Genomic DNA, 144179 nt, shown 5'->3' with positions numbered 1-144179 from the left:
ATGCATTCATTTATTCTAAATAAGCACCTTCCCTGTGATCTTTCTATGTACTTGGGCATTTAGAGACTGGATTCAAGACAGTATGAGGCAGCAAAAAGTTGTCTGGTAAACAGGAAAAAAGTTCTGGACCGTTTCCTTGGTGTCAGGATGCACAGGATGCAGGTGACAGAAGCAGCCAAAGGTGAGAGAGCCGTGGGGAGGGGAAGGATCCCTGGAGCCCTGACAGTCCTTGCCTGCTTTGCTGGCTCCTATGTGAGCCACACTTGCCATCACTGCTTTCTTGGGAAGAGCAGAAAGGTTTCCTTGTGTTGTTAAGTGCCTAAAGGGCCCTTGGCAGAGCTTCTCCAAAGCCCACCTGGGTTGTGGGTGTTTCCCCAGACTGTACCACACTGCTCCAGAAAAAATACCAGCAGCATTGGAGACGTGGGGGCAGACTGAAATCCACTTTATTTGGCTCTTTTTCCTTCCTCCAGAACTGGTGTGTGCAGGACCAGATCCATTCACCTCTGAGCTTTGCTGTGCCCATTTATTGGTGTTCCAGGTGAATTAGGATTTGTGTCTGCTCTTCAGTTTAAAGTGGACACACATTTGTTGGCAGTCATAAGTACATCAGTTATTACTCATTAATTACCCAGCTCTGTTGATGGGATGTTATCTCACAGCCATTAATTATGCTTTTTAAATAATCCTTTGTTAAGATTTAGGATGACAGCTGCTCTTTAGTAGTGGGATATATGGAAAGAAAAGACGTGTGTTTAAATTGCTGTAAGACCCCACATTATTCCATTATGAAAACCAAATACAGTCTACATACTTTGTGTTCTTATGCACTAGGACCCTCTTTTCCCAGTCTACTTTTCATGAGCATGTGAGACAGAATTGCCAGGAGGGTGTAAAATGCAGCTATGGCCCAATAAGCCTCTAATTAATTTTGCTGACAGCTCCCATCCCTGTAATGGATGTGGCCACTTACTGCAGCTGCTGACAGCACCATCACGGGAAGTGTGGAGCCACGAGGCTTCTGTATCTTCTCAAGTCCTAGCAGGTAAGTTCTTCATTCCCCTCTCCCCTCCCTGATGATGCACATGCATCATATTTCCTTGAAATAAGTATTTCCATGAAGGCCGAAGATGTTAATGAATTTCTGGTTAATTACCAGTTATAAGTGAAATGCTAATTTCCTTACAGCAGTACCTCAGTTTCTCTTACCCTGTGCTCCCCTGAGCTCATTTCTGATTTATGCCAGAGGATGTGAAATTCAAACCTCAAATAGAAGAGCATGATGTATTGATTTTGTTGCCTTTATTTCCATGAGCAGAGCTGGAGCCTGGCTCACAGGGGGTTCTGCAGTCAGGGTTCAGACCTGGCATGGTTCTGTTCTGCTCTCTGGCACATCCCAGGTGATGCTCTTGATCCCTGCATTGACACCAGTGACCTCAGAGGAGCTTCACTGCTCATTTTCTGTCCCTCCGCAATTCAGGAGCTGGATTATCCCCAAAGCATCTCAGATGTCCCCACACAGCTCAGCTGGTGTCAGGGTGTTCAGTTCTCACCACACTCAGCTGGGAGCTCTGGGTACCCCACAGCACTGACTCGGGTGCTGCTGGAACTGCAGCACATTCTGCTGCTGGAGACAACACCTCAGACCCTGCCCCGTGCCAGAGAGCAGGGAGGGACTTTGTCCCCTTGGCAGGGCCACCAGAGTCCCCACAGCTGGTTGTTGTCCCCTGGCCAAGCAGCACAGCTCCCACCCTGTCCCTAGAACACCTGCCCACGGAAAATGAAACACTTTATATGAGACTCCCCTATGGGAGAAATAAGACAATAAAATTGATTAAATAACTTGATTAAATGAAAGTTCTGTCACTTCAATGAACACTATATTAAAGACCCTTTAAAATTAAAGGAATTTTATGCTAGAAAGAATATGTATGCAACTGACCCATGGCGTCCTCAAATTTGCCTGATTATTTTGACCAATACTTTGTTTTCTCCTTACATCTCTAGATCTTCTTTAGAGTGACATTTAAATACATCACAGTGATTGAAGACCTACTTCATCACCACATTATCCCTTCCCTTTGACCAGAGCTGGAGCCTTCTCTGCTAATTCATTCGTCTGCTGCAGGAGAGGAAGGGTCCCCTTAAGCTCCCTTATCTTTCCTTTCAAGTTGTGCGGTGACTAACCTGGACTTCCCCAGGGCCCTCTCTGTAAATATGTGATCTATCTGCCTCTGTGACATCCATGCCTTGGCAATTGCTGAGCACTGTGATTAGCAGACTCAATTAACAGTGGCTTGAAGATGTTCAGCATCCCTGCAGGATTGATCACCGGGACTGGGAACAGAAAGGTGGCTTGTCCTCAGACACCAGCTGCCTGTTTCCTTTGAGTGAAGATAAATCCAGGCATTTTCGGCTGTGTTTTAATCAGCAAGTGCTTCAGTCTTTGAGAGGTTGATAGTTAAGACATGAGGTATGTCCATGATCTAAGCTAGATTGATCTGCTTCCCCACTCCTTTTCATGCCTTTCTGTGTCAAGATTAGAAGACACTGATTTCTCTATCAAATTATATTTTGCTATCTTATATTATATATAGTATATATATATTTTGCTATATATATATTATATTTTGCTGGCTGGCAAGAAAATCAGTATGATATGGTCACTGCTGCTTACCCTGGAAGCTGAACCAAAATGTTCAGCACAGGAACCAGAGTGTTTTCTAAACCCAGGTCTGTGCCCCCGACTCTCAGGAACTACTAAGGAGCAAGGACTGGTCCATTTGGAGCAGGGGAACACACCACAGGCATTTGCCAGACCTCATCAGTAAGCAGAGAAAACAAAATAAAGGGTAATAGAATTATATTTAGTACCCCCCTGAGCAGTGACTTGCTTTTCAGGCAGTCTGGTAAAACTGATGATGCTGCTGCCCTTTCAAAGCACTTGGACACCCTGGGCCAAATTTGCACTTTAGTTTTGCTTTGTGGAGGAGCTCCAAGGGCCAGTGGTAATGAGAGGAGAAGCAGCAGTTCAGGAGCTTGGGTTAGTGCTTGTGAACCTTTCTGTGGTGGATTTATGTGAAAGAAAGGCTGAGGAACCTGCAGAATGGTGACTCAGGGTACAGAATCAGGGTTTAGGGCCATTCACTCTTGCTGGGTCTCCAGATGCTGTCCCAGGAGGACACAGGGCTCCCAGTCTGGGTGTCCCTGTGCCAGCTCTGTGGCTCTATCAGGGCTCCACTGGGCCAGAGGAAATTGAGGGTGTGGGTGACTGATGTGTGTCCTGAGGTCCAGCCATCTGCCACTGACTGTTTTTCTCTTGTTTCTGATAAAAAGAAGACTTGGAAATGTTATTTAAAGGACTGGCTCTGAACTAAGGTGCTACAGACAAACCTTGCTTGCTCCAGGGGCAGTCGGTTTCACTGGAACTTGATTTGCATCCTGCTTCTGTGGACTACGTAAAATGCACTTTAGAGAAGGAGGGAGAGGCTTTTTATTTTCATTGCCTAGTTCCAGCCTCTCTCCAGCCCAAGAATGTCCTTTTAAATCTGTACCCCATGGAAAAAGTGGAGGAGACAACAGAATTTCCCTCTGCCCCACTCCAAAACCAGCAAACCTTCCATGTGAAGGTCCCCAGTGCCACCCAAGGCATCTGTCAAGCTCTTCTGCCTCTCAGCCACCATGACAACAGTGAGCCTGGGGCTCTGCTGCACAGCTCCAAATTGGAGCAAGGACATCGTGTCTGCATATGTGAAGTGTATTTGAAACTATTGTTAGTAGGATCAGACTAGCCATAATTTAATTTTAATGGGGATATTTATGCAGAAACATCTACAAGTACAAAGAGACACAAATCATATCTGCCTTGTATTAATTCTGTTGATAAATCAGTTTCTCAAACTGCACCAAATTACCTTGATGAGAAAAAATCCTTGTTTATATCAACAACATTCTAACCAAATGTAGAATGTTTATAGCAATAATTCAGCAATGTCCTTCAAGGTGCACAAACAGCAATGATGAATGTTCAGGTTGTGCTGCTCTTTCTGTTCTCTTCCCTCCCATCAAGTAAATAATGTGTTTGGTTTGAAACTAAATGGAGATATTTTGGGTAAGCAGTAGTACTGCTGACAGGGAAATGGGGTAATTATAGCACACTAAATTATTTGCTTAGGAGGTGAAGGTCCCACCTAGCTTGAGGCAGTCTGCACAGACCCTTTTAAAACCATCCAACCCCAGGTTTGGCTTTATTTTAGGGATGATTTGGTTAATTTGTTACTTTAAAAACAAACTTTAGGTAAAGCTTGATGGGTCTGAGAACTGCTCCTTCTCTGTTCCAGCAGATTTAGGTGACCTGTTCCCCCTGGAAACACCTGCTGGCACCACGCAGGTTTGTGACACTGGGGTCCCATGACCTGCCACGGGGCCCTGCAGGGCTTCAGAAAGGTCTGGAAGGTTCCACTTGAGTTTCACTGTGTGCAGGTGCCTCTGCCTCCATGTGCCTTTCCTGGCCAGGTGTCCAGGTGTGGGCATCCCACAACAGCAGCACCTGGGTGGGCATCGCTGCCAGGAGAAATCCTGGAACCATCATGGAATTGTTATGGGTGGAAAGGACTTCTAAGGTGTCCAAATCCAACAATTAACTTAGCCCTGGCAAGTTCACCACTGAACTGTGTTCCCAAAAGACACATCCTGAAGCCTTCTGGACACTTCCAGGGACGGTGACTGCACCCCTGTCCTGGAGACTCTGTTTCAATGCCTGACCACCCTTTCAGTGAAGATTTTTTTCCTTAATATCCAACCTGAACATCCCCTGGTACAACCTGAGGCCATTTTCTCTTTTCAGTTTGTTACCTGGGCGAAGAGAGCACAGCCCTGGTCACCCACTCCTCTCAGGTGGTCGTGGAGGGCACTGGGGGTCTCCAGATGGGCTCGTGAAGGTGGCCAACAAGTGACAAACATGATATCCTTGTGCCATCCTGTGACAAACATGACATCCTTGGTGCCACCCTGCTGCTGGGGGTGCTGGTTTTCCTGGCCTGCCCAGTGCTCTGCAGGTTCTCAGGGTTGCACACCACGGCCCTGGTGCTGAGCACAGGATTTCACCCATCCAGGGGCACATCCAGTGACAATGAGGGTCAGGAACAGAGGAGGAGCAGCAGCAGGAGGATGGTTATAAAGAAGATGTGGAAAAAAACCAGTGTGGCAAAGAGACTTGTCCAGGTTCTTTTTTTCCTGCAGGGAGAGCCCAGTCCCTCCTGGCTGTGCAGGGCTGGGGCCACAGGGTCAGCCCTGATGGAGATCTTGCTGCTTCGCTTCATCTCTCATTCCTTGGTTTTAATTAGAGCAAGGGAGCTGCCCACAGGTCTGTTTGTCATTAGGGTAAAGCAAGATGTTCTCAGGGAACATTTTTTTCTAATGAATTTTTTGGTCCTCGCTGAACATTTTAAACTGCTCTCTGCAACACAATTATTGAGAATTTAATTTCTTAATATATTAGTAAATTTCTAAAGAGTTCATAGCATTTTTCTTTAATTGGAAATCTGACATTTGGTGTTTATACATGTTATATGGGCTTTTGGGGGGATTACTTGTTTGAGCTAGCATCCTTCTGAGAAGTCTTTATAAATATTTGACTGCATTTATGAATCAATATTTTCTTTCTGCACATCTTCTCCCAAAATTCACTTTTGGGAAAATTCTTGCCCATCATGGGGTTTACCCCAATAGTTTCTGGAGAAGGCAAATATAAAAAGGGTGCAAATATGCATTAGATGAATTGGTTTTCAAAACCTGAATGCATGCACCAAACAAATATCTTTATTTCAGCCTTGTTTGTTGAACAATGCTGGTTATTGTACTCAGATTGTAAATGGGACTCCTTGAGGTCTCTTTCTGCTCTTGCAGTTGTACAGCACAGTTCATTTGCCTTAGTTTTGCACACATTTCTGCACAGATGTGAAAATTATATTAATCCTAGTGAGCCATAGATATTTCACAGCAAAAAGCCCAGGCTTGAAGTAAACATAAGAACCTTTTATGCTCTTGCTGCAAAACTATATGTTGTAGGAGAAAAAAAATCCCATTTTAAGAGCAATATTCACCACCAACAAGACGTCTTTCTCCTTTCATTTCTATTTTCTATCCCTTTCACTTTCCAAAGCAACTCAAACCATTCCTGAGTAAAAAAAATAAAAAAGAAGAAGAAGTGAGGGGACTTTTTTCTTTAATAAATCAAAATTGAATCTAAATAACACTTTGCAATTATGAGTGTTTAAATTCCAAATTTTTTAGGCTAATCACTTTCAGAAACAAACAAGAGATTGAATTTATATCGCCTGCAGTTGTTATTGGAAAGGTATGCCCAGAGATTGCTAAATGAAGTCAGTCCCAGTGCAATTATGATCACTCAAGCATGCTTTCAACGTATCGTGCCAAATTAGGTAGATTTGAGCAATTTGACTTCCTGTCCCAAATCTCGAGGGCACTTTTGAGAAAGCACAGACTGTTTACAAACACTCTCAGGTTTCCCGAGGTTGGAGGCAGCGGCAGCGCCCGAGCACACACCTGTCAAACCCTGACAGCCACATGTGCTGCAGAGAGACCCCACTCTCCCCACCTTGGTACCCTTTATTTGCAATTTAAAAACTGAAAGGCCACTGAAGTTTTAATTGCCTTGGACTCAGTCTTTTGAAAACCAAAATGCTACAATCTGTTCAATGTAAATATTGTCGGCTTTCTGTATTCAATTTCTTTTTTTTTCTTTTTTTCAGGACCTGAACTCCCTCTAGCATAAAAAAGTGGGCTTGTGTGTCTGGACTATATACCATTGATGTAATAGTTTAGTTAATGCTGTTGCCCTGTTATTGATCCAACAGAGATGGGCTGCACTTCTGAAAACACAAGTTTCAGCAGATCCTTAGCTGACAGCAGTTGCAAAACCAGAGCAGCCCTTTTAAGCCACACATTTCCTACTGAAAACAGGTAAAATTTCCCAGAAAGATAAAAGTTACTCTTGCAGAATCACTAAAACCACTCTAATTTCACAATTAACAGCTTTGTAGAGTTCTGGGCTTCTAGAAGTTGCTGTAATGCAGTTAGTGCACAGCCCATTTTTGTCCTGTTCAACGACAATAACTGGAATTAATTAACAATAATGACAATTTGATGCTGTTTCAGGGCCTTGGGCTCAATTCTGTACCTGTGCCCACCTAATGATTATTTTAGTGCTTTCTTAGGTTGTGGCCAGTATGCCCAGCACCTTGCAGGATGGAGATGGGGAGAGGTGTTTTCTTGTGTCATCATTTTTTTCCTTTCTTTTTAAATATCTGAGGTTTTTATAAGAGCCACCACTTGGAGAGCAGCCTGACTGTCCTTAATAATGATCACAGCATCCCTGTGATGTTAACTCCTAAGAGGAATTTTCCCTTTTATCTTGTATCTCTCTGGGGCTCTTAAACTCCAGCTTGAGTTCACTGTGCATGGTAAATAAGTACTAACAGATAACATCTAGAGTTATTTCCAACTTTGAACATTTTTCCAAGAAATACAAAGGTCAAGTGCAGTGAAATTGTTTTTAAAAACAAATGGGCCAGCAAAGAAAAGAATTAATTGCAGGTTTGAATTAACATGAGGATGTCAGAAAATAGCAAAAGGGATTTGTAGCTTGAAATCTTATTCAAATGATTTATGTTGCTCATATTTCTGCTTGTAAACAGAGATTAGAGAATAAACTCAATAAATCTCCCACTAAGGCGCAGAAAAGCACATGTGCATTGCTAATGTTTTAAAGATTCCAGTTAAAGCTCTAGGTTTCACTAACAAGCAGACACATTTTTTGCAATGAAAGACAAGTAGAAAATACTTTCCTGTGAATTAATGAGCTAATTTTTGGATTACACTCACAGCTGTTACTACATGGGCTGGCTTTGGTCATTCTAATACGTTCTGATAGTCCCCCTAGTACCAAGGAAAGTGGTCTCACAGGCTAGGAACAGTTCAAAGCCTTTGATTACACACGGTCCTTGAAGCTCCCAGCCAGCCTCTCCCCACGCTCTCCATCTGCCAGAGCATCCACATGGCAGAGGCTCAGAGGGGCTGCCCCAGCAATGTGTTCAAGATGTCAGGAATCAGCAGACATCAGGAACCAGCCACTCCTGCAGCCCTGCCAGCCAGCCTGGGGGGCTCCTGCCTTCCTTCAGCAAGGATCACACTTCATCTCAGTAAGGTAGAGCACGGCCTCTCCCAAAGAGATCCAGCCTTGTCATGTGTCACACTGTTTTCTCAAGCCAAAAATAAATATATTTCCTCCTTTTCCTTCCACTTCTACATTTTGCTTGCTGATGTATTTGAAGTGTAACCCACGGGCTGTGCCAGGGAACGAGGCCTCACTGCCTCCCCTCCAGCGAGGCTTTAATTGGGAATCACCTCTGAGAAAGGCCTGGAACACTGACCTGCCTTTACATTAACTTTGGGAATAGCAGAATTTGTTTTTCTGTTCCAAACTTTGCTTCTCGGAGCCCTCAGGTCCCCTCACGCCTTGTGCATTATACACTTTCCATTAACAGATGCCACATGTTAACAGCTCTAATAGAACTTATTAGGTTTAATGGGAGGGTGGTGGGGAAGTAGCTGCAGGATGATGGATAGCTGCAATTCATCCATTAGGAAAGCTTACTTTTAACGTCTTTGTCGGTGTTTTACCTGTGTTTAAAGCATCTCTAAAGTGATCAATTAGCCAAGAGCTTTTAAACAAAATTTAAAACTCAGAGCTGACTCGCAGCCTAACAGAAAGCAGGAAAGATAAATGGGGTTTGTAACACCCTAGCATTTAAACTAATGTATGTGGGGAGGGTAATTGCATCAGTTTATAGGCTTTCATTTATATAAAAAGGAAATCAGTGCTTGGCATGTAACAAAGTTATGTGAGAAGTAACCACAATTTGCTGTATTGCACACTCCTAAACTAAACCCCTGTTTGTTTAAAACGGTTTGTTCATCAGATCCTTGTTTTTACAATCTGATAATATAAGCAAAGGAAAATACTTTCTGATTTGGGATTTTTTAACTTGCTCACTCCAAAGGCTACAGTGCATTTTAGAGTAGAATACTCTGGGCTTATACATATCACAACAAAAGAAATCAAGTGGCTAATTAATCTAACTTGTGACTTTCTGTGCTGTGGTATTAAAGGAAAAAGGATTTTGTTACTGGATTTGAATGTATAGCAGCCTACATTATTTGGAACCATACAACAATTATTAAATAGAAATCTTTGTGTTTCAGAATTTTAAAATTATGTTTTTAAGGCATTTACCTCAGCTCTTTCTGGTGTTATTTGGAGATGTGTAAATGTGCAATAATTCAACTGCCTCTTGTCCAGTGAACTCAAATATCTGTGGGTAGCTCCCACTACTGGGAGCTGGGACTTTGGATGCAAAGCAACACCTTCTCACTAGTGCCAGAACACAGACCCAAGGATCCCTGATCCACCTTCTTGTTTTTTTGGTTTTTTTAGCCTTGGTTGTTGTTTGGGCAAATATTTGTGTCCATGTTTCCATCCACTGCATGCTCCTTGCATTCTGCAAGAGGAAAACTTAGAAAGAAACAATGCTGGCACAAATTTAGGCAACACATGATTTGGCCATGGCACCTTCAGATAGAGCATCAAAAGTAGAAATGGCCTTAGCTTGAATTCCACTCACGCAGTTCAGTCCTTTCCTAATGCTGGTTTTGGCTGGGTAGAGTTGATTGGCAGTTTTGGGGCTGTTTTGGGTTTGTGCTGAACACGGGTTTGATAACACAGAGATGTTTTTGCTGTGGCTGGGCAGGGCCAAAGCTTTTCTTGCTTTTGGTCACACTGGGCAGGGAGCTGGGAGGAGGCACAGCCAGGACAGGGGACCCAAAGTGACCAAAGGCATATTCCACCCCAAGTGACATCGTGCTCAGGGAATAAAGCTGGGGCGAGAAGAAGGGAGGGAGGGACGTTTTTGTCATTTTGACATTGACATTTGACATTTTGGTGGCATTTCCAAGTCACCATTGCACAGGATGGAGCCCTGCTCTCCTGGAGGTGCTGAACACCTGCCCAGCCATGGGAAGCAGTGAATTAATACTTTGCTTTGCGCTGTTTGTGTGCACAGCTTTGACTTGCACTGTTAAAACATCTTTATCTAAACCCACACGTTTTCTAGCCTTTACCTTTCCAATTCTCTCCCTGACCCCACTGGTGGGGGAGTGAGAGAGGGGCTGAGAGGAACTGGTGGCTAGCTGGGGTTAAAAAATGACATTCTGGGGACATTAGCAGATATTTTTGAACCAAGCCACATTCAATACACTGGCAGCAAGAGCATAAAAGTTTAAGACTCATTCCTCATTGAGATTTCTTCTCAAAACTAATTTTTACCTCTTATTTTTGTGAAAGGTACAAGTGTTACTCATGGTAAGAATGATTCTATTCTTTAAATCATAGAATATGAGTAAGGATTTATTTATATCCAGGGAGTTCCTTAAATGGGAAACAATGCACTGGTGCTCATTCTAATGCATTATTAATTTCAGCCTGCTGGATTTCTGTTCTTCTAGATCATGAATCTGTTGTTGAGAAACAGCAGAATTTTGTATACATTTAAATATATACAGATTCCCAAAGTTTGAAGTGGGATGATTTGTGCTCTTTGCAATGTATTTACCCAGAAAGGTTTGGCTCAGCTGGAGCATCTGGTTCTCAGTGTGTTCATAGATTTAAACTCAATTTTGATTTTGACATGAAAGCCCAAATGTCAGAAGGTCACATGTTGAGCCTCTGACTCAGCTGGAATGGAGAATCGAGATCTTTCTGGCTGTGTTGATCAATGTCCTGCAGGGAGAAAATGCTTGTGCAGTCACCCCATGAAGATCAGCACAGGATGATGTGCTGATCAAGAGAGGATGGAGACATGGTGGCATTTGTGACCTTCCCACAGAGGAAAGGCCATGCAATAATGATGCCTTAAGTTTAAGCTTTCACATTTTTCATGTTCTGGGCTGTCTAGGTGTGTAGTTTTGATCTTCATATTAAGTCTTAGTGAGCTCTCTTCACAGAGTAGGTAGACAAAACAATTCCTTTTCTACCTTGATACCAAGGACATTTGTTGCAAGTTCCATGCCCAAAAGCATAAACAAGGGTGGACTGAAGAGAGAAAACAAGAAGGATGGGACTTCATCATCTGAAGCTGTAACTGGACAATGAAACCCAAATATGCAGATGGACCTAAACTTCTAAAAATGTCAGACCTCATGACCAGTGGTCCATTTTTGTGACCATTTTTGGTCCATCTTGGGTGTAGCCCTGGCCAGGCTCTTGCACTGCCCAAGGTGTGTCCTTTAAGGCCTTTCAATAAATACCTACTTTATTCTTAACTCTGCCCAGCCTCTGTTCTAGGTCAGCCCTTTCCAGGCATCAGTAATGGTTAGAAAAAGAAGTGGGAGCCTCTGTGAGTTCTGTAGAGTGAATTTCTATTTCTGTGTGTGTCTTCATGGGTACAGAGAGGGAAGACTTCACAGGTCAAGTCTGGTCTGTAGTCTTATTCCAGTTTTAAAGGGGAGCCCAGCATGTTGGGACACTCTCCAGCACTCTAAATGCAGCTTCCCTTCAGGTGACTGCAAATGTACAGATTTAAGCAAGTTTTGGCTTTAAGCACTTAGTTTTCAACTAGGATCTTGTAAAGCAAAATCACATTACTTTCCCAAAAGAAGCCATCTTGCTTCTATGCCATATCTGCAAACAATTAGTCAGAAATGGTACTTATTTGAAGTTCAATCATCTTAATCTTCCTACACTGGAAAATTCTCAAACCTCGAGCCAATATTGTGACAGATAGTTTGTTATTTGATAACACACGCACTCTGTACAACACTGCTCTGGATGTGGAGTGTTTAATCAAACAAAGGGCTGGCAATAGAAACAGTGGATCCATCAGACTCAGGAGTGAGGGGAAGTCATCAACACTGCTGTGCTCTGCTGAGAGCACTTAGTCCATGTAAAATGTCTCTTTTGTTCCTCCAGGAACCACCTCGAGTGCCCAGCCAGTGCTCCAGGACCTTGCCCTTGCACTTCTGCTTCCTTTCTCCCCTTCTTTCCCTGAGTGGGAGCAGATTTCCATCATGCCTGATTAAGGTAAGGTTTGCAATTGCATCTGGAATCACTAGAAACAGAGATGGTCCTTCAGGAAATCCACATGTGGACAGCTGTGTGTTCCATGTGACAGCTGGATGTTCATTTTTTGGTGCAGACCATGAAGGAAGTTTGGCATGACTCTAAAATGAAACATCATCATTAGGTCAATTAGCTTCTCCACTATCCTGTCTTTCCTCATATGTGCCCTGACCTCCTGGCCACTGCAGAGTTTGAAGTAGATTCTGTTCCCTAACTATGATACAGATGAGGTTAATTTCTCAGCTAACAGCCTTGTTCTGCCCAAAGCTGTTAAATCTTGCAGTTCTCCTGCAGAAAATGGGATCTTCTTGTACCTCAGAGTGACCAAAAGGCTGCAATGTGCAGGAACTTCAGGTTTTGCAGGTTTGTAAGCTGGTTGAAATTGTTACAGGTTTGCTTTTCTCCTTTAAAAAATCATTTCAAATTAATTCAGTATTGTTGATGTAAATTCAACCAAGGACATGTCAACACATACAGCACTCTCCTCTGATACCATGTGGTGAGTGAGGGACTTGAGATTTGTTGGGATTGGCTTCCCTGAGTTTATCAACAACACATTTCCAGGCTTTGCAGTAAGGGCTCTCTGGTGATCATTCCTGGGGAAGAAGAGGAATGTACAAGCACCTGCAGCCCAAACAAGCCTCAGGACTTTGGGATGTGAATCACATTCCCTGGAAGTTCCCAAGGCCAGGTTGGACAGGGCTTGGAGCACCCTGGGATAGTGGAAGGTGTCCCTGCCATGGCAGGAGGTGGGATGAGATGATCTTTAAGGTTCCTTCCAAGCCAAGTCATCCTGGGGCTCTGTGATTTCTGCACATCCTGAGCTTGGTAGGCCTGGAGAAATTGGGACCCACACACAGCAATTCCAGGTGGAGCAGTAATGTGCTGACATGAAAATAGTTCATTTGTTTTTTACAGACCTGGAAATTCCTGCCAATTAATTAAGTTTTGGACTGCTTGGGGGTTTAGGACATACCTCCACAGACACAGTCTCCAATAATGGACAAGTAACACACAGTATTTTATACAAATTCAGAAACTGATATTGTGTAGCTTTCACAGCAACGTCTAAAAAATTATTCACTGCTAAGATCCCTCATAAATTTCTATAGCACATTTATGTTTCAAATCTGCATTTAATTTAGGTTCAATAACACATTTATAGTCCAGCGTATTCACTAAATACTAAATGATTATTAAAACCTGTGGAGGATTAACAGCTCCATAGCTTATACTGGAGATACCTACATCAGCTCTGAGCTTGCTTGCAGATAAACCACCAGTGCTGAGACCCCAGAGCCAACACCTTCCCTTCCAGGAGAGGGGCCCCAGGCTGGGGCTGATATTTCCCCTTGTGCCCCAGCCCCACGGAGCCAGTGTGATGGCCAAGCTCTGCTGGAGCAATCTGAGATTTCCCACTCCCCTACAGAGCGCCAAGCTCTCATCCCCTGTGAGATGTTCTCATTTCTGAAGGCACGGTTGGGTTTTAGTTCTGAAGGAGACAGCCCCAGCTACTGCTCTTACACTGGTGTGAGTGAGATTTGAGAACAAGAAAGGTGTTGTGTGTTTTGTACCCTTGTAAGGAGTGGAGGACGGGCAGGGTGGGGCAGAAATAGCAGGGATGGTGTGCACTGCAGAATGGTCTCTGCAGCAGGAATTTCAGCCACCCCTCCCGAGGTCACAGGTGAGATAATGTATATTTCTATGTGACAGTAATACTGAAAATCTGCACGTGAGGTAGGACACAACTGTAGATGTTCCCAATTAATGACAGTTCTGCTCTTTGTTTCTCCCTATGCTTGGTAAGCAACTGATGAACTTCTGCTGAAGGCTGCCCAAGGGTCTGGAATGGCCCTTGGTGAAGCAGGACAACCAAAATTATTACACATAAATTATATGAGGGACATGGATACAGGGTCTTGTGTCCTTGGGACAGCCTTGAGGCCTGTGGAAAGAGATGCCTTGGGTACCCTGCTCTGGTGGGAGGTGCTGGGGCTGGGACTAGGTGATCTTTACCCCTTAACTTTCTGTGATTTTGTGAAACCTTTATGACACAACCAGGCTGAGCTGGGTCAGCATCAGGGGTGTGGCTGGCATATAAACTTCCAGTGTTAATTTTTAAGGGTTTGCATTGAAACAGGAGAATATTTGCATTGAAATGTGCAAATATTTTCCTAACTTTCAACTTTTAAGCCCATAAGCATTGCCTGATAGGAAAATGGAGTGGACACTACCTTTGCATTCTATGCACTTGCTCTCGCCTGCACTCCTGTTTTAACCAATCTGCAATACAACAGACAAAACATGAGAAGTATTAGACAAAATAACAGAGGGAAAACCTAAATTTCCTTGTCAAAATATCTGTTTTTGTAAGCCTGACAATGTTTCCTGGCTTGTGCCATGAGGAATGGGGATTTCTGTGGGAGCTGAAGAGGGGACACAGACGGGACACAGCGATCTCTGCCCAGCAGCTCCATAACATCAAGTCATTTAATCCTGAGGAATGCCTGCCAACGAGGCAGCCCCAGGAAGCTGCTGGAGTGTGGAAGAAAGAGATAGCATCATCTCACTCCACTCATAAAATAAGAGTGTTTTTTTCCTTAGGTGACCAAGGCACCAAGCAGCATTTCTCTGGCCAAGCTGGAAAAGGAGACACTGGGAAAAAGTGCTTAAATCCCTCACAAAATATTATCCTACTTTAAGGTATTACCCAGTTTTGACAGGTTCATCTAGCAATACCACTGATATCCTCAGCAGTGGTGTTCCTGCAGTGAAAACAGAGCATTTTCTCTGAGGGTGGATATTTGATTTTTCAAGGCACTAACAGCAGTTCCATGTGATCCTCTCACGCTGCCTGCCCTGAACTCTTGCCCACATCTGTGCATCTGCTGAGTTACTGAGTCTGCCTTGCTGGGGGGCTCAGGTCGTGCCATGAGCTTAGCTGGGCACTCCCTGTTCTGTCCTTTACTGACACACCCATTAAACACTTCATTTTTATGGTTTGTGAAGATATTGTGGTGTGAAGGATCATGTTTGAAGCTAAAAATAACCAGTAGTCAAAAGCCAGGCAGTACCATATGGGGACAGCACATCTGTGTGCAGGAATCCTGTGGTGTTTGGTCCTTCTGTGACTGAATGCTTAATTAAACACTAAATTGATAATTAAAATAGCAGATATGCAACTACTAGTAACAAGTGAGTACTGGAGAACAGAACTAGGATGTGATGAGCCAGGGCTGCTGCTGACAGGCTGAAACTCAGCAGGCAGCAAGTTTATGGTCCCTCTGCCTGCTACCTGGGTTGACATCCAAAACACAGAATTTTGTTTGCTGTGAATTATGGTTCAAAGCTGTGCCCACAAAGCCACTGCAGAAGTGCTTCCATTTTAATCCATCAGAAACACCCTGGTCAGCCACAACCAAAGATTTAAGTCCCCTCCCAGGACAGCAAATGTGAGTAACTCAATAGATTCATCCCCATGAGCTTAGGTGGACTAATATTAAAGAAACACTTTTTGTTATCAAAACTTTCTAGTCCATTAGGATTTATTCAGGCATTCCACTTTTGTTACAGTCCATGTTTTCTGAAATTTTGTCCTTGGATTTTCTGTCAGTTCATTTTGAAGCACTGGACTGGGGAAGGAAGGCTGTGAGGAGGCATCTTTTAGCCTGTTGAGGGGTTTTTTTCTTCCTTTAAAGAGAAAATTCCCATTGTGTAATCCGCCTGAACGAGGAAGTCTGGGGTCTCTGGACAAGCCTGTTCAGCCAGTTAACAACAGATTGCTTTCATTGCTTGTGCATGTCAGTGATTACTCTGCTGCTGAGCTCTGGAGGAGCTGGAGGAGGCTGGGAACCAGCCCCAATTCATTATTTTGGGCAAGCACAGGGGTCAAGCACCCGTGGCCCCCTGATTGGGCACCTTGCGCACTGTGCACGTCCTGGGAGCAGCTCTGACAGCTCTGATTTTTCCCACACACAAACTGTTGGTGCAAGATGCAATCTGGGAATGAAAGGGATGTGGACAGGATGATTGGGGACAGCTGCTCCCCAGAGGGCTCCCCACTAAATACCCTGTGCTTTCATGGCCTCGGGACAGGAGAGGTGTCAGGCTACAGAGAGGCACAGATGGAAGTGAGCAGGAGTAAGCAGAGCTGATTAACTATAAGTATTTTTTCAGTAGTGTAATGGCACTTAAGCAGCAAGGGGAGGTGGGGATAAAGAAGGGAGGATGTGTCCTCATCAGCTTCCATCCTTGCTGAGGATGAGCCAGCTGTGACTCAGCGGGGTCCCCTGTGTCCGTGGGCTCGTCCCTGGTGACACCATTTGACTTCAAACAGAGTGAGTGCCCGTCCCTGCTCTGCCTCTGCTGATTCAATGATTAAGAGAAGAAGACTTGTCCTGCTGTACTCACAGACCTCAAGCCCTCTTTAGTGAGCAGCAATGGTTCTGGTAGGTTTTGGCTCAAGTTTATGCAGTGCAAGAGATTTCCATCTTTTAACTAGAGTGCAGCAGCATTTTTTCATTTCTTCTGCAGGCACAGGTGATTCCAGCAGCTGTTCATTTATTCCCTGCTGGCTCTCCTCTTCTGGTAAAGGACATGGGTGGGGAAATTCTGCTGAACTCTGAGTGGAAAAACTTTTTGCTCTCCGCAGAGTTCTCACTTTTTTTAAAATCAAATCTGAGATACAGTAAAGATGGATGAAGTGGAAACACAACTTAGCTGTGATTTTCTTCTGATATAAGTGGATGACAATTTTTTAACAATTGGTTACTTTGACACAATAACAAGAGCTCTTAGGAGGTGTAAAGGTACATTGGAAAGGATGAGTTGAAGAACCCATAATGGTGTGATCAGAGATCCATGGAAGAACCTGATGTGCAGGATAACTGAGCTGGTTTCTGATGTTTTGATTAATTTGTGTCACCTAATTGGTTTTGGCTCAAACCAGCAGTTGGTTTTATTTAATCTAGGATGCATGTTTTCTGCTGCCTGTTGTTTGTCTGTCCTCTCAAGTGCTTTCTCCATGTCCTTGAGGTTCTGCAGCGCTCTGACTGTCAGCAGAACCTGATATCAAAGTGACAATGCTATATCTTGTATCTGTAAGCTGTATCTGCTTATTCCAATTCCCCTCACCTCCTTAAATAACCAATTACAGCAGAATCAGCTGACAAGTGCTTTAATTTTCCAAAGGCACCAGCACAGGGAGGTCCTGAACTTTCCCACCTGGAGTAACGGGAACAGTGAAGAGATCCAGGAATCCTGGATCTCCATCATCCCCCTCTCCATGGATTTTATGCCCTCAGTTGCTTCTGCTACTACCAAACCTTTGTTGCACTTCACATGTACTTAAGAGCTGCACAAAGAAGTCTGAGCTAATCCAAAAGAGAAGGAATTTCCAACTCCATTAACTTTTACTGTAATCTGAGAAAACCCTTTCCAGATTGTTTGTGGGCAAATTGCTCTTGTTAATGGCCAGAGTGGAGCTGGATATTATTGCCTTTCCTGCTGCCGCCAGCCCCCTGCCTGCTCACAGCCAGCCCTTCCCCTGCAGCCCAGATTCCCAGCACATGGAAAAGGGGAGCCAGTGTTCCAAGTGAGATATTTAAACTTCTGCAAGAAATGGGTTGGCTTTAACCAGGGTTTTCTGCTTTATTTCTCCTGTGAAAGCAGTGGTTCTGTGCCTGGAACAGGAGAGATATACTCAGCAATACGAAATTCCAGTTTGATAAACTGTAATTTAGTTAAAAAAGCAATGCAAAGCCACTATAATGGATGCCAGCACTGCCCCTGGGAGCTGCAGCCTGGCCATTTTTCCAGCACTCCCAGCTTGTGTGGGTGATTTTGGGGCTGACATATGCAGTTGAAAGGAATCAGACTGGCAATACACTTAGCCTGCCTTCACCAGCAGATAAACACCAGCCAGTAACAAAAGTCCATCTCCTCTCCTCTGTGCAGGAACACGGGACCCAGAGCAGCTGTGGCTGCCCCTGGATCCCTGGAAGTGCCCAAGGCCAGGATGGACACTTGGAGCACCTTGGGACAGTGGAAGGTGTCCCTGGCCATGGCAGGGGTGGCACTGGATGGGCTTTAAGGTCCCTCCAACCCAAATCATTCTGTGATTTTACACCTTTTAAAAGAGGCATCTTTCTCAGTCTCACTGTCAGGGTACAGGCTCCTTCTGCAGCTCCTTTCTGATAATGGCTTCATTTTACTATCTTATGGACAGAGCAGGTGGTACTCATTTCCAATTTTTTTTTATTATCTAATTTTCAATTGACATGGAAAGTACAATTTTGTGGTCAGTTAATTAACCTCTTCTTTTGCCACCATGGATGTTGCAGCAGCCCTCTCGTTAGAGGGTAGAAATGAGCAGACACAGACTTCTTATTTATCACAGTATGGAAAGGGTCCTGGTTTATTCCTCTTTGCAATTCAGTTATCCTGACCCCAGGTACTCACTGACTCTGGCTTATTTCCTGTGACTGCATGTGTTGGTTTGCAGGCTCTGAATGCAGGTTTCAGCTAGCCAGGCTCTGAATGCAGGTTCCAACCAGGGGCTCTGGCTGCAGAGCCAGACTGACCCCACAGCACCATTCATTCTCCTGTTGGGCCAATCCTCCAGGATCGGCCCTTCCTTATCACCTGTCTCAGGATCCTTCCTCCTCCTCCAGGTCCTTCCCTGAGCAGCCAGCCCAGCCCTTCCATCACACTTATCTTGATGGGATATAGCTGGGACTCATCAGGGGTGAGGCTGTTTTGGGTAATTAAAGCAGCTGTAACTCATTAGGGTCAAGGTCACCTGGAATCTCTTCTCCTACACATGGAAACAGCTAATCAAGTCAAACTACAGTATTTGAACTGAGCAGATACAATTTCATTCATATCCTGCTGCCTCTGCTGGCTGGCTGTGAAGGATGGCAATGGTGTGGATCTCTGGCCCTCATTTCCCAATGTGATATCCCAGCGTGGTGTCTCGTTAGGGACTTTTGGATTGGGTTCTTTCTCCCTTGAATTGAAGACTGACAAGAGGGAGGCAGTTTTCTCTTGTTTGGTCTCAGTTGTTTATTTTTTCCTTATCAGCATTACAAGGTACAAGGAGTTATGTGCACTATGATAGAAAAGAGGTAAAATGGCTAACAAAGATCCTCTTCAAGGTCTTTTATATGTCCATTTACCCAATTAACAGATGCCAACTAAATTATTTTTCTTAGTGACCCAATGACCCAACACCTGTGTGCTGCACTGCGGCATTTTCTACCCAATCACCTACTACTACCCAAAAACCCCTTGGAGAAGAACATGAAGAAGAAAGAAGAAGGACAAGAGACAACACCCTAAATCCTCCATCTTGTCTTCTGCTCTCTAAACTACCTTAAACTCTAAACTTCAACCCATTCACCCAGTGACTCAAGAAACTTTCTAATTCACACACATTTTCAATCTTTTCTACTTAACTCTAACCATTGTCTCCATGGTGCTATGTGAAACTCAGTGCTTTTTTGGGTGTCAGAGTTAGGCATTACAGATAAAGGTATATATCTTGTATCTCTGTCCCCAACAGCGTGGATGGCATTTCCTTACACTCATTGCACAGGAACATCATGGTTCTCAAATAAAATGTTAACACAGGGAACAAGTTGCTCCCTCGGGGATGGGAATGCACCATGAGAGAAACTTCCAAGAGGAGAAGAGTGCTGTTTTCATGAACTCAAGTGCTGCACTTGGAAATGGGTAATAATGGCTGGTTTGATTCTGTGTTCGTACGTGAAGCCAAAACTTCACCCTGAAGCTCTTCAGCCACCACAGGAAATCGGTTTCTTACAACAACTTAATTCAGCTGAATGCTTACTTTGGATGAAAATTTCAGATAAAGCTGATCTAAAATAGTCTTCATCATATTATTTTATAATTACACCTGCAAAAAAATGTCTGCATCCTTAAATCCACCATGGTTGTGAATATTTCCTAATTCTTTATACTTTTATAGGCTAAAGTGGGAAAATGTTGCCCTCACAACATTAAGTCCCTGACTTTATTCAGGGATTTTAAAGTCCTGCTTCTTCATGCTGTGTACAAGATGAGTGAAAGAATTCAGAAATGGTACAACACGGAGTATTTCTGTGTCGTGTCCTCTTGGGTTAAATCAGCGGGGAACAAGGAGGTTTGATTTAGTTCCCTCAGTATCTTTAACTTTTAACTGCAAATGGAGAGAATGACTTGTTTGGAAACCATTTGCACATTGTGGCAAAGTCTCCTAAAGGTGAAGGTGCACACATCAGCCATCAGGAATCTGGCATTATGCCACAAAAAATGCTTTTACTTTGCAGGTGGGTCCTGCCCATTTCTCGGTAGGTCATGGTGGAGGTTATGTTTTAGGTCAGCAGCCTGATGAGGAGTGGCTCTGCCAGGTGAAGGAATGCCAGATGGCTTTTTTCCCCTCCTTAGCACATTATGAAAGCTGAAAGAAAAGCATTTGGAGCTGTCTTGGATTGCTGAGAGCTCGTGGGGTAAACAGGACTAAACGTGCCATGCAGTCTGTGAACAAACCCCAGCAAAATTCATTCTGTAACAAGCAATACCAACTTTCCAGCTTCTAACAGATTCTGACAGTTATTGTTAACATGGCTTGGCAGGGCATGAAAAGCTCTGTTCTCTAAACAAGACCCCACCTAATTGTTTACCAGCATCTCCTTTTCTGGTTCCTGTAAGTAGAGGCAGCTTCCCCATTGTTTAAGCCAAACGAAGAAGGCATTGAAATAACTCCTATGGATAGATTGGCCTCCCAGAGATTTCCAGGGAAATCCTGGACAGTCCTTGCCCTGGGCATTTTTTGTAATCAAAGGACTCCAAATGTGGCGTGCAGGTGGTGGGCACTGCCATTGGAAGAGCTACTGAAAGTTGGAAAGTGAGAAGAAACCGCTCTGGTGAGAATGGGATTTTTCAACTGAACTCAAGTTCATCTGATGGTACTTGGAAGAAATATTAATGGCCAAAAGACTTCAAAATTTAAACATTTTTCTTCTTCTTTTTCCTCTTCTTCTCACAAAGTTTTTGTCAAATTTTTGGTACTTATTCTATGTGTTTGTGAGCCTGTCCATCTGTTTCCCTCACTTTCTCTTTCTGAGTGGAGGGCTGAGAGCCTGGCAAAGAGATAGACTCCAGATGTCAAGGAAAAAAAAAAAAAAGACAGGAAAAAAAATTCCAAGAGCTGATCCCACCAGTGAATGTTCTGAATCAATGGACTCCATAGTCTAAGAGCCAGCAGAGCCCTGCTCTGTCTAACAAAGGCATTATCTGTGCCAGGAGCAATCCTGCCCCACTGTATTTGTACTCCAAGCTTATTCATATTCAGAGGAAGTGCCCTGGGTCGGTGAGTGCTCAGCTCTGTAACCCCAAGGTCAGGTTTAATTGCTCTAAAAGGTGGCACATGGCAATGAATGAGCTCTAATGATTTAGATAGTATCTATTTCACATCAAGAAGTTTCCACTCTGAGCAGACCCTAATCGAAAGTAATCTGAAAATTAGGGAAAATAAAAACCATGCCCACAATGACCTAAATACCTATTTCCTTGAATTTTATGCCCTGAATAACCTCATTCCTGGGAAGTTTAATTTTTCCCTTCTGCTAAATATACAATTGCCTGGGAGAAATGATTGATCATAATCAAGGTTTTTAAAGCTGCAACTGTTAAAATATTATCATTCTACTAAGAATTTTGGAGGGGAAAGCAGCCAGTGTAGAGGGAGGGAGTGAATATCCCCAGGCTGTCAGACTGAATGTTGATGGGAAGTCTGCTCATGCAGTACCACTTCCACTTTTTTATATATCTGCAAGTTTAGGTTCTATGTACGATTTTCCTATTTATATATTTAAGTAGTTACTTACATGCACTAATAAGATTCCCAGTGGGGATATTGATACATTATTTATGATTCCCTGATATGGGAAATGTCTGCTGAGAAGATGCTGAAGACTTCCCAGATGTGTCCAGGTAACTGTGGCACATGGAGCACCTCCCATCCATCTGCTGCCAGCGGGATCAGAACAGCCACATGTTCTTCCCAGAACATATCAGACACGTATTTGTCACATATCAGACACAAGCCCAGCCTGGCCAGACCCTTCTGTGTTGGAGCCTGGGATACAGAGTGTGTGCCCTTATTTCTGATCTTAGTTATAAGATCCAGAAAAACACTGAATTTCATATAACAAGGAATTCATGAGCATGTTTTCATGGTGATATGTGAGAACAAATGTTAAAGGTAGACAGAAAAAGCTGAAAGTGTAATTGTGTAGATTAGAAAGTTTTTTTAAATCACTGGGTGAAAAAGTTAGTTTAGAGAACAGGAGACAAGATGGAGGATTTAGGGTGTTGTCCCTTGTCCTTTCTTCTTTCTTCTTCATGTTCTTCTCCTAGAGGTTTTTGGGTAATAGTAAGTGATTGGACAGAAAATGCCACGGTGCTGCACACAGGTGATGGGTCTTTGGGTCATTAAGAAAAATAATATACGTGTCTATTGTTAATTGGGTAAAAATAGGTATAAAGATAAAAGAACTGCGTAGTTCGGGGCCATTTTGTGCATCAGACACAAAGTGTGCCACAAGGCCTTGTTTGTACCATCAGAAGAAAGAAATGCACCAGATTGCAAAGATTAACCTTGTGTAGCCAGCCTGGAGAGACCTGTTAAGTTTTGTGATCACCTGTTAATAAACACGAGAAACAAGATTCTAACGAGCTCGGGAGTTTTCTTCAAATCAGAAGAACTGGGATAAGCAGGGCTCCCCATGAGGGAGGATCCAAAAAGAATTCAGTCCAAAAGAGGCTGAGAAATCCAAGAAGAAAAAGAAAAATACAGAAGAAATGCAGCAGAATCAGAGAAAAAGAAAAATGATTTTTTAGAGAAAAGTTACATTCTGGACATGCTGTGCCCTCAGTAACTGGGTGCAGTGCCCGAATTTGGCTGGGGAAATCCCAGGCAGTTCACCCTCTAGTCAGACACACAGTCCTACACTCATCTCTCCAGGGGCTGTGGGATGTGGTTTGCAAGCAATTAACATATTGAAGTATTTGTTTGGAAAAGCGAGTGATTTCTTTATGACCTTGAGCCATCAAAGACTAAGTATGCAATTAGTTTTAGCTGCAGTGAGGTATTTAAATTCAAGCATGTGTTTTAGGGCTTTGATAAATCAGGGCATAGCAGAAACAAATTTGAAAATAAAAAATATACAGAGAGTGAAGGGGAGAGTCATTTCAGACTGCAGCCCTGCCATTTCTGCAGGTTACTCACGTTGCACAAATCTTTTGCCTAACAGCACTGTGCTGTGATTGCCTGGGCAAAGCTGCTCCTGCTGTGCCCTGGGGCAAGGCTGGAGAGCCCAGAGCCCTGCTCTGCTCACCCAGATGAACTTTGGGGTGGGGGAAGCTGCAGAAGCAGAAACCCAGTTTGTGTTGCCTTCAGGTACAGGTGGAAAAATGTCTGGTTTAAATTTGAGTATCAGTTATGATAAAAATGATAACCATGTGATCATGATGGAACCGGCACAGGGTGCCCAGAGCAGCTGTGGCTGCCCCGCTCCTGGAAGTGTCCAAGGCCAGGCTGGACAGGGCTGGGAGCAGCCTGGGACAGTGGGAGGTGGCCCTGCCCATGGTGGGAGTGAGATGATCTTTAAGGTCCTTCCAACCCAAACCAATCCATGATGATTCTAAAATCATAACCATAACCAGCCTTAGGGGTAGAAATAGTGATTTAGAACTTACCAAAGAGAAATTCATATTTATTCATTTACAGATTTGTAGGATTTAATCTTTGAACAATTTTTCTGGAAGGCTCAGCTGTGGGGAGGAAGGTGGCAGTGGTTTATTTGCTACACCAAAAAGGCCTTGCAAGTCTCCACGGGGACACTGAAGATTGAGAACTGGGAGAGGTGTGCACATCCTGGCTGGCTTCTGGGGGAAGATAAAGGGACCCCAGTCCTGCAGTGATCACCTTTATGCCCAGCAGTGTGCTATGTGCACAATGGGAAACAAGAAAATCCACTTATTTCAGTGGGATTTAATAACTTTCTTGCAGTCTTTTGTCATGTTGGATCTTACACTTGTTGCTATTTCTTCTCACCTGTGTAACATCTTGGTATTGTTGCTTATTTCTTTATGGCTTTTCTAATAAAAGCCTTAAGGAAACATAAATTCAAGAAAAAGGAACACGAGCCCTGTGCATGAAAGGCTTTTATTCACAAAAAATCTAGAAACACAGTGGACAATTAAGGGCCTGGAGAGGACCATGGCTTTCCCTGAGTGACAATCCTGGGTCTGGGTGTCTTTCCTACAGACCATGAACCAACAGTCCCTGGGTGGGGACGATGCTGCTGGTGTGTGCAGGGTGAGTCTGTGACTCCAACGAGTATCCAACCACCCTGCTGTGTTAAAATCTGCCTCTCTTCCTTCCTCTGCTACTGTCCAGGCATCTTGTTGCAAAATGTGGACATTTTAAACTATAACTTGCCTTAGCTGAGATATTGATCCTGATTGTGTCTGAGGTTTTGGAGTTTCCCAAATACAATAAGTGTTTACATGCAGTAGTCAGAGAGGAAATTACATGTGAAAGCACTCAATAAGGAGATGGTATTTTGTTGCAATGCTCCATAAACCTTGTGTTTACATGAGGTTTTTAAGGAGAATTCAAAGCATATCTCCTTTTTGTGATGGATCAACAAGCATATCAAATGATTGTTCAAAAAGCTTGTGCTTTGTGCAGAAATAGAAACCAAATGGCTGAGCAATTTCCAAGAGGAAAAAACCCAACCTGCTACAGCAATTCCATGGTTTGTTTAAAATTTCTTTATAAAACCTTTTAGATAATAAAACTCTACACTCCCAATTAAAAAAACCTACTGGCTTTTTTGGGTTCATGTTTCTAAATATTCGACATCATAGGGCCATTACAGGGACAGCATTTTTCCCCACTACAAAGGTTGTTCCTGTCTCTTCTGCAGCTGCTCCTCAGCCCTTCCTTTGATGTGTTTATGGTGCCATGGGAGATGACATCCCATGTCCCATGTCCTTGGCACAGCTTGGAAAAGACAGGAGAGGGGACAGAATTCAGTGTAGGGGAAACTGAAGAAGGAAAAACACAATTTATGTTGTCTTCAGGTACAGGTGGAGCAATCACTTCATGTAATCAGTTTATATCTTCAGCATGAAGACCTAAATCAGTTTATATCTTCACCAGACCTTGCCCTGGCCTCTGCTGCAGGCAGATGAGGTCTCACTCTCACAGGTGTCATGTGCCACTTGAACCTCCACAATTCTTAGCTGTCAGTCCCCAGATTTCCAGCCACCACTCATTTTTGACTTCTCCCCTTTGCTGGGACATTCCAGGGCTGCCCACCACCAAGCCAAGCTGGGTACCACTCCACAGGCCCAGTGCTGGCTGGAGTAATCAGAGGAAACTTCAGTGATTTCAATCTGGCATATGGTTCTGTGTTTAATGCTGTTTAGTGAAAGCTGCTTTACTCATGTGCATGTGTACACACACCATTTATGCCATATTTTTCCAATTACTTCCCTACAGCTGATCACTCTCAAATGGAGCTCTGAGGCTGGATGATGGCAGCTCAAGGCACAGAGGCTCCGTGCACGCACTTGTGATATGCTAAAATCTGTTATTGACAGAGCTGCCTTGCTGATAATTTTCTTTTGCAAGAGGCTGGCTGTTTAGACAAAGAGGGGGTGCCATGCAGTCCCAGAGTCAAACCTCAGATATTTCCCTCTGTGGTTGCCCCTGCACGTGCAGGGATCTGCCCCAGGCTTCATGGGCACTCCCCAGGCACAGCTGGCAGTGCAAGCCAAGCCCCAGATGCACCTTCCAAAGTCATCTTTGCCAAGCTCCATCCCCACAAAAAGCAGGGACATCACATGTTCCAACCTTTCACACCCCCCAGTTCCCCAAAACAGTGCCACGTGCCAGGCTCAGGTTAGGTTAACACCCTCATTTTCCACTCTGCTGCAGCTCCAGGAACATCATTCTGATGGTGAAAGCAAGCTGCTCAGCCCATGCCATGTTTGTCTGCAAGGAAATGGGATGTTTATGTTTATCCCAACTGATGGTGATGGATGACACTTTTGTTCCATTTAGCAGCTGCTTGGCCCATTTAATACCACAAAAGGAGATTAAGATCCAAAGTATGTACGGCTGTGTTATGAGTAACAGCCGCTTAACAGCAACAACACTGAATAACAATTGCAAGTTTGGCTTTTAGCTATTATTATTGTCTAAGGTTGGTTTGTTGTTCATATAAATAAATACATATCTATACATTAAATGAATACACCTAAGGGCAAAGTGATGTATTTCCAGATAAACCCTTCAACTGTTCTAGATTTCTCAACCAAGTCGTTCTGGAAAATAATGTCTAGAAAGAAGTATAATATGTCTTGTGAATCCATAGGTTCAGCCAAACTTCTAGAATTCCCCCATGGAGGCGTGCAGAAGGGCTGCAGCCAAATTGACCACCCAAGGATCCATCAGTCACAAACTGGCTCACAGGAAAGCTAAGCACACTTTGCCAGAAGGAATGCCACTCTGTCCTGCCAGCCTGCCTTGGGCACATGGAATTAGCTCATGGGATACTGGCAAAAGCAATTCTCCAAGGAAGAGCAAATCCTTCACCAGCAGCAGCAGCAGCAGCAGCAGCAGCAGCAGCAGCAGCAGCAGCAGCAATGATCCTTCTCCCTGGTGGAATTGCTGTATGGACAACACATAACTACTGCCCCTGCTCACCTGCAGTGCCTGAGCCATGGTCTGCCTTAGGAAAGGGACCTGGGCCAAAGTTTATCTCATCCTGCATGATGTGGCTGGGTTGGAGACCTGCAGTCTGTTTATTTATGCCAGTGCAAATCCATTCAGTGCAAGGGATTCCTGTCACTTCCCAGGACAGGCGTGTGCATGGGAAACGCCTCATCCAGCCAGGCCTGACCATTTGGGGCCAGAGGGAAGACAGTTTTCAGACAGAAATCTCCTTGATTTCTGCATAAAAATAAATTACTGCTGACAAGACACCTAAAATAGTCAGGGCCCTTTCATTACTGACTACACAATGAAAAAGTCCAGCCTGGTCTTGGACACTTCCAGGGATGGGGCAGCCGCAGCTTCTGTGAGCAACCTGTGCCTCACCACCCTCACAGGGAGACAATAAAAACTTTTCCATTGCAAGGATGCCTCAGGTCAGAGTGAGGTCTGTAGGAATCCAGGGGGTCCTGCCTGGAAGACAGCCAGCAGGGCTCTGAAAGGACTGAGAGTGCAAAGCACTGGTGAGCATCAGGAGCTCAGTGGAAACAGGACTGCAAGAAGGGCAGTGAGACATGGTGCTCAGAGAAGCATCAGGCACGAAGATTGAGTCACTGCCTGACATAAACATCCCCATCTGATGTTGTTTCCTCCTCATATGCTACTGCAGCCAGCAAAAATGTACTGAAAACAAACAGCAGTTTCTACTGCCGTTAATTGCTTTGCTTGGGTCTATTTAATTCCCTGTTCAGTTTTAAGCATTGGACAAACAAACTCAAGACTTAATATTCTCCTTGTTTTAAACAGCAAATCTTATTTATGAAGTGTCTGTACAATGCTCTTAGGCACGGGGTGGGATTGTTGGGGTGTTTGGGGTGTCCTGTGCAGGGCCAGGAGTTGGACTCAATCATCCTTGTGAGTCCTTCCAGCTCAGGATATTCTGTGATTCCATGGTTCTTGTGGTACTCAAATCACATCTGTGTCATTGCTCAGAAGATGGAGAACCACACCACTCTTGGTGATTTAGTTCTCCCTCTCTGCTCATAGCTCAGATGGAAAGCCATGACTTTCTCTTTCGACCTTTGTGGCTGCTGCTGGAAGTTGGTGGCCTTAAGAGCCATCAGCAACTTCCTGAAGCAGTCCTGGACCAGGGTGGGTTGTTGCTGCAGATTTAGAGGAGCATTAGAGAGTATCGTGGATTAAATGTGCAAACAGTCAGTTTAAGGTGGTGTTCAAACATCTCCATGATAGACAAGCTGCAATTGAAGCATCTGGCAGGGAAACAGCCTCTTGGAGAAACTAAGGTGTGTGACTGCGGAAAAAGAAAGGTTCCTTTTGTCTCAAGAGCAGAAAAGTCACTGAATGTGATGAAGGCTTAATCCCTGCAGATGGTCTTTAGCCACAGCATCTTTATTCACTCCTCACCAGCATCTGTCGAAGAGTTGTCATCACCACTGATGCCAAAAGCCAGGCAGGGAGCGATTTGTGCAAACCCCGCTCAAGATAACAAGCTGGTTAATGGTGATCTCCCTGTCAGCAGCCAGCTATGCTCAGCCTGACAGCTCCCTTTCAGGCCTGGGGAGCTCTTATCCACTGTGACAGGGCCCCACGGGTGGAATGTGGGGAACAAAAGCCTCACACAAAGGGAGCACTTTGGGGCTGGAGCGTGTCTGGCTTCCCCAGGCTTCTGAGAGGCCACACAGTGACGGCAGATGACGAGGCTCTAATTAATATTTCATTCTCAGAGTGAGTTATCCCTTGGGGGAAGTTAAAGGTTTGCACATTCTGAGGCACAGTACTGAGGCTGGTGATCTCAAATTAAGAAAGTGTGTTGAAAGGAGCTGCTGCAGTCTTTAACCCTGGCCAAGGGACCATACAGCATTAGTGCACAGTACAATTGTATAATTGCATAACTTGTTCTAGATCCTATTTTAAGGTCTGCTCCAATAAATTCATACATAAATACTTCTAGATAATTTTTGCCCCTTCTTCCCTTTTTCTGGACTCAGGTATCTGATATTCCACATTGTGTGGAAGGTTTGTTCTCCAAACCATCCCACTAAATATGTTTTATGGCAACAATCGAATGAAGTGGCTGTGGGCTGGAACAGCTGATTTCAGCAAAAAAAAAAGGAAAAGAACGACCAGGGGAGGAGAGTTTCTGCTGCACAGCCACCTGTTCCCCACAGCCAGCAGGAGGGCAGGGTCCCTGTGAAGGGACAGTGGGTTTGGAGGGACCATGAAGCAAAAGCCCTGTCACCCATTGCCCAGCCAGCGGTGAGAAATGGATGTGAACTCACCTGCAGTCTTGTCACAAGAGCAAAGATGAACCCAGGGTGCCCTGGTGACCTCAGGAAGAAAAGTTTCCCTTGGGCTTCTAACAGAGCTCATAAATGAAGGAGCAGGGTAAACACAAAGACTTTCAAGATGTGTTACTTCATTGACTCTTAAGTGACTGCTAATTATTTGATTGAGTTGAAGGTGAGAGGAAGACACCTGGTCACACACTGTCTGCAAACACCTGCAGTGTGTGAGGAGGAGTGAGCCAGGGAGGTCGTTGTTAAAAGTGTTTCAAATGAGCTATTTTATATAGTGTTAAACTAGGGTTTGAATGATTGTAATTGTTGGTTTTGTTGGTATGTTCTTGTTCCCCCCCATTAACTGTGCTGGTTTTGGCCCCAGTTGTCTGTTTTGTAGACCCCTCCTAGTTTTCCTGAACATTCCTTATCAATCACCTTAACCCTGCCCCTGCCCCCTATCCATCATTGTAAACCCCACCTCTTCTTCCAGACCCTTCCATGTCCACCATCCCTGCTTTGATATTTTACTGGAAGTTATGTTCCATTCCCTCCTCCACTGTATCCCCATTGGTCCCTGAGAGTGAACCCGCCTCCCCTCACTGCTCCTCCCTTGGACCTCCATTGGACCCTGGTTGTGCCCTCCCCTGGGGCTCGAGCCCTATTTAACCTCGTGCACCGCTCTGTTTGGGGCTCTCCTCTTCGGGTTATCGTTGAGGGAGTTTAGGATAACCTGGCTTCCAATTCCTGCTGGTTCTTTCATTGAGTTACCAAATAAAGGGTTTGGCTGCTTGCCTTTTTGACATCTAGCAAGAGTCCAGGCCTTGTTTTTGACAGTGGACAGTCCCAGGCTGGTCTGTGCCTCTCCCTGAGTAGGACTGCACTGTGGAGCTCAGCATTTTGCAAATACAGTGAGATGGGGCACAGACGGAGGTGAAGGTTGGCAGAAGAATTATGTGAAAACGAGTCTCAAAGTGCATCTTCCCATCAGGCTGAAAGCGGAAAAAAATCTGATTTGTTATAATTATTACACTCTGAAGAGAAGAGGGGAAGCAGGCTTCTTCTTGCAATACTCAGAGAAAAACTTCCAAAGAGTTTACACAAACGCTGTGAGTCCTGTGGGGTGGGCACTGAGCTCTATACATCAGAGATCCTGAGATCTGAGCTAGAGATACACTGAGATCTGTGGCAGATGGAATGGAAAGAAAGGTGCCTGCAGTGCTGGATGGCACCAGGCCACTGCTGGGAGCTCCCCACAGCCCGGGCAGAGCCTGCCCAGCCAGGGGGAAAGATGAACGTGAGGTGTGTGAGATGAGGGTGCTTGTGCCAAATGTTTGTATTGGAGAGATTGCTGTCAGTATGAAGGCAGAAACAGCAGAAACACAAATGTGGTGGGCAGTTGTTACCAGGAGCAGCCTGGTCTCTGTGCACGTGTGTGAGCAGAGAACACCGATGGTACATGGGGAGAGCGCGTTTGGGAATGCCCAGGTGCCAGTCGCTCTAAAGGGAAACCTCAGGGGAGCCGCCTGTCCCACACCGGCACTCAGGGCCTTGTGCCAGCCCCGGGCTCCTGCACAGGGAGGCTGGCACAGAGACTGGCAGCCCTGGTCCCTGGATGGCAGCGGCTGGATGCACATTGATTCCAGCACACGGTTCCTCCCGGCTGTGGCATCCGGGGTCTGCGGGGCTGGGCCAGAGCCGGAGGTGGGCGCTGGGTGGGTGCCCTGGATGGGCCCTGGGTGGGTGCTCTGGGTGGGTGCCCTGGGTGGGCCCTGGGTGGGTGCTCTGGGTGGGTGCTCTATGGGGGCCCTGTGTGGGTTCTCTGGGTGGATGCCCTGGGTAGGTGCTCTGGATGGGGGCCCTGTGTGGGTGCCCTGGGTGTGTGCTCTGGATGTGCCTTATGAGTGCCCTGGGTGGGTGCTCTGGGTGGGTGCTCTGGATGGGGCCCTGTGTGGGTGCCCTGTGTGTGTGCTCTGGATGTGCCCTATGAGTGCCCTGGGTGGGCGCTCGCTCTCACCCGTCACAGCCCATGCTCAGCGGGATCCCTGCGGGTCCCTTCCAGCTCGGATGTTTTATGCCGAGCGGCGGGAGGAGCTCGGGAGGCTCCGTGCCGGCGGTGCCGCTCTCCCGGCAGTTTCTGAACTGTGAACTCCCCCAGCTGGCGAGCGCTCGATATCGCCACACGCCGCCCCACATGGCCCCGCAGGACTCCAGGATCCCCCACAGCCGCGGAGCCGGCGATGAGCGCTCGGTCCGGAGCAGGAGCTGAGCTGCACCTCGGGGCTGCCGGGGCCATCAGAGGGGAACAGGTCACTGTCAGGCTGAGGGTGGCTCGGCAAGGACAGGGAGTGTGCGAACGGCCTTGCATCAGCAAAGAGAAAAACGCAGGTTGCACATGTCCCCAGGGGCCAGGAATAAATGGTGAGATGCTGCACGTTTTGGTGAGCACGGAGAAGGGGAAAGGCTGGAGCACCCGCTGACCCCCAGGAGGGAGGAAGCGGAGGGGAACAGGCGGGGATGTTTGTCCATGGGAGGTGAATGATGCGCTGGGTGGGCACCTTTGGGTGGACTGTGAGGGACACTCAAGACTGTGCCCAATTGACCAGGGCTTCTCGTGGTGCTGTAGCAAGCAGAGGTGTGTAAGCAGAGGTGACAGATGGGGCAGTGGCAGCAGAGCCACTGTCTGTGCCAGCTGTGGTCCTCTGCTCGCTCCTTCACCCACCCTCAGGGACCCCCGGCTGCTTCCCCACCCCTCCTTCACCGTCCCCACAAAAAGGCCAGGCCCAGGCAATTGTGTACAAAACCTGAAATAGTTTTACTTTGCTTTCTTTTTTTTTTTCTTTTTTTTCTTCTTTTTTTAAACTTTGCTCTAGGTTTACTTAAGATTTTGTGAAGTCGATACAAGAGCATTTGATATGAATCGGTAAATAAAACACCGTCATAGATAGATAGCCACGATAAACTTTGTTAGAAATGTACATGTCGCGAAAAAATAATAATACTAATAATAATAATCATAATAAAAAAAGCCGGCGCGACGCCCGGGCCGGCATGGCCCTGGTGGCCCTGGTGGTGGCCCCGGTGGCCCTGGCACACGGCGGCAGGTGGCTCTGGTTCCCCACAGGCGCCGCGCCCCGGTAATGTGTGTATATAAACAAAGCCCATAAGAAATGTACAAATATAAAAAGCTACAAACATTAATAAATTACATCATCACAAAACACGGAAACACTCCACAAGGTGCTAGTAAAATAACTGTCTCCCTCCTCGTACAAGAAGTTACGCAAAGAGCTGGTACCGGCGGGCAGCGCCCGGAGAGACCCTCCCCGTATAAAAACCCGGCGGTGGTTATTCCAAAAGCTATGTACAAGCTACATTCTAGGAAAAGGGGCCCGGGCTGTGGCTGCGCGGGGCGGCGGCGGCGCCTGAGGAATGCCCCGCTGACTCCCCGCCCGACGCCTCGAGTGCTGCGGTCCCCTCCCGCCACGTGGCCTCGTGGCCCTTCCTGCTCCTGGCCACGCCGGCTGCGGCCACCCTGCCCTGCCCGCTCGCCGGGCGGGAAGAGGGGCCCGAGGCCGGAGCCGGGGCCCGACGCGCTCCTCGGTGGCCGAGATTAGTATTAACTTTTTGCGGCTAGTCGCTCTCAGCACTCTGAGAAAGGACATCTATATTAAAAAATATTTATAGCAGGATTCTGTACAGTCCGACCGCTGAAAGTTAAAGGGATTATTGTGGTGGTGGCCCAGAGCTGGGTGGCAGTGTCCCCCGGGGCCACTAGAGCAGCAGCTTCCCGTTCCGGTGGATCTTCAGGATCTTGCCGAGCCGCTGCTTGGCCGTGGCCATCCCCTTCTTCGTACGCTTCCCTGGAAGGAGAGCAGGGTTGGGGTGAGGACCCAGGCCCACAGCACCCCACAGGCACAGACCCTCCAGCTGCCCCCACGGCCCTGCCGCCAGCCCTGCCCAGCTCTTTGAGGGACACCCACCAGCACCCCTCAGGAGTGGCTGCTGGCCATAGGACAGGGCTGGGCAGGGAGCACAGCCCCTGGAGAGCCAGCCCTGCTGAGCCAGGGGCACAGTGCACACCCACCCCCACGGACACATCCACACCTGCCCCGGGGAGACAATGCTCTGCTGGGCACCCTCCTGCCTCCCCAGCTCTGCTGGGCACCCTCTCACCCCTGCAGTGCCAGCCCTGATGCCCTGTGCCCTCTCCTGCCCTGCTCACTGCTTGTTTGCCCACAGGGAGTCAATCAAACCCAGCCCCACCAGTGCTACCCTGCTCCTCAGGGAGAGGCTGCACAGACACACAGACACACGGACACACGGACACAGGCACACACAGCTCCACAGCTCTTCGCAATTCCAAGCTCCTGGGTACCTCTCTGCCTTGGACCTGTTTCCCACTATTTCACCACAAAAGCACAATTCCAGGCAAATACATTCTTTCCACTCCAGCTGTGCAGAGATCCACAGGTACCACCAGCCCCTACCACAGGCTACACACATCCTGCCCTACAGCCATCCAAGCTGCCAGGGCTGTGCACTACCTCTGATCTGCTCCACTTGAATACACAGAATTCGGGAAACATCAGCCACATTGCCTCACTCATCACCTGGGGCCTTTCCCAGTGGTATCACATACACAGTTTTCATGCTACACAGTGCCTGTCCCACACACCTGCCTCAGTTACACTTCCTGAGCCAAGTTCAAGTGGAGAGCCTGAGGTCCCAGCCCAGGCTCTGGGACAGCCTCAGTTTTTTCACGCTTTCTGTACAGCAGATAGTGAGCAACCTCTTCCTCTCTCCTGCCTTTGGTCGTAGCTGTGTCACTCCCAAGCTTTGATACTCTGCTCCCCTGCGGCAACTCTTCAGAGAGATCTGCAGTGTGCCCTGCTCTACGTGTCCTGGGAGGACTGTCCTCAGCTACAGTCAGCACAGAGCTGGTGTACAGCCACCAGAACCAACCTGGGCAGAACAGCTTTCATGGATGCATCCTCCCCTGGCCAAGGCTCCACCAGACAGGCTGTCTGGGATGTGACCCTGCAGGTGCTCCTCCTGAGCTGGGGCCGTGCTGGGCAGTGCTCCTGCCATGGGAGCCCTCACACCCTGCAACCAACAGCCCAAAACACCGATTTGGCCCCCCAGTGCCAGGACAGTCGAGGCCACGGGCTCTATCCCTGACCAGATCTGACTTGCATCCACACACCTGCACCTGCGCCTGCCCACAGCACTCACGGCAGCGGGGGCCCTGCGGAAGCCTCGGGTTCCGCGGCCCTTCACCCTTCCCCACTCCTGCACCACAACCCAGGCGTTTCCTGGTACCTTTGGCGGAGGCATTGTTCTGCGAGGATGATGAGGGTCTCCTCTGTGTGAGGAAAACACCGGGTGCCATCGGCTGCGATCCCCTGTTAGGCTGGGCGACCCCAAAGGTGCTGGCCCCTGCGGTGTACTCGTGATCTGTGAGGCTGCTGGCCTGTGACTCCAGCTTCGGCTCGGGGGAGCCGCCTTCCTGAGCCGCTTTGCTTGCGTTGGGGGCTGACAGCTTCTTTTTGGTATTTTTTTTCTTCTTGCCTTTTTGTTCCTCCTTTAAAATGACAAAGATGAAGCTCAGATTAATCCGCAGAAGACCTTTAGCTAGGACAAGGGCCAGCGGCGTTGCTCAGGGTCCTGATACAACGACACCCCAGGAGTTGGCCATGGACAAGCGCTCGGGGGCGGCTCCGACACGTCTGGCTCACAGCTGCACACACACGTCTGCCTCTCGTGCCTCTACATCCTCGCTCTGTGCGGGGCCTCCTCGTTCCTTACCACTGCGGCGAGCGGGAGCCAGCCGGGGCCGCACCGACATTGCCCTGGAGCTGCAGCATGGTCAGCATGGGCAAATCTTTCCATCTTCCACAAAAACTGGCACCTCCTATCTTCAGGGATCTTCACACCCTTGCACAACAGCACGAAGGATATTAAACATCCCACTGATTCAGCCTTGCTTCCTGCTAGGTCACACACATCATCTCCTGACCTGTAACTGCACCTGGACATGCACACTGGGATGGCAGAGGTCTGCTACTGTCCTGTGTCTCTTGCCTACTACTTTCAGTTCCTTCTTCTTGAAACCCTGCCACCATCCTTAAAGCTCTTCTACTCAACAGTCCACATCACAGAAGCCCAAGGCTACCACAATCTGTGTCTCCACCAGCTTGCTGAGGTGCCTCACCCAGCTCGCTCCAGCAGACCTTGTCACCTCAGCATCTCACCATGTCATGGGGCTTCTCTGACCCCTTCAGAGACCAGACACTTACCAAACATCCAACCTGCCCCAGTTCCTTTCCTAAACTGACCCTTTGCTCATGGTTCACCAAACCTTTGGAAGCAAACCCTGGCACTTCCCAGCAGCCAATCTGCACAGACAGGCAATCACACTAGTCAGGCTCTCAAGTACACATCAAATACACTCCTTTGGGGCAGCCCTCTCCTGTTCTACCCCAGTAGCCACTCTCACTCCCTCATCCTTCCCTGTATGTTTCTCTGTCGCTTGCTGCCTTGTGATGTGGTCAGGCGTGCTGTGACACCGCTGGACTTGGATCCCATTTATTTCCCTGAGACGGCAGAGCCCCGTGTCACTGGCAGGACCAAACACTACACAGGGCTGACACAGCACTAGGGCACAGCTCTGCTGCTGGGGACAGGGCTCTCCTTTCCTGACAGCTCCTACTCCCCAGGCAGCCTCTCACCTGCTGTGACAGCTTGGCGGCGGCAGCGGCGAGTCCGGTTTCGATGGAGGCGACTCTCGTGCCTTCTCGCACAGGTCGGTCCTGCCGGGGCACCGAGGGGCCAACTCGTGCTGCAAGGAGAGCAGAGGCAGGTGAGGGGCAGGAATGTGCCCGTGGGAGCAGCACAGCCACCACAGGGCAGCGGGCTCTGCCCTGCTCAGCCAGGAGAGATGGGAGCAGCCTCTGCCCTCCCCTTCCCCAGGCACAAGCGAAGGCACAAGAGTCAGCAGCCTGCAGGCACGGTGGCACGGGCAGGAGCTGATAGGATGTCACACAGCTGAGCAGCTCCACAGCCACCTGAAGCCAAAGCCACGAGGGTTTGTGCCACATCCTGGATTATGAGTGTCATTTCCAAAGTGACAATGCTCACCTGCAGCCAGGGTAGGACATGCAGGGCCAAAAGCTGATGAGACCAAGTGTGGGCTGCTTGTCACACACAGCACAGCACAGAGGGTGCCCTGCTCATGGGCCACAGGGGTCACAGCAGTCCAGGGGCCCTCTTGCCTGTCACTACCCCTGGTGAGCTCCAACAAACCCAGGACAGACCAACCCCTTCCAGATCATGAGCTTTGGCTGAACCTGGAGGAGACTATTCCTGCTTTCTCTCACTATTCCCACAGTCAACACCTGAAATCCACAGCACTTCAGCTGTCCAGGGACTGATTCACTGTTACACCACTGCTAAGAGGGCAACCAAAGATCTATCACTAAGAGTGTGAGGAAAAATCAACTAAGGAGTTACTTTCTCTTGCCAGCTGATTGCAGAAGGAAGGCTAAAACTGCTTGGCAGGAATCCCAGTACCTGGATCACCTCCCACTGCCCTGGAAAGGGTTAATCCTTCATATGATAAATCACTAATTGTGTGTTACAGTTTCCACACTTGAAAAATGCCTGGGTTTTAGACATTTGCATGACTTAGCCTGAGTCTGGGCAGCACAGAGCACATCAACTTACCTGTTGGACTGTAAGGGGCATCATCTGAACTTTTCCTTTTCTTTGATCGGGATTTGAACACTGGATTATCTTCATCTGATTCAAGAGAAGGGTAAACTACAGTAGAAAACAAAGGCAAGAGTTTGAGTTTAGGAAGCTGCTCTACCCTGAACAGAGGCCCCTTGCTCTGTCCAGGTGCAGTGACCACAGGCACCACAGCTGGATGGTCCCCAGAAGTGCCAGTGAGCACTTTTGTCACAGCTGTGACTTCCCTCTGCTCTCATTACTCTTGGGAGCTGCTGCCATTAAACTGTGACTGGCTCTCTATATTCCTCTATAATCACAGAATATCCTGGCAAGGGAGCCACAAGAATCATTGAGTCCAACTCGGTTGCCCAGAAAAGCTGTGATCGCTCCATCTCTGCAAGTGTCCAAGGCCAGACTGGACAGGGCTTGGAGCAACCTGGTGTAGTGGAAAGTGTCCCTGCTCACAGCACAGGATGAAACTGGATGGCCCTTGAAGGTCCCTTCCAACCTAAACCACTCTATGATTCCATTATAATTGTGTCAGAACTGATGCAACTGGTGCAAACTGGCTTTGTGCCCATTTCTGCTGCAGACACTTGCCTTCTCTGCCAAAACTCAAAATAGCATTGGATCCCTTTTCCATGTACAAGTTCAACTTCTCACTCCTCTCAGCTGGAGGTTTAATTGCTACTATGCAGACAAGGATATTTCTGTCACAAGTAGCAGTACCTGACCCACATTTCTGGGACTGTTCCCCGTTTCTGGGTTGACTGCTGCAGCTTTGGGGGCTCTCCATGTTTCTTGAGAGTTTTTTATTTTGCCACACCTCAGATGCAGCCTGCCTGGATGGCTGTGTGACCCTGGGCTCTGCAGCCAGCCTGCTGTCCCATGTATTTGCTCCCTTTGGTGTGCAGATCCCCGTTCCGTGCGCTGCTCCTGCACACGGCTGGCTGATCCCAGGGCGGCACAGCAGGAGGAAGCACCACGAGCAAAGGGACATTTGCCAATAGGACACATGTGTCCATGCAGCCCCAGCACATCCTCACTCTGCTCCCCTCCTACTCACCATAATCTGAGTCCTTGAAACAGGCATCCAAGTGGTCCTGGTCCTCGTCATAATCCTCAATGTCGATGCTGTTCTTTGTGCTTTTCTTCAGCAGCCGCTTCCCAGCGTTCTTGTTACCACCACCACCAGTTTTTTTCGAGTTTTGTGTGGAGAAGGAGTTGTTCTTCGCCTGATTGGTGCCCCACGATGTCTGCAGGCAGGACTCTGAGGCCTGGAGGTTTGCCATGGAGAGCATGCCCTGGATGGCTTCCTGTGTGCTGGGGGAAGCAGGTGGCTGGCTGTGGGACACAGGGAGAGATGCTGGAGCACTCAGTGATTCCAGAAACACCAACCCCTCGCAGGCAGCTCGCTCCTGCCATGGCAGTTGTGCTGGGAGAGACCCCCTGATTCCTCTGAGTAGCTGCACATACCACCAGGGCCAGCAGAATGTTATGGGACAGGAGTAGCACAGAGAGCACCCCAGACGTGGGGGTGATGGCCCAGGAGCCAGGGAGAGGTGGGCAGGTCCCTGGGGCTGTCAGCACTCTGGGCAGAGCTCAGGGAACTTCCCAAAGCCAACAGCAGAATTCCTGACAGAGCAGTGTCTCTACAGCAACTATCATCATCATCATCCTCCTCTCCTCCTCATCATCATGTTCATAATATCTATCTATCTATCTATCTATCTATCTATCTATCTATCTATCTATCTATCTATCTATCTATCTATCTTTAATAATGTTATTTTTCATCCTCCTCCTCATAATCATATTTTAGTAGTATTATTTATAATCTATACTACCAGCTCCTGTAAAAGGAGAGCTTATGCATCACCACTTGTGGGGGATGTTGTGGGGGGCTCTGCTCAAAACTGTCTGGAAGTTTTTGGTCCCAGTTCACACCATGGGCTGTCACCACTCCAGGAGCTGCTGGAAATGAATTCTGAGACTGGCAGAACACATCATCCAGTAATTCCAGAAGTCTTGAGTTTGGGCAAGCAGTGAAATGCAAAAAACCCTTGTTGTGGCAATAATATTTGTTACACTTGTTATACATTTGTTGTGCAATAGAAGCCACAAACATACAAGAGAATTAACAGCACCCTTTCAGTTTCTCCTACTTGAGCCTAATCTGGGCTCTGAATAGAACAATGTACAAGGGCATAAAGAAAGTTTCTGGGCACTAATGGCATTTAGACATAATCCTGAAAATTACTTAAGACTGGTTCACAACTCAACAAACAGAAGAACATAAAAAACTTATTTAGGAAAGAGCCATTGAAATCCCTCCAATATCATGCCTTCTCCTCTGCCTTGTCCCTGGCAAAAAAATATTTTGCATCATCTACAAGGAATTATCATATTTTCTTCCAGCCTTTTTCCCTGAACTCCTTTTCCAAACACTGAACTCTCAAAACACTGCAAACAGACCATCAAATACTGACCACTAAATGGGCAAATCAGAGAGGAACTGCCTTAAGCAACACAAACTTCAACAAATAAATGGTGGGATATGATCAAAAACAGTGGTTTTGAGAGTTAAACACCAACCTGAAAAGGGAAAAATGTCTCAGAGCTGCACATGGGGCAGAGTGTTTCTCATTAGGGCATGTGCCTGGTGTGCTTCCATCAGGAGTATTTCAGCTTTCTAAGCCAAAAAAAATTCAAGAAGACTCAGGAAGCAATTTTGAAGCTCTGGAAGAGCCATATCCCCTTTCTGTAGCTTCAGCAATGATTTTTAAAAAAACACATTTATGAAAGTAAACTATCAGTGAGTTACAATTATGGCTTAAAAAAACATTTTAAAAGAGCATTGGAGCAGGAACAAAGCAGCCAAAGTGCTTCTGCCCCTGCTCTATCCCCACAGCCACCTCCAAACAGGAGGTGGCACTGAGGGATAGCCCAGACCTGCCTCCAGCCCAGCAGCCTTGCCCTGTCCTCGGGCTGGCAGCTGCTTTTGTGGGTGCTCTTCACCAGCAGCTCTGCCACTGCCACCTCTCTCCAAGGGGTCACCCCCTCTAGGCACATCATCTCCTTCTTCCCATCAGCAACTACTGAGTCTCCTACCTTGTATCCTCATATTTAGAAACTGCATTTATAATATCTCAGCAAAGTATTGCTGACTGAGCAGTGGCTCTGAAGAAGTAACAATTGTGTAGAACTAAAGAACTCCAACAATTTCAAGTACAAACCCAGTGTTTCCTTCCGTTTTTGAGTCAGACCTGGACACAAATAATTTTGCTCCTTTCTAGATCAGGTGATGAGCAGCCCTCTAAGCTTTTTCCATATTCCATATTAGCTCTTTCAGCCTGTTCCCACACTCACAGCAGCCCTTCTGCAGGAGCTTTGTCCTTCCCTCTCCCTGTCTTGCGGGCACACACAGCTGAGCTGCAGTTCTCTGGAGCACTCTAGGTAATGCCATCAGGGCTTCTGGGGTGGCCAGCTGCTGGTGGCAGCCCAGGATTTTACAGAATAAGGTTTCCCATGATTCAGATAAGGCCACTATCACAAAAAGCCCTGACCTGCTTCCCAGTGACTGGTGGGATCCAGCACTGGTCTGACAGGGATTCAGGCACTGGCTGATGGTGTGGGAGGAGATCCCACAGTGACACAGGACTGCTCCACAGCATCCACAATGTGCACATACAGATCTATAAATACAAACATTCCCCAGCCTTCATCTGCCCTGCAAGCAGAGAAAGATGGGAATTGTTCTTGAGAGTCAGACATGAGCACAGTGGCCTCATGCTGGGACACGGTGTGTTTGCATTTTGTGTTTCTTCCGCTTTATTTTCAAAGAGCACGTCACGGCCATTTGAAAAGCCGAGCGTAATTATGAAACACAGAAATTACATTTACCAGGGGCTTTTTCCAATCAAGATGCAGCACACACTGCCAAACCCAGTGTTTATCCCAGAGCCAGCACTGATAGGACACATTCCCACTGTAACTCAGCCGAGCCTGGTGACGGGACAGTGTGTGGGACTTTGATTTCAGAAACCACAGAGCCTTCAAACACCCTGGCTACAGCAACCAGGCTGAGGGGGGAAAGCAAAGGCCTGAGGCTTGCTCTGTTCTGGTTTAACCCCTTGCAGACAGCAAAACACAACCCAAGCAAGGCAAACTATTGTCAAGGACCATTTCAAAGCATGCAGTGAGCTGTGTTATCCATAGAATAGTCTGCTGTGTACACAGGGCCAAGGAAGATTTCTTTACGTTCTTATAATAGTTGATAAATTTTCTTTTTTTGTACCAAACTTCCAGCATGGGAGTTTTATTAACCTGGCAACTTTATTACAGTGTCAGACACACCTAACTATTTTATGATGTGTCTAATCACCTGCCAAAATGTAACTGTAAAATCAGTATAAACACTCATCCCATTATGGACCACAGTGCAGAATGGAAAAGAAATTCACAGGGACGGTCAAGCAGACAAGTGTTCATGTGATTATTTCTTTCCACCACTCACTGTTTGGACCACTGAAGGATGTGGTGCTGTACCTTATTGGCCATAGCCCAAAACATCCAGGGTCAGTTCCCACATTCCCCATAAGACACCACTAAGCCCAGGCAGATATTTCCATTTCAGGTACAGAAGTACCCACCAAAGAGTTTGCTTTTTTCCCCAAGCCTTAATTTTCTGGTGGGAAGAAGAATGATAACCAGAGATGGGAGGGAGGGCAGACAGTTTCCTATATCCTTCTTCCAAACACCTGGCATTTGTGGCACCTTATGGAGGTACATGCATTATAAAGCACCTCTCGCCTTATGGGAGAAATGCTGGCCATTTAGATTCCTTAATTACAACCTCCCTACATTAAAAACCGTAATTCCCACCCTCAAGCTGCAGTCACTGAACTTTCTCCTTCTTTTGAATTATTCATCTATTACAGCATTATTGCTAAAACTGATCTTCAGCATCTACAGATATGAAATTCTCTATTTGTTCAATTTATACCACCAAAATATTTCCTCCCTCTCCCTCCAGATCACAGGATAAAGGAAGAGCTTGCTTTCTGGAGAATAAGCAGTTACCAAGCTGCAAAATTCATTCTCACTCACACACAACCACAAGAGAGCAATTTTGTTCACAGGTAAGAGGGAGAAGCATCCCCTGGTGCGTACCTGTTGGTGTTATACTCTAAACCCCCAACTTCCTTGCTTGCCTGCAAAAGATCAAGAATTCCTGCTGAACTTCCACTCTCTTTCTTTACTTTGGAATTGCGTCCTGGCTTTGCCTCTGTGTCAATGTGAAGCAAATCTTCATCTGATGAGTCCTCACTCTGCAAAAACAAGGAAAGGGCTAAAAAAGGTGGAAACTCAGTGAGCTGGTCCCCAAGTGATTTCTGCAGCCTGTTGCTCCTCCAAAAACACAGGCCTAGCCCTTGGAATTTGCTTTCTTTAAACAAAACACAAAACAAAACAAAACAAAAACAAACAAAGAACAAAACCAAGTACATGGTAAAAATTCATTTCCTTGCAGCCTGTAGGCATGGTAGGTTTTTCTTTCCCCTTCCAAAGCTTTGAGATCTGATCCTGTTCATGGGATCAATTCCCTTTAACAGTGGTGTTTCCATCCCCACAGCAACAGACTGGGAAGATCAGGCAGAGGAATGGGACAGATATGTAGGGAGAGTGTCCTGTGAGGTTCTGGAAGGGAGCTGCCTGCATCTGGCCATCTCTGTGGGGCTGAGATTTCTATGCAGTCTAGCCTGGTGCCTAAGAAAACAAGTTTTTCCCCCTTCCTGTCCTGCTTTCAGGCTGCTACAGCAGCACCCTGATTGTTTGGGGTGTCAGTCTGTTTCTCCAGGGACTCCCTCCTTAGGCTCCTGCACAGGGAGACACCCCCGGCCCCAGACCTCAGCTACTGACTCAGACAGAGGTCTGCACTTCCTCCTGAATGTCCCACACACACACCAGGGTGAAAAGAACTCCCTGGTACTGGAGACCAAACGTTTTGGTCATCTTTGCTTCTGTCTTAACAAACTATTTTGCTTTTTCTGACTTATTCCAGTATTATAATATGAATTTGTATTAACCACAGCTGGGAAAAACATTTAATTTTAATGTCATTTGATTTCCAGCACTGAGCTTCTGACACAGAGCCAGCTCACAGCTGGGCTGTTCCATCCTGCAGGTGAGCTCCAGCCAGGCTCACTGACCCTGCAGGGGCTCACCTGGCTCAGGAGTGTTCTAGACCTCAGCCCAGCACGGGCAGAGAGACTCTGTCAATGCACAAAACAAACACTTGAGTTGCTACATCACAGGAAGAGAATCACAGAATGATTTGGGTTGGAAAGGACATTAAAGAGACTCATGTTCTAGGAGTGCCTCCTTGTGAAGGCACAATAACCTCATACCTTGTATGGTACCGACTCCACCTTTGGCTTCTTAACAGGAGTGTGCTGCAGGGCTTCCTTTTTATCTGATAAAACTGAATAAATAAAAAGAAACAAAAAGTCATGGTTTTTTCCCTTCAAAAACCAGCCCTCCTATTCCACTCACATTTGACTGACAGGTAAGACATGGCTTTCTTTATTATAAATTGCATAGATGTTAAAGATTATATAGATTGTCCTGGACAATCACCACCTAAGACTTTGTAGAGCAGATAAAGACAAACCAGGAAATATCCTTACAGGGCAGTTCTCTTTTTGCAGTGTTTTTCTTTCTTCTGATTGGAAACTCATCAATTTTTAGTTCACCATCATCTGACACATATTCATATTCATCCCGTACAGGTTTGGCTTTGTCCTCTTTAAAATTCTGCAGTGACCCAAACACGCTGGTATTCAGATGAGTTTTGACTCCCTTTGAACTAAAAAAAAAATGTTTACAAATCAGTAACAACACCCTGAGTAGAAAACAGCTTGTGACTTGACAGACAATGAGTATCTCTATGCAGAAATGTCAGTCAAATTGAATTCTTTCTGGGGTGCCAAAGCAACTAGAGTAATTTTACAAACACATTTCTGAACCTGTGATTTATATCTCAAAATAGAGATATAGAGTGCTCTGACTAGAGCACTAGAAGAAGTTTTAATGATAAGGTATTTTCTACATTGATCAGAAAGGCAGATTTTCATTGTCTTGTATAAAAGTATAAATAGCGACTTTTTAATTTCCTTTCTTAGTTGTCATACTTTTACTTACCCAAGCAACTTCTTATTAGAGAAAGAGAATGTGAATTTGTTGTCTTTATTTCCTGGTAAAGGAGTCTTTTCTGATTTGTGTTCCTCTTCCATTTTTAGAAGTGAATCAGGTTTACTGTTCTGAAAGGCAAAAGACCAAAACAAAAGAAATAAGTCAGTTAAATGAGTCATTTATGTTTCAGTTTCCCAGGTGCCCTCAGAATCTAAGCCTGTTCAATTTTCCCTTATTAAAAACCTTATTTTCTCTGCAGGCAAAATGTTCTATTCTACGAGTGAATTTCACTCTCACCCTGCATTAGCCCTCAAGAAAGGCAAGCTTTTCATCCATAGGGCATAATTCAGATTTCATTAACTCTAATTTTATGCCTTTAAAATTAGTTACTAATTATTAGCTATTAGTTATTGATTAGTCATTGATTTCTCATTAGTTATTAATTTCAGATTTAAACTAGTGGGACTGTGTCAGAGCAAGGATCACAAAAGGGATCTCACTGTTAACAGTCTGGTGTCACTACAGACAAATGGACAATTAAGCATATGGTTTTGAAGAACCCATCTACCCCCTCTTCCTTTATCAGGGATTAATTTATTGTTTCCTGCTTAATTTTCTTTTGGGGGCTGAAAATTGGTGTTTTGCTTGGGCAGAGCCACAAACAACTCCCTACCTTTGGCTTATCATAATGTGGCAGGATTTAACAGGAGACATTACCTTGTATTTCCATTTGGCTTCTGTTTTGCTCTTATTTTGCTCTCGAACTTCAAATTTCTCCACTTCATTCTGCTTGCTCACAGATTCCTTATTGGGAACACTTAAAACATTCTTTGCAGCCTGGGAAAAAGTCAGAAAAAAGTCCTCTGAATGAGGATGGAGTGTTGGCATGTCAGAAACACAGACTTTATCTGGTAAATAACATGATATATTTTTGAAAACCCCTGTTTATTCTTTCTGAACCCCAAAGTGAAGTTCAAACAATTACTGCTCCTTCAGAGTGTGCAGAACAGCAGCTGCACTTCTCCTTGGTACACCAATACTCTCCTCTCCCTGTCTGTCACCCCATGACAGGCTTCACAAATTGCACACAAACTGTTAGAACTTCAGAAATATTTTAGGAAAGATTTATGGATGTTTCTTCACAAACCATTCCTCTGTCAGTGCCTTGATGGATCCTGGCCCCCACCGAAATCAGAAGCAAAACTCATGCTGAATTAAAGGGCATCAGAATTAAAGGATGTCAAAAAGAAACTTGTCCTATGTGGGCAAAAACGGAAGAAAACTACTGTTCTGTTTTCAGAACTCATTCTAGAGTAACATCTCAAGCAAATGAGACAAGTTCATTCATCATTGACACCTTTTGAGATCTGTGTTTTCTGGGAGGCTCCACACCCACAAACATACCAACATATATACAAAATAACCAACAAACAAACCAAATCCAACAGCTGGGTAAGAGAACAGAGATGAGTTACAAACCTTTCTTTTGCTTCTGCAGAGCCAGGGTTTCACAATGTGCTGCACATACTACTTTTGGCATGAGACTTAGGGAGTGATTTTATCTCTGAGGGTGGGAGAAGAGGGAGAGGTTAAAACACAACCCACCTTGCCCTTCTTTGGCGTCTCAATCTTGGTCAGAGCCTCCTTGGTGTGTGCCTCCAGCAGGTCGAGGTTGGGGATGGCCGGTGGTGGGCTCTCCTTCACCTTCTTTCCTTTCTTTTTGCCTTCTCCCTTCACTTTCGGGGTTTTGGGAGGTTTGGGGGGCTTGGGAGGCTTTGGGGGTTTGGATGGCTTGAGTTGTTTGGGAGTTTTCACAGTTTTGGGAGTCTTTTTTTTAGGGAGCTTTTCTACAGGTGGGGGTGGAGGGGTGACCTGGACGGGCGATGGAGCCTCCTCCTTCTCCACAGGACAGATCTCCTCGGCCGTGGGGTTGGCACTGGTGTCTGCTTTGCTGGCTTTTGAAGCATTCTGTGGTTTGGCACAAAGCACAGGCAGTTCAGACACAGCTGTCTCCTTTCTGAAACTCACCTGCACCCTCCATTAGGTGGGGAAATAAACCCCAAAGATGCCCAGAGATGTGATGGAGGGGAATCAGTCTGACCGAAGAATGAAGATCCCATCAAGGCCACCCCCAGCTTCCACCCCCACATTCCTCAAGCCTGGCCTGCAGTAACTCCAGAGGCTTGGTAGGGAATGTGACCCTCACTGGGCTGTCCCATCACGTGGCACTGTTAAATGGCCTGTCCAGGATGCACAAAATGAACAGCCTTCTGCTTAAAATGCTGATCAGCTCGAGCAAAAACCCTTTCATTCTGATGTGATAAATATAGCAGAGTCACATTTTATGCCCTCGAGAAAAATTAGCAGTAAAATAGCTGCCCAATTAAAATTAACACTGACTAATTAAAAAGAAATTATTTTCTGCTTAACTTGCCGTTCTGACAATCAGAAAACTTAAGTACTGCATCAAAGAGGATCAAAGGACCAGATAGGTTTCAGTTTTGATGTCTCTGGATGTGGTTAGGAACGGGGTGGATTGCAGTACAACATCTTCCTGAAGGAGCTGAGCCAGCTGTGGTCACCTTTTGCTGTCACACATCTCCACCCAGCAGGATTTGGGACCACACTCAATGGATGATACCTTCATGCATTTTATAGCCTGGACCCCCAACACAGTAAATATTATAAAAACAGCACAAACCTCACTTAATCTTATTTCTTTGGCAAGGTCCTTGATAAGTTGTGCTGGTTTGAAGTTTTCTGGTAGTTCATCTTCATGCTCTGCTAATGCCTAAAACAAAACAAAGCCAAATTGTTGCTTCTGTGCATGTTTTCTTCAGAAAAAATAATAAAAACTCTTGAAATGAGTTGTCCATGTATTTTCCTATGTATTTAAATCAATCTTGACTGCATTAGATATTCAAATAAGAAATTTTTTTTTTCCTTGTTCTGGATGTTATAGTAACAAGTTGTCCTGAGAGAACAACAAAGTCAATCATCTTTTTTCAGATTTTATTTCATTTTCACAACTGCAACATCACTTTGCTCACCCCTAGTTCTCCCAATTCCTTCTCTTTGGCAAGTTAGAATTGGATGTTTTGCAATGGAGATGTTATTTGTTCCAGAATTTCCTCTCTGCTCCAACAACTGACAAATCCAGAATATTAATCCAGCCTGCTTCTCCTACCTGTTTTTTAGTCCACGACCTGAAAGCACCATTGAGAATCTTTGCTCCTTGAAGCAGATGAGCAGGAGGTTGTTGTCCAGCTTTATGCAAACCTGAGAAAAAAATCATTGTCATTTAACCACTGACAGCTACAGTTGTTTACAGAAACCATTTAATTTGAAAATTGTAACTGGGAAAGCTGAAGTTAACTTTTTCAGAGTTGGTCCCCACAAATGAATTCCTACTACAACCTGATGGTAATAAGCAGTGTTGTTATTGTGTCCCAAATCCAGCTGAGCCTTCCCACCCTGTGCTCCTGTCAGTTCTGGCTACCTCAGGTGTCAAAGCTGAGCCATCAGGGCAGGCAAGGAAAAGCAGTTTTACCTTTGAATTTCTCTAGTAGATGCTTCCCCATATACCAACACGCCGTTTCAAAGTTGGGAAACTGGGTCAGACTGACGATTTTCAATCGCCTTTCTACTTCATATGCCCTGCAAGACAAAGCCACACAACCTGAGCATGGCAGAGCACAAGAGTGTCACACAAGTGCCAGGGTCACTTTGCAGTGGGTCCCCTCTTTGTCCTGCTACCACACAGGCTGGTCTGGGGCCAGAAGCGCAATGTGACAGCACCAGTGAAGTACTGAGGTACAGATGTAGGATGGTTTTATGGCATTATTTGCCCAGAATCGGTAAAGAACTGCTCGTATGGTCTTACACCAGGCACAGAGCCCAGCTGAGCGGGTGGGGGCTGATCCAGCAGGGAGTGGCAGGTGCCAGGGTAAAACTCCAGGCAGTGAGTAACAGTTCTGCCTTCAGGATGTGGCCACATCAGCCCAGGCACCTCAGGCATCCCCCCGTGCATTGCCAACAGACCTGAGGACAGATCAGGATAACTCAGCACGAGGGAACACGGACACAGGGGACAAAGGTGGGGCTGCACCAGCCAAAACTGCCCAAGAGCTACACCAGCATTACTGTCAGTGATTCATTATCATTGATTTATTAAAAAAATGAGCCTCTACATAACTTTAGATTTTAAAGACAGATTACCTCATCTGCATTTCCACACTTAGACTGTGTAGAAAATGTCCTGCAAAAGCCAGGCAATCTACTGGAGTGAGAGTTGCATAAATCCAACCTAAAAGAGAGAGAAGAGTCCTCAAGACAAGAACTTGAAAGCCATTAGCACAGACTTCAATCCCAAATGATGGCTACACTTCACTGAGCACCTTTCTCCACAGGTACCCACACAGCCCAACAGCCCAGCCCCAGAACCACACACACTTTGAACAAAGCTGCCTCTGGTCCCTTCTTTGTTTTGCTACATAATGGCAGCTGCTTTCCTGTCTCCACAAAGACCTGAAAGAGCCCAACATGTGCTTTATCCAGTGTCAGAATCAGGTGTTTTCCAAACATGTATTTTCATACAAAAATCTACTCAAGCTAGCGAATCTCTATAAATTGCTCTGTGTTTGTTCCACCATCTGCTCCACAGATGGTCGTAAGAGAAACACCTACTTTCCACTTTTTACACCCAAGGTAAAATTCAAGTGTGTAAACATTTGCTGCAAGAATCTGCTCACAAACAGTGATCTGTAGTTCCTGACTGTCACAGGGGACTAATGTCTGTGGCAAGGATTTGGGGGTGTCATGGTCAGAATGCAAATTCATTCAATGGAAATTGTGTGTTAGGTGTCAGAAAGCAGAAATTACATGGTGGATACAAAAAGAAAACTCATGAGTTACTACAACCCAGCTAGACCATGAGTGCAACATTCTCCCTACTAGTTTAACTTTTAAAAGGCTGCTAAAATATTAATAGAAAGCAGTAAAAGTTCAGATTTGGTTTGTTTTTTGGGTTTTTTTTGGTAAACACATGAAATAAAACCTCAACTGAGAATTAGACTCCATACTTTGTCAGAGAAAGTTGACAAATCCCACCCCTCTGGCATTTTGGATGATATTTTGGATGGTTTTTGGATACTCTTGGTATCTCCCTCCTCTCCCACCTGCTCACCTGATGGGATGAAGAGTGTCTGGCCTTGTTTAACGGTGCATTTGTAACATTTATCTACTTGGTCTGCAAAAAACATCTCACTGTGATTTGCTGCTGACTGCCAGCGTTCATACAGAGAAATATTTGCAGAGGCTGGTTTGATGAGATAAAAGATCTTTTCTCCCTGAATTAGAAATATAAAATTAGCAATGAGCAGCCAAATCAAACAACTTTGCACTGGCGTGCACACACACAGACACACAAACACACACACACAAATATTTATCTAAATATACATTAACATTGTGTATTTTGGCAGTATTTGAATAAAATTAGTCAGCTATGTTGAGAAGGGGCTGAAATAATTAAATCACAGCTGACCACATCTGCTCAGAATTAATTGTGGGAGTGATGGTAAGAAAGGTTTACAGTGCCAGGTTCCATCACTCTGCAAAAATAGGATGTGGTGTCTTTAAGGCCTAGAGTGATGTATGTGCAGAAGGCACTAAACAAATATTAAAATCCTAATGGAGAGAAAATACACAGAGGACTTCCATGCTCCAAGTGCTTCCTCACTCAGGAGACCCTGGCACCTCTGGGAGTGCACTCACTCAGAGCAGTTAAGGCTCGGATGCAACAGGACAATGACAAAAAAACCTGAGAGCTGAATTTTGGAGAGAATTCTATGATGGCCTTTGTGGATAAAATTGAGTTTGTTACCAGCTGCCCTGGAAAGCCAGTGTCCCTCACCTTCAGCACGTGGTACCAGGCAGAAGCCCCCCCAGAGTCTATGTGGAAGTCAGTGTAGCTGTCCTTCACGCAGATCAGACAGTACTTGGTCACTTTGGGTTTAGCCAGCAGAGCATCGTCAGGCCAGTAATTCTCCACCCAGGACAGCTTCTTCACGATGTCAGGAGGCTCCACAAAGCTGGACATCCTTACAGAGAGAGTGGAGAACAGACAGGCAGCTTTTAAAACAGAGCACCAGCACCCTGCTACAGCAGGAAGCAAGTGTGACAAATACTTGCATGGCAAACTGGAGCAGCTCCTCTCGTGGCAGTGGAACTGCTCTTCATTCAGAAAATTAGGGAAAACTGTTTACAGACAGAGATTTAAGGGTTTTTAAGTGTGATGACTGAAAAACCATCCTTTGTCTTCTTTCAGGAGTATCATCTACGATCAAATATGTGCTGGCTGAAGTTTTCCAGCCCCTGCTATGCAGGCTCAGGTGCCAACGCTGCTGTAATCACCTTCCCGGCCCTCTCCAGAACAGAAAGTGAAATGTGTGCACTTGGACAGAAATCCCCTGGCAAACTGTCAAAATTAGCTTAATATTGAGAATCCAGATAACAATAACATTAATGCTTAAGGATAAATAACTCTTGATCTGATGCTGAAAATCAGCAATCTTATTGAGATGGACTGTTAAAAAGCTCAGATGGATATTAAAAGCTCAGAAGAAGGAAAAGGTCTAATTTGGGTTGATAATGTTAATATATTTGAGACAGTATATATATATATATATATAATATATATATATTTATGTATTTTATATATAAATTTTATATATATGTATATAAAAGATATATAGTTCTGTAATTTATATGAATGAATCTATGTACTTAAGAACATACTGGATATGTATCTAAATTTATACAAATAATCTTCATTCTCATTGAACATGTATTCCTACTTATTTATTTATATCATTCATATATTATGTTTTAGTCAAATACATAACATGTACTATAATTACAGCTAAGACAATGCAGTGGCATGACAAACAGATATTGTTTCATCTTAGAATGTGCTAAATTTTAGATTCAAATAGTCCAAAATTTGGGCTGATAGTGCAGGAGGTGAAGATTCACTGCTAGACACTCTAAAATACCACATCAGTGAGAGTATCTACACTTCAAACCAGTATTAAATGCTCCTGCATGTCATTTGTGCTCAGTGTCAAGCCCCGATGACAATAACTCCATTTCCATGGCAGGGAGGATGGAGCTGTGCATTCAATTAAACTGTCACTGTCTATGCTAAGAAATAAAATATTTGCTATTAATGTCTCGATTAGCAGAGTATGAACGACAGCTCCAGCAGTCCTTCAGGAAAAAAGACATCCCATTATTTGGGGATAATGGCAGAAAGCTGAAAGAAATCTCTGCTGAGGATCCCGGTGGTCTCAAGCCTGCAGTGAGCAGAGCTGCTCTCTGCAGCAATGGGGATGAGCCAGTAAATCCCAGCTACAGGGATCAGGGGAATGCCTGGGAAAAATGAGCTTGTCATTATCCACCAGCCTCCTCTTTTCAGCCTTCAAGCTGAAGCAGAATGCTCCCCAAAACAACCATTCTTTGTTTCTCGGCTGACATTCATTATCGTCTGTGTAGTGTGTTTGTGTGTAAAAGGATCCTTTCCCTTTCCTGGTGCTTCCCTTCTGGAAGCATCAGCTCCTCCAAAGGATCCAGGGCCTGTGAAAATATCCTGCACAGCCTTTGCTGTTGGGTACCTCAGAGCTGCCCTTGCCCATGCTGGAAGGAAATCACTGCTCAGTTATGGCAGCAGAGCCACAGAGAGCACCAGGCAGTGCCCTCAGCACTGGCATCAGCTAATCATGGAATCACAGGGTGCTTTGGGCTGAAAGGGACCTTAAAGATCATCTCATTCCCATCTAGTCCTGGCCAGGGACACCTCCCACTGTCCCAGGCTGCTCCCAGCCCTGTCCAGCCTGGCCTTGGGCACTGCCAGGGATCCAGGGGCACCCACAGCTGCTCTGGGCACCCTGTGCCAGGGCCTGCCGACCTTGCCATCCAGGAATTCCTTCCCAATATCTGATCCCTCTGACCTGCACCATCACCCCCAGCCTGCCACTGGGAAGTCAGCATCACCCTGAGCCTGAGCTGCAGTCACACAGATCACAGGGCAAAAGCTCTGAAACCAGAACGAGAACATGTGCTGTAGGATTACAGAATTATAACAAAATTCCAAAGTTATTTTCTTCAAAGGACACCCAGTGACATGTTACCCTACACCTAAAGTCAGAGCAACCAGAAGCTACTAAACACCTTTCCCGAAGGAGAAAAAGCACTTGGGAAGGCAGAGGCTGAACCCAGCCATGTATCCCAGATACAATGTGGGATTCAGTAATTTAAAATTATAATCTATATATAATTCTATGTAAGTAATATTAATATAATTTTAAAATAAACGCATATGGTAGTATAGTTTACAGCTATGTTATTATATAGAAATATGTTATATACAAAATAATAAATTAAATACAAATTAAAATCAAGATAAATCTGCAGTAATTACTATGCAGCAGGCTGGACACTTACCTGGTGTCAGAGAACTCCAGGTTTGTGACATTTAAGACCCTTTTCCTGTTTGTGCTATAGTAGTAATCCACAAATTCCTTGAGCTTCATCTTGCAATCTTTCTGCTTGGTGACATCAGTGACATCAACACTCCGCTCTGGCCCTGCACATGAATCCAGTGGAGAGGAAGGGTTGATGGACAGCCTGCCTTGCCCCCTTTTCCATGCTTGGGGGTGAGTTAACCTGCCCAGAATCATCTCAGTCTTCTAATTTTCTGACCTTTTCAGCCCTTGGGTCTTCCCTGTTGCTTATGCATGTACCCACACAGACACCCAGGCATGGAAGAGCTGCATATACATAAATACCCATCAAATGGTGCTTTTGTAGCCATGTCCCTGGGAAAAGCATCCCTTGATCCTACTCTGGCTGCTTGTGCAGAGCTGTGGAGAGCAGTGCAGGCTGGCTTAGCCTCACTGCCAAGCTGACACAGAAAACAAGAGCGACTTAATTGCTAGCTACAAGCTCCCACTACACAACAAACACCGAGACATGGCACAGACAGTATTTTACAACACATTTTACAGTTTTCCATATGACCAGTTATGTCTGTAAAGCAGCTGAGCTCCAAGCAGGTACCCACCGACGTAGTTCTCGACGTCACTGACATAGAAGGTGGGTGCAGGCACTGCCAGGCCCAGCCCATCCTTCTTGGGGACCAGGATGGGCTCTGCAAAGCCCTTCTCTTCCAAATACTCCACTGTCAGCTGGCTGCCTGGCACCTTCAGCACTATGTCTTCAGCACTGCAAAAGCAAACACAGATTCAGTGGTGAGGGGCTCCACGATGAGTTTGGAATGTTTGCTGCTGAAAGGGAGACACTGTGAAAAAGGAATTACAGGCAAATTAGGTACATAAGCCAAAATCCCATTTACTGCAAGGCATGAAGGGCACAATAAAATCATGCAACATCAATAGCTCAAGCCTCCTGCTCCAACTACTGGGAAGTCCTAAAATAACAGCTTATAGCAAAAGACCATTTTGCTCAGCTGTAGGATCAGTCAAGCTACAAGTGATCAATGTTAAAGGAATTAATGTTAAATGCTTCACTCTCAAGAAGGTGAGATTTAAAATGTTACCCAATCTCAAATAAATGGCCCTAGAAATGCTTTGCAAATCATTTTAAAGCAGTCAAATTATGTGCTCAGGGAATATTCTGCAGATCATTTTGAAGTGGCAGGGACACCTTCCACTGTCCCAGGCTGCTCCAAGCCCCAGTGTCCATCCTTGAACACTTCCAGGGATCCAGGGGAAGCCACAGCTGCTCTAGCACCCTGTTCCAGGGCATCCCCATTCTCCCAGGGAAGAACCAATGTAATTGTTAGCACTGCTACTCCTGCTACTCCAGTGCTATTTTTGTATTCAACATTTTAGAACAGAATTATATGAATTGTATTTTTTGCCTTTTTGCTCTCTTCAGAGTTCCTTTTGACCTGAGACCCTCCCCAGCACTCACTGGGGATTGTCATTCCCTGCCTTGTGCTGGGAGTCACCAGGGATGCTCCTGGTCTGAGCCCCCTGTCCCCTCCAGCACCCTCTTGGTGCTTGGTCTGTCCCTTCTGCACATCCCATTCATTTTCTTTGAAGAAGAAAATTCTTCCACAAGACTTTGTGTCTGAGCCCCAGATCTTGCAGGCATTTCTTTGTGCTACAGACCCTCCTGTCTCAGGAGATTTCATTTGGCAGCAGGATTTTCTTATGCACACATTAATGAGTAACAAAGAGAAAAAATGGGGGGCTGTATTATTTATAATCATTTTGGAGTGACTCAGAGATACTGTATGTGTGAATGCAGTCTCAGAGGCCACCTGAGGTTACTGAAATCAGTCTGCCTGGGCCATAAATATTTTTTAAAATGAGTTGTGCAACCTATCAAATTACAAAAAAAAAAAAAAACCAACCAAAGAGCAAAGATAGAAAAACCTTGCCGGCCCCAATGGAAATAGCCAGGCAAGTAAAAATACTGGATCCTGAGCTCAGCAAAACACACCTGTAAAAGCCACAGAACACTTTCCAGAATTATTTTCATTTTTTTTTCTTTAAGCAGCCTAAGACTAGTATCTTAAATTAAATGTGAAATTAAACTCTCCATAAAAAGGAAGAAGTTCTGTGTTTACTTTGCCAGTCTCCAAGGATTATTCTAAAATAATTAGTTATTAATAATTAAGGATTTATTTGGCTACAGCCTACATTAAAGAGCCAAAAGAAAATGATCACTCTCGCAAATGGCTGTGGAGCAGCCTAATAACATGTGGGACATGTCACCTAACAATTAGCACCATTCACCACCCCAGTGAGAGAGCCTTTGTCACCAGCCACTGAGCACGTCATTGTTCTGGCCAAGATGGGGACACACTCCAGCAAAGCCATTAGAATTTTGAGAACTGGAGAATTCTGACCAAGAAGTGGGTTAGTTTCTTATGCAAGGGGATGTTCTAGGGGCCAAAACCACTCTGGCTCAGCCTGGAGAAGGCTCTGGGGAGCTCTTACTGCCACTTTCAGTGCCTAAAGGGGGCTTAGAGAGTTTCTCCAGAGGCAGAGAATGATAGGACAAGGAAGAAGAGTTTTAAACTAGGAGAGATTTAGACTGGATGTTTGGAAGGAATTGTTCCCTGGCAGCCCCTGGCACAGGGTGCCCAGAGCAGCTGGGGCTGCCCCTGGATCCCTGGCAGTGCCCAAGGCCAAGCTGGACAGGGCTGGGAGCAGCCTGGGACTGTGGAAGGTGTTGAATGGGCTTTGAGATCCTTTCCAACTCAAACCATTCTCTGATTCCATGATCCTTGCCTTCCCAGATTCCAGAACCTATAGAAATCCACAGGCTCTGTGCTCAGCTGAGAGATCTGAATGCAGCTGCACCAATGCAAAAAAGGGAAGAGCCTGGGACATCTGCAGTCAAACAGCACTGATTTCATCACCAATATTCTGCAATGCTTCCAGCACAGACAATCCCCAGCCTCACAGGACCCAGCACTGCCCCTGCACCCTGCCCACACCAAAACCCACCTGGGAAACGTCCGACTTCGAAGCTCTTTTATAAACACTTGGCTCCCATTCTGTACAGGCTTGACGTCCGTTGTCTGGCCAGTGTCATGCTTATGCCAATTTCTTTTCTTTTTCACTGAAAAAGAATGAATTGGACAGCTATGTTAAGTTGAAGATAATTATTAAGACATTGGCAGGAAGGACGAATCTTCATTTAATTTCTCACACAAATAGGGTGGAGAGAACCCCCTCCATGCTGCCGTGCAGATTTTAATATTGCTCTCAGTGCCCCATTAGACAATTGTGGTGCAGCTGAAGATCCATTACAGAGCAAGCAGAGAGCATTTGGGACCAGAGGGCAGCAGTTGGGTAATTGCAGCCTCACACAAACACCAGCTCTGGACACCCTGGGCTCTCACTTCTCCTCATCCTCACCAGGAAACTCACAGAAACTCCTTGGGCAGCTTGCAGGACAGGTCTGTGGGAGTGCATTTGTCAGGAATTACCTCAGAATAAAGCTCTGTCCAGATTTGACACCAAGTTTGATGGGATTTTAGTGTGCCCTACACACAGCATGGACAGGGAAGAGGAGGGGAGGGAAGGAGAGGGAGGAGGGGAGGGAAGGAGAGGCAAGAGAGAAAGAAAAAAAGGGAAAAGGAAAAGGAAAAGGAAAAGGAAAAGGAAAAGGAAAAGGAAAAGTTAGTTGCTAAAAGTGCAGGGAAGGGAATTTATTCTGGCTCAGACCTGCAGCTGATGACAGATTGAGGCCCCTTGACTGTGTTCCCAGTGAGGGATGGACACACAGGATAGTCCAGCAGGGATAAAGGGCCAGCAGGGATGAGCACACGTGAGCCAGTCAGGTTTCAGTGTGGTTTTGCCCTGCCTCTGACAGCTGGATAACACAAAGCAAGAAAAACTGGTCCTGCTTTTTCCCTGAGTCAGCACTATCTCCCTCAGCTGTTCCTGCTTCCACAGTGTCCAAAGAAACTCCCTTTGGTAGGAAACTGCCTTTTTCCACATTTGTATCATTTAAACCCTCTGTAAATAGAATTTTCATATGTCACATACTTTCATTTTCCACCCTCGTTTTCCATTGTGAAACTCAGTATTTCAGCCCAAGTCCAGACCTCTTATCAAAACAGTGAGGGAAGGCAGCAGTCTCCTCACGGACGGCACACACTCCTCACTCTTTACACACACAGATCCACACACTTTTCCATTCTGAAAGGAATCTGGAGGCTAGACATATGATACATGAGATTTGGAAAGAGAGAATTTTGCTTTCCCAACCACAGCCCTGGAATAACTCAAGGAAAGACATCTCCCAGTGAGTCCATCCCAGGTTTTGCACAAAGCATGTTGGGTTTATTAGTTCCATGCAGGCTCCAGCCTAGCTGGAGATATTCATTAAAGCTGCTAGTTCTTTATCTTAATGACTCTCAGGCTTAGTGTATTAATTCAATGCTCCTGGTAACAAAGGAAACAAGCCTGGCTTGAATGCCAAACCTTCCTCCTCTCCCTCCCTTCGCAACCTCCACCTCCTCCCCCTCTCAGCACATCCGAATCCACACCATGAGTGTGCTGATTGCACTTGCACTCTGAGTGCAAGTCCCAGGGAAAGAGGTGTCACTTGCCACAGGAAAATTAAACAGCTTATCCTCTAAGCACGTTCCTTTATTACACCCCAGACAGTGCAGAGCGTGGGGACATGGAAGCAGCAGAGCAGCGCTGAATGAACAAATCCACTGCAGCTCTCCCAAAACCTCCGTGGAGCTCTTGGCCTTGGCACCGAGAGCTGGCAGGGGTCCAGCTCTGCCATGAGCCTCCCAATCCAGCTCTGCCATGAACCTCCCCATCCAGCTCTGCCATGAGCCTCCCAATCCAGCTCTGCCATGAGCCTCCCAATCCAGCTCTGCCATGAGCCTCCCAATCCAGCTCTGCCATGAGCCTCCCAATCCAGCTCTGCCATGAGCCTCCCAATCCAGCTCTGCCATGAGCCTCCCAATCCACCTCTGCCATGAACCTCCCCATCCACCTCTCCCCATCCAGCTCTGACATGAACCTCCCAATCCAGCTCTGACATGAACCTCCCAATCCAGCTCTGCCATCCAGCTCTGCCATGAGCCTCCCAATCCAGCTCTGCCATGAGCCTCCCAATCCAGCTCTGCCATGAGCCTCCCAATCCAGCTCTGCCATGAACCTCCCCATCCACCTCTCCCCATCCAGCTCTGCCATGAACCTCCCAATCCAGCTCTGACATGAACCTCCCCATCCAGCTCTGACATGAACCTCCCCATCCACCTCTCCCATCCAGCTCTGCCTGAGCCTCCCAATCCACCTCTCCCAATCCAGCTCTGACATGAACCTCCCCATCCAGCTCTCCCCATCCACCTCTCCCCTCCACCTCTCCCATCCACCTCTCCCATCCAGCTCTCCCCATCCAGCTCTCCCATCCAGCTCTCCCATCCAGCTCTCCCCATCCAGCTCTCCCCATCCACCTCTCCCATCCAGCTCTCCCCATCCAGCTCTCCCCATCCACCTCTCCCATCCAGCTCTCCCCATCCAGCTCTCCCATCCAGCTCTCCTGCAGAGGCAGCCCAGATTCCTCACCCTAGAGGAGGGGCTGTCTCCTGGATGGCAGCTGGAGTCCATTACACTGCATCAAACACTCGACCCTTGGCCATTTCCAGCCACGCTTTCTGTATTTTATCTTTGCCATGAACACCACAGCAAGGACTAAAGGCTCATTCCCATGTGCAACAGATCCCAGCTTTGGCCAGAAAAGGTACTTTTTTGTAATTTATGACAGATTTCTTTTTCTGCAGATCTTTCTGATCTAAATTTAACTTTTGGGAAGCCCAACATCGGAAAAAGGGAATAAACTTTTATGAAGTCTATATCTGAAAATGAGAATTCATGGGTATTATTTAGTAATATATTGTAGTAATAGTATAGTAATTAATGTATATTAATGTAATAGTAATTAATGTATATTATTTCAACCCTATTTGTGTAGAAAGGATCATCAGCTTGAACTCTCAGGAAGAATGAAAGGGGCTCAAGCATGGGATGGGGCTGCCAGGGAGGGGCTGGAGTGCCCATCCCTGGAAGTGTCCATGGAACAACTGGACATGGCACTGAGTGCTGGTGATCAGTCCCAGGCTGGACTCAGTGATCCTGGTGGTTTTTCCCAGCCTAAATGACTGAGTTGGAAGGGACTTTAAAGCCCCTCTTACTCCAAGCATGACCAGGGTGCCTCCCTAGAGCAGGGACACCCAGGAGCATCTTGTGAGCTCTCTGCTGACCAACACCATGGGCTGTAACTACTTAAAGCCAGCTCACTTTGGCTCACTTGCAGCTCTGTAACTCCACTGATTCCAAAGGATTTCTCCTGATTTTCACTGCTGCAAATGAGCCAGCAATCAAACCCAGCATTTCAGACTGTCTTATGAAAATGAGCCAAGCCTGCCCAAATGAAGCCCTTACATTTTATTGAAATGATGTCAGAAAATGTTGGATGAATATGGATGATTTTTCCCAAAGAGAAGTCCCTACACATTTCATTAAACAGGAATGGCTTAAAATGCCATGTGACAGGAAGCAATCTTCTGAGAGCAGCCACTCACCACAGTGGTAATGTGGAAAAATGTAAGGAGAGGAAAATGATTTTTAAATTTGACATCTGGAAAACATATCTGGTAGAAGGCAAGCTCCAGAAACACACGTATATTTTTAAATCCAGACAAGTTGCATAACAGACAATTGGTGTCTGTGTTTCCCTTTGTTAATCTCACAATAATTAAATCCTACCAGTGAACTACTGGCGCTGGAACAATTCCTACCCCTTTATTACAGAGCTGATAGTGCTGGATAACGGGTCTGAACAGATTCTGGAGCAGCCAGAGCAAGCAGAGGAAGCCCAAGCCCTGCAGCAGGACATCCTCCATGCAAATTCCAGCAGATGGAATTCACCAGCCAAGCCTCTCCCTCCTCCACTTTATTCAGCTTTTAACTCCCCTGGCCTGGTGTACCCTGCAAGGACAGGCTACAGCAGAACAGCCTCCTTTTTTCCACGGGATTCATGATTCTACACATTAGTAGGGAAAATTACTGTGCAGCTTGTGACCTTGTCACCAAAACTCAAGGTAAGGATAGCAATCATTTATGTTTAAATAAAATTTTTGCACTTCATTTCTTTGATGATTGGTGTTGAATGTCATTAAAGTGCCTGTGCTGTATTCAAAGGGAGAAAAGGAAGTGTCTTGCTGTCCTACAGAATGGATGTTGCTCTGTATTCCCACCACGCTGCATCCTCAGAGAGAAGAGGGTCAAGGGACACCTTCTGAGACCCCACCTGCAGAGCTGCCCCAGATTTGTGGGCCACATCAGAAGGACATGGAGCTGCTGGAGTGATCCAGAGGAGGCCCTGGAGCCAGGCTGGGAGAGCTGGGGGTGCTCACCTGAGAGAAAAAGGCTCCAGGGAGAGTTCAGAGCCCCTCCCAGGGCCTGAAGGGGCTCCAGGAGAGCTGGAGAGGGACTGGGGACAAGGGATGGAGAGACAGGACACAGGGAATGGTTTCCACTGCCAGAGGGCAGAGATGGATGGGATACTGGGCAGGAATTGTTCCCTGGGAGGGAGGGCAGGCCCTGGCACAGGTGCCCAGAGCAGCTGTGGGTGCCCCTGGATCCCTGGCAGTGCCCAAGGCCAGGATGGACAGGGCTTGGAGCAGCCTGGGACAGTGGGAGGTGTCCCTGCCATGGCAGGGGTGGAACTGTGCTCTAGCAGCACTTTCTGCTGGGCTGCATTCTCTGGGACACATCAGTGGATTCTTATTTGGATAAAAAAAACTGGAGAGACAGAAGCCTTTTTAAAAACATCAGAATGTTGTTGTCAATTCAACTCTCCTCATCATAACTGATATATTAAACTTGCAATCTTTTTATCAAAACTGCCATGTCTTAAATTCTAGGATGACACACTCCAGTTTTTATAGAATTGATATTCAATTCCTGATTATAGGCTTTTGCTGCTTCTGACTGGGTTTTTCTCCTTGCACTGAAAAGTAGATGCCTTTCATCATTTATAATTAAAAAAAAAGTGAAATAAAGTATCAGACCCATCTCAATGTTATGCACTGACACTCTCAGAGGATGGAGATCCTGTGCTGCTGCCTCCCTCCTGGCTTAGGAACAGTCTGGGAGTGTCTGCAGTCACCCACTTCCAATCCCAAATCATTCACTTCAAAATGATTTGTGGTTTTTTGTGTAACCAGGAAAACAAAACACTAGGAAGGCTGAGCCTTCCAAACCAGGACATTTTGTAGGGACATACTGATTTTGTTAAGTCTTTCAGAACAGCCCCCCAGCAGGGATTTTGCCAGCTTCTCAGCTGGACCCTCTGGGAGACAGGAACAGCTGCCAGCTCATTCAGGTTTCCAGTTCACATTTGATTTTTTAAAAAAATCACAGTGGAAATACAATTCTATTTTTTGCCCACAAAACAAACCCTTCAGACTCTACTCCATTCCCACTAGAAATTTTTTTAAACTTCTACAAGTAAGGCAATACAGGAATAGTTGCTTGGGTTAAAAAATCTGAATTTTAACCCAACAGGAGTCACTTCCCAGTTGTCTCTTATTTGACACTAAATAAAAGATCATCAGGATTCCCTCAGCTCCAGCAGATGAGCATGGTGCTCTTCCTCTGCAGGATGCCCTGAGGTTGCAGAGCAGCAGAATCCTCCCTAGCAATGTTGCTTATTTATAATAACTGGTTTTCAAGCAAAGCATTTCATCTTTCACAGGGATTGGTTTCTTTTCTTTCTTTTTCTCCATTGTATAATAGAAAGAATTTGTGAATTAATCTGACCAAAGCAAACACATCCTACAGTTCCTTCCCAGACAAAACTCCCACTGAGATCAACTGTCACTTTTGCTCAGGGGAAACTTTTCCTGTGAAAGAACTGCAAGAATTGGCACCCTCAATGAATCCTACAATTTTGACTGACACTGAAATCGCTGCAATTCTATATCCAGGCCAAGCACAACAAACTGCTTCTTACTTTTCTCATCTGCAGACAGAAAACACCATGTAGGTTCCAAAACTCCCTCCATTAGCACTCAGCTGCCTCCACAGGGATTTTCTAGCCCACATCACTGAGTGTGGGCACAATTCATGCAAGGAAGGACACCCAGTTTTTCCTGGGGCTGGGGAGTGCAGTTTTCCAGGTGAGTGCTGGCCTGAGCTCACACACGTGCCCAAGGCTGCAGCCACAGCTCCGTGATCCAACCCACAGCATCCTCCCACTGACACCTTTCCTCACCTTCTGGTTTGAATTCCAGTATTTATGGCACATGATACTGAGGTGTGCCTTTTGTAATGGCTGAAATCAAAAGCTCCTGTTCACACATCCCCACCCTGCTGGGTGTCAGGGTACTTACAGGTTGACTTCCCGTGGGTTTTCTCACAATTTGGACAATGATAGATGTCAATATCTGGTGCCTCTTCCTCTTCCACACCAACACAGCTGTAACACAAGAAGGTGAATCTGGCATTAGTCCATGTCCAAGCACACCATTAATGACGTTAATGACTGTCTTGATTGGACACTCCTGGTTAGGTTCTTTCTTCCCTTGGACTGACATTGATGAGAGGCAGTTTTCTCTCTTGTTTGGATTTGGTGGTTTATTCTTTTCTTATCAGCATTACATGTATACAAGGTACAAGGATCTACGTGCACTAAGATAGAAAGGCACAAAATGGCTAACAAAGATCTTCTTCAAGGTCTTTTATATGTCCATTTACCCAATTAACAAATGCCAAGTAAATTATTTTTCTTAGTAATCCAGTGACCCAACACACCTGTGTGCTGCACTGCAGCATCTTCTATCCAATCACCCACTGCTACCCAAAAACCTCTAGAAGAAGATGAAGAAGAAAGAAGGACAAGAGAATACACCCTAAATCCTCCATTGTGTCTTCTGTTCTTTAAACTAGTTTAAACTCCACACTTTAACTTTTTCACCTAGTGACTTAAGAAAACTATCTAATCTACACATTTACACCCTTAGTTTTTTTTATTTAACCTTAACAGTTGTTTTCAGGATGTTACATGAAATTCAGTGCTTTCTTGGATGTCAGAGCCAGGTACCAGAGATAAGGGCACATTCTCTGTGCCTCTGACTCCAACAAATGATGTGTTTGCTGTCTGCCCAGCAGAGCCCTGCCCAAACCAGCTTTGGGCCCATGTGCCACTGCTACAGACAGAGGGGTTCCTCCAAAAGCTGCCAGCCAGAAGCCCACCCAGTAGCCCACTGAGGAACTCCATGAAAATGTGGCAGAGTCCCACAGAATGGTTTTTTTCCAAGGAGACTATTTTGCACCTACACAGAGCTCTCCCAGCACCATCCCACGTAAACCTGATTAACAAAACACATCTTCACAAAATATGTGTGGGCAGCTGCGAAATACCAGAGGGATCTTGGCAAGGGAAACCACGTGCACAACCTCCATAGGTCCCACCTCTGCTGCAGTGTAGGAAGGTGAGGTGAAGCAGATGCCCAGCTCAGCACTCCTGGCTGTGCCAGGATGTCACCAAGGTGGGTTTTGGATGGGACACAGCACCCTGGGCACAGCCATGGACAATTCCCCAAGAGCACAGTGCTGGGGAGGAGCCAAACACACAGCAAAGCACTAAACACCCGAGACAAGAAGCTGCTGCACAGTGTAAGCAGCCAGCCAGAGAACCCAGGTCCAGCAGGGCACTGTCCTGCCCAGGGAGGAAGGGCAAAGGGGACCCTGCTCCTGCTGCCTGTGGCAGGAACAGCCCAGGCTGCAAGGCAGCACACAGAGAAAGGGCTCCAGTGGGATGCTCTGGAATCCAGCCCTGCTGCCTTGGCTCTGTGAGACCTCAGCTAGGCAAGATCACCCCTGAGAGGCATCAGAGGCACCTTAAGCTCCAGAACAAGCAAGGCTGGATCACACCATGCCAAGAGCTCTCCTGGGCTTTCTCTGCTTCATTGCCTGCAATGCCAGTGCTCTGCAGGGAGCAGGGAACAGCTGCCAGTGCTCTGAGTGAGCAGAGAGCATCCCTCGGTGCTCTGAGTGAGCAGAGAGCATCCCTCGGTGCTCTGAGTGAACAGAGAGCATCCCTCAGTGCTCTGAGTGAGCAGAGAACACCTCCCGGTGCTCTGAGTGAGCAGAGAACACCTCCCGGTGCTCTGAGTGAGAAGAGAGCATCCCTCAGTGCTCTGAGTGAGCAGAGAGCATCCCTCGGTGCTCTGAGTGAGCAGAGAGCATCCCTCGGTGCTCTGAGTGAGCAGAGAGCATCCCTCAGTGCTCTGAGTGAGCAGAGAGCATCCCTCAATGCTCTGAGTGAGCAGAGAGCATCCCTCAGTGCTCTGAGTGAGCAGAGAGCATCCCTCAGTGCTCTGAGTGAGCAGAGAACACCTCCCGGTGCTCTGAGTGAGCAGAGAGCATCCCTCGGTGCTCTGAGTGAGCAGAGAGCATCCCTCAGTGCTCTGAGTGAGCAGAGAACACCTCCCGGTGCTCTGAGTGAGCAGAGAACACCAACACTGCTTTTTTTGCCAGGGAAAAGGTATGGGCAGTGCTTATGCAGTGCCACCTCCATGCACAAGGCCACATTCTGCCTCCTGGCATTCCCCAGCAGCGCTGAACACTGATGAATCCTCAGTTTATTGCTCCTGTTTCTCCCTGGAGGAAGCAGGGCAGAGGATGGCTGCTCCATCCCGAAGGCCAGGCAGCAGTGTGAGTTCTACCAAGCGCTTCACAGAACTTCTCAGATCATTCTCACTCCAGTCAAGCTCTGCAGGACACCAGCGTGTCCAAAAACTGGTTCAGCAATGAAGAAATTCATTGGCAGAATACAGGCTGGACACACCAGCAGCACCTGGTGCTGGCCCAGAAGCAGGAAGGCCATGGCCTGGGTGCTGATAAAGGAGGTATCACACATAATCCTGTGCCCACCTCTCCCACCAGAGTCCCTGGAGCTGCTCCTGAGGAGCTCGGGGTGCCCTTGGGGTGTGCAGGTGTCCAAGAACCAGCAGAGGCACACCTGGGGCAGGGAGCAGCTGTTAAATGTCCTGTGAGCCCTCGTTGGCAGAGGTGGCTTTGAAGCCCCTGCTGACCCCAAGGCACACACGGTGGTGCACGTCACCATCACAAACCACAGACACACCTGCTGCTGCACAACGGCAGCAACAAAACCACGGCTGCAACCACGCTGGGAAAGGCCAGACTAGCTGAGATACAGAAACACATCCTTTTTATTACCATTGCAAATGTTGTGTCAAAATAAGATCCTGCCAGAAACCTTGGTGGGTATGGTGCCCCTGTTGCAGCTGTCAGTGTGGGAGCCAGCTCCCTTCAAAACAAAGAGCCCAGGGTGAGAGAAGCCCTGCAACCAAAGCTGGAGACAGTCTCATCTCTGTAAACCCAGACTGGGAACAGAAATCATTATTCTGGAATTGTGTCAAAGCAACTGCAGATTTGGCTGATTTTTTTCATTAAACCATTATTTAAAGAAATAAAATAAAATTATTGTGTGTCACTGGGAAGCCAGCACAGAAAACAGAAGTTTGCCGACAGGAAAAATCACCATCACAATCCAGTCCTCAGAATGCTGTGCATAGATAGAGAAAAATATGGGTAGAATGGTAAATGGGTAGAAAACACCAGAAAAATTAGTAGAAAAATACCATATTAATCAGCAAAAAATTTAAACAAACCCTGGTAGATTAGAGCCAGTGTAAGAGAACCTAGAGGATTCCTCTACCCACAAAGCTGTGTCAGCTGCTTATGCCAGTGGATTCAGCTGGCTAAGCTCAGTAAAGGTATGGATTAGGCTCTCTACAAGAGCTTGGAAAGTCTATATTTAGCTAAAGTAAGGAGATGAGACCCTTGGCACGGGATAGGAGGAGGTTTGAGCAGCTGTGGCACAGAGCGATTGTTCTGAGAGAGTCAAACTTCTGAGAGAACAACGCAGAGAAGTAAAAATAACTGACCTCAAACTCCAGCGGGCCCCTACAAAACACAGTCAACTTTTCCAGCTCCAGCACAGCTTTGGAATAAGGTTTGGCCGCTTACAGCTGCTCACAGGGAGCTGCTGCCGTCTCTGTGTGGGAAACCAGGAGTGTGAAGTGTCCAAGGAATCCCCCAGCTGAACTGCCCCAGGAGATCAGGAACCAAAATATCCACCCAAATTCCACCAAATATCCACCCATTCCAGGCTGGGCTGCTCCTCCCACCCAGCAGAGCCGGGCTCTCCAGGCACTGCCACAGTGTGGCTTCCACATGGATATAGGCACAGGAAACCAAATTCCCAGCAAAAGTTAAAGCCAGACTGGCAGACAGCCCCAAGCCATTCATGCCAGCAGAGGAACAAGGTTTTCTTTCCTGCTGCCTGTGTTGGGCTTACAAAGCAAGATTTGGGTAGCAGAGGGCCATGACTGACCCTTGGGTTGGTCTGAGCATTTCCACATGGGAATAAAAAGCAGAAGGGGACTGCCAGCTGTGGTAGAAGCCAGGGCTCAGCTCTGCAATGTCTCCTACCCAATTTACCAATGTGTTTTTTCTCAGGGTGGTTAATTACCAGTAATATAGAATCAAAGCATTTCTCCAGCTGACTTGAAAACCAAGTCATCCTCAGCCACTGAACAGTGGTGTTCTCCCCCTCAGCCCCTGAACTGCAGCACAAATGGCACTCTGTGGTTTCTATCTATTGGTTTTTCCCATGAGAACACTCTGCTTTGGCCCCTCCAGATTTTTTTCTCAGCCCCATTTGCCCAAGAGAAACAAACATCAAAAAGACTCAAACCAAGCATTTGAAAATGATCAGAAGGGTCCAAAGGAAACTGGCATGGGATCACAGCCAGTGCTTGATCAAGGATGATGTGCTTGGGATCCAGGCAGTGAACTCAGGATCCAGGCAGTGTGTTCAGGATCCAGCTGCTGTGCTCAGGATCCAGGTGCTGTGTTCAGGATCCAGGTGCTGTGTTCAGGATCCAGGCAGTGTGCTCAGGATCCAGGTGCTGTGTTCAGGATCCAGGCAGTGTGTTCAGGATCCAGGCAGTGTGCTCAGGACCCAGGCAGTGTGTTCAGGATCCAGGTGCTGTGTTCAGGATCCAGGTGCTGTGTTCAGGATCCAGGTGCTGTGCTCAGGATCCAGGCAGTGTGTTCAGGATCCAGGCAGTGTGCTCAGGATCCAGGTGCTGTGTTCAGGATCCAGGTGCTGTGTTCAGGATCCAGGCAGTGTGTTCAGGATCCAGGTGCTGTGTTCAGGATCCAGGCAGTGTGCTCAGGATCCAGGTGCTGTGTTCAGGATCCAGGCAGTGTGCTCAGGATCCAGGCAGTGTGTTCAGGATCCAGGCAGTGTGTTCAGGATCCAGGCAGTGTGTTCAGGATCCAGGTGCTGTGTTCAGGATCCAGGCAGTGTGCTCAGGATCCAGGTGCTGTGCTCAGGATCCAGGTGCTGTGTTCAGGATCCAGGTGCTGTGTTCAGGATCCAGGCAGTGTGTTCAGGATCCAGGCAGTGTGTTCAGGATCCAGGCAGTGTGTTCAGGATCCAGGTGCTGTGTTCAGGATCCAGGCAGTGTGTTCAGGATCCAGGCAATGTGCTCAGGATCCAGGCAGTGTGCTCAGGAGCAGGGTCCCACAGTGGTCCCACAGCAGTGTCCGTGTGGGATCTGGGTGCGTTGCCATCACCAGGGAAGAACTGGGAAAAGCTCTCAGTAACACTGCTGGGTTAGAAAGAGAAAGTTTTTGCTTGAATCACAGAGCCACGGAATTGCTTAGGTTGGAAAAGCCCTCAAAGACCATCAAGTCCAGGCACTCCCCAGCGCTGTCCAGGCCACCACCAACCCACGTCCCCAAGTGCCACATCCACAGGGCTGTCAAATCCCTCCAGGGATGGGGACTCCACCTGCCTGGACAGCTGTGCCACAGCTGGACAATTCTTTTATGAGAGAAAACCCTTCCCAGACAGCCCACAAAGCCCCTCACTTGCTGTGCCATGGCTGTCAATGCCCAAGGGGCTGCAGCCGTGCCAGCAGGGTCTGTTGTTGAGGGAAGGGATGTGGGATGCTGGAGCAGCATCCACCACCACCTCTCACAGCTCAAAAGACCTTCCTGCCCAAACACAGCAAAGATGGCCTAAGAGATTAATTATCCTGCATCCAGGAATCTTGTTGGAACAATTTGAACCAATCTAATGGTTGATTTTTAAATGGTTGTTAAGTGATTTAACTCATTCTGAGGCAGTGTAAAACTAATTTGATAATGAGATAAAAGGGAAATATTAAAATGTATTTGAATTTTACCAAAACTGTCATAGGGAAAAAAATAATAATGACAAGTGAAGGCTTTGATATTGCAGCTGTTTAAGCTGATATCTCACCCACGTTACATGGACTTAAAGTTGAATTAGCACATTAGAAGCTTTTGCAGTCAGAGGCTACAAATTACATTTTTATTAGAAACTCTGCCCTTTGCCAGTTTAAAATGAAATTGTTTCTGTGTTTGCAGTGAAGAGATGTTCAAGTTTCAATATTCTGATAAAGTTAACAATGATTTTTTGTTATGCGGGCAACACTAATAAAAGGTGAGTAACTTAAACTGGTTTTATAGCATGAATGTTTCTGGCAGCCTTGGGTTGTCATCTGCAGAGAGATGACATTTTACGTAGCTTCAGGAGAAAAATTAACCCACATAATATCTGTTCTATCAAAACCACGTCACCTCCATTATCAAACAGAAGACAATATAGAAAAATATGAAAAAATAAAATAAGGAAAAAGACTCTTAGATGGGGAAGAAAATCAAATCTAGGAAAACAGAAATAGAGCCAAAGAAAAAATAGGCTAACTTCCCTTCCCTTCCCCACCCCAGCTCATGAGCACAAACCATCAAAGCTCCATGAAACACAGAAGAAGAATTCACAGCACTTTTAAAGGTCACAATTAGTGATTACCCCAAGCTCATCCCTATCCCTTAACAACTGGTGCTCCTCGGGGTGTCACAACAATGCTCTTCCTTTAACAACAAGGTGTCATTTGTAGAGAAGGCACCTGTGCAGCTCCAGGAGCCTCCTGAACAAAGCCAAGGGTGCTGCAGAAAAACAGGACTCCGGCAGCAGAGAGGTTCGTGCTTCGTGTTTGGATGCCAGGCCAATGTGAAGTGTCCATGCCAGCACCCAGAAATGCAACAGCCAGCACTGTGAGCACAAAAGGAGTTAATAAAAGACAGAAAAGGGGGAAAAGGGGGGCAGTTTGGAGAGCAAGGAAACAAACTGTTCCATGGGTTCATGTCTCCTGGGCTGTTTTACTGGTGGCTTTACAGGGTGAGCTCTGACCAGAGCTATCCCCTGTGTGCTCTCCAGTGTCTCCAGAACAAACAGACAAGCCTTTTCCTAAGCAGAAGAATTTGTCTCATCTAATCAGCCACGTTTTCACAAAACAGAGATTTTGGAGAGCTGAAGCCTGCTGTCAGCTAGGGTTAAAGCAAAGCAGTGAGCTCAGGAGTCACTCAGGAGAACAGGGACACACACTGGTGTCACTTCAGCAGGAGAGCCAAGACCAAGGACAGCAGAAGGAACCCATGTGCTGGTGTGGGCACAGGGATGAGGTTCCCCTGCATGGACATCTTTAATTAAGGTCTAAATGAGAGAGAACTCAAGCTGCACTGGACAGCCAGGACTTCACATCACCTCCCATTCATTCACAGAAACACAAATGTGGAGGGAAAGGGAAAGGGAAAGGGAAAGGGAAAGGGAAAGGGAAAGGGAAAGGGAAAGGGAAAGGGAAAGGGAAAGGGAAAGGGAAAGGGAAAGGGAAAGGGAAAGGGAAAGGGAAAGGGAAAGGGAAAGGGAAAGGGAAAGGGAAAGGGAAAGGGCTCCTCTTGCAAACTGAACTGCATCTGCACAGTCCCTGCAAGGAGCGCAGCAGCTTCAGCAACACCTGAATGCAGGGACAGGAATCCTCACTGCTCATCAGAGTGCTTGGACTGCTCTTCATCCCAGGAAATGAGCTCAGCTTTTTGACTCAGTTTCTCCCCTGCAGGCAGCACCACCAACACCTGCCCCACGGCCCTGAAGCTGCTGCTGTAAAACTCTCACTCAGGGCTTTGAAAATGCCCAGCTCTGTGCAAGAGCTGTGCTGCCCACACAGAGAGCTTTCAGAGGCTTTATAAAATCATGGAATATCCTCAGTTCAAAGCACTCACAAGGATCACCCAGTCCAGCCTCTGGCCCTGTACAGACCCCCCCAACATCCCACCCTGGGCATCCCTGGCAGTGCTGTCTAAGCTTTCCTGGGGCTCAGGCTGTGCCCATTCCCTGGGGAGCCTGGGCAGTGCCAGCACCCTCCCTGGGATCCACCCAACCCTCCCTGACACAGCTCCAGCCATTCTCTCGAGTCACCAGAGACTTGGAGCCTCCAAGTAAGTCAGGAGACATTTGTGAAGGTTGCAGGGTCCTGTCTGCACTGCCCTAAGGGCTCCTAGGCTGGTACATAACCCTCACTGCCATCACTTGGATTCCACCAGTGAACCAGTGTTCAGGATGACCAAGGTTTTTAAGAAGCCATCAAAAATCAACAAAAACAACAACAACAATAAATCAACAACCATGAAAGACAATCTGGCAGTGCTCCTTCAAACCAACCAGTTCTGACATCAGCACGAGATGAAATGACAGCAGCAAAGATGTGCATCCACCACAACATTCCAGATCCACTGAGACAACTGTGATGCCTTCCTTCCATCCTTATTTTTGAGCCTTGCTGAACCACTGTGGTTATCTCTGGGGCTGATGAGAAGATGTCTGATCTTTAATCAGAAACTGAAACCAAAACAAAACCAAGGTCCACTTGCAAGACAGGAGCCTTGGACTGGGGGCTCCTCAAGGGAAGCTGTGCCCCAGCTGGAGCCATGCCCAGGGCAGCAGGGCACTCTCCTTTCCAAACCACGTCTGCTGCAGACCCCTAGGCCAGATGCACAAAGGTATGGCTGGTGACTCTGCTTTGCCTTGCTATAAATAATAAGGTTTAATTTCCTTCACAGAGCTTTTGATTTGTTTCCTTTGGGAGACTCATGGGTTATAATGGCATTCATTCCTATTTGCCAACCTTGTCCTTATAAATGAGGATCTTCATTAAATGAATGTTAAGAGATGAGCGCTATAATTAGGACAGATTTAAAATGCAGTGTGCCTAAATCAGAGACTGCCCAAGATGTTCTCCTTTTTTATTAAGATATAATTTGAAGGAGAATTACTGCTTAGTTTAGAATGAATTATATTTTACAACAACCTCTTCTCACTGAGGGAATACACAGAGCAAGGAAATATACCCTGCCTCAGAAGTGAAGCCCAGCTCTCCTGATCCCTACTGCTGGCAGATGACTCTCTCATGAAACACGGGTGGCTGAAAAGTGCTAGATAAGGCTCTTTTTCCCCTAATTATTTTATGTCACTTCAAAACCCTATTCAATCTTGCTGTCATATAATTTAAAATAATTAAAGACTCGGAGACTGACCCCAACAATCAATCACACAATTCCAGCTGACTGCAATTCCTGTCATCTCGATGACCTCAGAGGCAACACCTTGAAGAGGTGAACACCTTCACCACTGACTGGGGAGAAGATCTCATGCCATTTTCTGCACAGCAACATATCTCTTGTCCCATCCTCTGGAAGTGCCAGCCCCATCCTCTGCCATGTGAAGGACCTGAGCTGGGCACAGGACATCTGTGGACCCACTACTGTGCCAAGGCACTGCTGCTGCTGAAAACTGGGCTCAGCCTGTTCAGCAGAGAAGCTGCTCAGCCCTGTGTGATTACAACTGCCCTGATGTTTGCTCTCCTCCTTCTCATCACTGGGTTTCCCAAAAGCAGATGGGAAATAAGCCAAGAGGGAAGGAACCACAGAAAGAGAGTAGTAAAAAGCAGGAATAAAACTGAAGGAAAAGATTGCCAAGCCCAAATTAAACCCAAAAGGTCAAGAAGTCCATTAAACAAACAGAACAAAAAAAACCCTCCTCTCAAAATCATTCTCTTAGGTTTCGTTTATTCCTTGTGTAACTCCACTGAGAGAAGTGGCACGGCTCCACAAAGGAACCTGGCCACACATAAAACCTTTTCCAGGGTGGGTGGCCATACTGCAGCTGCAGGGAGCAAGAAGGGCTCATCCCAACCTGGGAGCAGGGGAAGGGGACAAAGCAGACACCACCCCTGTGCACAGCAGCCCAGCACATCCCAGCCCTGCCCCAAAGAGGGCTGCCAGGGCAGCCCAAGGGCTGAGCCAACAGCTGCAGGTGTGAAAAGCCAACTGGTCGGTACATGTCTTGTCTCTGCTGCTTTCTTCCCCTCTCCCACTCCTTTCAGCAGTCACCTTCTGTTCTCTGTGGATGGTTTCTATTTCATCTTCAACTGATGTGCAGGTGTCAGCCACGAAGCGCGGTGCCGTGACACCCGTCCCACTCGGCGTGGCACCATCCACACAGCTCCGCTCTGCTGCCACAGGACTGCAGACAGACACACCTCAGCAGACACACTGCACTCCACAGAGCTCAGAAACCAAACCAGAGAGCAGGCAGCACACATTCCAGCTCCCCCTGCCATGGCCAGGTGCAGTGCAGGGACCCTTCCCCACAGCTCCCCTCCCCAGCCCGGCACTCAGCCCTGTGAGCAACACAGCAGCCCCTCCACCCACTGACCCACACAGGGCTTTTGGCCCAGCAGAACGACAGAATCACAGAATCATTTACATTGGAAAAGAATCTGAAGGACATGGAATCCAACCATCCCTCAGCACTGCCAATGCCACCACTAATTCACGTCCCCAAGTGCCCCAAACCCTTTCTGCCCTCTCCTGAGGAAAGCAGCACTCCATGCCTTGAGGAGCTCCGTAGCTCTGGGGGTTACTACCAGTTTGTTCCATGGACACTCACAGGCTCTATGTCCTCAGACCTGTCATCCTCACAGGACACTCCTAACCAGAGCCCCTGTCAGCACAACAACCTCTCATAATGCCCCGTTTAGCATCTCAGATCGAGCTTCCCCACAGCTGAGAGCTAAACACAAGTGGGGTGGACACAGAGGTTTTTCTGCTGAGGTCACTGAGAGCTTTTTACAGAGTAAAGAGCACTTGCAAGAGGAGTCCTGCCCTGGAGTTCTGCCCGAGTGAAAACGCTGTGTCACGTTAGTGGCCATACACCAGAAAGTGGATTCAGGCATAAAATTGCCCTTTACTTTTCCTCCCTCCAGCTCCCAGATCATCCCAGTCTGCATAGGCAACACTCCAGATCCTTAAAAACTTCCTCCTCTATCTCCAAACGTACTGCAAAACTTCTCCATGGAATTAGTGCTGGGTTGATCAGATAATGAAGTGATGGAGTGCATTCTCTCACGTGCACTGAGGCAAGCACAACAGTAAACAAAAGATCCCAGGAATGGACTGATTTTCATGAGCATTTTAGAAACCACAGGCTGTATTCTGCCCAGTGCAGAAGGGAGTAGGAAGGAGAATTATCTCAGGGAAAATAATCCTTGAATTATTGTATGATCACCAAAATTCTGTGATATCAGTGTCTCAGCACTTCTTCCTCATGCAACACGTCACCTCAGCTTGACCACTGCTCCATGAAGAGCTCCAGGAGGCAGCTCCTGGGAACAGCCCACAAAAAACAAACCCAGCACAAATCATCCTCCAGAGAGAGCTGCTGCAATCCAGCCTTCGTGTGTTTTCACTCACAGGCCACCTTCTGCCCAAGCACAGCTCAAAATACTTTACAGAAATCTCTATTACCACGTGCCTTTTGTTCCTCAGCAAAAACCAACCGGTGACATTGTATAAAAGAAATATCACCTACCTTGGAAAAAATAAATCAGCCAAACAGAAATAAATGAAGTTTCTTGATCTCAGCAACCTGCAGCTACTGCACAGCTTAAGTCTTTGCCAGCATCACACTGTTATGTGTAACTAGAACCTGTGCATGCCAGTGATAAATCTGTTACTCAAAGCTGCAAGTCAGAGCCCACAGAATCAGCCAGGGCTCACTGCTCAGTTCCTGGAGACCCTGCGGAACGCGGTCTCTGTTTCAAGGCTCGATATAACACATGGTGCACCCGTGAGGGATGAGGAGGGCAGGCAGTGCCAGCTCTCCAACCGGGATGGATCCACACCCTCCAGACCAACAGAGGCAGCTCCCACGGCAGACGGGTCCGAGTGAGCCCTCAGCCACCAGCCCAGCATGGCAGCAAGCAGCACTGAAATGAGACTGGACTGAACCTCAGCCTTTCTTTGCTGGCCCAAGGATTTGAAGATTAAAAGCATCTCTATGGGGAATGGCACCCCACAAGTGGCCAGGTAGGTAAGCTACCTTCCCAGGAGAGCCCCACAGCAGAAGAAGCCCCAAAAGTTGGGCTAAACCCAAGCCCTGAGGAGCAGGAGCCAGGATCAGGTGTGCTGTAATACAAACATATGTTTACCAAGCACTGCTTGGTAAAACATATCCCTTATGTCTTGCTCTCTGCAATCCTAGGAATTACCTTTTAAAATGAGCACAAACACACCAGGAAATCAGCCATTCTGTAAAACCCTTACAAACTGACCACAGCCTTGCCACGACCCTGTCATTCCATTTCTCCCTCCAACAGGAACACTACTGCAAATAGTAGTAATATCAGCTATATATAATAAAGATAACAATATATATAATTAATATAATAACCAATAACTGTAATATCAGCTGCGCAGGACCCACAACTCACCAAAGTCCTGTGACACTGGCCTGTTACAAACCCACACTGCAACCAATGGATCCCTCTGGAATTTTTGTGGAGCAACACCACTCCTCTGCATTTCATCCTCCTTCTCACCCCTCCCGACCACGTTGAGGATCTGCTCATCCTGCGTGTTACATCCACAACCACACAAAGGGCAGGAGCAGGCTGGAGCTGGGCAGAGTGTGTGTATCACTAAATGACACATAAATGCACATAAACTAAACAGCAGCAAAGCCCCAGACATCATTAACTTTGTACAGCAACTGCTGCTTGTACCTGTGCATTTATACATCCATGTATGTACTTATACACATCAATACAAATCTGACTACTGTGTGTGTTTGATTTGCTTTCATTGTGACACCCATTTATATAACCATTTATATAACTTACTTTTAAATCTGAGGTAACTTATCAGTGTAATTTGCATAAGCATGCTCAGATCTTGCTAAAAATACTGATCAATGGTTGGTTGTCCTATTCAGTCACAGGAGCATTTTCATGTATTCTTTATAGATATTTATAAATATATAAACACATGGCAATCCCGACGTTACCTTTTCATGCTCTGTTTTGCATGGAAGCCCTTTGAACCAACTGCAACGCTCACAGGGGGAGCTCCAAAATGAGCCGACAGTACAGCAAGGAGGGAGAAGGAACAGGAATGATTTTCACTGTCATATTTACAAAGAACTTACTATATTAAATCCAACAACCACACAATTAAAGAATGATAAATTATTAACAGAACCTCCAAACCATTCTTGACAGTTCCTGTTGTTGAGATGCATAGCCTGCTCTTGTATCTTTATTTCATTTCAGCACTTCAAATACATTTTCAAAAGATTAACATCAAATTTCAAATGACCTAATTACAGCTTTATCGCATTTTACTCCTATTTCAAGATGCAGACTGGCTTTATATGTCCCCATGTCCATCCATGCCGAGCTGGGTGTGCTCTCTCGTGCCGTTCTCCAGCTGGCTCACCTCCACCCTCGCTAATCCAGGGCACAGCACAGGCTCCCCTGCCCACGGAGTGCTCAGCACTGCCCCACTGCTGAAGACAGACAGGTGGAGATGGTCCATCCTGGGCTTTGAGACAGCACATGTGTGTGGGGGAAGGATGGATGACATCCTTGACAGAGGGAAACAAAGAGAACCTGTGTGTTTAGAAAGAAAACCATGACAGCAACAGCCGTAAACCACAAGTGCCTCAGATCAGGCATTCAGACTGGGCACTGAGCTGGTACGAGATTAAGTGGTGTCCTCTGTGTCCATGGACTCGTGAGGATTTGCTCCACCTGGTAGCTGACAGGGAAACCCCAATAATATTTCTTAATCCCCCATGATTTTGAGCTGTGGAGGAGCAGTAAGAGCTCAGATAAAATCCCCAGTGACACCAGCAGTGAGTTAGCAGTGGGGATTCACGTTGCTGCGTGTGGTGTTGTGCTGACATGAAGTGCTCTTCTCTTCAGCCGATTCAGACAAGTGCACATCCACACACTCTGGCAGGAGGCTGGAACAAGGTGAGGTTTAATGTCCCTCCCAACCCAAATGATTCTGGGATTCTATGAGAAGTCATAAATTTCCTCTTTTTCTCCATATACTTTTCTTGCCTTTTTAGAAACATGGCACGGAGTGTTAATATTGTTTCACTGCTTTTGACTTATCAACACAAAATCAGAGCTCAGCCCTGCTCTTCTCAAAGGGAAAACCTTCCCTGACTGAACCCCTCCAGCCCATGCAGGATGTGCTCTACAAGACACTCCTTAAAAGTGTTCCACAAGACGTCCTTCCTCAAAAAATGATTGTGACATTTTCTGTGGCATTTCTGTCCCCCTGAAGCCCTGTGGCATGAGCAGGGCCTGGAACTCCAGCAGCCAGTGCCACTGAGCCTCCCCATCAGCCTGGTTTGCAGTTAAAGCAATCAGTTCTGCTCTGAGAGGGATTTCAGAGCTCCAAGAATGCAAGGAAACACAAAATTGAGAAAGAACAATGAAAAGGCAGCAGCAGCAGTGGGTTCAGGCTGTGACTGCAGGCAGCCAGACGGGCTCTGCTCCCACTCACTGCAAGACTCCAGGTAAGTGCTCTTCAGAAACACCTCCCTGACACACGTTTCCCTTCCTCAAACCATTTGCCAACTCTCACACCACAAAAAAGCAGAAACAATTATTCTGAAGAACATTTGTGTGCTTTGTATCTGAAAAACTTCCTTGCACCAAAGCACAAAACAACAGTTCTGTTTGTTCCAAATAAAAAGTTCCAAGCAACCAAAAAAACCCCAACTAAACAACAAAACCTGCCCACCCTCCAGCAGTTTTGATTGTGAGTGACATGTTGAATAGATCATTTCCTACAGCCCCTTGCTTTGGAAGCATCAGGGAACAACCCCAGCTCATTCCAGCCCTTTGGGTATTTTCCAAATAGGATTGTAATTGAACTCCAGCAACTACTTCAGCATTTTTTAAATGGAAAAATTAAGCAGTATGGTAAAAAGGGACATAAATTGTATATGGGACTTTGGTAGAAGCCAACAGCAGTCCAGGGCAGCTCTGGATGGTAACTGGGAGCAGAACACTGCCCAGTAGCACCCTCAGTGCAGGGTTGCTCCTCACACCATCTCCTCCCCACCATTGCCACTGACAGCACCGTTCCCTCTCCTGCTCCCCTCCCTGTGCACTCTGCAAATGCCACAAGTGAATCTGAAACGTGAACTCCCAACTTCCAGTGGCACCCCCAGCATCCCACTGGACACAGGGCTGTGTCCAGCCTGCAAACCAAAGGGATTTCACCACATTCCCTGGGAGCTGCTCCCGGGGAGCAGTGAAGGTGCAGGATGAGCACCCAAACCTTGGAGGTACCTGAAGCTGCTTTCTGTGGGGCTGAGCAGGAATCACCACTGCACAGCCAACCTCAGCACTCTGCCTTGTACAGAAGGTGTTTGGGCAAAATTGTCGTGTTCTCTGGTCAGTCTGGTGTGATGTCAAAAAGAGGGTAAAACTTGATGAAAGCGGGAAATGCCGGGCACTGACAGCGCTGCAAACCGGGCCCAGGAGAGTGGCTGGGATGTCCCTGAAGCATTTACTCCGTTTGTAACACTCCTGTGCAACTCTGTGTCCAGAGAATGAAGGAAAATAATGTATCCAAGTGCTTGAGAGCCCTCTCCATCCATTCCTGGCAGGCGTCCTCACACACCGCGCCTGGCAGTGTCTCCTCCAGTCTGTGACTTACAAGCAGAATCAGGAATAGTAACACTTCTTCACCCACAGCTGCCTTTCACCCCCTGGTATTGCTCATAGTCCCCTGCAGTTTTACTCCCACACCTTCCAGCAATCCCTGATTTCTAAGGGCTTTGCTGCATCCATGGGCACACGCCCATTCCTTGCGCAGCAGCTGGAGCTGGATGCACAGGGCTGCAGCGGTGCTGGTGGGCAGAGGCTGTGCTGGAGATGTTCAGGGTGTTCAGATGCTGCTGCCCTGGGCTCAGTGTGGAGCTGCTGAAGGACAGTGCTGTGAGCAGCTCCCTGTGAGCAGCTGTGCTGCCACCGCAGCTCCACCGAGCCGAACCTTCTCAGGGTCCCATGCAATGGTCTAAAAAACTCTTCTGAGGGACTGCCACGTGTTTCTTTCTGCTTTCCTCAAGTCCTTCAGCATTTTGACTTTTCTGTGCTAGTTCAGCAGGCTGGAGAGGTTTTTTTCTTGCTCCAACTCAGAAAAAGGCTGAGGCCTTCTGCTGTTATTCATGAGCCAATTCCAAAGGCAGAAACCCAATTTCAAAACCAGGCTGCTTAAAAAGTAACTAGTACAGACATATCAGTCTCCTTTACAAGTTTAACACAGATAACCAAGATTTGTCTAATAATTTACTGCAAATATAAACAAAGAAAATGGGAAACTTGAATGTGGAATGGAAGATATGGGAAAAATATTCACTGAAACATGGTCAAAAGTTAAGGCCCCTGTATAGAACTAGGAAATGAAGAGTATTTCTTGGACTGTAGAAGAAATATTCTACTACTTCAGCCAAACCCAGATGAACAATTTTATCATCCCACAATTAAAGAAGATGACTTGAGCAGAAGCACATCAAAACATTGATAGAAACACCTCAGTGAGAAAGAGGCTCTTCACTAATGCAATAATACAGCACTTGGAAACTGAAAATAAGCAAACTTGGATTGGAAATACACATGATTTTTTCCAATAATGAACTAATAAACCATTGGGACAACTCATTAGTGGATTTGTTGACTTTTCCTCAAGAACAGCTGTGCTTTCATTTGGCCAGTGTGTTTGTCCTGATGCAAAAGAGTTGGTGGATAAGAGATTCGAATACTGCCAAGAACCACTTTGGCAGTAAAAGCAGTGAATTAATAGGATCTTCTCAGAACACATCTGAGTGTTTTAAGACCTCCTCAGCCATCTCAACAAGAGCAAATCCCTTTTAGGACAAGCTCCATGTTTGCCTGTAAGAAAACGGCATCCTCACCTTTCCCAACTCTCTTCATGCTCTGCCCACCTTTACACCTCTCAGCAGCAAAGTTTCATTGAGAGACAAAACCAGAGCAGGAATTAGTCAAGGCTCTGGAATGATGAATCCCTTATCAGCAAGCAGCTGCAGAGTAGCACTGTCAGTGCTACACACAGGAGCAGGGATGAGGAGCAGAGGCTGGTAAGAGGCAGCCCCTGGGCTCTCCGGGGGTCTCGTGGCACCTCTGGGACTCGGATTGCTGAAGACTTGGAACAAAAGACTTAGCAGCCCCACATGTTTACCATCCTTTGCTCAATGACTCTTCATTCAGGTATCCAGGAGGACTCCTGGTGACAGCGTTCTTTAACTCCCTGGGAAACGCTTCTGGGATGTGAAGGAGCTTGTGTGCAGTTCATACGCTGTCCCCATGGCCTGAAAGGAGAGAGGGGTTCCAGCGGTCCTGCTCCTTTTGGCTACGTAAATTAAGAGTACACTGGATACCCTCCAGCTTCCTTAGTAACTGCTGCAATTGTATTTCAGGGTATTTAGTGATCACAAATGGAGAGGAAATCCCAAGTGGGTATATGGTGACCCAGGAGACACTGCCTGTTCTCACACAAGCCCAGCAGCAACAGCACTGCAAGCCCTTTTGCTTCCCCCACCCGCCCCGAGCCAGAGTCTTTGCTGAAACGCTCAATAAAGGTATTAAATCCCACTCACAACCTGGCTGCTCCTGCACAATGATCCTTGGCTGCTCCATGTGCTGCTGACACAAGGGACATGGCACATATGGCACAGGAACAGCATTCCAGCCAATACTCTCATTTCCATTCCCTTCCATTGAGATGTTAACAGCAAAAATGGAGGTTTAACAAAAAACCACAGCTACTGATATCTAGCAGAAATATTTCACTTTTTTTTTACTTGTTACATCCTTCTAGTCTGCCAGATGAGGCAAAATGCTGTTTCTGAGAGTAAATGTGCCATGTATTTTGCTAAAAGAGGAAAACACAATGAAATCCATGAGCAATTCCATAAAAACAATAAGGCAGCTCTCACATAGTTCCAGATTACTGGGTTGACAATTGCAAACAGGAAATTTAAAAATATCTTTCTTTCTGCAATTCTGGTTTATTTTTTCCTGTCAAAATACACTACTGCTTAACTTTCTGCTTGTCTCAACTAATGGATGAAGCCCTAAAAATTGCTGAATATCCCAGCAGAAGCCTATCCTGGTTAGCTGGGAAGCTAAGCACAGTTACACCCAGGGAAACTCAGTGTCCTCACTCCTGCTCTGCCTGTAAGCACAGAACTAAGCCCTGGCCTCACCTGGAGAAGCAGCACCTGCCATTTTTTGGGGATGTGCCTGAGAGGAAAAGAAGAAGGAGCTCCTCCATGGGCTGCTGGCTGGGAGCCCTGCCTGTGTTTGTCAGCCTCTTCCAACAGCTCTTCCAAAGGCCCAGGAGAGTACAACAAGGAGAGATCTGCACTCTCCAAGACCAGGAGAGAATATTCATCCCTGGGTGCCCCAGGCTGTGGTCCCAGGGCTGGAGAGCACCAAGCACCAGAAGGAAGCAGGAGATCATGGAATCATTGAACAGTTTGGGTTGGAAAAGACCTTAAAATCATCAGCCATCCCCCCAGCACTGCCAAGTGCAGCACTAACCCACGTCCCCAACCTACACCTCTCTTAAATCCATCCAGGGATGGTGACTCCACCACTGCCCTGGACAGTCTGTGCCTGGGATGACAACCCTTTTGATGAAGAAATCTTCCCCAATATCCAATCTAAACTGCCCTGGCACAGCTTGAAGCCATTTGCCTCAAGAGGCTGCAGCCTGATCACACCACACTACTGGAGACCACGGCCCCCAGGACACCCCTGGCCCTTCTGAGGAGGGGGGGAGATGCTCAGCCATCACAGGGGGTGGGGAATCAACATCCCAGGAAAAATCTATGTGAGAGACCTGGTGAGACTGGCCAAACACATTGCTCTTGCCATCATATTGTATACCAGAGGTATTTGGATGCAATAGCCAGGAAACATCCCAAAACAGCCATGCATAAAGTCATGAAATGGGCTGGGAACAGGCTCTTTTTTTTTTCAGATAAAATTCTGGAAAGGAATTACTATTGGTATCAGCCAGCCAGTGTAAGATTTGCTAATGTACACCCACATTACAATGTTATCAGTGACTGATAAGATGCAGGACGTGGTCACTATGAAAACCCCACGTGATTCTAAAACACCAGCTCATCTGTAGCACAAAAAAAACTCCAGCACTGTTAAAGAGCACCTTTATAAGACACTTCTAAGGCCACAAACTGTGTTTTAATAAAATATTTTGGGAACTGTAGACCTATAGGCTGCCACACAAGAGAAGGCTGGCCCCATACAGGAGAGGGCTATCTGGGCAAGGAGAACACACTTTTTGGTGTAGATAGACCACAGTGCTGCTACAAAATTTATATTGGTAAGGAAGAAGAAAATATGTTAAGGTAATAATAAAGATGGTGGCCTCTGACTTTTGGAAAGACTTATAGTGATTGTATAACACTTTTTCTCTTCAAGAGTATCTCCCCCAGACGTGGTTACACTACTTTGATAATTTTTGTCAAGACACCTTTACCCATCTCCTTTATTATGGAGCTCTTCAGCACTAAGGAAAAGGCTCCCCTTTGCTTGCAGAACTCATTTCTTTGTTGTGCCATGGTTGGTAAGGCTGCCATGCCTCTAGTGCTGAACTCAACAGGTACCCAGGTGCCCACGAGGCTACTCATAAAACAGTGCAAATAAAGGCTTGGTACTCATTAAACTGCAGTATTTTTCTCTTTTTTTAATTAAACATTAATTGTATTTAATGTTTCTAACATTTTATCCTTTCAGAGGTAAAATCTGGGTAACACCTTCCAGAATTAGAAGAATCTTTTTATACAAAAATCTTCTGTGATCTATACTGGCTCTCAGGTACCAGCAGGCCTGACAATGTTCATGTTGGCCTTTCCACCCTACTCTTGGTATTTCCACACAATACACAATACTCTTGGTATTACTTAGACTTGGATTTCCTAAAGCATTCTAGTATAGGCATTAGCATGGCTCATTCATGATACCTTTTGTGGGCAGGCTCCCAGAAAAACTGAGCCTATCATGCCAACTAACTCTTCAGGAAAATTTGAAATAACCTGAGATTTTTAGTTATTTATTTTTAGTTATTAAAACTTAACACCTTGGTCCTATCTGGACTCAGCATATAAAAGGAAATCATTCTGGGCACAGCACAATTAACCTCAGGGATTCCCTCTGCTGTGATAAAACCAAAGCAAATAGCACTCTAGTTTTAGGGTTATCCTCATCTTCAAATTTTACCCAAATTTCCAAATTTGCCCATAGCCAGTGATAAGTTTGGGTAAAAGAGTGGAACTAGATGTTGCCGTGTAAAACCAGACCTGTTTTTGAAAAAGAAAATGCTGAATGTTCCATTATGAGCATAAAATCTTCCCACACACAGGGTTTAGCTTTGCAGTGACAGAGAAGTGCTTTTCTTAACCCAGCTGTGTTCTCTCTGTGTGCCAGGGCATCCTGAGTAACCCCCACCATCACTTTAGGCTGTTCTGATAACTGCACCAGCTGCTTTTAGGTAACTAAACCTTTTACTAAGTTATTGACCACTGCTAGGCCTGGAGCAAGAAGGTTGGAAGTTAAAATATACACAAGGTAATAAAATCAATACTTGTTATTTCATTTAGCAAGCATGATCCCACCCTACAGCACCAGCTGCAGGTTATAAGAACAGGTAACAAAATACTGCAGAGAAAATGAATAATTTACCTCCCCTCACCTACAGATGTAACAAGTAACCCCGTACAGATTTCTAGTTGAACAAACTCGTACAAAAAGGCTTCTCCTGGATATGAGGTTCTGTAGTGTTTCCATTGCAGATGAGACACATGGAGAGCTGCCATCGTGTACAACCTTTTCCAGCCCCCAGCAACTTGCCAGCAAGCCCATCCCTGCTCCCAGGAAGGGGGAATGGAGGGTGTCCCCGAGGGGCAGCACAGTGTCACCGGCCAGCAGCATCACCTGCAAGCTGAGGAGAAGGCAGAGCTCCTCACAGCACACAGCTGAACCCCCTTGTCCCACATCCCTGTGCCCGAGCAGCACCTGGCTGGGCAGGGACCCTGGCCCATGGCCTGTGGCACAGCTGGCACCAATCCTTCTCTCCAGCCAGACCTGCTCTTGAGGCAGCAGAGTGACTTGTGGCACCTGCTGAGGCTCAGCTTCTTCACACATCAAGACCACTCCCTCTTCCTCCTCCTTTCCTGGTCTTCTTCCAAGAGCCCCCTCCCCTGGCAACGGTGCCCGCTGTCCCTGCAGACCTGGCAGCAGCCACAACCACACCAGGGCTCCTCCTTGGGATGGGACCCGAGGGGAGAGGAGCCAGCACAGGCAATGGAGGGGCCAGGAAACCACGAACAGCAGCGTGGCTGCTCAGGGCAGGGTACCGAGGTGTGTGGGACTGCAGCAGCCCAAAGAACGCACGGCCCGCGCATAAAGAGGAGTCAAACAGCCCCGTGCCCACTCTGGCATTATTGTCCTTTCCTCTGCAATCATCTCCATCCTTCCCAGACTGCTGGAAGCTGCTTGTCTGGAGCAGCTCAGGCAAAGGGAGAGAACAGGAGTGATCACACCTCAGTCTCACAAGGAGTCACAGGGCTCTGAACACACCACAGCTCCATGGCTCAGCACACTTCAGCAGCGTCCCAGTGCACTTGTCCCACGAAGGGAGAGGGGTCCATTACCCTGTGTCCAACTTCTAAACTACATTACATAAGTTTAACACATTCAGACACTTTGAAAATATCAATTTTCTGTCAGAACTGCTGAAGTTGCCACAGAGATGCTGCCCAGCCTTAGGTGAAAGGGAGACCGTGACTGCTGCAGGGATAAACCCATGAAAAATATTTCTTTTAAATATTTGGGAACCCCTGTCAGAAGGGAAACATGAAACCACCCGATCTGCTTCTACAAAACCAAACCAGAAATTACTTTTTTTTCCTGAATTGCACACTGTACATCATGTTAAAAAGAAGCAGAAGTACGATTAAAGCTCTGGGTAAGCCTCCTCAGCACGGCGCAGCTTGTCACACAGGCTCATGTTCGGTTGCTGCACCTATGTAACATTGTAATTTTGGTTGCAGTACTAAATAACATTGAATATTTTTGTTGCAGTTCCGTATAAACATTAACATCAGTGCTTTGAGTGCCCAGGACAGACACGACTTCATACACTTAAATCCTGATTTATTTTTTTTTTTTATTTTTTGCTATTTATTTGCTCGTATATTACCAAGAAATGCAAACAGTGCCATAGGAGCTGTTTGCTCCTAATACTCCATGAACTTCTCTGATAAAATTAGTTCAGGTTTTGACACTGTGAGAAGTGAACTCCTCAGTTTTCTTTCTCTAAAATCGACCTCTGGACACTACCATAAGCTAAGGAAAAAGGGTACAAACGCCCCACCCCCAGCAGCACTACAAATCAATTCTGCCCCTTATGCCACAAAATCAAACACCTTTCCTCGTGCTGTTGACCTTGAGCTGCCAACAACACGATCATCTGCTCCATCAGCCACAAGCAACCTCTCTTCGTCAGCTGCCAGGGACATTCTCCATCCTTTTGCTGTTTGCTCTTCAGGAATCCACTCCGTCATTACTTTGCCTGAAAATCTTCATTTTTTCATGCCGCTAAACTTTCTAAGTTTCAAGTACACATGCTCGAGACTTATCTCCAGCCTCACCTCACCATCTGTGCCCGAGTGCCCACTGGCAGGGGCCAGCGCGAGTCCTGCGAGCCTCCCGTCCCGGACCCCTTCTGCCAGCGCTGGCACTAGGGCTGCCTCTTTCTGCATTTCCCCTCCTGCTTCTGCACAGCTTCTAAAATAAACGGCAGGACATCATTTCTAATGCCACGGCAAAGCGTCTTGAACAGTTTATTCCGCGCACGGAAGATCCGCGGATGCTCCAGGGCCCGCTCGGGCATCCGTGAGCCGCACCAGGCAGAGCCTCTCGCCTGCCCCGCCAGCTCTTTGGAGACGCTGCTGGTTCCGACCAAAGAGCGACAGCCTAACCTGACCGGACCCCTGTCGTAAAAAGCGCTCATCCAGGTGATTTACTTGATTTTAATTGCACTTTTCACACTTCAGTCCTGGGGAATTGCTGCGATGCCGCTGACACTCCATCCTCCTCCTCCTCCGTCACATCCGAAGGGAGCGAGGGGTCCTGTCGGGGGCTGTCCCCGCGGGTTTCCCCCTTCGCACGGTGTCCCCCTTCCCCGGCGCGGCCGCCCGGCCGTGGGGCGGCTGCTGAGGCTCTCCGTCCCCAGTCACCGCCCTGGCCCCCATCACACCAGGCGCCACCGAAGTTCTACCGCCCGCCCCAACTCCGCCGCGGCCGCCCATTGTCTGCGCGCCGGGAGGCGCTTTGGGGAGAAACGAGCCGAAAAGCCGAGTCCTCCGCCCCGCCCGGCCTCCCCCGCCGCTCCCCTGCCCGCGGCCCCGCCAGGCAGGCCCCGGCTTGGGGCAGGGCCGGAGGTGCGCAGGGGTCCCCAGGGGCGGGGGCCCGGCGGGGCGGGCGCTGCGCCAGCGAGGGCTCCCCCGCCCGCTCCCCCCGCCCCGCCCGGCGCCCAGGGGGCTGCCCGGCCGGGCGCTCCCCGCAGCCCCCGGCCCTCCCCGGCCACGGCCGCCCTGTCACCGGGGGAACACCCCGCGGCCAAGGTGCCCGAGCCCTGCCCGGGCGGGAGGCCGAGGCTCGGGGCCGAGCCCGCTGACAGCGCGGCCGAGCCCCGCCGCGGCCCCGCGCTCCCCGCCCCGGGCCCGGCTCCGGGAGGGACGCGGCGCGAAGCCGCGGGCGGACGGCCCCGTCCCCTCCCCGGGCGCGCACAATGGCCCCCGCCAGCCGGGGCTCCGGTGTCACCGCGGGGGACCAGCTTTGTGTCGGGAATCCGGCCCCAGAGACACAAAACGCACAAAACCAGCGCGCGGGGAGCGCGGGAGCGGCGCCGGGAAGCGCGGCTCCTCCTTCCCCGCTCCGGGAAGGCCTGCGGGAGGGAGCGCGGCGGCGGGAACACCGGGGGCGGCGGGGCCGGGGCCGGGGTGCCGGGCGCGGTGCGTTACCTGCCGTGGAACCAGTCCTTGCAGGCGTCGCACTCGATCATGAAGCGGGTCACGTCGTAGGGCAGCCGGCAGATGCAATAGACGGGCACCGTCGCCATGTTCGCGCCGACCGCGCCGATCCGCTCCCCTCACGGCCGCCCGCTCGCCCGGCCGAGCCGAGCGGAGCGCGGCGGGGCCGAGGCGCCGAGGGGGGAGACACGGGGGACGAAGGGGAGAGCGGAAAACCAGAAATAATACAAAATAATAAAAAACGCTACAAAACCGCGGCGGCGGATTTAGGGCTCCAGAGGGGCGGGCGAGCGGTGCCTGAGGACAGGGAAGCGCTTCCCGGAGCCGGGGGCCATGGCCGGGTCCCGCCGCCCGCCGGCGCCGCGGGCCGGGGCTCTCTGTTGTTGTTGTTGTTGTTGTCCCTCCAGGATGGTGATTCCCGGTGCTCGGCGATCGCGGCGGTGCCCCCTGGTGACAGCCCGGCGCGGCCTCCCCGGCGGGCCCGGCCTTGCGTCAGCCCGGAGGGAGCGGGGCCGGGCGGAGCGGAGCGCGGCGGAGCGGAGCTCCCCGGTCGGGGCCGGGGCGCGGCGGGGGCTCGGCGGAAAACGCGTGTTTTTGTTAACCCCCGCCTGCCGGGAGGGAGCTGCCCAGCCCGAGCGCCCCCGCCCGCCCCGCCGGGGGAGCCTGGGGGGCGGTGCAGGGGGACCGGGAGCGGGGAGCACCGGGGGGGCTGCGGGAACGGGGGAACCCCGCTCGGGGGTGCCGGCAGCGGGCAGAGCCCGCGGGGGAGCGGGAGAGCCGCACCCGCAGGAGCCGGGGGGCTCCGGGCCGCCCCAAGGCCGAGGGAGCCCGGAGAAGTGGCCACAAATGCGGGGCCACCGCGGGAACAACGCCCGCCTGGGTGTGCGGGTGGGGGCAACACCGCGGCCGGTTCACAGCTAAAGAACCCAAAAGAACGAGCTTCTTTTTTATTCAGTAACATGATCTTAGCGGGGGTTTAACCACCTGAGGGGTTTACTGGGGGTTGGAACTGGATGGTCTTTAAGGTCACCTCCATCTCAAAGCACCCTGTGGTTCTCTGTTTGTATGATCTCTGCTTTTAAAGTCACCACCTCTGCTCACAGCAGCCCCTTTCCCTGCTGTGACACCAAGGGGATGGTAATAAATACCATGTGCCCACCAAGAACCGGATCACAGCAGCATATGGGGTGTGGGGGGACACTGAGGCACTGACTGACCGTGTACCCCAACACTGCACAGCCCCAGCGACCTCCTCCCACACAGAGGCCAAAGAGGAGCTGTGGAGTGCGAGCTGGGGCTGAGGAGGCAGAACCTTGCTTCCCTGCCACACCAAGACTCTGACAGGGGTTAAACAAACAGGCTGGGGGCTTTTGGAATGACCTCTATGCCCACAGTGTTCAAAGGCCAGTGGCACCTTTCCCTGAGGAACTAGAGCTTCCTACAAAGGGCCTCCCAACTAAGGTGGGATTTTAATTCTCTTACGATAGATTCAGGATTTTGAATTCATTACATTTGGTGGTGTGGCAGGGAATTTGAGCTAAAATCTAAAACTGACATTTCTCAGATTTTTTTCACCAGTCTGCAAAAGTCCTCAGAATCTCCTGTGGAAGACAAGGGTAATTTATGAAGCCAAAAAACTTAAGTTTCAAGTTCTTCTACATAGAGGCAGCTGTGGCTGAAGAGGGGCTGTCAGGATCATCCCTCTTGCCTACTGCAGGTATATGCCACAGGCAGGACTGTCAGCACAGGGCTGTGAGTGACACACTCAGCCCTGCCACAGGTGGCCTCTGACACAGCTGGAAAGCGCAGGGACACAGTGGGAGGCCCCAGGCCTGCATCCTAAACTGTCACTTGGTGCTTCTGAGTGTCTCAAAGTGTACCAAGGGACCTGTTTCCTTCATCACAATGCACCGTGTAAGAACCTGCCCCCTAAAACCAGCCCTCTTTAAGTTTAAATCTATGGGTCATAGCTTCAGTGGTTCAGAATTTCAGCCAGAAAGTAGAAGAGCAAGTCCTGGGAGTAAGGCAGGATGGGGCAGAACGGCTTGGGAGCCATCACAGAGCTGCACGAGCTGTCTGGATGCTAAGGACATCTCCCAGCACCACTCAGCTCAGGGTTTAAATGAGCCCCTGGAGACTGGGACATCCTTTGGTACGGGATAGTCACAAGGACACAGGGCTTTGTGTCTCTGCCCACCCCACACACCTGCAGCTGCGTCCCTCCCTTCCTGAAACCCATCTTGTCATGTTATGGAGCATGGAAGCAGCAGGTGGATCTTGGAGGCCTCTTCCAAACAAAATGATTATTCCCTGAAGCAGCTCCTCCACACCACTTTCTGTGCCCAGGTTCCCTCTCCCAGTTGTTTATGGGCTTTGCCCACCCAGCCCTTATCAGCTGTGAAGAATTTTTCTCATCCTCTTTCCTCAGTCCCATGAGCATCTCCATGCAAACAGATTTATTTCCAAGGCACCACCTGAATTCCAGTGTTCTCATATCCCAGCTGCTGGGTGAGCCAACCCTCTGAATGCCCTGGGGGTTTGTGCTCACTACAAAGGCCAGCAGGGCCATGCCTGAGTGCAGCCAGGTGCTCCTAAGGGCTGGAATCATGTCCAGCTCTCCCCGTCCATCGCTGGCCCTCAGGTGATGCCATAGCAAGCAGCAGAGTGGTGAGTCTGTGGTTTTACTGCTGTTTTTACAGTGTCCATGTTTTTATGGATACTGCCAAGTGCCATAGTCAGCTGGGCCATTTGTAGTTGTGCTGGAGGATGCTGTAGCTGACACTGCATGGAAATGTAGAGGCTCTGTTCTGGCAGCTCAGACATCTCACTTATCGTTTCAACAGGGATTAGTGGATGAAGAAATGAATGGATGAGGTTGTCCCACTGTCCTGAGCTCTCCATGAGCATTTCAATCCAGAAGGTACCTGCTTGCCCTTGGGAAGGGAAGGTGAGCAGTGGATCTGTGCCCAGGTACCTCAGCAAAACATCATTTGATCACAGAGTTCATTGTCTGAGACCTTGAAGTGAGTTTTAATATGTATTTTCAAACTGATTGGAACAAAGCAGCTCAGGCCCAGAGGCCAGAGCCCCTCACGGTGTTGCTGTGCAGGGCCACGAGTGTTCTCGAGCCCAAAATGCCACAGAAGAGGGAGACACACAAGCCCATTGCTGCCTCCAGCTGATCCCCACTTACTTCATCTCTCACTAGAGATCAGGACACTTCCTGAGGCACCAGAATGTTAATTTTTCCCAAATTCAAAGCATCCAGGAATTTCCCAGGTAAAAGGGATTTTCCAAGTGTTTAGAACTTTTTCTATTTGCTGAGAGGTGTTAAGAATCAGAAACTGGAGTAAGATAACAGAGGAATCAGTGTTAGATGAGCCCTCTTATCCCATCCCATCCCATCCCATCCCATCCCATCCCATCCCATCCCATCCCATCCCATCCCATCCCATCCCATCCCATCCCATCCCATCCCATCCCATCCCATCCCATCCCATGGATCCCATCCCATCCCATCCCATGGATCCCATCCCATCCCATCCCATCCCATCCCATGGATCCCATCCCATGGATCCCATCCCATCCCATCCCATGGATCCCATCCCATGGATCCCATCCCATGGATCCCATCCCATCCCATCCCATCCCATCCCATCCCATCCCATCCCATCCCATCCCATCCCATCCCATCCCATCCCATCCCATCCCATCCCATCCCATGCAGTCCATTCTTTCAGATCTTTCTGGAAATGGGTCAGAGGGCTTTGAGGGACATGGGTGTTTTTGATCACCTCCTACAGCCCATGTTCACTCCTCAGCCTCACTCCTGTGCTTGCACTGTGTTGTGTTTATCTCCAGAGCCTGGAGCAAGGATGTTTGTCCCAGAAAACTGCTTCCCTCCCTCTACATGACCCGTTCTCCATCCACATCTTGTTCTTTTCCAGTGGGGTGTTATGACCAGCAATCCTCGGCTGGCTCCACAGCTATCCAGCTATCAGTGTTTGACACACACATTATTAACCCTTTATCTGCCGGGGTCCTGCACTGTCCCGCTCATCCCATTTCTGTGCTGGGACCTGCCTGTACTCGGCGGCTCAGCGCGACCGGACTGCATTCACTTTCCGGGCTCTGGGCGCGATCCAGAGGATCCCCCAGGCTCCCGGCAGCACCGGGACCATGGGCTGGATAACTGCGGGGCTGCCTCGGTGCTCCCGGGCCTCACTCCGCTCCCAGCAGCACGGGCACCATGGGCTGGATAACTGCGGGGCTGCCTCTCGGTGCTCCCGGGCCTCACTCCTCTCCCGGCCCAGCGCAGGAGCCACGTCCGCACTCCCCGTTCGCTCCCTATGGCCCTTGTGGCTGCACCAGCGCTGGTCACCGAGACACAGCGGCCTCAGCCTCGGGCAGGGCTTCTCACAACCCGCTGAAACCCTCCGGGAGCTCCGGGAGCTGCGGCTCGAACCGGGAACACCGAGCGGCAGCGGCGCTCCCCGGCCCCGCCTCCCCGGCCAGGCCCGGCAGGAAGGGGCGGAGCGGGGACGGTGATGCCGACGGTGATGGCGACGGTGATGGCGACAGCGACGGTGATGCCGATGGTGATGACGGTGACGAGGCTTTTCTGGCCCGGGGCCGCCCCGCTGCCCGGACACCGCCTCGCAGGCGGCAGCCGAGAACAAAACCGCGCCGGGACTCCTGCACTGGGCTTCTCCCCAGGAGAAACCTTCCCCGCGGGGAGCCGAGCCCTGCCCCGGCGGGGAGCCGAGCATCGCCGCTCCTAACACAGACAATCAGCGGGGGAGGAGCCCCGCTGCTGTCGCTGATGGCACAGAACGGGCAGCGGCCCCACGTCCCGCCCAAAGAGAGGATTCTCCCGGTTTAACTCTTGTCTCGGAGCTGGTAGTGAGGTGTTGGGCACACCAGGGCTGTCCTTACCGAGAGGGTGGTCAGACCCTGGATCAGGGTCCTGGAGAGTGAGTCGGTGCCCCAAACTGTTAGCGTTCAAGGGGCATTTGAATAATGTCCTTAATAATGAGCTTCAATTTTTGGTCAGCCTCGAAGACATCAGGCAGTTCGACTTGTGGGTCACTTTCGACTGAAACATCCTATCCTATCCTATCCTATCCTATCCTATCCTATCCTATCCTATCCTATCCTATCCTATCCTATCCTATCCTATCCTATCCTATCCTATCCTATCCTATCCTATCCTATCCTAATCCTATCCTAGTATTCTATTCCTATTCCTATTCCTATTCTATTCATAAATTCAGGTGTCAAAGATGTTCTTCAGGAGCAAGCGCAGTCATTCCATAGGATCACGGATCCCGGAGTCAGTTTAGCTCTGTAGGAGGATTGTGGCAGTGCAGGAAGCCTCTGGCAGCCCAGCCCCAGCGGGGACTGGCCCTGCCACACGGGACCGCTCCCGATGCTCTCTGCCTTTGCTTCGGCTGCTTGTTCCGTGCCAGCTCCCCGGCTGGGCTCGAAAAGGAGAACTGCTGAGCGATGGGACAAGGGGTGCCCTGCAGCTGCATGAGAAGCAGGAACAGGAGCGCTGTCAGAGCAGCCAAGTGCTGGCATGGGGAGCCACAGTGTACGGAGCAGGGAGGGCAGGGACGGAGAGCAGTGATCGCTGTTCAAAACAGCCGGGTTGTGGGGGATCTCACCTGGGACAGGGAGCAGTGATCGCTGTCCCGGGCTGTGCAGAGCAGTGATCGCTGTCCCGGGCTGTGCAGGGAGCAGTGATCGCTGTCCCGGGCTGTGCGGGCAGAGCAGTGATCGCTGTCCCGGGCTGTGCAGGGATCTCACCCAGGACAGGGAGCAGTGATCGCTGTCCCGGGCTGTGCGGGGATCTCACCCGGGACAGGGAGCAGTGATCGCTGTCCCGGGCTCCGGGCAGGGCAGAGGAGCCCTGCTCACCGCTCACAGCTACCGAGGCTGCGGGCAGCGAGCGGACAGGCACGGCAGGGGAGAAAGCTCCCCATTTCACACCAAGGTGTAAATCTGCAGCCCCTCGTGTTCTGTCAGCTGGATCTTGTGTAACACCCATTGGTTCCCGGCTCGGTAGAGGCACTGCCCTCCCCCATCAATCTCTGTGAGCACACGCAGTTGTCTTTTTCCTTAAACAACTGCCCCCCTTATTTCTGCCTTACTTGCATCTCTTTAGCCATCTGACATTCAAAGGTGACATCTAAAGGAGCTACACGCAAAAAAGCAAGGACATGGCTCCAACCAGGTGTGGTGTCCTCCAGCAGTGAGTGAATCCCAGAATCCCAGAATGGTTTGGGTTGGAAGAGATCTGAGAGCTGTCACCCCCTGCCATGGCAGGGACACCTTCCACTGTCCCAGGGTGCTCCAAGCCCTGCTCAGCCTGGCCCGGGACACTTCCAGGGACCCAGGGACAGCCACAACCAAAGGCTCTGCTTCCCTCCTCTGCCTTTCAGGAGGACACTGCAGATCCTGGCAACTCAACCAACTTGACTTGAGCATAGGAAAAACTTTTATTTACATGTAAATTAAAAAAATACTTGACAAAAAAGGCATACAGTATTTTATACTAAAAGAATAAAGATTTTTATTAAGCACTGTAAGTTGCATTCAATAGCCTTCAAAGACACCACACCACAATCCATCTACAACCAGCCAAACCCAACAGTAGTTCATTCTTGCACAATCCATGAGTTGGGGCAGAACTCCCTTCAACTTACATTAAGATACCTACTTAGCTCTGGCGGGCAGGGAATGGGGAATTACACCTCATTTCTGATCACTAATGTGTGATGAAGAGCATCAGGAGAATTATATGAAAACGAATATAAAGAAATGATTCTGATTTTGAAGTACATTAAGTTTGGAAACACTAACAAAAACATCAAAATGATACAGGTATATTTGCTTATACTAAATTCTTGATGGGAAAGTTCTCAAGAACAAGCCATTTGTTTCCTGCTACAGAAGGGGGGTACTTTTTTTTTTTTTGAAGATCAAAGCATTTTTTTTTTTGTTTTTCACAGAATTTCATATTTGCTAATATGAAGGCATAAAACAGCAACAGAGAACAATAATGCATACAGCAATGAGTACACCAGGGTAACGTTGATATTCAAAACGGCTAGATAATTTTTTTTTTTTAAAGTTTTAGAATAAATGCAACAGAGGTCAATAATCACAAAATTTTAAGGTTAGAGCAAGATCAGTCAATGACTAAACATAGTTAACATCTTTTATAGGACTATTACTGATTATTAGCTTTTTTTGTTTTGCAAATGGGCACAGTACTTGTAAGAATGGAAGAAAGAGGACAATAACATGCATAATATTAACTACACACTTTAAAAATCATGAACCATGCAGAAGTTTAGCTCAAATAGTAGTACTAATGGTCTACGTCTGATTCAAAACCACATAGTTCATTGATCACGGATGCATGGTATTAGTCACAAAAAGTTTCCCAACACATTGTGTTTGTTTTAAAAGGTCGTTTGCATCTTCTATGATTTCAAGTTTATCTCCGTTTAACTCGCTCGTAACATATGTATGATGTCTATTGAACTCAGCAGAACTGCAGTGTTACTGAGAATTGGTAGTTTCGAGAGTTTGCACATTTTTAACACAAAAGAACCACGGCAACGGTGATGAGATTTCAGAAAGAAAAAACTGTGGTTGTGCCTTTTTCCCCCCATAATCATGAAATCAAAGCCTTAAAGAAAGCTTTATTGTGACACAGTAATGCAAAATCAAATATAATGGCATACATATGGTGCCAAGTACTAAAAATTATAGTTTTAAGCTATATATACTTAAAGACTGCCAAAATTTGTTTTCTTTATATTTCAAAAAACAAAACTACAAGCTTTTGTCATAACCAGTTTAAACTTTATGTATACTTCATTTTAAGTGCGGGAGTCAAATGCTCTTCATTCTCTTTTTTTTTTTGTTTTTTTTTGTTTTATTGTAGCATTTTGACTACAACTGGTTAAAACTAAAAAAATGTGTTGTTTAAATCTCTGACATCAAAGAGGGATCCGAATTTCCAAAGTCCTCATTTTTCTCTTACGGAAAGGAAAAAATGTACATAACTGTAGGCTCTCTTTCTTTCCAGATATTCCTAATCCTGACCCTTCCCAACATCCTTCACCCTCTATAAAAAATAAGTTTACTCTTCTTTTTTTAAGACAGTGGCCTCAAGAGCATCATCTTTATGGCAAACACTGTCTGCATTTAGTGCATTTAAGTGAGGATTCGTATTGCACATTTTAGAGTCATTACTCAAGGCACTTTCAGACTGATTGGAAGCCCTGATGTCTCCTGTATTCCCATTCATCTGGGAAGCTGGTTTTTCCTCAGTCACAACTCCATTTTCAGCCAGGGATCCATCTGAAGACACAAGTGAGGATTTAGATTCCTCGGATTTTGACTTAAGTTCTTTGGCTACTTCTTCTGCTGAAGCAGCATAAGGAGGTTTGCCCTAGTTGTTAAAAAAAGAAGAGAATTACTGAAGAACCAGTGCTAAAAATGTATATAAATGTACAGTCTGATATAAGGACACTACAACAGGCAGCATGCAGGGCACAGGGTCGTGAGTGAACACCAAATATTAGGCATTGCTGAAAGAAGTGGCCCACAAGATACACAGAGAGGATTTTCGGTGTTCCCCAGAGCCTTCTGATGCCCCCAGGGCAAATGCTTTAGTTTTAACTTGGATGTTGCCCTCCTTTCACAACATCAGAGCTACATAAATGTCTGAAACACCAAAAGGGAGAACCAATGTACAGCTGCACTTTGCTCCTTGGTTTGTGTGTGCTGGGATTCAGCGCCAGGATTCCACGTTACTCAAATACAAACCCGACTGTTTCCAGCCAGGCTTTGGAGCAGTGCAGAGGCACCATGCACTGTTCCCTGCACCAAGCTATATGCTTCCAAGATTAGGAAAGGCTTGCATAAAAAAGCATATAGTAAAATCTTACAAGACTGAGTATAGCCATAAAAACCAGACTGATGCAGCATACAATTAGTTTTTAAGTATTTATAATTAATCTTAGCCTTCCAGAAACACAGTAGGCTTTAATCAAACCAAAATAAGCAGATTAGGCTGCTAAGCAGCACACTGGTCTGTCACACTGTTCACAAAGTCAAGTGCTAAGAAATGGCTTAAGACAGGGACACCTCAGCAGCAAACAGCTCTGCAGTATAAAAACCTCCATTGTTACCTACTAGAACACCTGCAGTAGGATTTTGCTGAAGGGTTTTACAGAAGGACTTTGCAGGTGAGTCAGAACTGCTGTTCTCCAGCGTTCTCATTATCCAGATAATCACAATTCTCAGTCCCATTGCACAGGTATGGGACTGCACATGAGGACAAGGGACACTGATCATTGTCCTCGTGCCTCTTTACCGACATCCTTATGTTCAGCTTTCAAGACAAGCTTTAGTTTTGTTCCAGAACAAGAGTGAAAGGTCTCATCTTGGAACAAAACAGACCAATCTGGTGTGTTGGATAAATCCAAAGAGCTCGTTTTGGTCAGATTCCCAAGCTGAGGGGAGGAAGTGCCTCAGGCTGAGCCTGGCCCCACACAGAGGCAGAGGGGCCACTGGCACCTCCCAGCCTCACCTGGCCCTCACAATCCACTCACTGCGTGGGAACTTTCCCAAGTTCTCCCTCCCATGTGCATTCTAAATCACCTTCTTTCTCTTCCTGTACAAGGAACATCCTATATGGCCTTGATGACCACAAAATGCAATGAGCTCAGGTCCATAGAAAATGCCATTTATCGTTCTTCTCCAGGCACAATTTTACACACAGGACCTTGTGATCACAAGTATTTACCATGTAAATTACATATCATTAATAAAAATGCAAATACCCAACCTGGATGGCACTTGTCAAGACACCTGCAGCTACCACCTGAACTATACTCCCATATGTACACCTGTAGTAAGCCTGGAGTATTTGGGAGCTCGTTTTCAGGATTTCCTTTATTTCAAAGCTTAAGGTACTCAAAAATTAGATGCTCTATTATTAATTCAGTGGTTTATCTTCTATTTAAAGACAAAGTTTCAGATCCACAGGTACATTTGTAGACATATAGTCTGTGTACACAGCAATTTATAAAGAGAAGTATTTGAATTTTTACACCTGTAAAACATTAAGTTTTACTGGAAGTTAAACTTAATTTACTGGAAGTTAAATGAAGTTGCTTCATTATCTACTGGAGAATATGCTCTCTTTTACTCTCTGACACCTGAAAACACACCCCTACTCTCAGGTCTCCCTGACAATTGGCATGTCCATATGACATATTTATTGTGGAAGTTTTTCCAACTATTTACTACTCATTCATCCAAACTGCATAGCAGCCAGAACCATGGAAAAGGGAGGAAAACAGAACTCTGAAAGCAAGTGGCATCTCATACAGATCAGCAGTCTGCCTTAGTTAGATTTGAAGGCTCCATGGAACAGACAGAAGTCATGATCCATGGACGCTTTGCAGAGTGTCACCAGAAAGGAACCTGCATGCTCGGGGGAAAGGCTGCTCTGCTATTCCCAAGAAGTTTAGAGGGACCTCTTGGATCTGGAGCATGGCAGCAGCAAAGATCCTTCACTGCTACAAACTTTCCTTCACGAGGTTGGACCATGGTCCCAGAAAAGAAATTGGGGAAGAGTGGGGGCAGGAAGAGAACTGCTAATTTGTTTCAGCTTTGTATTTCTCCCATTTTCTAAATTTTCTTCTACTCCCATGGCTGGTTAGAGCTGTGTAGGCACAAGATTCATGTCAAAATACATTCTTCCACGTCTGTCTTTAGAAGCAAAGTTTGCTTTAAGTGAGCTGTGGCACCAGCATTTCCTGTCACGGCTGTGCAGCTCACAGCTTCCACGGGTCGCCAGAAACACTTGTAGCTGTTAAAGTGGTGCTGGTCTGGAGTCCAGCCCAGCCCAGCCCATCACAGAGCGTGCTGCAGTCAGGCACATGGCTTCATTACCTGAATTGCTCCCTGGCTTTTATAACCTCGCCCATAGTACCTTCCACCTCTTCCAAAAGTTCTTATCACCGGAGTGGAGATAACTCCTCTAGGACGCCTGCAGGGGTGGGGCAAGGGGAGAAAATAAAACACATATCAGTTTTGTTTATAACTGCTTTACACTTAGTTTTGCTGGAGTATTATTTCCCTAGCTTTACTGTCCAGTGCCTATTATCAACACATCCTTAGAGAGGCATGGTGCCTAATTCTGAATTGCAGGGTTCTACTGCTTGCAGTTGTATCAAACCCAGCAAACCTTTTGGGTCTGGAGCAATAAAACATCTTTTTCTAGATTTCCCTTCTAAAGAAACAATAAATTATACTTTCAAGCTTTGAAGAAACATTTTCCAAGTGTCAAATTATCCTCACGCCACTTAAAAACCAGAGCTCAAAATACTTTCACCTTACAAAAATATCAATTTGAACTACACAGGAAGCCATTTTCCCTATTAAGTAACAGTTCCCAATGTAAACACATGAGACAGGCTCTGATAAAAGAAAACGAGGCAGAAATTAAAAATTGTGCAGGTACAAAATTATCTAAGAAACTGAGGGAATAAAGGAGTTTCACCTGAATCTGGCATGTGACAATAAGTTGGGATGCCTTCCAATGGAGATTCCCAACTTAGACACATCAGGGGCTGTTTTTTGGTGTGATTCAGTACAGAGTACATCAGATGAAACCAAACTTTCTCACCTTGGTCTCAAGTTGTGCCTGGGGAGGTGGTTTAGATTAGATGCATTTGGAAAAAAAGTTGTTCATAGAAAGGGTTGTCAAGCCCTGGCACAGGCAGCTCAGGGCAGTGCTGGAGTCACCATTCTGGAACTGTTCATAAAACACTTGGATGTGGCACTTGGGGATGAGGTTTAGGGGTGAGCATAGTGGTGGGTACTGGGCTGACAGCTGGACTTGATGATCTTAGAGGTCTTTTACGACCTCAGCAATTTCAGGATTCAGCTACAACTGCTTTAATTCCATCAGCTCCAGAGAATGAACTTCCCAGTAATTATGTCAAGAACACCGTTCTCCTAGAAATTCCTTGTTTTCTCTACCAGGAATACTGGATTGCTCTAGAAGCCTGGGAGTGCCCTATGTTTGCTCTGGATGTGCTGGTGTGACACCTGATCCCACTGGGGCTGGCTAGAGCAGCCAGGTGCTGCTCAGGAACAGCACTGTGCCCCCAGTCTCCTCTCACACGCTGTGAATTCCCACACTGGGCAGTAAGAAATCAATTTCTGGGGTTCAGAAGCAGCAGCAGAGAATGAAGAGAGGAGCTGTGGTTTGCATGGGAGTCCCTCTCACTGCATTCCCTCCCTGCCAACCCCACTGGCTCTCCTTTTACAAGGTCAAAGCGTGTCCTTCAAGGAGCTGAGAAAAACTTTTCCCCCTCAGAAAATCACACTAAATACACTGATGGATCCAGGCCAATACAAAGCAGATGGTGGAATTTTACACAGTAAGAACAACATCTGAGCTCAGTGTTGCAGAGACATGAGGCAATGGGGTGAACAAGCCTGATTCAATCCCCTCTGCTGAAAGAGACAAAAATGGAATACAAGTGTGCAAAACTGGGCCATGAACTGAGGCAACCTGCTGTGCTGTTTCCTAGTTGTGACCTTTGGTAGGAAATAACCTCTGCCAACATGAACTTGTTGTTAAAGCACTGGAGATCAGGGAAAGGCTCTAACCCCAGAGGGTGCTGGCACTGCCCAGGCTCCCCAGGGAATGGTGACATTCCCGAGGCTGCCAGAGCTCCAGGAGCGTTTGGACAGCGCTGCCAGGGATGCCCAGGCTGGGATTGCTGGGGTGTCTGGGCAGGGCCAGGGGTTGGATTCCATGATCCCTGTGGCTCCTTTCCAATTCAAAATATATTCTTACAGTTCTGTGACTCTGTCTTTAGGCAGAACCCTTAACATCAGCGTGTTTTCCTATTGGTTCTACTTTAGTATCAACCGACCCAACAAACAGGTTAAGCTGCCTGCAGTCATTTTCCCTCTGGCCTATTCTAGTAACATTTCATGTGACTAATGCCCTCTCAGTGCTGAGCTGATGGAAGATCTGGCATTGACAGTTTTCCTGTGTCTTTGGGGTGACAATCTGTACCCAAACATTACTGCCTTAAGACAGCATCCCAACTCCAAAAAGAAGCTTCAGGCATTTTATCTCAAATCTAAATCTACTACTAAAGAATCATATTTCCCTGTCATAAAGGTACTGGCAGGAGCAGCAACACCCTTTCAGTGATCTGTTCGCTTCCCAGATAAGGAGGGTTCTCAGTTCCCAGCTACTGATGTTGTGTGTGAATTCAGGTATTTTCCACTTCAGGAGATGGAGGAACTGCTGTCCTGTGTGGATGTAACCCAGCTCTGAGCCCCAGGGTGCCCACAGACCTTGCTCAGGGTGCTTTGGCAGGACACCAGCCAGCACCAGCAGCACCTCCCCACACAGAGTGCAGGTGACTGGGAGAAGCAACCTGTTTCTGTTCATGTATCCTCATGAAATACAGAACTGATGATCATCCAGGAACCTCATTTCAATGGTTAAAAGGGTTATTTTGTCCCCTGGTACCCAAGCAAACCTCATACCTCCCCCCCACCTTTGTTCACTCCCACTGTCTCCAGGTGCTGCTCTGGAAAGCACAGGGCTCCCAAGCCTCCCCCCACCATGCCTGCACAGGTGTCTGAAACACCTAAAACAACACTCAGTGCTTCTGTTTTGGCAGCTGGATCTCATTCTAGAGATCTGGGCAGTCCTAGCTAAATGGGGTCTTCTCAAAGGGTCAGCTCTGCTGCCACTCAACCTGTTCACATTTGTTCCCACTGCTCCTGCCTCTCCCTGGCCCCACAGCAGCTCCCATTCTCCCAGGGTTTCAGATTAACCCAGCTCCTCGCTCAGCCCAACATGACAGGCATTCCAACAGCCCTGGCTGACTCCAGCATGAAGCTTCATAGTGCACATTGGAGTAAATTAACAGATAGATGAAATTCATGCAGTGCAGTCTTTCACACTGCTGCTCCCTAGCTCAAGGTGGTAATAAATCCATCAGCTTTATTCCACTCCTAATACAGACACAATACATAAATCATGTTACTTTAGGATCTCCTGTAATAGAAACAATCTTAATGAAAGATAAAGAGAGCTCTTTCTGTAAGGCAAAGAACCAGCAAGCCTATGGAAAAAATATAATCTTAAAAGTGAAAAACTAGGTATTTTTGTAGCAAAGTACTTGGTTTTCAGACATGTTGTGCACCTGTAACTTCAGCTGTAGTTAAATGAAGTGGAAGAGCTGAAGAAATTAATATTCTTTTAAGCACACTTCCATCATGACTTTAACAGAGAACTATTAAACCCAGAAATGTCCTTCAGGTGTTTTCTGCTTCACAGGATTACATACTGTAGTTATTAAAACTGTTACTATGCTTCTTAATAAATGTCCTTCCACAAAAAAGAAAGGAATTGAATTTAATGTATCTATTGGTTTCATGGAAAAGTCCTGAAGTCACCTCCTCATGCAAAACCAACCTCTGTGTGTGTATATATACCCATATATATCTATATACATACCAGATTGAGTATATACTTTATTTGCATATAAAAATGCTTATACCTATACAAATAACTGGTGAAAAGCATATTAAAAGGAATGCCAACGTTTTTCTTGAATATTCAGTGGGCATAACTGACCCTATGGGTCCTAAAGTGTGTATCTATATGCAGTATCTATTGTCTCCAACTTTTCCCTGGTTTCCTCAATCATTAAATCCCACATTCCCAGGCTGGCACTTACCCTCTGGCTGGTCCTCCCACGGACACCACCTGCAGAGGAAATGGCCCTCTCCCCCCTCGTCCACGTCTGCTTCCAGCCCAATGGCCGACTACAGTGCCGGCAATTTCAAGTTTCCCTCCCTGAGAAGGAATAGGTTGGACTCCTGCACATAAAAGCAAAACCAAACTTTGATCTTCACAATCATCACAGTAAAGTTCCAAATGATTGGAAAGCTGATTTGCCCAGATTTCACCACACAACCCATTTACTCTACAGATATTGTGAAATTATTGCTCATTTTGCAGTATTCCAGAAGTGCTAGAACTCCAAGAGCCTTCTTCCCCCCACCCCTTTTTAAAAATAGATACGAATGATGAAAAGAAAAATGATCTGACATGAGTGCTTCAGTTTCAGTAATTAAAAATATACTTGAGATAAGCCTCAAGAAATCAGGGGATTTTACAAGCTGGCTGAAGATTGTTTTTTTCCTGCATTCCTAAAGAAGAAGGAATTCTTGCAGGTTCAAGGCACTTTTTAGCCAACAGCAAGTATCAGCATAGACCATACAAATCATATTGGCAATAAAGAACTTACTAGGCTGGATAAACTGTACTAACACCAAGTGGCTATAAAAATGTAGCATTCCAACAGATCTGGTTTAAAAGGTGGATTTATCAGCCCCACTCAAAGAAATTACAGTTTCTAAGATGCAGAATAGCTTCTGTTCAAGTTGCTCATGTCTTTATTTATACTAAACTAGCTCTGGCGCACAACATGTATTTCAAGAAATCCAGGTATGTGAACTGAGCAAGATGTTACTGGTAAGACCATCAGCACCAAAAGGGTTACAAACCACAGCGTTTACGCAGCCATAATTAGTCTCCAAATGTTAACAGGCTGGGAACTACACTACTGATTACATCCAGAAGGTTCCTACTTCCCTCTGCAAGTCCTTCAGCTCCAAATGCAGATGGTTTGAAGGGCCAGAGTTATTCACACATGAAGCATTAGAAGTATGCTTGCTCTTAGGATAAAAGCTCGGAGGCCAGAAGGAACAGCTAAATATATGGGAAAAAATTATCCTGAACAAGTTTCCATCATCCCACATCATACAGGAAGTGAGCGATGGGCACACAGGTAGGGAAGTAAATCCCACTCCTGGTTCCACAGCAGCACTGATGCCAGCAAAGGGCTCAGCAGTAAAACTAAAGTCAGTCGTTTCTACGCTGGGTCTTTGCAAAAAGCTCAGCTGTCCCCAGAGTTTGGAAAATCCCTGTTAATACAGAGGCAGAGGCCAGTGGGTTACAGATGCCTCTTTGCCTGTGGGACAGAGGAGACAGCCTGCCCCGCTGGATTTGGGGCTCTCCCGTGTTTGGAGGAGGTTTCTGGCGCTGGGGGCTTGCGGCAGGGACGGGAGCAGAGCAGACAGCAGCCGGGCAGGCTCTAGAGAGGGAAACTGAGACAGTTAGGGAGACAGGGAGTCAGTAGGAAAGCCTCAGACCAACCCGTACAGTGGAGGAAGCTGTTGCCAGAAGCTCTAAGAAAAGGGGTTTGGGTATAATTACCGCCCTGAAACTTGCTAGTCCTGTTGCTGTCATTGCCAGAGAAGGCTCCGGAGTGTCCTGCCGCTGCCGCCACCCGGAAGGCCCGGTAAGCGCCTGTGGCTACTGTTTCCCCATAAGGGCCTCCGAAGCCATAGACTCCTGTTAGACCCAGGGTAAAGAGAGACAGGGGAAAAGCTGTGAGGGGGCCAGGCAACCAGGAAGGCCCCAGCAGAGAGGCTGCTGGCTCCTTCCACCCTTGCAGAGCCAGGCGGGAGGGCTGCGCTCCCACGGGCCGGGCTCCTGTGGGCGATGCTGCAGCACCGCCGACGGAGCCCTGGCCAAAGGTGTCCTGCTGCCTCAACCAGCAGGGAGCCCCTGATCCAAAGGGCAGGCCTTGGGGCTTGGAATGGGATCCCAGCTTCTGGGGCATTGCAAAGGCTTGTGACAATTTTCTGGCAGTGAACTCTGGTGGCTACAGTCACGGCACCCCTGGAATGCCTGTGTCCGGCATCCATACACCTATGGGCCTTGGTACAGAGAGGTTTTGAGGAAGGGAGCAATTCTAGGAACAGCCTGGAATGGTTATGTCAGTATTTACACTCGAGGGTGCCAATGGTTATATGACTGTAGCAAAACACAGAGGAGTGGGGAGGGGGAAAGGTTGTCTTCAGCCCTGACAGTTAAACCGTGTCTGTTGATTTATAAATGTTTTGAACCAATCTACAATGCAAATCAGTAATTCATACCACCCAGTGGCAATCCATTCCTCTTTTTTCTAATTCTACAATAACAGTAAAAATATTTTCATCTGGCACAATTACTAAAATCCTGATGAAAATACACAGCAATACAGCACATTCTGTATCACTGGGCTGATAAAAGCAACCCCAAAATAGAGTGATTGGCACATGCCAACACAAGCTGACCACTTGCTTTTCCTGTATTTTCCCTATGAAGTTGACCAGGGTTGGTAGTTTTGGGGATGTGCAAGGTAAGGGAATGTGTGGCACCGCTGTCCCATCACTTACCAGCAAAGCCTCTCCCCCTGCCCTGAGGTGGTGGGACTGGCCCAAAGTGTCGAGGATACATAGAAGCTGGATAGAAAGGCATGGCAGGTGGAGGTGGGAAAGGGAGAGGATGGTTCTGCCTGGAGAAATTTAATCCTTCTAGGATGCTCTGACGCATCTTTTCAACCTTGGCTGCCTGCTCAGCCTAGGAATAAAGAGAAGGTCACAGTGGGACATTAAAATTCTCATTTCAATTGTATAAAGCTACATTTACACAACCAATTCAAAGGAAAATGCAAAATAATAGAGGAGTAGAGACAGAATCATCATCCTAAACCTGGACTGCAAACCAGAGTCTGTGCCTATAGGCTGAAACATGCCTGGAGGGTTACAGCCCTGAGAGGGACCACAGCCCCATCAGTAGCAAAGCTAGGATCAGCTTCCCTCAAGTCACAAAAATGAAGGGATACAATTTCATACCTTTCAAAAAGTTAAAAACAAAAAAGTTTGGGTTATTCAGTAAACTCTTTTATCGGTTTCCTGGTTTTACAGGTAGATAGTAACTTTGCAGGATTTGGATAACACAAAAAGCTCCTTCATTCATATTTTAAGATGGTTGTAAGAAATGTGAAAAGATTTTGAGCTGAGGACCCCAAGAATGACTTCACAGTCTGTGAAGTCTAACTGTATAATTAGTTAGAAATCACCAATTTCTTTCACTACAAACCCAGTGCAACTTAGTCCTTTGGACAGTCTGACCCAAAAAGGTGGGACTTGAACAAATGAGCAGTTTCCAAATTGGCTATTCATCATATCAGTGTTTCCACTTCCAGAGAGAAAAAAAAAATATCAAATTCAAGTTGATGCCTCTTCTTTCAAATCTACCCAAATGCCATCCTACTCATCAAGAAATAAGGAACTAAACAGCAAAACCCACCCATTAGTCATTCCCCTCACATTTGCCTTCAAAAGCAGAGGTGCCACATGAGGTGAATGATGACAACCCACGCCATGGAACCCTTGTGGGCACACAGCACTCTCCATCACCCTGCACAGCTACACACCTGACCATCACAGAGGTCAATGAGCGGAACTTTCTCCCGGCTTGCTTTGATGAGCTTGGTCTGGAATAATTTCCCATCAAAATACATCCAGGGACAGCAGTGCTCCCATGGAATCGGCTGTCCGCAGGCGTCGTTGGCAAAAAGAGCCATGTCCACACCACTCATAAAGAGAGCAGACAGCTGGATTCCGCGGGGATCCAGATTCTCAATCTGTTCAAAAATGGAGGAAATACAGTGAGATTGCAATGACATGTAATTCAAAGTTATTCCAATAGTTACATTCTTTTCAAAACTCCTGCAAACAGAGGGATTTTAAAAGGTCATCCAGACTTCCAGAGGTCTGAGCAGAGGAATGCACCAGAACCTCTCACTTGTGCATGCAGAGCTGCCATTTTCAGAAAAGCTGTGGTCCCATCCACCTGCTCTGGAGACCAGAGATAAACATAAACCCCTACTTTCTCAACATAAAGCACAACATAAACTATTTCTTAAGGCATTTACAGGAAATTAGCAGCAGAAAACTTCATTACAAATTTTATTCCAAATAATTATGTGCTTCTGAGATATGTGGTAGAACATCTCAGGAACGAGCTCATTTTTCTTTCCATGTAACACATTTTCTTCTGAACTCCTTTATAATGGATTTTCTATTAGTTTGACTCCAGATTTTGCTTTAAGAACACATCTCTTAGTAACAAAGTAGTGTGGATGCATACAACAGCTTTATTTAGGAGGCAGGATAGGGATACTAAGGTAGAATTAAACAGTGTATAATTGCTAGTGGTCAAAGCAAAAAGGATTTGCTTGCAGCAAGTGTATTTTTAGCTCTGGCATAAGAAAGTATCACTACTGGTATTCTCTGAAATACTTCTCAAAATATCAGCCTTTGCTTGGGAAGATTTTCAAGACCTGGGTATTAAATTTTAACATTAAACTGCATTATCACCTCCCTTACACATAAGCAACCTTTAAGAGCCCAAAGACTCCTGCTCGTTTTGGAGATACATGGCTGGGTTCAAATTCACCTGCTCTTTCTGTCTGACTTCACAAGCTGCTTCCTGTGAAGACAGTAACAACCCTGAGGGAATTACTGCATCTTCCAGCTAACCAACATATCTTATGGAAGTAATCTGCATTACTTTGTGTATGACTGAAAAATAAAACAATTACTATTAAACCAAAATATTATCTGCTATTAGTAGCCTTTTATTTTGTGTTGGAATGGAAAGAATGTTTTCTCTGGGAATTCCTTTCTTAGGTCTCTAAGAACAGTGATTTTCACAGTGGAATTTCTTCCTCTTTGCATCAGATCTTGAGAAGCAAGACTTTGATGACTCTATAACAGATAACTTTGCCAAAATCTCTACTCCTAGATGTCATTTAATCTGTGGGCTCACCATCTCTGGAAGTCTTCCAGACCAGGTTGGACAGGGCTTGGAGCAACTTGGGATAGCAGAAGATATCCCTGCCCATGGCAGGGAGTGGAATGAGATGGACTTTCAGGTCCCTCCCCACCCAACCCAGTGTGTGATTTTGATTTATTGTGTTGAGTTTAGAAAATGGACATTGTAGACCATTGCAGCCATCTCTGCAACACTTTAAGCCACTAAGAATAATATTTTGGAAAGTACAGGTGATTGTGCAAGGCTTTTAGTGAGACAGATCAGCCACGACAGTTAATTCCCAGATGAGCTGGAAACAAATCTCTTGAATTACATAAGTTCTAGTGAAGAATTACCTTGAGTTCCTGAAGCTGGTCAGGTTCATAGAGCTTTGGAGACAATGCTTGGGCAAGGAAAGCATCGAGTTCCTGGCGCCGCAGTATGCGCACCCCCGGCCACTGTACCATATACCTGCCAGGGAAGCACAGCCTCGGTCAGGGCTTTTATGGCTAAGTCAGAAATCACCAACACAGATACAGGACATGTGACAGGAGAGAAACATGCTGTGCCAGTGAAAAGAGGAGCTTTAAGATACCACTTTTTTGCATATTAACTAGCCTATAAGGAGAAACAGTGTTTTAGTGCTCAAAAGGCAAGAAAAAGTTCAGTGAAACCAAAGACAAATTTACATTTATCATTCTCAAAAATGGCTTAAATGTATAAGATGTTAACCTTGGCTTCTGAAAGAATTACAAGCTAGTTGTCTTAAATAATTACCCCAAATGTAAGCATCTCTCAATTCCTCTGTCAATTTTCAATCTGAAAATTAAACAGTTCAGGATTTTGACCTTTGTGACTTTTGCCTTGGAAAGCTGAAAACTTTTGCTGTGTAACTTTACCCACAGAAGCCTCTGAGGCCCCAAAAGCTGTTTTTTTACTGAGCTGAAGCCTTGAGTACACTAAGGGAAAACTAATTTAAATCATACAACCTCTTTGCAATATAAGATTTTTTTATCTTCCCATCAACCCTTTAGAGACTGAAAAGAACTACACACACGCTTTTCTACAACCAAACCAAACCCCCTCTCCCAGTGAGGCTGCAAACACAAATTAACACTTTCTAGAGATCCCAGAGTAAATTTTTTCCTCAGTTCTGATGTCCCTGGATGTGGTACTAACCTCAGCACACAGCAGAGCACCATAAGATGAGTGGGCACATTAGTTGGGTTGAGCATTGCTGGTGTGTCTGATCGCATACAGGCCAGGAACGCCCTCATCCGTCGGTTCTTGTCTTCCACGGCTTTGCCCAGCCACAGCTTCTTCAGGTTTGGGCAGGTCCACTCCCTGAAGGCGAGGGCTTCCACCAGTTCAGGGGTCTGAGGAGATTTGCCTTTGTAAGCAGCCCATTCCTTAATTATCACCGGTGAAACTGCAGAATGGCAACAGCAGAAAATCAGCCTGACTTAGTATTTCATATTCCAGCATTTATTTCAAATTTCACATGCAAGAGATTTTGATTCAAAAAGCATCACTTTACTGCAATAGTGTGTTGGATTACATTGCCAAACTGGTAACTCAAACTCTGCATGAAGTATCTTTTAATTGTGATCACTTACAAGTTAGTTGTATAGACATACATACACTAGGAATGTCATGCTAATATTTTCAAATGAATATACAACATAGAGGAAATACACATATTTTTCTAACTTCCCCTGGAAGTTTTCAATGCCAGGGTGGACAGGGCTTGGAGAAACCTGGTCTACTGGAATGTGTTCCTGCCCATGGCAGGGGATTGGAAATGCATAGTATTTAAGGTCCCTTCCAATCTAAACCATTCTGTGATTTTAACTTAAAAGTGCAATTTTCCCCTTAAATATCTGTGTGATTATCTGTGTGTGATGATACTGTCATAACTGACAATACTTGTGTGGGATCAGAAACCTGCAGCTATAAATAAAAATAGCACATAAACACAACCATATTCCATAGGTAGTCTTTTAAGAACAATATGATCCTAGTGATTTTATTTGAATCACACTTAAACCTGGTATTATTATACTTGTCTGTAGCTGTTCAGCTACTGCAATGGAATGAGATCTCAAATACAGACAGGTGTGGAGTTCTTCTCCCTAAGGATTTTACAAAACATTACTTTACATAAGCCTTCCCATTTATTGCACTGCTTTCTATGAAGAGGTTAGTGGCTTCGTGCCTAACCTCGCTTTCATCCGCATCAGCACAAAGACACTTCACTCTACATTGCTGCTAAATCATCTCCCTTCTCCTGTTTGAAGATAACCAGAACAGAACACAAGTTCAAGTCAAGGCTGAGACATGATACCCTTGGCTGTGGAGCAACAACCCCCAGCCTGACACAGTTCACAGCGTGCCTGTATCCCTCTAACTCTGAGCCAGTTATGCAGTGTGGAAAGGTTCAAGGAACTTGTTAGTGCAGGTTCAGGTTACAGCCCAGGGAGATTCCCTGAGGGAGCCCAGACCTGCTCTTTCTGCTGGAAATCCACTGGACACAGCCTGGGGAATGTGTCCCATTGGTGCCAGCACAGGCCTGATGGCTACAAAGCCTCCTTCAGCAATGGGGCAGCAGCCTAATGTGCCTGCCCCTGATTCTATAGCCAGGGGCAGGCAAACCACAGCAGAGGTGATGGCCAGGATTAAAGAGAAAAACTCCAGAACAACCCAAAGAGCTCTCCTGCTTTTCAGGAATAAACCCAGCCTAGCATTTCAGTTACTCTTCAGAGGGCTCAGGGCAGTTTTACAAAGATCACATGCAGCAATGCAAATAAACATTCTGATATATTTAGTTGGTCGCCTCACTATAAAATCATGTTCTATTTTGGTTCCTCCCAAAATTTTAAACACCACTGTGCTCTAAAGATGGGCTCTAACAGCCAGCAGAGCTACCCTGCCCTGGTGCACAGCTCATCTCTCTGGGTTACTCTGCTTGCTTAGGCCCAGAACAGCAAAATAAATGTATTTTATGTGTGCTTTCAAATCCTTCTGTAATTGCTTTAGATATCAGAAGCAAAGCTGTACACACCATCAGTGTTTCCCTGATGTTTCTTTCCATTACACTGAACAAATAAAGACCTTAAGCTTAGAAGAAGGGAATGTTTTCTGTCTATGTTTTCTACCTTATGTTTCAACATTCAAATATGGTTCAAAGCTTTTAATCTGTGGATGAGAACTTCCATAGCCCTGTGACATGAAGGCCACAGGAAGAATACCTCAGCCTGTTCTTCAGACACATGCTACAAAGGTCACATTAGGGATGCACACTGCCTTCTGTGTTGTGCTAAATAATAGTGATATATGAGACCCCTAGAATGCTGGAGTGGAAACAGACCTTAAAGCCCACCTTGTTCCATTCCCTGCTGGGCCCTCACCATTCTCACAAGGAAGAATTTCTTCCCAGTATTTCATGCTTGCCCTCTGGAAACAATTCCCCTTGTCCTGCCACTCCAGGCTGCTGTCCAAAGTCCATCTGCAGCTCTTTTGGAATCCCTTTAGGTACTGGAAATGGCTCTAATTTGCCCTGGAGCCTTGTCTTCCAAAGGCTAAAGAATCCTTTCTGTGTCTCCACAGAAATGTTCCAGCCCTCAGAACATCTTCATGGCCTTCTTTGGACTTGCTCCTGCAAGCCCTGTGCTGAGGAGCCACAGCTGGGTGCAGGTAACCACGCTTCTTGTGGAAAGGTTTAACACAAAAGTCAGTCTAGTGGGCTGGAATACAGCTCCTCCTCTGAGTGATGGGGATGAGGAATTGCAGCTGAATCCATTAACAAGCAACTCTAGCGCCATCCACCCTAAATTAGCATTTAACCTAATAGACGAATTCAGGACTTGTCCATATCCACTTAATTCTCCAGGTTATTTCTTAAACCTTTGAAAAATCTCTGCTGAGACTGCTGCCAAACTCACTGCATCCTCAGCTGCCAGAATCACAGGACGTATGGCATTTCCTCCCATGACTTCCATTGAGAAATGAGCAGTGCCTACCCTGAAAACTGCATCGACTACAACTAGGATCAGCATGTTCAGCCCCATTGCCATGGTGATTATACTGTTTTCATCCCAAACCTCATCCTACTGCTCATCAGCACATTTGAATGCTCACAGAGGCCCGAGGCACCACACAATCTATGGACCTCTGCTTTCAACAGTGCCCTCACCACATGCTAAGGTTAATCCAAGCAAAGAGGGTCAGCATCAACCTTCATGACAGGAACCTCCTTGATGAACACCTGAGTGCCATTATGGACTCTGAAGGCCCCAGCCTCATCACCCCAGCAGAGCTCTGGTTGCTAAGCACAGCTCCAGTGGTTCTGGTCTTACTCATTAACTGTGATTTTTAACCTTAGAATCCTTCCTGACAGCACAGCTTGAACTCAGCATGCTTGATTTTGCACAAGGGCTACTGCCCAAGAGACATGGCTTTCCTCTTGGCAGGGCCAGTGCCGGCTGAGTACATCCGTGATGGGAACAGCACGTCACAAGGTGGTTGAGCTTAAAATAACAAACCTTGGGATCCAACCAGGAGCTCTGACAGCTTGTGCAAGTGTGCCTTTTGCCACGGAGCAGAAAGAGCAGATGGTTTCACTACACACATGTATTTATCAGGACATGGAAATAACCTGGTTCAGAGCTTGACAAGCAGGGCAAGGGAGACCCTTGGTTTCCACCCCCTGCAAGGGAAGGGTAGGAGGGTCAGCACCTTGGCAGCCAAAATGACCAGGCACTCTGTGAGCCAGCGTCTCCTGTCCTCTGGGCGAAGAGATGAGGCCATGTACACCAAAGGCATTACTTAGCAGACACTGATCACTGAAGAACCCCACCGACTGCTGCTGCTGTTGTTTCTCATTGGCTTTTAAACCTTATACAAATAATAATGTTTTAAAAGACAAGAAGTCATCCATTTCATGAAAGATCCATTATCTTGCCGTCTATATATTTAGTAGTAATCCTGATATGTCAGTTTATTATGCATTTTTCCCAGCTTCCCATAACCCTCACATACAATATCCTTGCCAATTATTCAAGCACTATTATTAAGTTGCCAGTGTTTGGTTTGTACAACAAAGATGGCAGGATTTTAGATATTAATATTCATTACCTCTCTACATAAATCTTAAGGATCATTTACATTTCTCCAGAAACTAATTTCTTAATTCTCTTAACATATCTTAATTCCTAGATTTTCTCTTAATTGTCTTCTTTACTGCATTTCATAACTTACTCATCTTTGAGAGCAGCAAAATAATTTAAGACATTGGAGGAGAATGAGCATCACTAGCTCATTATAGCCTGGTGCTCAGAAAAGTTAGAGAAGGCTCATCAGTGCTTCAGACACTGCTCTCTCCTTATGTCTTGCACAGTCTGCCCAAGCTTTGCTGCTCTGTAAGAGAGCCAAGCAAAATAATGGCACTCCTGCACCAGAGCCCTTTTCCATCCCACACCTGCACAGCAGCCCAAATCCATCTTTACTGGCACTGCCAGCTTTGCAGCAAAGCAAAGAACTTTTGGGCATATTTTCAAATTGGTTTTTGCTTTTTTTAAGAGCTTGGTCAGTCCTAAGCTAGAAGTAGGTCAGTAGCTGAATGTGTGCTGCAGCAAGATTTGCCAGAGCCCTCATAACTAAACCAAGTCAGCAGCAGTGTGCTTACCCTCCACTGAGAATAAACTCTGGAAAGCAGGATAAATGAAGAGAAAATAGAGATTATATAGGTTTCCCCAGTAGCCTAAAGAGAACATTCTAGGTTTACAAGATTAACCTGAAGCAGTTCTCCAGCACTCAGCCACTTCACCAAAAAAAGGCTGTAGTATGCTTTTCAGGACAGAATTCTCATGAGGAGAAATGAGGACTGCAAATAAAATCACTGTCTTAATCCTGAAATGACCTTGTAACCCAAAATACCACTATGTTGTGTGAGTTTTAAGAAATAAGGAGTTTGTGAGTAGGTGTGGTAAATACTGATTCCCACAAAGTAACTGGCAAAGATAAACAGCTTTTCAAACATCATTGGGAGATTATCATCTTCACTACAAATGTACAAAAACATTTCACAATCACAAATGGAAAGAGAAAAGGGAATGAATATAAAGATTACAACTTATACTTATTTTTATCCTTTTACACATGAAGCCTGTGAATGATGATTTCATACATTTTGAATATCTGATTCTTAAATTTAGCCCAGTGACAGCAGACTCCTACATTTAAATACTTGTGCTGCTGCTGCCGTGCACTGAATGCTTCAGCGCTCCTGTAACCTTTGTAAGATGCTACTGCAAAGTTCAGTCATTTCCCTGCATGCATTCATTATAACAAAAACACTCTAGAATGAGGGCTGGAATGACACTAATTCCTGGAAACTGAAGACTTAAAAAGACAACTTTCAGATTAATGAGAAGATTAACATCCATGTCTCTGAACAAGTCAAAGGATCTTTTGACAAGGCTGTTTGCAAAAGTTTAGTCTGTCCTCACCCAGGTCTACCTTTGGTTACATTACACCCTGATTTCTGTGGGGTTTAAACTAGGTTTTTATGTGCCAATACCTGAAGGACACGAGATACTTGGAAATTTCCCCGAGGTACCTTCAGGGACACATTTGGGAAGCCAGGGCAAGTTAACCTGCACACCTCCCATTTTTGAAAAGAGCAGGTAGATTTGTATGTGTGTGCAGAGAAGTTTCCTAAAATCCAGTTCTGCCATAAACACAAATGACATCACAAGCTGACATCACTCACTGCAGATCTGGCAGCAGCTGAAGAAGACGTTCAAAACCAAACCTCAGAGCTTGCTTAGAAATGGCAACATTTATAGCTCTTAAACTATGATAGGAAATAAAATCTAAAATTAACAACATCTTTTTCTTTTATCCATGGCATCAAATAGGCCTGTAATTCCTCTGGCATCAGCCACCCTGATGGGATCTTAGCAACAATTCCCATTCACATCACGGTACAAGTGGCTCTGAAACCACAGCAAAGGGAAGAGGAATAAAGCATGGGTTGTGCAGTACGTACATTCTGGTGGAAGTCTGTTCTTTCTAAAAGCAAGCCTTTCAGTTTTCTTTCTGCTTTCTGCCAAACTAAACAGGACTCCGTAAACATACTGACGCACTGGCCTATACAGGAGAGCAGCAGGAGGCAAGTCTTTGTTGGCTTCATCTTCTATAGAAACGGCGATTTTGATTTCACCCTTTGGCATGAAAGAAAGCAGAGAAATATGACATGTTACAGTGAACAAAAAGCATTCAACCCAATCCAACCCCAGTACATGTCAGCTAGTGAAGACAAATGGGATTCAGTAGTAAAGTGGATCTCAGCTCAGGGAAGGATTAGCCCAGCCTGCTTCACTTCCTCCAGGTTCTGTTGATTTCTTCTTTCCCTTCTCCATCACACACACATTTGTCTGGACTAGCTACATGTGAGGATTAACTAAATATTGCTCTTTTAATACAGGCACTTGGAAAAACAGTACACATGGAAATAGAGCAATGTACTTTTAGACAGCCAAAGCACATTTGAAGCTGATCTAGGTTTCAGGCAGTTATTTAAAAAAATACTCATGCTGTCTAAAAACACCAGCCTGACTTTTTGCCGCAGGATTTGAAACAGCATTGGGGACTCACTGTAAAAAACAATACACGAGCACACCTGGACAAAAACCACCTAACTGGTAATTACTACAGTAAGGTTGGGTTTGAATACATGTATGTAATTTTTTTTTAACAAAAAAAAGCATAAAAGAACCTTCCAACATTTTCTATCAAAACAGCAACACTGTTTTCTACAACTGCACATCCAAACATGTTAAGATATTCTTGGAAAATGACTGCCTGCACTGCCTCCAAAAATCAACCTTTATTTTTAACACTGACAAGAAAATACTCCATTGTGCTACTTTCTCTTAAAAAAACCACTATTTAAACTATCCCAGTAATGAATGCTGAAGGTGACACCTTGAAGTGGTTACATTAGGATATTGTCAGGTTTAACTCAGACAACACTACCTCAAGTGTAAGGTTATGACTCAGAGGTCTCTCAGTAACAGCAACATAACCTGGAACATGCGCCCGTTTCTAAAGAATTCCCATCCTTCCACCACGGGGCTCAAAAGTTCTGCACCAGGATCACAGAGAGCCCCTGCAGCTCCCAGCTGAGCCAGAGGGGCTGGAAAGGCCCTGGGGGTGCCGCTGGCAGCAGCTGAACAGGAGCCCAGCTGGGCAAGAAGCACCAGGGCACCTTGGCCTGTCCCAGCCCCGCTGTGGCAGCAGGAGCAGGGCAGGGCCATCCCCTGTGCTGGGCACTGCTGAGGCCCCACCTCCAATCCTGGGCTCAGCTTTGAGCCCCTCACAACAAGAAAGAGCTGGAGGGGCTGGAGCGTGTCCAGAGAAGGGAACGGAGCTGGGGAGGGGCTGAGGGAGCTGGGAAAGGGGCTCAGCCTGGAGAAAAGGAGGCTCAGGAGGGACCTTCAGGCTCTGCACAGCTCCCTGACAGAAGGGGGCAGCTGGGGGGGAGGTGAGCTCTGCTTCCAGGAATAAAGGACATGACAAAGGAAACATCTTCAGGTGGCAGTGGTGGAGTCCCCATCCCTGAAGGGATTTAAAAGCCACATAGATGTGGCACTTGGGAACACGGCTCAGTGGTGGCCTCGGCAGTGCTGGGTTAACAGTTATACTCAATGATCTTAAAGATATTTTCTAACCTAAATGTTTCTGTGATTAAACATCAAGTAGGATTTAAACATCCTAAGAATATTTGGCTATGCAAAGTGTGAAAAAGAGCTAGCATCAATGGTCTTCACAGACCTTTTGATTCTTCTTTACTTGTCTTTGATAAAAAAGTCCAAGAACATGGTAGCAACATGAGCTGTGGCACTAAAGAAACAAATGGCAAATAGGAAATCCAAACCTCAACCTCGTTGCAATAAATTTTAGTTTCATAGAGTTCAGATCTGCCTGTGGTCCTTACTGTCCTGAAGAGGATTTTAAAGGTGAATAAAGGTTAACAGGCATGGGTACAGTTCCATTTGCTAGCTGCTGGTACAAAACCTATTTCTTAGAGCTGCTGTGTTTCTCTCCGGGCCAGCTATCAGTAATGGGAGGGATCAGACTGGGAAGGAAAACAATCTCAGTACTTCTGAACACTGAAAATAGAAAAGACTTGGCACAGACACCAAAGCACATACACAGGAATTTCTACATGGAAATGGGCTCTGCATAAACACATGCATACAGACATATACATCCATGCATACAGATATATACAAATAACTGCAAATGGTTGGGAAAAAATAATTAATTTTGTAAATAAGCACTTGTAATTACAGTCATCTCACACTTATTAGAACAATGTACCATATCAGTGGTTAGAAAACGGGGGGGAAACTGGTTCAAACAACTAAAAAGGGACCAGAAGTTAGAGCATTAAAAAGGATGTAAAAATCTGATACTCTTCAGCCAGAAATGCCAGGGCAATTATCTTCACAGAATCATTATCTCACAGTACCTCATTTTAAAATGTCATACCTTGGTTAGGACATGAAAGATGTAGGGATACATTAACCCCTTCTTGTGCCTGTGCTCTGCCACTCGTAATACTTCAGGTGCTACCGGAGGTAATGGAGGGGTGGTAATATCCATGTGGTTTCTGGTGGGCATGGACAACAGGCATGGGATTTGTGGATTACTGGTTTGATTCCCTTTGACATCAGCTGCCTGACTTCCTGAAGAAGCACTAGAGGAACCTTCTGCCTGTAACAGAACATAGAAAATAAAGTGCTTTGGATATGTCCAGAAACATAGCAGGAGATCAGCCAAGAGAAACAGCAAACTTCCTCCCTCACCCCCAGTGAAAATAGTAAATCTTCACATCATGCTGTTGCAGCGTGCAGAATACATTATCCAAAGCTGGCTGAAAGGTTTTCAGGAAACCTTCAGCCATTGTTTGCTAGTAGCACCAAATTACTATGAAAATAAATATTATGATAAAACTTCTAACTTATTAACAGCAACAGAAATTGCTATTTTCTAAAAATTTTAACTGCATAATGCAGAAGTGGACTGATGGCCTTTTAATGACCTTAACCCAGCATTTCCAAGATACTCCCAACTCAATGTGTTAACTGACAGTCACACAGTCTGTAATTTATCTAGACTTCCATAAACATAGCCCTTCTGAGTTTGCAATTCTAGACAAAACAGGGAAAATTACATGGTTCAATTAAATAACATGTAAAATACATAGTGTCCAAACTCAAAAGTCTGGTAAATGTTGTTGGCTTTTTTTTGGCTGTTTGGGGTTTTTTTTAATATAAAAGCTCTTTGTCTGAGAAGACTGTAAGAGAAAACAGTGAAGTTTTCTGGCTGGAAGACTGAAGTGGCATTCTATTCCAGTTCTACATGCAGTTCATAAACTTATGGGAAAAATACGATGCGTAAAAATATACTGTAAACTTCCCAGGCTTTGTAAGGATTTTATGTTGATTACTCACAGATACAACCAAAAAATATTTATAATTCATTCCTTAAAATCCTGGTCTTCAAAACTGAAAGCTGGTTTTAGCTTAAGAGTTCAAGTTAGCTCCATGCCTATAAATTATCAGCAATAGTAAAAACTTTTGAGGGCAAAATTTGATCATTACTTGATGATGCATCATGCAGGAGTATTTTCACAATATGAGAAAAGAAGTTCACATGCTTTGTAAGAACTGAAAAGCAAAGCTGAAATGGAAATGGCCAAAGCATGAAATCCCACAGAACATGTAATGTAAAAAATAGGTCCAAACAAGCTCAGGTGGTTCACTTCAGACCCGTGAGAAATACAAACAACAAAAAACCCCATAAAACTTCTCAAAGTCTTCTACAGAAAGGTGTAGGTATTAAAACAGGCTCAGCAAAATATCAAAGGGCAACCTTCTTTTCAGCTGATACTTTAATCACACAATCAAAGAGGATGTTACACAAAGATTGTGTTTTAGCTGGTAATATACAATTCATTTGAGTTATAAAAATGAAAATATATAGACAAAATGGTTAAAACCTGTAAACCAGAACACTTCCAAAACAACATGCTAACACCAAATGCTTTTATATCACAGCTTTATTAAATATGTATTATAGTACCAAATATTACTATATCAGGTTGAAGATTCTTTTCCCCTGTCTTCTACGACCCCAACAACTGTAAGTCAGCAATAGTGTACCACAGCAAGAAGTTAACTACCAATTATTGGGGGCACACAGGGAAGAAGACAAACCCCCCCATGACAGCGATGCTTTCCCTGACTGCAGTACCCAGGCTCTTCCTGCATGTGCTCCAGCAACACTCCAACACCTAAGCTGAGGAAACACCACCATTAAAAGGTGATTCTTTTCTTTAGAAATATACATCCACTCAAATGTGAGTAGCTTACCTTTGTCATGTAGAATCACACTGTCAGGTAACTGCAAGGATTTTGACATTTAAGTGAAGTCAAAGCACTGTCAAGGCTGCTGCTACCTGCCTGACCGATGCTGGATTTTCAGCACTTCACTTTAGAAATTCACACAGCTCACTCAGCTGAAATCCTCACAGAATCACAGATTGGAAGGGACCTTTGAGACCACCTCATTCCACTCTTGCCATGGCCAGGGACACCTTCAACTATCCCAGGTTGCTCCAAGCCCTGTCCAGCCAGGCCTTGGGCACTTCCAGGAATGGGGCAGCTTCTCTGAGCAACTTCTTATTGAATTCCTACCTCTTTTCTCAATCATTAAGGTTCACCTCTGCAGGAAATGAGTTCATTTACAAAATTAATGTATTCATAATCCTTCCTGTTGTTCCAGCTCAAAAGATACTTCTGCCTTCTACTCCTGAGGGCTAATGAAGTGCTTTGATAATAAAAAACAAACAGGCAAGTAAAGCTCAGGAGCATTACTACATTACTCTAGATACATTTAAGTCAGCCTGTGCATACACCTCCTGTAAAGTTTAGGAAGTGCTCCTACAGTGGGGGCTGTCTCCAGGAAAGGACATGCTCAGGGCTGGGGGACCCACAGGGCTGCACACACGGCCCAGCCCAGCAGAGAAGAAAGGAATGTAATAGGTCAAATTAGCATTTGCATACGGTGACTAATCCCCAGGCAGACACAGCTATCCTACAGGCGTAGTCTGCAGAAATAATAACTGCTGATGGATGAAATCATCCACTTGATATTTTAAGCACAAAAGCCCAAGTTTACTGGAATTCCTACACCAAAAGTACAGGGAAAATGTTCTGTTTGCTCACAGTGGTAACTAACTCAAGATCAGAGTTTTTTGACAGAGTTAACAGCTGGTGTACAGCTCCACTATCAAGGCACACACATTAAGTGTAAATGATCTGAACATTCTTTCCAAACACAGATCAAACTTGGAATAGAGGCCATCATGTCTTTGATTTGAATGTGGTTTGAAACCTCAAATTTAATAATGATAAATCTTTCTCAAGGGCTTATATAGCCCATCCTAACCTAGTTAAGCAGCAACACTAACTGGCCCCATGGAGCTACTCTAACAAGTATTATGTGAAATTCCTACCATGCAGTTATAAAGGAGCTTTAACTCCTCAGCTCAGCTCCAACACACCTGCAGTGGCCTGTGGCTAACACTGATGGTGTCAGAGCTGTGCTTACTGCACTGTGGATTACAGGACATGGACCCTGACTCCACAGACACTCAGACTGTCACTCCTTCCCAAAAATCCAACATGCACTACTGGAATCCCAGAGAGCGACATCTGAGGGTGAGATTATTGGCTAAGGGCCAAACAAGGTTATTGACTTGTTCCTGGTTTCTATCTAGTGTTTTCTAAAACATCCTATTTCACATTTGATTTTATGTATATGCTACAACGTCCTTGGAAAGCTTCCTCCTCTACTCTAAAGCTGTTTCGTAATTCACAAACTGTACTTTGCACTGTACTTTGCAGTGTAGGTTTGCACTAAATACTATGGATCAATATTAGAAATCCTCCTCTGAGTTTGCTATAAAGCTTTAACACAAAGTAATAAAATGTGATGTCTGGAATTTAAGGAAATACCTTTGTTTGGTCTCCCAGCTCTCCACGAGTTTGACCTTCTGACTGGGTTCCTGGTTTTTCCCAGCCTATTTTGTTCCCACTGACATGGCTGAAGGACAACAGAAAGAAAAACATCACACTATAATACAGTTTGAGAGACAGTGAAGTAAATCCTTGGTATCTGTGACTGGAATTTTGGGCAGGATATTCTGATTTTAAGGGATGCTTTCTATTAAAAATGTCCACTTGCAGGAGTCTTGAAAAAAATTTCTGACATTCACATTACATTACACCTAGATTTTGGATGTGTAAACACTACAAGTTCAGTGAAGTTTTGCAGATTTTAGCTTCTGAAATTTTAATGAAATATACTGTGAAGCAGGAAAATTTTTTATACAAAATAAAGGGCTGGACGGCTTTATGACATTTACCAAAACCTCACTCTCTCAATAAAACATAAGGGCAGAAGAGGAAAAACACCCAGCACTATTTGGTTTTGGATTCCTGCTTAAGGAACAAGGTGATGAGATTGAACCATGCACATGTCTGCAGTCAGAGACCCAAAACTATCTTTTTTAGATCCATCATATCACTAATTTGCAGATTTCTGTTAAGTCCAACTCTGCCAGGAGTTGGATTTCAGTGATGCTTGTGGGTCCCTTTCAGCTCAAGGTATTCTATGATTCATTCCATGATTTTTACTTTCAGGATACAGTAAATGATTTTGAAAGCAACTTATTTTAACAGAAGCTGAGTAAGAGAACAGCCTCAGGAGAAACTTACTTCACTGCACCCCCATTGCCTTCATCATTGTCAGAGGACGAAGATGTAGAAGAGGCAGGAAAATAGGTTGAATCCACATGATTAGGGCTCCCACTCTGGGCTGGATTTATTGGAGAAGACCGTTCATACAATGGTGTGTGTTTTCCTTCGTGAGGAATGTTACTGTAATTGTTCTGCTCAGACAGACTTTTTCCACCTGTTTCCAAGGTGATGGCTGGCTCAGAGAGGCTGTATGGGTATGGACCCTGGCCTTGGGCCCCACCCTGACTGGACATCTGCTGGGCCTAAAATAAAGGGATCTCTCTTAAATGAAGTCAACTAAGGCGTTGCTTTTAAAACAAAATACATTACTGAATCAAGTGTCGTTTCCCAAATGCATGCATTAAAACTCAGCCATCTAGAGCATCCACAGAAACTGTTCCACCAGTCTGTAGCATCGCTTTAGTTCCAGATTTAAAATTCACTGACTGCCCACACTGAAAAAAGCTGGCTACACCTTTCCCACCTGGATTCCAGTTTGCTGAACACAGCAGGCCTCTCCCAAGGAGCAGGGCAGAAGCTGGACTTACCGCAGGTTTTGCTTGTAGTGAGGTCTGTGGAATGTTAAGCATCTGAGAAGGAACATATGGTGGCACTATCCCAGGCATACCAAACTGATTTGGTCTGGCTGCTGTATTGCAGGGGAGGAGGGGAAAAGAGAAGGACAAAAAAAGAAAGAAAAAACCCAAGCACTCATGAAAACACTCAGTATTTGACACAAATACTTTTTAATACTTACTAGTTATCCTGCCTGTCCTTTTGCTTCTGTGATTTATTTATTCTTGTTCTGTTAGCATTACTGTTTTCTCCTATGCCGTTAAGTCAGCTTTATTCATTTTTACCTTCCAATAAAAATAGTTTGCAACTTGTGAAGTGTATTACATGTGTCTCACCTTCTTTCAGGTCTTTGTATCTCTCATTGCTGCAAATTCCTATTCTCTCTGGGAATCAAAGGCAGCTTACAAGAAAAGAACCCCAAGAGATGTCATAATGGAGACACTGCCAACGTCACACAGATACAGAATTGCTGGCATTTTGTCATTTGAATATTTGACCTAGAGTAGCCTCTAAGCCCTTTAATGCAGGTCTTCGGATGTAAATAAAGACACCCCACACCCTCAAAAGGAGCAGGAAAAATCTGTGTCAGTGTACCAGTATGGTAACTGAAGATCTTTAGAGTTTCAGCTAAATGACATTTTAGTGTTAAGATTGGGGCATGAGTAGGAAATCCTGTGATCACACATTTTAATTTTTAAGCCTTGAGAATAATCTGCAACACTGCAACAATGTGTGGCTGCAATTTAAGCAGGTTTGTTATGACACCAAGAAATCAAAGACTTTAAAGGGATTTCTAAAACATGCCAGCAAGGCCAGTGAGAAACACTAAATATGTTTTAATGAGTAGAAATAGCAACTGTCCTCATGAATGGGAGTGGACACCAGTTGTTCACAGCACCATTCTATCAAGAGTCCCAATGCCAGAATAGATGCTGCAATAGCCAAGAAGAAAAGTAATCCAGATTGTTTTCTTCTGGGACAAGAACACAACCTCAGCACATATCCTATGAAAACTTTCTTCTGAAACCGCATCTTCACAAGTCATTGAGAACTGCCAGAAGATATAAACATTTTTGGAAAATGCTGCCACCCATATAATTTCTGATTTAGGGTTGCCCCAGGTTTTGGTTAAAATGAAAAGCCTGGTTGCTGTCATTACGTACCTAGGTAATGTGGTGGATGAAATGGCATAGGTTTATTCGTTGCCGAGTAATAAGCAACTGCTCTCTTAAACCGAGTAACTTTGTCATCTGTTCTAGACTGAAATAAAAAAAAAAATCTGTCAGAAGCACATCCAGGTTTGTCACCTGTAGGTCAGCACAGGGCTGTACAGTAGTTAATGCACACACCATATCTCAGGATTAATGCCTATAGACCCTCCAGAGCTGCAGCACAGCTCCAGTACAAGAAATGTTATGTCAACCCACGTAAGGGTAAAGTTTAAACATTCAGTCTTCACATACAGCTGATTCTCAAAGGCAGTGCACACAGCTAGGCTACAAACCCCTCTGGTTATCAAGACTTTAAAGCACTGAGGGTCAACACTGTATTTTCACCCTCAGAAAGCAAGGAACATGAAATTAGGACAGCTGAGCCACTGCTCAGCTCATCAACAGATTCCTATTATCCTATTATCAACTGATCAAATCACTATTTTATCAAGTGCAATTCTTCAACATAAACAAACAGCAAAATCAATTAAAAGAAAGAAAACAAGACAATATTTTGCTTTATACTTTACCTGCGAATGCTGAAAAACATCTTTTGCTATGGCATCCAAATCAGTGGTGTCCTGAATGTTGCGGACGTAATCGGCTACGGCTTTGATCACTACGTCACATGGCGGTAAAACTAACTGGTGAGCACGTACCTGTGAGCAAACACGGCAGGTGAGCAGGGAATGGGCACACAGCACACAGCTGAACCCTACTGACAGTAAATGCAACTAATTCCCTGCTCCCACACGTGCTACCCAATGACTTCTGGGCCTTCCGCTTTGTTTTTAAGACTTCACCTTAAACAGTGACTCACACAATTACAATGTATTTATATATACGTGAAACCTCACCTCTGTGTAAACCTGCTGGTTAAGTATCAGCTCCAACAACAAGGTCAACAATGCTGACCCTTTTACTGCTTTCTAGTTGTACATTTCCTCCAGTACAAAATGCTTCATCTAATTCATCATACGCCATAATCTTCTTCATACATTCACATATATATGCCAGGAAATATTTTGACACAGTTTATTTTCAGAGTATAAAGTGACAGCAGAATTGATGAAAAAGACACATTGGAAACCCTGGAGTTCCACCTCAGCATTTAATTGGTTAATCCTGAAAATAAATTATGACTTGGCCTATGATTATGGGAATGGCTGCTCCTATGTGCCCTTTGTAATCCCACGTGGGGAACAGAAGCTTCAGGCCAAGGAACCATCCTGGACCTCTGCAGAATTCCAGGCAGGGAGCAGTGCTGCCAGCTGGGTCTGAAGAACCCCTCAACCATCAACAGCTTCTGCTCCCATCCCAAATGCTGCACAGGCCCACAGGGCCAGGAACAAGGTCTCAAAACACATGTCCTACATTCTAGATGAAGCCTGAGCAATTTCTAAAATTTCTGGCTGGAACTTCTGCACAATTCTGAAGCACTCTGCCTGGGCCTACAGGGGCAGCTCGGTTTTTGCTTTTAACATCATTTAATCTGTCTGTTTGCAAAATTCAGTGATTGAGAACCTGAGAGATCACTATCATGATTTAACAGTTCTATTTTTAATATATAAAAAACATCTGAAAGATCTTTATGCATCCTTACTGCATTCTACACAGAGAGATCATACTTTACTAGAAAATAGTGCAATTCAGTCTTGTCAGAAACATTTATGCAAAATTCTGATTAATACTTCGCTAGTTTTATCTTTGCAAATTTAAAACCCATACCATAACTCCTTTTCATTTTATATGGGGTCTATCATATGTGATTATTTTCTGCCTGCCTTCATCTGATCTACCTACAATGTGATTTCTTACACTGCCCTCTTCATATTTAGACCACAAAATTTTTGCCAGATACCCATTTTTATTAATTTCCTTCTAATGTCTACTTTTTACAAATGTCAGGATATTCATTCTATATCTGGTCACTCTCTACCAGAGATGAGCTTTGTATTTTATAAGCCTAAATTAAACATAGAAACAGAATGGTTAAGGGGCCTTAAAGTCCACCCAGTTCCACTCCCTGCAATGGCCAGGGACCTCCCACTGTCCCAGGCTGCTCCAAGCCCTGTCCAGCCTGGCCTTGGGCACTTCCAGGGATCCAGGGGCAGCCACAGCTGCTCTGGGCACCCTGTGCCAGGGCCTGCCCACCCTCACAGGGAATATTTCCTTCCAATAACTAACCTAAAGCTGCCCTCCCCTTCAGGTTAAGACCATTCCCCTGTGTTCTGTTAGTCCATGCCCTTGTGAAAAGTGAACAGTTAAGAACAGTTTTGTTTAGTGGCAGGTTAATTATTTCTATCTCAGATACTAAAATCTAAGTTTACACTAGTGTGCACTCTGAATATAGACAACAATACTAAATATAGATCACACTCGCATGTAAGCTTAGAGTCACAAATATTGGTGATGAAATTTTGTCCACATTTTGCCAGAAGAAGGAAGAGATTTTCTTCTCCCTGGTAATCCAAGTCAGCTGCTGAACACCTCTCATTTTCCTCGTATGTGTAACAATTACCCATCTCTGAAAAAGCTGAATCATTCCATGGCTGTGTCATGCTGGATGTGCTCTCTGCAGAGGCCTTGCACAAACCCTGCACTGCTCCCTGAGTGTTCTCACGAGCTCTGCTTGGAAACACAGTGGATGACAGGAATAAGCAATCTCCCATTAATTTATGTGATCTCCATGATGGCAATATTGAATAAACCATATAAGGCTGGCATCAAGAGAAGACATCACATCACTCTGGCACTAACAGCCAGCTCAGGCCCTGGAAGTTTGAAGCCCAAGTGAGGCCTATCAAGGGCTTGCTTTGCATATTGCTCCCATTCAGCTGCCTGTAAAGAGCCTTAAGCTCTCACTAGAGCAAATCCTGAAGTGAGACCTTCTGGAATGGAAGAATGTTTTACACCTCTAGAGACATTTCACATATTGGGACTTTCTTCTGTTTCAAAGACATCCAGTGCAGGTGGAGTACCTAAGAGTCTTAGATATAGACAGAAACTAAGAGTTTCAAAACTAAGAGTATCATGACCTATGCTACACAAAAGTCTGAAATGAAAACAGTGAAATAAGATGCAATTTCCTGATATTAAAGAATAAAATACCTATTCATTTCAAAACTTTCCAGAAATCCAAAGTTGTAGATTTTGTACTGAATCATAAAGAATGTTTCTAATCCTGTGTGCATTAAAGTACAAGCTAGGTCTTACTGCATGTTAGGGATGGGAAAAATTCAGACTTGCAGTGGAAGTTACAGAGCATGTGTTGGTTGTTCAAACTTACTTTTAGTGTCACACAAAGCATTTTAGAGGAAAAGCAGCAGCATGTTTTACCAATTTCTTATTAGAAATTTTCCTTCATCCTCTAGAGAAATGTTTCAGACAAGCAACAACACAGAAAATCAATTTTGGAAGGCAAACATGGGGGTGGGTCCCATACTTGCAGGCAATCAGGTTCAAGAGCTTCCAGCTGAGAGGGGCCCAGTTTCTTTGCTGGTTGTAAAAGACTCCTTTAGTTTGTGACAGAGCACTGACAAAAATCACAAGCCACTTATTTGTGCACTCTGAAAAGACTAAGTGGGGAAAGGCAATGAATTCTAGAGGTGTATTTGTCAAAATGAGACACAGAGAAACATCACAAACAGAGAAGCAACAAGATAAAAATGTGTTGGGTTTGACAAAATAAATTTGCAAAAATGCTTTTTTTGAAAAGAACAGACTCACATAAGCACAACTCCATGGTATGATCAGGATGGTGTGGAAGGTACCTAAGCTACACTTGGGAAAAGCTCCCCCAACTCTGGGAACACCCCAACTACCCACTGTCCTCAGCAAGCAAAGCCTGCAGAGACTAATCAACACCACATTTACTGCTGTGCCTGCTGGAAACAGATAATTGGTTCAGTTTCATTTTCAAACCACTACAAAAGAGACCTCCAACATTTGGTTGCTGTGAGGCAACACACAGGGAACATCTTTTTTCTGCTGGTGTGTGAAAAGACTGAAGATGTGAAGAAGAATACAAATTACATCAGAAAGCAAAGGAGAGGGCAGGAGCACAAGCCAGGCTTCACTGAGAGCTGTGGACAGTCCAACACACTCCAAACCTGAGGGCTGGGCTGCCATCCACAACTCCCTGACAAGCCAAAGGGAAGAGCCACCAGGAGCCTTCGGAAATTCTACAGCTAGAGAAGTGAAGCCTTGCACCTGGGCAGGAATAACCCCTGGCTACTCCACAGGCTGCAGATGTGCCAAAAGGGACCTGGGGCTGGAAGATGCAGCAGACTGAAGAGGAGCCAGGGGGTGCAGCCTGGGCTGTACAGCAGCAGCACAGCTGGCAGACCCAGGGATCCCACTCCTCAGTGCACAGCAGATCCACTCCAGAGCACTGCACTCTGCCTGGGGCTCCAGCCGTGTGTCAGAACAGCTGAGCTGGTTCTGCTCAGATCCAGATTGTCAAAGAGTCAGGAGCAATTGCTGTGGAAAGAAAGGGCTGAGGGAACAGGTCTTACCCAGTGTGACAAAGACAAGGCTTTGCAAATACAGCCTTCCATTACCCACAGAAAGGTAACCGAGCACAGAGAGCCAAACTCTTCACAGCAGTTCAGTGTGCAAGAGCAGAAGACACCAGACACAGCCTGAAACAAGAAGGGCTCAGACTGCATACAAGGCAAAGCATCTTCACCGTCGGGACCATCAAACCACAGGGCAAGCTGCCCAGACAGGCAGTGCAGCCTCCAGCCTTGGAGATTTTCAAGACTAGTCTGGGCAGTGCTCTGAGCAATCTGCTCTGACCTCAAGCTGACCATGCTTTTCACAGGAGGCTGCACTAGATTACTTCCTGAGGTCCTTTCTGACCTGCATTATGATGACCCTTAGCATCAAAAAACCCCACAAACAACAAGGCACTTACTTGAAGTATATCTTAATAGTGTCACCTTTGTCATCTGAGCAGCAGCAATTACCTAAGCACCTACTTCACATATTAGTCTCCCTCTGGCAAACACCCTCTGAAGTCAATAAACAGTAAGACAGGAATTTCCTAGAGAGATTCAGAGAAGAGCCTAACCTGCATATTCTGGATTGCTTTTTAGAAGCATCTTTGCCTCTCCACTGAGATGGAACAACCAATGAGATGGAGTTTCCCTGCATACTCTTCTTACTTATAAAGGGAGACTGCATTAAGCTTTGTTTCTAAGGTTACCTTGTGAATGAAGAGTCAGCACTTCTTCAGTGGTCTGTGCTCCCAAACAGGCACCAATTCCTTCCAGAGGTAAGAAACTGCCCTCCCAAACTCATTCTGACAGTATTACACATTGATCTTGAAGCTCCATACTATAACCAGTTTTTCCAGAATAAGAACCAAATTGTCTTTGTTTTAAAGATAAATCCCAAAAAACACAAATAAAAAGCAGGATAATGCTGGTTTACAAACAAGGTCTAGCAATCAGATGATGTCTCAGGAAATCTATCAATTCTTCTTGTTTCAAACCCCTGATTTGGGTGGTCATTTCAGTGAACTCTGCTCTCAGGTAGGTGACAGGACTCAAGTGTGGGTCTGCACTCCTACGAGATTTTTCCACAGGGCCATTTGGACAGATGAGATCCTGACTCATAACAGGTCACAGAGCTGGTTTTTGATTCTTTCTCCCTGTTGCAGCAAGAGCAATTCATATCTCTTCATTTAAATTTGGCCACGGAATCTTCCCAGTTCTGCTGAGCTGATGGTAATTGTTGGTGTCTCCTGACATACTTTTCATCCAGCACACAGAGACGCTGTCCTGACTCTCAGGTTCACTTCCTTCCAGATGTTAAGTACAGATTCTTCAGTCAGGTTTTCCATTTTCCTCCCATCTTCCCATTTCTACTCAGCTGTTCCTGGATGAAGACCCCTCCAATTAAAACAGAGACAGGGGTTCCTCTGGTTTGCTTTTTTCCCCTCTCCATGGTGATTCCAGGGAAGACCCAGCCATTTCCACCAGCAGAGCTGGTAGTTTCTTTTTTAAGTTATACTTTTTCACTGGTGAACTGGCAAAGCTTCTCTTGCAGGAAAAGTATCTATTTTGCTACAGCATAATAAAAGATTGAAAGAGAATGCAGGAAATAAATTGTACTTTATTAACTGTCACAGTTCTCCCTGAAAAGCAACAAATCCGGCCACTGGAACAGAATCTGTCAGCTTTGATGCTCAAGACCATACTGTTCTAAAGACAAAAGATTAAAATCTTTACACAATGAGAAAAAGCTTTCTAAATCCTGAGCTGAATGAGGTGTGGGATTAAAGCCCTTGGTTCCCGAGCATGGAGAACACTCAGTTGTGGCTCTAAATAGACACAACAAAGCAGTTTGTAAGCACAGCCCAGGAAGGACATCCTGGGGAAACACAACAACTTCCCCCCATTTCTAGGTTTCATGAAGGCTTGTGCTTTTTGGGACTATTCTGAAACTACTCCTTGCTATCAGCCTTATGGTTAATAGAAATGGTTTTAGGGCTTTTTAAGCAATCATAAAATTTACAATATTGCTTTGTGCACATGAACACTGAAGAAGTCCCTACAGAGAACCGTGGTGACATCACTGACATCTAGCACGTCAACGAAATGTAACTCAATCAATGAGCTCCTGAAACAAGCCATCACTTCAAACCATGAGCACTGCAAAATTAAAGCTGAAACAAACAGGCAGTTGTTCCATTGCCAGTAACTAAAGAAGACTGGTTTGCTGCAGATGTGTCCTTCCACCTGACACCGCTGCCAGGCAGGAGGCAGAGGTGCTGTGCTCAGTTTGGGGCTGTGCACCGAACAAATGGCCAGCAAGCTGCCGTGGAATTCAACAAATCCTGTGTTGTGCTAGCCTTTCCTCAGTCCAGGCACTCACCTGGGGCTCTGCACTGCTAACAGTGCAGCAGTTTGCACTGAACCTTTGACAACAAATGGGAACTGCTTTCGTATCTAATCACACGGGCCAACAGATAAAATTCATCAGAGAGGACTGCCTGTGGCAGGCCAGGATGCTCTGTGGGTGTATGTTTCACTTCCTTGGGATGCCAGCTACAAAGTCCAGTTGGCCTGTTCCACTGATGGTACATCTAGATGCAAAGATGACAAATATCTAATTTTCATTCCAGTAATTCAATTCAAATAAATTTAGAGGGCTTTTCAGGAGGTCTAGGTCTTAAGTCATAATCTGACCTGACTAGCAAACAAGTCTACTCAGGCTAGACCACAGAAAAGAATCACCAGAAATTTTATCAACCATTTGGCAAGAAGCTCTACATTTTAACCTCTTTAGTAAAAAATGAAAATAGAGGCACACTCACTCATTTTCTCACCTCAAACTTTACAAGGAAGTAGCAAACATGCATGCAGGTTGTTTTGCCACTGGAATGTGCTGACACCTTTCTAAACACCAGAGTGGCAGCAATATAGAGGATGAGTGTAACATCAAATGTCAGAGCTGTTCACTAAGCCTTAAAAATTCTGCTGAAAATCCGGTATCTTGTTTTAAATTCTACCTTTGGCAAAACAAGTTTTCAAGGCTTAATAAATTTTCAGAACAGAAAGGGAAAAACCCACCTATTTTTGCTGTAGAGATAACAAAACAGTCTGACAGAATTTACAAAAAGCAGATAACTTGCTAGATGGAACACCTTAAGAGAAAGGCAAACAGATGTATCTGCTGTGGCAGAGAGAAAGGTCACTACGATCCCATTCTCTGATGTGTCCAGTTTCCCTTTTATAGCCCTCTACTTGGCAGATGCATGAGGCAAGTGTGATGAAGCACCAGAACACACACACACTGTAAACTAAGAGCATCAGGCAACTTATTTGTCTCAACCCCCAACAAACCTACCAAAGGCCACTTTAGCTTTCTCGTGCAATCTGTTCTCCAGCATATTTACACTTTAAATACCAAAAACGGATTATTACACACAAACTCAGAGCAGCAGAAAATAAAACAAGATGGTATGAAGATATACAGCTCATTATTTTTGATTGCTGAAGAACATGACTAAACAAAAAAATCTCCTCTTCAAGAAAGGGGAGAGCAAGAAGCTGCATTCTGCAAGCCTAACTGGAGCTCTGGCTCACGCTCTGAGGGGGATCACACAGGCTAAGTTTAGCCCTGTAAAGCAAATGACCCCAGGTATCCTCTGCAGCCAGGAACTGGGACACCTGAAGGTGACCAAGCACAAGGGCCTCGCAGAGCTGCTCTCAATTAAGCTATCACATTGCTCTTGTTAACCAGTAGCATTGATTTTAGCTTAATTTCTCCTAGTTATATTAAATTTGTACCTTAAGTGAAGCTAGTGGATGTTCTGGACCAAGTAAACTCCAATGAAAGGAAGCCAAATCTTCATCAGGTAGAATATGATTACCTGGAACATAATGCAGAACTCATTTAAGTGAACTGTAAAACATTACACACTGTTTCTACATACAGCCAAACAAATCTGCCATCAGTCCTCAACTCCTGATCAAGAGGATTAACAGATTAAACTTGCAGATAGCTTTCTGTTACTCCAGAAAAACCTAATTAGCATGCTGCTGCTGCAGCAAGAGCCAGTTGGTGTTTGTGAGGAGCACTCTTCCATGAAACCAGCTCCCACACACAGCAACGGAGCCAGGCACAACACGGGGTCCACCTCAAGCCAGTGCATGCTGCTGGGGAATCCTCAGCACATTTCACAATGCAGGTACAACAGAGTAAGAACCCATTTCATTGCTCCCTGACACATGCTGGTAAGGCCCTTCTGCAGCCCAGCGTGTGCCATTACTGATCCACATGGGAGCTGCCTCTGGAATCTGCACTCTGCTCCACTGTGCAGCATGGGTCAAGCAGCAAGGCACCAGCCAGGTTTATCTAACCCTCAGGAACGCCTGCAGCTCCAATGACACTTAGCAGGTTCCCAGTTCCTGAAGTTTCTTTTGCTGATCTGACCAGATCAGATGAGACCTTGGGCTGGCAGCAGGGAATGAACTGGGAAATCATTTTGTTGTTTCCAAGGACAGAATTCCATATTCACCACACTGTTCATATCGAATGGAAGATCACCTACATTTTCTTTTTTCCCAAAGCACTGCACACTCAAAAAAGAGTTCTTACTAGGAAACATTTAAAACATTTGTATTAATCAAAGACGTAACTAACCAACCTCTAATGGAGTTCAGTGGCTGTGGACCCAAACTTTACAAAGAGCTAAGCAGAATGAATTAACACAATTCTGTAGAAAACTTCAGGATATATTCAATACGTGGCTTTACAGAGCAGCAGGTTGTTTGTGGAAGCACTGTTCATAAAGAATATGAAAAGATTCTCTGAATATTATAACAATTGTTTTCTTTCTTGATATTTTGTTTGCAAAATCATCTAGCTTGCTCTTAATGCTCTTTAACCTGTGAAAGCCAGGAAAGCTGTCCCCTGCCTGGTGACAAGCCTTCTCAGAGTGGGAAGTCTTCGTGTCCAATCAATACTTCATAAACTACTAAGATCTCCAGCAAGGACATGTTATCATTTTTTTTTCATTAGGAGCTAAACTTTAATCTCACATCAGAAAGATTCAACAAGTTTGCATATAACAGCCACACTCACTAATCTGGTCAAGATAAGATGAGACAGTCTTTCTAGTACAGGCCTGCAAAAATCTACTACAGCTAGAGCAGGACAGTTCTGTGATAACTGACAATCACTCCTGCAGATGCTACCTTTTAAAATAGTCAGGGCCTCTCTCCCTTCCACCAAAATCTCAATTTTGTTTGGTGTCCACTTGTCATTGCAGTTAATTCAGCCCTCAGAACACACATGGACAGTGTTCGATCAATTCTCACCATGTTGAAGTGCAGCAGTGTCTTCTGTGGTCCAATTAACAAGTGATGCCCATACTTACCTTATGTAGTTCTAAAATTTTACTGAGGAGCAGAACAGGATTCCATAACTAAACATGTTACAAAGTGCTGTCACAGTGGGAAAGAGATCAGTGTTACATAAGCAACCTCTATTTCTTGACCTGGCTGAACAACCTCAACATATATTGATTTTTCCCATTTTAATGGCTTATTTTAGTGTATGCCTTAGGTTTTTTTTTTAAGCAATTAGATACTAATTGAAGCTGCTGCCCTTTCAAAAGAGTTCACTGAATTAGAGCCCTATATCTCACACTGGGCTTGTTTTTTTACTTGCTGAAGCTTGGGTTGCTTTTCTTTTTTTAAATGATTCTGTAGTATTTGAGTCAAAAGTTCAAAATAATCCAAATCAACTCCCTGTTTACATCAGCAGCAATTTGAACAGGAATTTGTAAGAGCATGCTCGGAGGATGCAGTATCCAGGCCGAATTTTAACCACCCATGCCATGGAAATCCTTTACACTACAATGCTACAACTATAAATCCCTTCCAAATGAAAAGCTATAAAGAAAGAAACCTGTAAACCAAGTCAACCAACCACAGTGTAAACAGAACCTCATCTGAAAGCAATCTTTAGAAGCTTGCCTCGTTGATACAGTCAAAAATATTTTGAGGGAATATTTCAACAGAGACTTTATCCCTGAACAGAACTCAATCCCAAATCACTTGCCATTGAGAACAATTTTTTTAATTGCCCAGTTTAGTGTCATTCCTCAGGCTTCTCCAACTGTTCAATGTGAGACTGAAACTTTGAGGGTGATTTTCCTGTTTCAGCATTCCCCCAAAGTAATTACTGGAGTTAATGACAAGAAAGAATCATTAGTTTTCTGGATACAGGGAAATACATCTGCAGCCCTAAAACTGAATACAGATATCACAGCTATGGTGACAGTTTGGGGCTGCTGGAATTGTAAACATCAAACCAGCAGCTTACTTACAATTATTTCAGAATACATTATTTTATTCCTACACAAAATATTAGCATGAGAGTTATACTGCTGTACCCAGAAAAAAAATTCACATGCCTTCCCATGTCATCAAATGCTCATTCATTCCTTCCCATTGCGCTTGTCTTTATTCTATTTTACAGGATCAAAAAAGACCCAAAGAGGCCACAGGAACAAGGCCAGAATAACCTATGAAGCCATACAAGTCCTCAAATATTCAACAAAAATATAAAAATTTAGATTAGAAAACAAGCCACCCTAATTTAAACACATTCCATGCCACACACACCTATATGCAAACAGGCACCTAGAATTCTCTTAAAAAAAAAAAAAAAAAGTTACCATATTACCAAGGTTGCAAAAGTTAAAACATGTTGCCAGTACTTTAAGCCAAACTGTATCTGTTTGTTGTCAGCTTATATAATCATACTCTATCCCAAATACCTAGGGTTCTTAAAATTCACTCATATAAAAATAACACAAAAGCCCCAAGCACAGGAAGATCTTCGGAGTATCTTCTGTTCTAACCCTGATTTCCATGAACTTTATTCTGCTTACTCATACTGAATACACACACACAAGAAATGCAAAGGAATACTCAGAACTAAACTTGTAGCTGACCTGGGGGTTTTTAACCTTTGTACCAATTTGACAGGGAGGGGGGAAAGCAACCAAATCTCTCTAGGGTAATCATGTGAAATTACCCCAAATTTCTTCTCCTAAGCACATGCTCAAAAATATTTGATCATGGAAGACAAGAGAGAAAAAAAACCAAGAGCTTCTTGCATAAAATTGCAAAGCCTTTAGAAACTTTATCAGAACTTTTCTCACCCACTGTTTGATATAAGCAAGCAAAGCCCCAGTAGGCCATGCAGCTGGAATTGTGTGACAACTTAAAGCCACACTTCCCATGAAGTCCATAAAGCACATCAGCAACTGGGAAACTGCTTTTCCAGCAGTAATTCTTACTCACTGAACTGGCATGCCCCAACTTATTTATAGACTCCAAAGCCAAGCAATAGTATTCTGTCATGCAATTCCTGCAATGGCAGCTTAGCCAACCCTCTGCCTTCCCTCCCTACACCTGTGCAGGCAGGAAAAACACAAACTGACAAAAAGCAACTCCAACTAATCAAATACTTGTATAGCTGCCTACTGCAAGATCCACTGGTTCTTTTCTTCTTAACAAAGAAGGTGCCTTCCTGGACTAGGAACAATGTTAAAGACCGCTAAAATATTAGCATTTAAAACAGTAACACAAAGACTCTCATTCAGAGCTCTCAAAGAAGTTTTATTCCTCTATCATGTACCCATACTGAAACAAAGTCAGTGAGAAACTAAAGAAAATGCAGTTTTCTTAATTTGTTTGCATAGCATTGCAAGATCAAGAACATGGCTGCTCCCAAAAAGCATTTAGAATGCTATTCTAAATAAATCCTATTCAATGGAGTCAACTTTGTCAGTAATTAATTCACTCTTCTGTCTGAGTATGACAGTAATCCTCTATCACTGCTATGGAAATAGAGTGTGTTAAAACTGTCCCATTTATGCAGAAATGTGCAACTGGAGACATTCCCACCTATGCTGCTGTATATGAGAAGCTCATGAGCATGAGAAGCAGGAGGGCTAAGGAAGCACACAGCCAAAACCAATGGAATGGTACAATGTTGGTCACTTGTGCTTCCAGAAATGTGGAGTTCCACTCAATTACAGTTCAGTATATTTCTGTTGCACCTGATGTGCTGCCATATATGTCCAATACTCATTTCTGAGGGGAAAAAAGCCCCAGCAAACCAAGTACCTTCACTCCACAGGTGTTATTTTTAGGTAGAACTCAAGACAAAAGCATACTTCTGGTCTGGAAAGTGTACCGCTGAAACTAGACCTCACACACTATACAGGATCCAAACTAGAACCACAGCTGTCCAGATTCCCCCCACCCACAGAGAACATTCTGGCTAGGCAGAGCTCTGCTCAACCCTTGCTTTCAACGCTTCTTTCTAGACAACCACAATTTGCATTGCTCGAAGGTTTCTACAAACTGGGTATGTCTGACCTCAAACACACATCCAGTCCACCTCACACAGCAGGAATGTCTGGAACAAAGGGATGCCTTTCCCCAGGTGTTTGTCAAATTACACACACATTATTTTAAAACAGTTCATAGAAACTGAAATCATAAGGCTGACTAGCAGCATCTTTACTTACCTAAAAGAGCAGCAAAAATAGGAAAGCGATTTGGATTCAGGTCCAGTTGCTTGGCAACTTCATGCATTAGGTATTGGCTTGTTGTGAGGCTTTTCCCATTCCGGCTCAGTTTTAGGGCATGGGCACTGAAATAGTAAGGGATGTTGCACAATGCATAATCGGAGTCATATGCAACCAAACCATGGAAACCTTTTTCTCTGCAGAAAGCAATTACTTCTTGATGATGATCCTCAATGCTCTGTGCAACCTACAGTGGAAGATAGAGCAATCAGCTTCAGTGTAAATGGCAGCACTGATTTATCACAACTATTATGATATAGTGGGTCTTTCTGAAACTATACATGTGAATTTAAAACACTCAAGATACCCTTTAAGTAATTAAAAAAATCCAGTGATGCAGCACATACGGACAGGAAGTAAGGAGCACTGGGAAGCACAGCACACACTTCTGGAAGCCTGCACGCTGCAGTGGCATTGTGTACTAGTGAACTCATCTGAAAAAACTGATGATTACCAGAAACACTTGAACTCTGAAGACGTTTCTGTTCCAGTGTCTGAAACAGCTCATGGGGAAAGCCTTGAGGCTGTGAGAACTCCAGCAGTTCAGCAGACCAAGATGCCCCCCCCATACCTTTTAAAGTTTTTTGCCCTCTTTTAAACAGGCCAAACATAACCCCAGATGAACAGAGATAACTTTGTTGACCTTTCAAACGCAAACTTTGCTGTATTAAGCCAACTTTTTTTCCCTTTCCACCTTCAGCCTATCCCTTCATGCACAGCTGTATCTGATGATGCAAGCTGCTTTGAGGTTTTAGCCCAAACTTTACCTCTCCACTCCTGTTGCCTAGCAAAGCACACATTTTAGGCTACAGAAATCAGATGACTTGAACACACATGTACAGGGAGACATGGCCCAATGCCTCATGTTGAAAATATAAAAATAACCCTTTCAAATCAAAAAGCTTATACTGAAACTGAAAGTCCCATGAGGACAGGTCAGGACCTACAGTCCTGCATTCCAACACACCTTCAGGACTGCTACAAGTACAGTGAGTATAGGAGCACAATCAACTAGAGCCAGCTAAGGGCTTTGGGTCCCTAATACTTCTACCATCCACAGACATAACACACATTCAGTGATACAGAAATCCCCTTGGAAGCTGGGTGTTGGTATAACCCACCCTCACTGAGTATTCCATTTTAACAACAATGTAGATAGCAAGCTATCCCAAAATAGCCTAGTACAAAACTATTAGCTTCAGTCTCCACAGCACGCATGAATAACTACAGCCTTAGTGCCAGCGAGGCTATTTATTTCCTCAACAGAACAGGAGACAAGGTCCCAAATTCCACAGCCCCTGCAGTCACCCACAGCAAGTTTACAGTGACCCTTCCTCTTCTACTCATGTCTTGGAATTGCTGAACCTGGTGCTGAAGTACTGTATTCCAGAGAGGTACGTCAAATTTTACTTCTCCCGTGCACTTTTGTGAGATGTTCCCTTTCAAGCCAGATCCTGGCCTGGCAGAACAGCCAGCACCTCACCTGTTCCTGCAAACAAACACCAGTTCACTAAGCTCTCCCAACTCCTAATCCTACCACCCTGTAGTCTTCAGAAAATGTTATTTCTTCAGAAACTTCCTTGATGGACTGTTTTTGAAATTTACTTTGCTTGTGAGAGGACACACATACTCATTTTTCTCATAATGATGCTGTCCTGTAGCATAAGGTGTGAAAGAAACCATAAACATTTTTGGAAAAATTTAAAGACATCAGATTTACATAGTTCCTAACTAAAGGAAGGCAACTTAGGCTTCACCCCACCCCCACCCACCAGTCTTCACAGGTTTTAAATTAGAAAAATCCCTCCGATGTTTTTTTATTAAGGGTAGATAGATTTAAATTATGTCCACCTCTCTAAATCCAACTTCTCTGCATGCACAACAAGCAGCTCTGATCTATAAAAAGCCAAGTGAGAACTCCTTCTGCAGCACTAGGTGTGACATGGGTGTGCAGATAACACAAGAGGAAGCTCAATGTGCAGCTCCTCTGATTTTCTATGAGCTATTTCCTCTACCTCCACAGCCTCCAGTTCCCTCCCCATTTTACAGAGCTCTCTAATCCATCACAATGCTGTGTGTTCAGGGAATACCAGAATCCATGTTCAAATAACTGAACCATCACAGGGAAAAGAGCTGTATTTACCAAAGTACAGTTAACCCACAAGGTAAAACTCTAACAAGATGGGAGTCAGAGAAATACCTCATGGCTCTCAGAAATGCAGAGGTACTTGGGAACATGCAGGCTTCAAAAGCAACCCAGGGAGAGGAACGTGGTAGAAATCACAGCCAGGAGCTTGGAATCATTTTCAAGTCTAAATCTTGTGTAAACATTAATGGTGCTGGCTCAGAAAGAGAGAATCCTGCCTGAGTAAATACACATGAGCACCTTTAGGTACTGAGAACAAAACAGTCTCCCCAAAGTATTAGTTATTAAGAACTCCACTGCCAAAATATTTAAATTTTCGCAAGCCTACTTCACATAAAAGTTTCTTTTAAAATTATTTCCCCAAACTGAAAAACAGCAGGTCACCATGAAACTAAGAACCCGCAGGACATTTGTTATAACCTGGAGGAACCTGTTATTTTTACATCCTGCTGAAACCATCTGTGAGTGATTTATAATTGTTCTGGATAGAAGACATTACTTTTTCTCCTCTCTAATTACCCAAATGGATTAAATTCATGGCCTGTTCCTGGCTTCACACAGAAACCTACTCCAGACTCAAATGTTCCGAAAAATATGAAAATCAAGTTTCATATTTAAAGTCAGTCAGTATTCTCAAACCCAACTTCTCAAAACAATGTGAGAAAACACAATTTAACAACTGTCTTATGCATATGTAGATTTAAAAAATCACCTCTACATGTAAATAAAAATGACACTTTCAATGTGCCCATCAGGAGGGCTACACCAAAGTGAGAGTGAGAATAAAACTGAAGGAAGATTTAGAGAAAAACAGATACATGTAACAAAGCAGATTTAGAAAGATCATGAACCATGTAAGAGAAGAAGAAAAGCAGAGAAGGAAAGTGCTTTAAGCTCAGCAGCATCTTTGATGTGTATTATGCATGTGACCACTATAACCATGAAATATCCTTCCTAACCTGAAAATTAATCCATTACAACTAGATTTATCCACAGAGTTTCTTGACAACTGAAAAAAAAAATGAGGCATGTAACAGAAATTGCTGATATCTTTTTCATCCCCAGGACAGCTGAGTAGTGCAGAGAACCAGAGCAGTTGGGACATGCATGGTGGTGGCCCAGTGGTGTGGACAGCAACAACCTCTCCCCCCACACCCCTCAGTATCTGGTAATGAGCTGCCAACTCCCAGGGCTAACCCCACAAGGACAAATAAATATACATCTCACAAACCTTCTCCATCACAACTGGAGGGATGTTGTATTTATTGAGATTTTGTAAGTTTGGGGTATTTTTTTAACGACAGAAAAGGGACTCATACTGAGTGTGCTCACACTCCTACAACTGCTTCCAGAGATTAGGCATAATAAAGCCTGTCACCAGAAACCCTAAAGGAGCTAATGCTGCAGCTGCACTGGAAAGTAAACAAAATGCTACAGGTGATACTGCTGTCAAATGCAGCAGCTTGGTTCAGATGTAATGTACCTGAGTCAGGTCTGAGACAGAAAATGCTTAACAAAATAACAGCCAGTTCAACATACTATAAAACTACTGCAAGTACTAAATTCCCATTGATACCAAAACAGTTGGGTACTGCGCATTTCCATATCACATTAAACCATGTCTCTTTAAAAGAAAAAAAAAATTCTTATTTTACCCCATTCACTGCTTTTACTAATGATCTCTAAGTCTCATTAACGAATGAGAAAGATTTATAATGCACCCACAAAAATGTCAAGGTAAAGGCCTTCACTGCATGGGCCCTAAAACTTTTTTCTGAAAGAACAAAAGTATTTCCTAGCTACAAAAAGTCCCCAAAAGTTCAAATGATAGGATGTTTTACTTATCATGAGAATTCCCACCATCCAAAAAACACAACACCACTTGGCTTCTACACTGCCCAGGAAAACACACAACTGCAGCAGACACAGCCTCCTCGCTTTAAGCAAGGCCAAGCCCAAGGCATCGCGTTTGGCAGAGCCACACATGCCCTGCAAAGAACGAGCTTCGCCTGCGCTTCCAGTCCATTCCACACGTGCTGTGCCCGGCTCACCGCCCTGGCCCGGTGACCCAATCCCCGCCGCGCCGGGGCCACCGCAGGGTGGGACCTCCACTGCGAGCGGGCTGGACTCAGGATGGCCGTGCTCCAGCTCGGTGTTCCTCCACGGATGGGCCTGGCCCAGCGAGTAACAGCGATTCCCACCCTGTTGGCAGAACTAAGAGAAACTTCACCCAAAGTCACCTGTGGGGTGAGCTCCTTGGAGAGAGGCCTCTGTACCCCAGCGCTGCAGCCCAGCCAGAATGTTTCTAATCCGCCGAAAGGCCACATAACGTTAAGCTGCTGCTAGTGATCGAGCAATTCCGAAGGTTACATAATATTTTTCTACACACAAAAGTAATTTAAGATAATAAAGACTAGGAGTATTGTGCTTCCCTTCTGCTGCTTTTCCCTCCCCAGCGGGAAGGTGAGCAGGCAACTCCTAAAACTGCAGCTTCATCCCTGGGCTTGTTTTTCCAGCTTCTTGTGTTTCAATATACACAATCCCTCAGCTGAACAGAAACCATCGTAAATCAGGAGCACCGTGTGGAGAGATGCGACGTGGTCATATCCTGCAACCTTTGAAATCGTGGCCTTCGAGCGCAAGATGGCCATGGAGCCCAGCTCCGACATGAAGGGTCGTTCGTGGGGCCAGAAAACTGAGGCTGCCCCTTAAAATAAGGAGTTTAAAAGCAGGACCGCCAGCTTGGCACCGCTGATTGCACAAACTAGAAGTGTTGCTGTTATGGAGTACAGAGCCAGTTAGTCTAACTGGTTTTAAAAGCTTGTTGATACTGAGAAAACGCTGAGCAAAACACGAAAACCTCCATAAAGCCAAAAGTGGCACCCCTGTGCTTTTTGCAGCGAGCCATTTCCCCTTCAGCCCAAGTTTAAAACACCTCGCCCCAGCCTGGAACTTGTTGCAGATCCATCCTGCGCGAGAACTAAACTGATTAATAATTTTTTTCTCCCCTCAATAATTAATCACAGAGATGCTTTTCGCCCACCCGCTCTCCCCTGCAGTACCACAGCCCACAAGGCAAGAAGGGACATTTTGAGTCAACGGAGCGAAAGAACATGGAGGCAGAAGCCGCCCTGCTGCCGGGCCGGGCCATGGGCGCTGCCGGTCGCCCCGCCAAGGCCTCCCGGCCTCCGGCCTCGCCGGGGCGGCGGGCAGCGCCATGTAAATAAGCCAAAATCCCCCGGGGATTGAGGCCGCCCAAAGTTGTGCCGCCCCCGCGGGTCTGGGCGACATTTTGAGGCGCTGAGGTGAGCGGCTGAGGGTGCCCTCCCTCCCCCGCGGGCAGCCCCCGCTGCCATCTTGGAGCCGGGAGGGAGCGGAGGGTGGGAGCGGCGGGGAGGGGGCGCCGGGACCCCCGGGCGGGGGGGGACCCCGGGCTCCTCCTCACCTTGATGTGGAAGCGGATGAGGGCCAGGCGGATGCAGTGCGCCATGCAGACGGGCGGCAGGAACCAGACCTTGGGCGGCGGGGTGCCCTTGTTCTGGACGTGGCTGACGATCTGCTGCGCCGTCTGGCGCTCGTTGCCCTGGCGCTTCACCCACTCGTGCAGCCGGGCCTTCTCCAGGGCGCCGTTGAAGAAGACGAAGAGCTCGATGTTCCCGTTGAAGCAGGCCTTGGCCAGGGCCGCCAGGTAGCCCAGCATGTGGTTCCACTGCCCGCCGCTCACCCAGTCCGTGTAGAAGCCGCCGTAGAGCCGGTGCAGGCAGTTGTCGGCGTCGATAAGGAGGCGCAGCGGGGTCTGGGGGGGCCGCTGGCGGCCCCCACCCACGAGGCTGCCCCGCGCCAGCTTCTGCAGCTCGACAGGCACCACGGCGCTGGGGCAGTGCTTCTCGATGTAGTCCTGGAATCCCTGCACTCCCATGGTGAGGACCGGGCGGCGGCGGCGGGCGGGCGAGCGGGGGCCCGGCGGCAGCGGCAGCAGCGGGGTCTGGGCTCGGGCCGGGCGGCGCGGTGGCGGCGGGCGGGCGGTGGGAGCGGTGGAGCCGGGTGGGAGCGCTGGCTGCCGTCGGTGGCCGATCAGGGGGGAGTTGTATGGATTAGTGGGGGGCTCATGGCTGCCGCGGCCGCCATGTGCTGCGCTCACAGAGCCATGGCTCGGGGATCCGGGCGGCTGCGGCTCCGACTGCCGGGGGGCGGGGGAGCGGCCGGGCGCGCAGGAAGCCAACCCGCCGCCGCCGCCGCCTGCGGCAGCGAGAGCGGAACGGGCGGGACTTGGCGGCGGCGCCGCTGCCACTCACACACCGCGCGGGGCCGCGGCGGGAGCGCAGGGGGAGCGGAGCGCCCTCGGCGCCGCCCGTGCCCGGAGCCCGGAGCCCCTCACGGCCCCCTGGCCTGCCCTGCCCTGCGGCTCTGGCCCGGCCCAGCCCGCCTGCCGCGGCCGTTGCATAACCCGGGCATGCGCGGGAGCGTGGCGGAAGCGAGTGGCGGGGAAGGGGTGGGGGCCGGGGGCGGAGAGCGGCGGCGGGAACCGGGGCAGGGGTGTCCCGGATCGGCCCGGCCCGGCCCGGTCCCGGTCCCGCGCTGGCGGGCGGCGGCGCTCCATCGGCCCCGCGGCCGCCGTGACGAGCCCCGCTCGGGGAAGCGGCGCCGCGGGCACCTGTTGCTCGGGGGTGTTCGGCCGTGATAGGGCAGCACGAGTGGCCCCGCAGCGGTTCGGTTCGGGCCGGGGCAGAGCCGCGGGGCTCCCGGCCTGCTGCCGCGCCCCACCTGCCCATAGCGCCCCCAGTAAAAGTGACCGGCTGGCCTGGCTTCTATCGGCTGAGCGTTTGCTGCTGCTGGTAAAGCTTCCAGATCGTAGAATACCTCGAGCTGGAAGGGATCTACAGGGACCATCGAGTCCAACTCCTGGCCCTGCACAGACACCCCAACAATCCCACCCTGTGCATCCCTGAGAGCGTTGTCCAAATGCTCCTGGAGCTCTGGCAGCCTTGGGGACGTGACCAAACCCTGGGGAGTCTGTTCAGTGCCCAGCAGGCTCTGGGGAAAGAATCTTCCCCCGATACCCCCCCAGCCCTCCCCTGGGCAGCTCCAGCCGTTCCCTGGCTGCTGTCCCTGTGCCAGGGAGCAGAGATCGGAGCTGCCCCTCGGGAGGAGCTGCAGCCCCCGGGGAGCTCTGCCCTCAGTCTGCTCCAGCTGAGCAAACCAAGTGTCCTCAGCCCCTCTCTGTAGGGCCCCTCCAGACCCTTCACCATCTTCATAGCCCTCCTTTAGTGTCCTAACACTCTCTAATAACTTTAGATTTTTCTTGTACTGTGGCACCTGAAACTGCACACGAGACTTGAGGTGAGGCCACACCAGTACAGAGTGGGGATACACAATCACCTCCCTCAATGTTTTTGGCAGCCTTTTCACCTTAGACATGCTTAAAGTGGCAACTGCTTGCATCTTGAGACCTGCCATCCACAGGGTAGCCAAACTGCTGCCATAACTGGTAAATGAACATAAGTATCAACTATCAGGGAAGAAACCCATAAATGAGCATTAGTATCAACTGCTGGAGGAAACCTACTCTTCACTGCACAGACAGTGAGGAATTACGTGTCTTCAGTTTTACCAGATGAAATTATTTTTTAAAAGGTCGAGGTACCCAAGCTTCAGAGGTTGCCTGCAAGTTTATCTTTGCAGTAATACCACAACACCTAAGCAGTTCTCTGCTGTTCAGATGTTTGAAACTAAAGTGCCAAGCTGCTGCTGCTGTATGTCCACATTAATATTTTATTAATGAGGACAAGCATATTGTTAATGAGATTTCAGTCAGGCTGGATTGGCACCCACAGTAAATATTCCAGCAGGGAATGGGTGTTGCAGCAGGAGCGGGCCAGCTCACTCCCAGGCAGTGAGTGCCATGGGCCTGTCTGAGCCCAGCCAGTGCAGCAGCAGGGTGATGGAGTGAAGAATACTGGAAAAGCTATGGAAGTAGTCAATGACAAGTACATGTTCCTTCTTGGAAATGTGTTTTTGCAGTAATCTGAGAGTGTGTTTTCCTAAGTAAATAGTCCGGTCTCTTTCTGAACTACTTTTCCCTTAGAATTCTTAGATTACCCTATAAGAATAGATATGTTATTATAACATTAAATAATAAAGTAATTTAGAACACTTTGAGGAGCACACAAAACATGGTAGCAAGCCAATAGTGCAAATAGAAGGAAAGTCAATCAAGGAGAAAGAACTTCAGAATTTCAAATATTCTAAAAATCACCAAAATTTGGTAAAATAAAAAGTACTGCTGTACATGAGGTGCCTGAAAAGCAGACTTTCAGACAGCCCTGCATGTGTCCAATGCTCCAACACTGCAAAGCTTGATCAAAAACAAGTTACTCTCTAAGTAGCCTTGTAAGCAATAACTGGGTCAGGAAGAATTCCCTTCTTGTCATTGTCTCACAGGATCTTTAGGTTCAATAGTCTTAGGAATGGCAAATCATCTATAAATAAAAGATGATAAATTTGCTGGTGCTTTTTTCTGCTTTTTTTTTTTTTTTGTTTAGGAAGGAAACTAGTCCAGGTGCCACCAGGAGTCTGGCTGTCAGCACCCTTGGAGTCAGGGAGGGACAGCAGAGCTGAGCACTGCCAGTCTGTGCCTAGCCACAAACACAACCCTCCCTCTCCAAAGAGAAGAAAAGAGAGAGGAAAAGCATAAGGGGAAACAAGGTACTTCCAGAACTTATTTAATACAATCTAAAAGTTTGGCCAGAAGAGAAGACCATGGAAAATAAGTTACATGTAACATAAGTTACATGGAAAACAAAATTACTCTGGAAGGCAGGTAGATTAAGCAAGACCTAAAGAGCAATTAATCAAAGACACAAGGCAAACAAGGTGTTTTTTCATGAACCAGCAGCAGAAAGCCTGCAGGATTCATCAATCTTCTTCCTCAGCACCAAGACACAATGTGTTCCACAGTTCCCAGATGTTGCTTGTGTAAAGGAAGGGTTAATAGCGGTTGGTATTAAAGTCAGTGACTCATTATCCAACCTGAACAGAAGAGGAGTGGCTCCCTCAAAGGAAGGAACTGAGCAGTCATTAGGAAGAACTAACGAATAACCATGTCAGAGCAAGAACAGAGATGAATGTTATCAGTTTGGTCTTGGTTCCTCTGTTAACAAAAGTCAGTCCCACAGCAGGAGGGACATGGACACAGGCTGTGGAACAGACTAGCCACTGTGACCTGAAAGCTACATCTGCCTGGGAGGAGTAGAGACATACTTTATCCATGGGAAACACTTGTTTGATGTGATT

General features: G+C 46.2%; 2 protein-coding genes across 6 annotated transcripts; both read right to left on the bottom strand.

The window, feature by feature from the left end:
* Positions 1-32075: 32075 nt before the first annotated feature.
* Positions 32076-86747, bottom strand: PHF2 (PHD finger protein 2). Of its 2 annotated transcripts, XM_058844978.1 has the most exons (22): positions 86168-86742; positions 62163-62248; positions 55744-55858; positions 53325-53485; positions 52706-52847; positions 50118-50304; positions 49389-49551; positions 48422-48509; positions 47754-47860; positions 47391-47482; positions 46905-46994; positions 45809-46171; positions 44921-45040; positions 44213-44331; positions 43699-43877; positions 43420-43493; positions 42185-42342; positions 38079-38356; positions 37007-37102; positions 36013-36122; positions 34604-34865; positions 32076-33144 (listed from the first exon to the last, which is right to left on the bottom strand). In XM_058844978.1, the coding sequence occupies exons 1-22, from the start codon at positions 86263-86265 to the stop codon at positions 33056-33058; spliced, it is 3177 nt and encodes a 1058-aa protein (XP_058700961.1). In that variant the 5' UTR covers positions 86266-86742; the 3' UTR covers positions 32076-33055. The 2 variants fall into 2 exon arrangements, with proteins under 2 accessions (XP_058700961.1, XP_058700962.1); XM_058844979.1 differs by lacking the exon at positions 34604-34865 and having other exon boundaries at positions 86168-86747.
* Positions 86748-93106: 6359 nt separating this feature from the next.
* FAM120A (family with sequence similarity 120 member A) lies at positions 93107-141061 on the bottom strand. 4 transcript variants are annotated; one of them, XM_058844883.1, is made up of 18 exons: positions 140332-141060; positions 134681-134927; positions 129918-130000; positions 122148-122276; positions 121570-121666; positions 120379-120479; positions 119810-120093; positions 119048-119135; positions 115515-115739; positions 113008-113182; positions 107139-107388; positions 106316-106430; positions 104578-104787; positions 103535-103718; positions 102528-102665; positions 100984-101125; positions 97157-97253; positions 93107-94643 (listed from the first exon to the last, which is right to left on the bottom strand). In XM_058844883.1, the coding sequence occupies exons 1-18, from the start codon at positions 140803-140805 to the stop codon at positions 94332-94334; spliced, it is 3351 nt and encodes a 1116-aa protein (XP_058700866.1). In that variant the 5' UTR covers positions 140806-141060; the 3' UTR covers positions 93107-94331. The 4 variants fall into 4 exon arrangements, with proteins under 4 accessions (XP_058700866.1, XP_058700867.1, XP_058700869.1 ...); XM_058844884.1 differs by having other exon boundaries at positions 120379-120476; XM_058844886.1 differs by lacking the exon at positions 102528-102665 and having other exon boundaries at positions 120379-120476; positions 140332-141061.
* Between the last annotated feature and the right edge of the window lie 3118 nt (positions 141062-144179).

The sequence above is a fragment of the Poecile atricapillus genome, chromosome 9 (genome assembly GCF_030490865.1).
Source record: "Poecile atricapillus isolate bPoeAtr1 chromosome 9, bPoeAtr1.hap1, whole genome shotgun sequence".
In the NCBI taxonomy this organism is placed as follows: domain Eukaryota; kingdom Metazoa; phylum Chordata; class Aves; order Passeriformes; family Paridae; genus Poecile; species Poecile atricapillus.
The sequence above is the reverse complement of the archived record's forward strand: the minus strand, read 5'-3'. Positions and strand labels throughout refer to the sequence as shown.

Coding starts and splice junctions, on each gene's coding strand:
- PHF2 (XM_058844978.1), bottom strand. CDS start 86,265: ATGGCGACGGTGCCCGTCTATTGCATCTGCCGGCTGCCCTACGACGTG. Junction 62,249..86,167: donor AAGGACTGGTTCCACGGCAG/GTAACGCACCGC, acceptor CTTGTGTTACAG/CTGTGTTGGTGTGGAAGAGG. Junction 52,848..53,324: donor TGACGTCGAGAACTACGTCG/GTGGGTACCTGC, acceptor ATTCATGTGCAG/GGCCAGAGCGGAGTGTTGAT.
- FAM120A (XM_058844883.1), bottom strand. CDS start 140,805: ATGGGAGTGCAGGGATTCCAGGACTACATCGAGAAGCACTGCCCCAGC. Junction 121,667..122,147: donor ATGTTTTTCAGCATTCGCAG/GTAAAGTATAAA, acceptor TTTTTATTTCAG/TCTAGAACAGATGACAAAGT. Junction 97,254..100,983: donor GTGGGAGGACCAGCCAGAGG/GTAAGTGCCAGC, acceptor CCACCCCTGCAG/GCGTCCTAGAGGAGTTATCT.